The sequence below is a fragment of the Corella eumyota genome, chromosome 1 (genome assembly GCF_963082875.1).
Source record: "Corella eumyota chromosome 1, kaCorEumy4.1, whole genome shotgun sequence".
In the NCBI taxonomy this organism is placed as follows: domain Eukaryota; kingdom Metazoa; phylum Chordata; class Ascidiacea; order Phlebobranchia; family Corellidae; genus Corella; species Corella eumyota.
Genome location: NC_137490.1, coordinates 21,888,216 through 22,032,394, shown reverse-complemented (window position 1 = coordinate 22,032,394; position 144,179 = coordinate 21,888,216). Strand labels below are relative to the sequence as shown.

At 27.6% G+C, this 144,179-nt stretch overlaps 12 protein-coding genes and 1 non-coding gene across 13 annotated transcripts; 7 read left to right on the top strand and 6 right to left on the bottom strand.

Annotated features, from left to right (window-relative positions):
* Window positions 1–11,768: 11,768 nt before the first annotated feature.
* On the top strand, window positions 11,769–13,067 carry LOC145754013 (gamma-secretase subunit Aph-1b-like). Its single transcript, XM_082570547.1, has one exon. It carries the CDS (start codon window positions 11,795–11,797, stop codon window positions 12,515–12,517), a length of 723 nt encoding a protein of 240 aa, XP_082426673.1. The 5' UTR covers window positions 11,769–11,794; the 3' UTR covers window positions 12,518–13,067.
* A 728-nt stretch (window positions 13,068–13,795) lies between these two features.
* Window positions 13,796–16,076, top strand: LOC145760079 (sorting nexin-4-like). Its single transcript, XM_082573948.1, has 3 exons — window positions 13,796–14,409; window positions 14,743–15,034; window positions 15,457–16,076. Exons 1-3 carry the CDS (start codon window positions 13,829–13,831, stop codon window positions 15,877–15,879), a joined length of 1,296 nt encoding a protein of 431 aa, XP_082430074.1. The 5' UTR covers window positions 13,796–13,828; the 3' UTR covers window positions 15,880–16,076.
* Window positions 16,077–16,885: 809 nt separating this feature from the next.
* LOC145742314 (uncharacterized) lies at window positions 16,886–30,573 on the top strand. The gene is made up of 13 exons (XM_082560099.1): window positions 16,886–16,943; window positions 17,090–17,230; window positions 17,934–18,110; window positions 18,678–18,927; window positions 19,673–19,858; window positions 20,092–20,240; window positions 21,339–21,473; window positions 26,816–26,949; window positions 27,445–27,565; window positions 27,935–28,051; window positions 28,327–28,437; window positions 28,840–28,995; window positions 29,484–30,573. The coding sequence occupies exons 1-13, from the start codon at window positions 16,886–16,888 to the stop codon at window positions 29,648–29,650; spliced, it is 1,902 nt and encodes a 633-aa protein (XP_082416225.1). The 3' UTR covers window positions 29,651–30,573.
* On the top strand, window positions 22,785–26,148 carry LOC145761090 (equilibrative nucleobase transporter 1-like). Its single transcript, XM_082574559.1, has one exon. It carries the CDS (start codon window positions 22,791–22,793, stop codon window positions 24,183–24,185), a length of 1,395 nt encoding a protein of 464 aa, XP_082430685.1. The 5' UTR covers window positions 22,785–22,790; the 3' UTR covers window positions 24,186–26,148.
* On the bottom strand, window positions 24,641–26,715 carry LOC145763732 (uncharacterized). Its single transcript, XM_082575241.1, has 7 exons — window positions 26,589–26,715; window positions 26,242–26,298; window positions 26,092–26,135; window positions 25,915–26,016; window positions 25,413–25,586; window positions 24,885–25,037; window positions 24,641–24,730 (listed from the first exon to the last, which is right to left on the bottom strand). The coding sequence occupies exons 1-7, from the start codon at window positions 26,635–26,637 to the stop codon at window positions 24,641–24,643; spliced, it is 669 nt and encodes a 222-aa protein (XP_082431367.1). The 5' UTR covers window positions 26,638–26,715.
* On the bottom strand, window positions 30,123–34,245 carry LOC145761106 (tetraspanin-8-like). Its single transcript, XM_082574560.1, has 8 exons — window positions 34,136–34,245; window positions 33,683–33,782; window positions 33,171–33,268; window positions 32,597–32,671; window positions 32,253–32,348; window positions 31,856–32,023; window positions 30,872–30,955; window positions 30,123–30,494 (listed from the first exon to the last, which is right to left on the bottom strand). Exons 1-8 carry the CDS (start codon window positions 34,196–34,198, stop codon window positions 30,420–30,422), a joined length of 759 nt encoding a protein of 252 aa, XP_082430686.1. The 5' UTR covers window positions 34,199–34,245; the 3' UTR covers window positions 30,123–30,419.
* On the top strand, window positions 31,081–44,129 carry LOC145761074 (uncharacterized). The gene is made up of 18 exons (XM_082574557.1): window positions 31,081–32,069; window positions 35,874–35,990; window positions 36,278–36,373; window positions 36,519–38,614; window positions 38,709–38,768; window positions 39,061–39,173; window positions 39,699–39,799; window positions 39,960–40,066; window positions 40,425–40,552; window positions 41,024–41,207; window positions 41,613–41,738; window positions 41,956–42,034; window positions 42,178–42,296; window positions 42,412–42,632; window positions 42,821–42,959; window positions 43,371–43,490; window positions 43,758–43,829; window positions 43,911–44,129. Exons 3-18 carry the CDS (start codon window positions 36,298–36,300, stop codon window positions 43,944–43,946), a joined length of 3,777 nt encoding a protein of 1,258 aa, XP_082430683.1. The 5' UTR covers window positions 31,081–32,069; window positions 35,874–35,990; window positions 36,278–36,297; the 3' UTR covers window positions 43,947–44,129.
* A 578-nt stretch (window positions 44,130–44,707) lies between these two features.
* LOC145742303 (kelch-like protein 26) lies at window positions 44,708–55,057 on the top strand. Its single transcript, XM_082560089.1, has 15 exons — window positions 44,708–44,711; window positions 45,123–45,287; window positions 45,544–45,648; window positions 45,935–46,088; window positions 46,377–46,496; window positions 46,664–46,817; window positions 48,272–48,364; window positions 49,482–49,611; window positions 50,122–50,297; window positions 50,670–50,884; window positions 51,470–51,577; window positions 52,118–52,237; window positions 52,893–53,103; window positions 53,729–53,920; window positions 54,964–55,057. The coding sequence occupies exons 1-14, from the start codon at window positions 44,708–44,710 to the stop codon at window positions 53,915–53,917; spliced, it is 1,944 nt and encodes a 647-aa protein (XP_082416215.1). The 3' UTR covers window positions 53,918–53,920; window positions 54,964–55,057.
* Window positions 47,460–47,666, top strand: LOC145740812 (small nucleolar RNA U3). Its single transcript, XR_014280922.1, has one exon. It is a non-coding gene; the product is annotated as a small nucleolar RNA U3 (small nucleolar RNA).
* A 31,398-nt stretch (window positions 55,058–86,455) lies between the features above and the next one.
* LOC145742292 (D-aspartate oxidase-like) lies at window positions 86,456–89,234 on the bottom strand. Its single transcript, XM_082560078.1, has 6 exons — window positions 89,143–89,234; window positions 88,491–88,684; window positions 88,079–88,298; window positions 88,025–88,029; window positions 87,292–87,698; window positions 86,456–86,467 (listed from the first exon to the last, which is right to left on the bottom strand). The coding sequence occupies exons 1-6, from the start codon at window positions 89,232–89,234 to the stop codon at window positions 86,456–86,458; spliced, it is 930 nt and encodes a 309-aa protein (XP_082416204.1).
* A 10,934-nt stretch (window positions 89,235–100,168) lies between these two features.
* LOC145759155 (protein FAM76A-like) lies at window positions 100,169–105,195 on the bottom strand. Its single transcript, XM_082572917.1, has 9 exons — window positions 105,051–105,195; window positions 104,559–104,717; window positions 104,013–104,159; window positions 103,710–103,814; window positions 103,432–103,584; window positions 103,078–103,220; window positions 102,563–102,666; window positions 102,069–102,190; window positions 100,169–101,645 (listed from the first exon to the last, which is right to left on the bottom strand). The coding sequence occupies exons 1-9, from the start codon at window positions 105,126–105,128 to the stop codon at window positions 101,487–101,489; spliced, it is 1,170 nt and encodes a 389-aa protein (XP_082429043.1). The 5' UTR covers window positions 105,129–105,195; the 3' UTR covers window positions 100,169–101,486.
* A 1,608-nt stretch (window positions 105,196–106,803) lies between these two features.
* On the bottom strand, window positions 106,804–134,749 carry LOC145764179 (ubiquitin carboxyl-terminal hydrolase 32-like). Its single transcript, XM_082575780.1, has 32 exons — window positions 134,542–134,749; window positions 134,025–134,152; window positions 133,303–133,408; window positions 133,050–133,168; window positions 132,369–132,531; window positions 132,149–132,280; window positions 130,455–130,562; window positions 129,844–130,037; window positions 129,279–129,448; window positions 128,090–128,180; window positions 127,349–127,466; window positions 126,644–126,771; window positions 125,797–125,900; window positions 125,550–125,655; window positions 124,966–125,080; window positions 124,304–124,443; window positions 123,917–123,998; window positions 123,485–123,580; window positions 123,150–123,302; window positions 122,157–122,248; window positions 121,524–121,697; window positions 114,801–114,975; window positions 114,044–114,195; window positions 113,139–113,563; window positions 112,589–112,670; window positions 111,785–111,972; window positions 110,869–111,079; window positions 110,356–110,547; window positions 109,613–109,727; window positions 108,749–109,083; window positions 108,103–108,201; window positions 106,804–107,809 (listed from the first exon to the last, which is right to left on the bottom strand). Exons 1-32 carry the CDS (start codon window positions 134,597–134,599, stop codon window positions 107,639–107,641), a joined length of 4,722 nt encoding a protein of 1,573 aa, XP_082431906.1. The 5' UTR covers window positions 134,600–134,749; the 3' UTR covers window positions 106,804–107,638.
* LOC145764180 (uncharacterized) lies at window positions 116,232–118,739 on the bottom strand. Its single transcript, XM_082575781.1, has one exon. It carries the CDS (start codon window positions 118,730–118,732, stop codon window positions 117,071–117,073), a length of 1,662 nt encoding a protein of 553 aa, XP_082431907.1. The 5' UTR covers window positions 118,733–118,739; the 3' UTR covers window positions 116,232–117,070.
* Window positions 134,750–144,179: the final 9,430 nt, after the last annotated feature.

Sequence of the window (144,179 nt, the reverse complement as noted above, 5' to 3'; positions counted from 1 at the left end):
GTTGTCGAGCCTTGCGCAAACTCATAGCCTTCGTCACAACTACAACTAAACGAACCTTTAAGAAAATTAAAAATGTTTAATTGGAAACACTTTTTAAAAAGTTTGGAAACCCTGAAATTTATCAATGACGTCACTAAACCGGTAAAAACTTAAAATTTATTGAAAATAGCATCATTTAACGTTTTGTAATAACTTTTAAACGCTGTAATATTTTATTTACCCGCGGTGTTTGAACACTGGGAATTTTCCCCGCAGGTGGACGCTGTGGAGCACTCATTAATATCAACACATTGACCATCATTGTTTTGTTCAAAGCCGCTCAAACAAGGACAACTAAATCCGCCATCCAAGTTTTGACATTCGGAATTTAAAGGGCATGGATCGTTTGAACATTCGTTGATGTCTACACAGTTAGCTCCGTCTAATTCGTAGCCTAGTCAAAAGTTGAATATTTTAGTAAAAACAGAGGCAGCCATTATATTACCATATTAACAAAATTTTTATTTTTATTTTATATGTTGTTATTTTTTTAATTAAAAAATACGAATTTTTGCTTTTGCCAATTTTTGTGTTTAAATTTAGATAATAACAAGTAGATAATAAAAGTTTTACCAGTTATGTCACTTTTATTGTAATTAAAATATTCTTTATTATTTTTTAATTTATTGTAATTTATAACCAGCTGAGGATAAACAAAAAAGTAGCTGAATTAGAAAAGTGCCTACCTTCTCTGCAACCACATTGTCCATTCTCCAAACAAATACCATTGTTTGCGTCACAATCGTCGTTACATGATCCAGGATTAACTTCAACACAGCCTTCGCCTCCTGCAGCAAAACCTGGCGAACATTGACAAGTGAAAGAGCCCTAAAGTAAAATTAAAACTAGTTAGTTATAAGTTAAACTTATTTTAGCGAGGTGGTACTGGTTAAGAAGCAAAGTTTAGTGTTAAACTGTTTTGCTGTTTCTTATTTTATTAACATATTGAACTAAAAGTAAGATTAAAAAGTAAATGACAGCAACATTTACCAATTGAAAAATAAATCGAATTAATTATTTTGTATACGTGTTTGCTTTTTAAAAAATTAAATTAAAAACGCCTTTATTGCGTTGTTAGGCTTATTTTTAAACGAAATTGTTTTAAAAGACGTTTTTTGGTATTTAAATTCTCAATAAAAATGTTTCTTTTTTTTAGTAAGTAGTAGGCTAGTAGCTAAGCCTTTGTTAACAGTTTTAACATGTCGTATTTTTATATATGTGTGTGTTTATAAACTTTTTTTAATAAATTAACAAGTTACCTGTGAGTTAACACACTGCATATCATCACCGGTACAGGCATCTGCTTGTAGGCACTCATTAATATCAACACAGTCTTCACCGTTATAAGCAAGTCCATCGCCACAGTTACAAGTAAAACTACCCTCGGTGTTCTGACAAGCTGAGCTTCCCAAACAGACTGGTTGGGCAGCTAAACATTCATTTATATCCGTACAAGAACGAACCTCGCCTTGCTCAGTCTGTAGGTAGAATTAGTTTTTTTTTATATATAACTTATCTTTGATGTGGGAAGGTCGACTTTACAGCCTAAACATAGAGTAACATATGTTACCCTGACCCAGGCTTGGGTTGGTTATGGCAGTTTAAGATATTAAAGATTAAATTTGCCCAATAAATAAACTGCTATTTACGTGTTGGCTCAGCAGGTGTTTATACTGTTTATTGTGCCTTACTTAAAAATGCATTAGCATAAGAACAATGGGAGTCAAACCCAGGACTTCATGTAGTGAAGCCAAATGTTTTAACCACTACACAAAGTGCCGCTCAATTGTTTTTTAAAGTGAAAAATTATTCAAAATTGATAAAAGTAGTAGTTTTTTTAACGTCACAACACGCTTAACTGTGACGTCACATTCGCTACGCCACCTGTTCATATCCTTGTTCGCAATTACAAGTGTGGCTTCCGTGTGTGTTCCGGCATGTGGACCCGGAGATTCGGGCACAAATATCGGGGTCCGTACATTCGTTCAGGTCCTGGCACCACTCCCCGGTTCCCGTGAACCCGGAGTTACATGTACATACGTGACCGCCTGTGACCAGAAATGTTTAAAGTGTATAAGTAAAAATTTTAAGAAAGGTAATCAGGCTTAATTTAGTCACAAATAATGTAGAAAAGTTTATGTAAAATTTGTTAATTTTTCTTAAAACACTAAAAGTTAAAATTTTGGCAAAAATGACCTTCAGTATTGGCACATGTGGCATCAATATCGCAGAAATCCGTATTGGATTCGCACTCATTATGATCCGCACAACTCCGCCCATCCCCTATATATCCGTCTTTACAAGCACAAGTAAACGACCCCAAAGTATTTTGACAGTTCGCGTTTTCGTCACAATCATGGGTTCCTACGCGAAAATAAAATTCAAATTTTAGCCTGATTTTTTGTAAAACATTTTAACGTGTATTACTATTTACTTTTAATGCAGCATGGAAGTAAAATTTAAAGTTTAAAGCCTGCAGCGTGGTGTAGTGGTCAGAACACACGGCTTCACCACATGAAGCTCTGGGTTCGATTCCTACTGCTCTTATATGCTGTAGCATCTTTAAGTAAGGCACTATAAACAGTATGAACTACTGCCGAGAAAAAAATACAACCAGTAATCTTTACTATCCCAAACCGCCTAAGTCAACTCGAGGCTAGGTGGAGTTAACTTACTTCATGTTTAGGTCGTGAAATCGATCTTACCAGGAAATGAATAAATATATAAAAAGTATAAACTATAAAATCACCTTGCTGGCATTCATTAATGTCAGAACACACAGACCCATCCCCAACAAAACCAGGCAAACAAGTACAAACAAAAGATCCAACAGAGTTTCCACAAACTGCTAATGTGTCGTGGCAGTTATCCAAATTCTCAGCGCATTCGTTAATATCTAAAAAAGAGATACATTAAAATATTTACGTAAAAAATATTTACGAGTATTAGTTTAAAAATAAGTTGTATCACCTTCGCAAATGCTCCCAACTCGATCAAGCGAAAGGGTTGCATCTCTGTACCCAGGATTGCAAGTACATCTGTATGTCCCAAGTAAGTTTGTACACATCGCGTTTCTGCTACATTCGTTCAAACTCTCGTGAAAACATTCGTTCAAATCTGGATTTTTAAAGTTTGTTATTAATTATGTTAAACAACAGAAATCATTTAACAAAACTATGATTTTACATGCAAAAAGTTCGAGAATAAATGTTTAACTTAACTTTTTCTGGGTAAGTCGATTTTGAAAATTAAATTAGTTAAATTAGTAAAAAAATCAAGATATTTATAACTTTAAAACAATGAGTAAATAAAACAACGAGTAAATCTTAAACGAACAAACAAGTGATAAAAAGCTATCACTGGTTGTTTGATCATTAACAATTAATTTTGTATGACGTCACTTACCGCCGATTGTGATTTGCGATTTAACATTATCTGGAACAGCCTCCCAAAGTTGCTGTATGAGGTTATAAATACATTGTTCGTCACATGACACTGGCATTTCGAAAACACCCAGATTCGGAATAGTTTCTTCGGCCTCTGTCAGCATTAAGCCCTCGAATTGGATCAATTGGGAATCACTCAAAATTTGAGTAGCATCACCTAAAAAAATATTAGTTTTAAATTGCGTTTTTTACCTTAAATTGCGTTTTTTTACCATCAGTTGTCCTGAAACTTTTAACAATGCAACATTATGAAACAATATATACCATCTGTGTAATTAGAATTAAATTATGTTATCTTACAAACTGTTTGAAACGGGGGCGTTTTGTTAAATTTTACAGAATGCAGTCATGTACTTATGCACGAACTAAAAGCTGTTATAGGTTCCAAGTTTTATTATTATTGATTTAATAACTTGACCGTCCTTTCGTTACATTACTGAAACTTTATTACAATTAATTAATTTAACGAATGCTTTTGTTTACAAAACCACTACTAACTTGAGATCAATCCAAGTAGAATCAGAAATAAAGAACTTCTGAAGATCATTTTTTTTCTTCAAAATTTATAAGTTTATAAAATAGTTAACAATTAGTTGAAAATTATATTCTGCCGATATTTAAGCAAAATATATTTGTAATAAATGTTAGCATATAGTTATTACATCAAGAAAAAAAAGTTAGATGAAAAATACACTTTCCTACTTTTTTTATGTAACTAACTTCTTAAAACTAAATTGTAATATTTTATAACTAAGTATTAAATAAAACAAGTACCAAATAAAGAAGATATCTTTAAACAATTACAATCTAATAAAATGCGTTTTCGTATATCGGTTTGATGACTCATTTTCTGCCGATGTTTCCGCTCCCAAAATCCCGCGAACGCGCGCATATTCATGCGTTCTATCTACGCACTCGGAGCATTTCTGAAAAAAAGCATGGGCACCTAGGTACGGGGGAAAATGTAAAAATATTTTCTAAAAATATAATTTCTAAAACATTTTGTTTTTGTTGTACTAAAACTACTGTTAATTTATGTATAAAATTTTAAAGTTAATTTAGAAATATTAACAGTTACTGTTAGTTTATATATTATTAAAATAAAAACATTATTGCAAATTTATTTAATGTATTTTTTAATAGCACCGCCTCCAATGATTCTTTAAAGATATTTTTACTTATAGAAGCGCAAAATTTTATTAATAATTGTTGGTTAAAATATTTGTAGTATATAAATATAAGTATTTTAACAGTGTTAAAAATATTTATAGTTTATGGAATTTTACTTAAAATCGATCAACGTCGACTGAAAAATATTTATCTTAAAATTTGTTTAATTTTCGATTAAAATTTATTTTAATTTTAGTAATATTGTACACAGTAGGCATAATTACAATAATAAACTGTATCGAATATAAGCGTGTTATAACACATAAGGCAGAAACAAATCTGTCACGCGTGTGTGCAATAATGGATACATTGTCTCAATGATTAATACTAATTCCGGAGTTTCTTAAACAATGAAGACTTATTGTTAATCTTTCGTATACGCGAATTACTGTTTTACGAGATTAACACAAAACTATTTTATTCGACAAAGATTTTTCGAACTTATTTAATATTTATTTGGTTAACCAGTTATTTAGTATTGAAGCTAAAATAATCTAAACTTAATAAAAAAAGCAAAGTTTGACTAGTTGGTAGGTATAGAAGTTGTATTCTAACTGATTAGCTTTGCCAGTTTGTGCTATTAAAACGCAGCCGAGTAAATTATACTTTAAACTAGTTAAAATATCATTAACTTTTATTTCAAAGTTTATTTGATTAAACAACCTTTGTTTAAAGTATGAAATCTTTTGCGATTTTGTTGTTGGGAGTTTGTGTCGTGAGTTTATTACATAGCAGTCACTGTGTTTTTGGTAAGTTCGATTTTTAACATTCAATTTGTTTTTTGATGTAAGTGAATTAATTTCTTACTTTAAATATAATAATAAAAGCAATGATATTTAATTATAAAACTTTTACAAAATGTGAGATATTTAAATAAATATTCAGTTTATTATTATTATTTTCTACCTAAAATATTGCCAAAATAAAACAGCTCTGGGGAGCCTTTATACAATTAAGTTAAGCAAGTCCCACAATTATTCTTTCAATTGTTCCTTCTATTTATCTGTTATTCTTTAAGTTGCCAAACAGGTGTTACAACTTTTATTTAGTCATATCCATCTACAATAGTTGTCCCGTACAAACTACGACGGTCACAGACCGAGACCAGTGCAGAACAGTGGTATTAGGTGCGTTGTTCGACGCCGCTGAAAGGGTTGGCTGCGGAAACGAAAGTAAGAACTTCTTTTTTTAGTACATAGCAGAACATTTTGTAATTAAAATATTGTTTTTATTGATTTTCTTTGCCTTATCCCTAATTATAAGTTACTACTTTCCTTTAACATTGCAAACTAGATTAAGATATTTTGTTACTTATATGAACAAGTAGGGCACTTAATATGTGATGTTTTTTATTCTGTACAAAATTAATAGGTGAAAATTAATTATATAAAATTAAAGTTGTGTTTATTTCTTGCCAGCCGTAGACGTCTGCGCAATAGATCAAGGCGCATGCTTCGCGGACCAAGATGGTGTTTCTGATTGTCATTTCAACACCACAAATGCTTTTGTTACTTGTACATGTCCACCAGGATACGAAGAATCTCCTGGTCTAATGGCCAATGATCGAGTACCAGGCACAGATTGTACTGGTTAGTTTTATTAAATTATTTACGTATTGCCCGACTTTTGATTTTGATTGTATTGTTGAAAAATAAGAGGCAGTCAAGAATTTTTTCGCGTTTTATTTTTTTAAGATTCCGCCTTTCCTTTTTTAACTTTTATTCTATTTCCGGTCCTTCATTTTTCGGTCTCTTAATTTTTCGTTCATTCATTTTCCGTTTTCTTTATTTTTCGTTCTTTTATTTTTCTGTTTCTTCATTTTCCGTTCTTTTATTTTCCGTTTTTTTTAATTTTTCTTTATTTTCCGGTTTCTTTTCCTTTCCTTTATTTTCCATTTCCTCAAATCCCGCGTCCCTGTATTGTTGATGGTAACTTATATTGCTACTAGCTATTGAAGTTTTAACAAGCGATAATTTTACGTTAAGACATCGACGAATGCTCAGACCCAGCTTTTCATAACTGTGCAACTCATGGAGGAGTTTGTATGAATATCCCAGGTTCTTTTGAATGCAGTTGCGATTCGGGTTACTCTGGAGATGGTTTTGATTGTGAACAAATAGCTAACGAGTGTCTTGTTCCAGTTGAACCCATTTGCGATCCCAATGCTTTGTGTACTCCACTACTAGGTGAATATAAATCAGTTTCTTCGTTAACTTTGTGTTTAAGTGGATTTCTTAACGTTTAATTACGCCCTTATACTTTACTAATGGTATTTTTTACCACTTAAAACAATGTTTATTAAAAGCAAAACCTTTTTTCTAGCCGGATTTTGCATTACTGGAGTTTCGTTTACACAAATTTATAATTTTAACGATGCATCAATGACCCACGAACTGTGCCAAGAAACGTGTGTAGACATGGGAACCGCTTTTAGCGTTTTACCGGTAATTATCTATAATTTAAACGGAAAAGTAAATTTATTCGGGAAAAAATGCCAAACCGAAACCTTTTTTATTAATTGTAGAACTCAACTGATTGCGCTTGTGTTGATATGATTGCAATTGATATTATCGATGATTCAATGTGCCGACAATGTGCTGGAGACAACACTCAACTATGCGGGGTCAGTAATACTGATCCCTTATACGTACTACGAAACGGTAAGATATACTTAAGACAGAATAATACTTAAAGTTATTTAAAATAAGAAAATTTTAGAAAAAAAGGATGTTGTTGTTTTTATTTTACTACTAGCCCTACGTATATTTATTTTGTTAGGCAGATTAATGAAGTTTATAAATGTACAAGTTGATTAGACAAAACTAAATGTCAATGTTTTTTCGGTTAATTAAATACAGTTATTTTTTTTAAATGGTGTTTTAATATATATTTAATTTTAGGGCCACTCCATAGTTGCATGTGTGACTTTGGCTACTCTGGAAATGGGACAACTTGTGTTGATGCTGACATTTGCGGTTGTGATGGTTCGCAATCAGGCTGTATACAACATGGTCCTGGAGAGTTTACTTGTTTATGTGCAACTAGTGAATTTCTTATACCATCAGAATTGGGTTGTGAAACTTTTGGTAAATGATTTATATTTTTTCGTCGTTTGCTTATAGCAACAAAGTTAAGCAATTTAAACCGTTAAGATCTCTTTAGAATATTATTTTTCTTAAACTTTTATAGTAAATTAAAAGAAAACAATGATAGACCTTTTATACAATAACAACTTGCTTTATTATTTCAGTAAATAGATCATGTGCAGTTGATGCAGAAGCGGCCGCAGTTACAGAATTTTGGCCAGCGACAAATTGTGATTTTGTCTACATTGCAGATAACTGCTCTACAACAGGTTATTTGTTTAATATTTGTCTTCCAAAATCATTTACTTGGCCTTAATTTATTCTACCTTTAATCTTGAATATTTACTTAGTTGATAATGAATGTGCGTTGCCGATTAGCATTTGTTATCAGAAGTTTCTAATTAGTATTTTATTTAAGTTTGCTACATTAAAATTGAAAAAAATATTTAAAACCTTATAATATGTAAATATATATTTTCTTAAATATTTTTGTAGCTTTGGTTATGAGATTGATTTTGTTAATTTCGTTTTTTTTAATATAGATCCAACCGGGCAAGAAGTATTAGTAGTGGGCCTACTACACACAACAGCAATTTGTAATGTTGGAATTGGATTAGAACCTGCGGCAGGCCTAAATGCAATGTTATTTAGTCGTTCAACTTTCGAAAGTCAGGCTAATGCTTTGTTGGACCCAGTTTTGTCATGTGGCGAAGACAGTGTTTCTATTGCGTAAGTTGGTTTTAACCTTCGGATATATTTAATTTGCTTTGACATGGTCTTATATTAATATTTGAGATTGCCACTTGTTTTTTTAATCTTTATGTAAAAATAAATTATTTTATTTTAAAACCTTTTTCAGACTTGATCGCTTTGTGTTAAATGAACTTGGATGGACAGCTGCCGACTTAGCATTGGGAGGAATGACGAGTATGGCAAGTTGTAGAGGTAGATGGTGGTATGGAAGTGGCTCGGCCAGATATTTGTTTGAATCCGCATTGTTCAGTGAAGATTGTGGTGTTACTTTTGCAAGGGTAAGGAAATATTATACGTATTTGAAGGATATTTAACTTGTTCAAATACAACTTGATATACTTTTTAGAATGATGACATCATCACCTACACCCTAGTGGTGACCGGTAGTTTAGGAGTGGATGATCCATCAAGTCCCATTACAAGAACTCGAACCTTAAGAGTTGAAGGAATATGTACTTATAATAGAACAAGTCGAGCACAAGTTGTACCAAGTGAATTTTTTATCTACAACAACCGAAGAAAGAGGTTTTCATATTTTATCGTTACAAAAATAATTTATATAAATTGTGGCATCAATTTTTTAAAATTAAAAGTACAAATATTAAAAAAAGTTTATTAATAAGAAATGTGACAATTTCACCTTGATTAATTGTAGAGATTTGGCTATGGAAACAGAAAATTTTATGATTGGTGACAACCAATATGATATCACAATGAGCTTATGGACCGACGAACAATATAGTCAACAATATGATGACGACAACACTTTAAACGTTCCTGATTGGTTGTTTGCAGACATCACGTTAGATTACCCTGATACTGAGTTTCAGAGAAATTTTATTCAACTAATGAGATGCTGGATCAAACCTGTTGATGAGTCTATGAAATATTTGACTTTCTTGGATAATGGGTAATTTTAAACTTAGTTAGATTTGCATTTATTGTGTTATACATATTAAGTCATGCAAGGTTTATTAAACTCTTGTTTCATATATTGGCGTGGTAAGATGGCATTTAGTTTGGCTAGTAAACTTTTTCCTTGTACGTTTGCATATCCTCTTGATGAGTTATCTGTTTCTTAATTGTTATTTAATAATACATTTAAATAATATTTTAATCATTTACAGATGCGACATTCAATCTGGTTACGAAGTTGTTGGTGAAGTTAAGGTTTTGCGAAATAACGAACTTAATTCCGCCCGAATTGCATTTCCTCTGAAGTCCTTCAAGGGAGGACTTGAAACAATCGCTGTTGAATGTTTGGTGAATATTTGTGACAGAACAAAACAACAAAACTGTGTCGAGGTAAAGTTAAAGACATGTTAAAATATAGAACTTATGTTACTTGGCATTTTTTAAAAGTGTAAGTATCTATATAAATTGTTAAAAATCGTACAAAATATTTTATTTCAGTCTTGTCTAAGCCGATCTGGTGATGGTAACAACTTCCACTTTGACATGTACGTTCGTGCCGTTTCAGTAAACACTATCAAAGTAAATGATGTTTGTGGGGGAGCTAGCAATGGGGGTTGTTACCAATACTGTTCCGTGGATAGTGCCACCGGTCAAGCTGCCTGCTCGTGCCAAAATGGGTTTAAACTTGACGAAAATGACGTCACAAAATGCATTCGTAAGTTAATAAATAAACAAATACAAATAATTTATAAAATATTGCAAATTAGTAAAAAAAAATTATTTAACAGCAGCAAATGGATATTCTGCCGCGAGAGAAAGTAGTTCTACCGTGATTGCATGGTATTACTACGTGCCTGCCATTATAGTCTTGGTTCTGTTGGTGGCCATTTTCGCTATTTGGAGAGCTGGATCAAAAAGATCACGAAGTGGCCATTTTAAGTTTCCAGAGCATGATGAAGCAGATGCGAGTCAGAACTTTTTGACTTAAACAGCTTTACTTTCTATACCTATAAACAGTTGTTTAAGGATTTATGATTTATATATAATTTTACTAGTTTACTTTATGTTAATTATAAAAATAATATAATCAACTGTTTTAAATCGGAAATAATATCGTGTTGTTTCTGTAAACGTCGATTATTTAAATGGAAATATACTAATGGCTCTGTAAGATGTTTTAAGGATAAAATTTATGGCATTTATAAGCCAGAGTTTTATGTCACAAAATAGTACTTTTCTTAATTATCTAGAAGTTAAAAGTTGTGCTCGAAAACTTTAATATTGGGTAGTACTAAAATACGGGATGCGGGAAGTTGCGGGGTGCGGGAAATACCAAGGCCGTATGTAAACGTTAACAAAAAATCGCTGAATGCGGAAAAGAACGTAATTTTTAAACCCTCCCCTAATCTTCCCTTGTGCTTTATAGTCGACTTCGCATCATTCCTTGACCTTTAAAGTCAATTCCGCATCACCCATTAGCCCTTTAGATAAAAACAGCAATCATCCCGCAGAAAAGTACGAAAATTCCGTTCCGTCCTGCATTCCGCGAATTTTCGTTAACGTTTACATATACGGTCCCGCACCATCCCGCATCCCGTACTTTAGTATTGTCCATTTGTGACGAAAGGTTTTTAATTTTTCTGTTTTTAGACCCTTTTATTAACTTTGAACCCTAATTAAGTAAGGTTTTTTAAATCTTTTTTAAATTAAAGGTAAACAACGGTGATATATTCGTTTATCCGTCTTTGTCAGGTTGTGTAGGTGTTTATTGTTTAGTCTGTCAGCCAGTTCTTATTAAAATGTTAAATTTTACTACGCCTTTCAAATTGCTGGTTAGTGGTTAGCGAGGGTCGTTAGGGTATATATTAGTTTATTTAAAATTTTTGACTATGCTTGTTAATTTTGCAACTAATGTAATTCGACATTTTAATAGAAAAAATCCATGTCCATTTTGCATTTATTTTCTACTTACTACAGTCAGACAGTACGTACTGTCAGACTGTAGGTAAAAATTAATACAGATAGATTTTTGGCAAACCTAACTTTAGAAAAAACCTAACATTTTTGGCAAAACCTAACTTTGGCTTAAAAAACTACAATTATTACGTAGTAAAAGGCACCAGACAACCGTTATTTGTTCGCAATAATGCTAATCAGATCGCATATATAACTATGCAACATTTTTCAAATATTCTAGGGGTGCGAATGAAATTTGTCACTTATCAAAATTATAAATGAGGGTGCATGAACCCCCATAATCAACGCCAGTGTTTAGGTTATGCATTTGACCTTCCCACATCGAGGATAAATATATATACAAAAAAAACTACTATATAATATAAACTATTTTTTAGATTTTTATTAAATTTAGGTTTAATATTCAAAATGACTTTGTTGGTGTTTTTCGGATGTTCGTTCATTGCCTTTGGTCCCTCGATTGCAATGTTTTTAATCACAATCGTGAAATTTCCATTGAGAGTTATTTTGCTTGTGTTTGGAGCATTCTTTTGGCTTCTTGCTCTTTTATTCTCAGCTCTTTTGTGGTTGGCTGTTGTTCCTTTAAGAACAGAGTTAGCATTTTCACTTGTGTTCAGTGTTTTGTTTCAAGAAGGATTTCGGTTTGCCCTCCTTAAAATGTTGATTAAAGCTGACACCGGTTTGGATAACGCTCTTACAGCTGAAGAGAAAAGGTCGATTTCAAATCACAAAGCTTCTTATGTTTCTGGGTTCGGATTTGGACTTATGTCGGGTTTATTCTCAGTTGTAAATGTTTTATCGAGCTCAATAGGTCCAGGAAATGTTGGAATAAACGGGGCGGCTGAAAATTTTTACCTCATTTCATCATTTCTTGCCAACTGCTTTATTTTACTTAACACTTTTTGGAACGTTGTTGCATTCAACGCTGTTAAGAAAAAACTGTATTCTCATTATGCTTTTATCATTTGTTTACATATGTTGGCCTCATGTCTAACCTTACTCAATGTTCAGGAACAAATCAATTATGTTTCGTTAATTGTGGCTTATTTTATTTTGCTTGGAAGCGCAATTTGGGCATTTAAAGTTGCAGGAGGTTCCCTACATAACATTAAGGCTTGCTTTACTTGTTAATTTAACTTTACATTTATTTGGGTTCTTAAAATTATTTAAAAAACCCATATGGTAGAACAATGTTTATTTTAAATATTAATATGTATAAGTTAAATGGTAACTTTATTAAGGAAGTTCTATATAAGTGTTAGAATGTGTATTTTATTTCTTAATGTTTAGATAATTGTTACTGTATGTGTAGAATAAGCTTAGAAATTTTATAAATTTAACTTTTTTATTTGTTACCAAAAAAAAAGTTTTTTGATTAACTTTTAACCCTTTATTAAGTTGGTTGTGTTAGTTGTGTTATAGGATATTTAAATTAACTTACATATGTAGAATGTTATTTGATGCATTGGTAATCAATATAAGTATACTTATTTATGTAATATATATACAATTTAATTTGTTAAATCACATTTAACTATTTTATTTTACTCTAAAATTGTCAAATAAATTAATCACAATATAAATTTTTGATTTAAATTTTTTAATGTGGGTTTTTTTCTAATTACCATTGCCTTTTCATTCCTATATTTTTTTATGTTTATTATTCAGATAATTTACATTTTATGATTTGATTTCCATCATAAATGGCTAACTTAGTTAAACCTCAGAGTCCCGTACAACTTTATAAATATTTGTTCAGATGTTGCGACCAACTTCCAAGAAAACCAAGAAACCACTACAAACATTTTGTTAGACAGGAATTTAAAAGTCATTCCGATGAAATTGATAAAATTAGAATTAATGAAATTATTAACAGAGCTGTGGAAGATGCGGAATGGATTTTAAAGAAATATAAATCTTGATTTAAAATTTTGTAATTTTTTTCTGATGTTTTATTGTTATTTTTTGTTCATGAATGTCTAAACTTAGATTTTTAAATTGTTGTTGATTTGAATATCAAGTTAATGTTGTTTTTTTTTGTTATTTTTTTATATTTGGCTTAAAATAATGTTTAAAATTTGAAATTATTTGACTTGTTTGTGTAAAAATTAGTGTTTTGTCATTTCGTTCTGTATATAAACAAGCTGGTCATAAATATTTTATAATCCAATTTTCAAATCATTTTTGTGTTTAAAATAGTAAAATTTGCACTTTTGCTTTTTTATAAGTGTTACTTTTCATTCTGGTTAGTTATTTTGTGGACTAATCAATTTGTTTACAAACCGTTATTACGCTAAAATTAGTTAAAACTGAATCTTTAAAGCTTTCTATAAACATTTTTTTAATTTTCATCTTTACTAAAATTAGTTAAATTCCCCTTTTTTCAAATAAATTTTTTTTTTAGGAATTTAGACAAAAATTTTTTATAAAAGTTTTTTTAAAATGGAAGAAGAAAGTGACTTATTTGAAGAAGAAGGAGTCACAATCGAGCATAAAGAAACTCCAAAACCTACTCCAACTCAAACCTTATTTACTCAACTCAAGATAAGTGTGAGTGACCCTGAAAAGAAAGTCGCGCAAAGTGGATTAAAAATTCAAGAAACATTTGTAGTTTACTTGGTCGAAAGTGCTCCAAAAAATGAGTCGATCTCAGAAGAAGTGACATCAGTTTGGCGAAGATATTCGGAGTTTGAAATCCTTCGGAATTATCTCACTGCCACCTATCCGGCCGTTATTGTTCCACCATTACCAGAGAAACGCGCCAACTTTATTTGGCAAAAATTAACTTCTTCAGCTGACACTTTTGATCTTGATTTTTTGGAGCGACGTCGAGTTGGTTTGGAGTCATTTTTACATCGTATCTCAGCACATGTGAAGCTGGGTAAAGATGAGATGGTGAAGATGTTTATTGTCAAGGAAGAAGGATGGAAAGAGGAGATTATGGCGACCTCGTTTCAAGCTAAATCTGATTCCTGGTTACGAAGAACAAATGCATCGTTTAGAGTCAAAAATACTGATATCAGGTTTGTTAATTTTTTCTTTTTGTTGCTATTTTTTTAGCAAAATGCCTCAATGATTGATTTCTTAAATAATTTATTTTGAGTTTTGTTGTTACAGTTTTTTTTCTTTGACTAATCATTTTATTTAAAAGGCTAATTACTTATTATTTTGGTTAACTTTTTAATTTTTTTTTCAACTAAATTTATTTAAATGTTTAACCCAAAGCAACAAAATAGTTAATTAATCTAAATATTATAAAAAAACTTAAACAAAAAATAATGCTGAAATATAACAACAAAATTGCAGGTATAATAAAGCTTAATAAAACAAGGCAATAACCATTATTTTCATTTAAGGTTTGATCAACTGAAAACATACGCAGGGGAACTTCAAACTGCTTCATCTGCGCTGCTTAAAGCACGGGCCAAGTTAGCAGAAAGAATTTACGGGATTTACAAAGTACATGGAAACTACTCCAGGGTATTTAAAGATTGGGCTTTAAATGAAACCTCGCCATTTAGAGAAGTCCTTCAAAAAGCGAGCAACGAGATCGAAATTTTATCGAAATCGATTGATATTTTAATCGATGAAGAAGATCTTATTGCAGAGCAAGTCAAAGAGTATCTCTACTTTGCTGATTCTATTAAGGTAACAGTTAACTTTTTATGTTTCCTATTTTTTAAAATAACTGTAGAACACTTGCTACACCACCATGGGGTCGTGGGTTCAATCCCCTCTGCTGTCATGCTGTAGCGCCCTTAAGTAAGACGTTATAAACGATACAAACTTCTGATGAGCCAGCACTTAATCAGCAGCATTATAACCAGCCAATTATAAACTATAATATCTCAAACTGCCACAGGCAACCCAAGACTGAATCGGAGTAACAGATATTACTCTATGTTTAGATCGCGCCTTCTAAAGTTAACTATTTTTCTTTCCAAAACTATACTAAAATCAAATAATAAATGTTAAATTTCTTAAAATTTAAGCTTTTCTTAAAGGAAAGTCAACTAAAAAATTAAAACCTATAAGTCTACAAAATATAAACCTACCTTATTACCTCGCAGGCATTGTGTGCGAGACATGAAGCTTTACAATATGATGTAGAATGGTACGAAGCTCAATTGATGACAAATCGAGCCGAAAAGAAACAGATTTTATCCGGAAACACTAAAAGTTTCTCCTTCTCAGGGATGAAAGCTCGACTTCTGGGCAAAGACTCAGAGGAACAAATAGAGAACAGGATCGAGCAGTTGGATAAAAGTTTTGGAGAGATGGAGAAAGAATTTGAGAAGCATAAAAAGTTAGCTCAAGAGTTTTTGGACGAAGCCCTTGTTGAAGTGGAGAGTTTTAAAGCTCGAAAGGCTTTAGATTTAAGAGAGATCATGATAAGTTATGCTGTTCTGCAAATTAAGTTGAACAGAGAGGGTTCTTTGATTTGGGGAAGATTTAAATCCCATTTCGATTCCATTTTAGACCAAAAAACTTAAAATCTTTTTTTCAAACTTTGATTTTCTTAATTTAATATGATTAAGCTTACATTTTTAACGGGTAAAAATCAATCATAAACAATACCTAGCGTGGTTATTGGATATTCTTTAAGATTTATATTAAACTATCACCGAAATAGTAAAAAATTTATCAAAATTCTGTGTTTAGAATTGAACCCTATTATTAACATATTAAATATAAAAGGTAATCAAAATATGAAATAAAAATCAATTAAAAAAATGTTAGTTTTAAAAACACATTTAAATTTCTATGGATTGTAATTAAAATTATTATTAATTTGATTGTTTAAAATTATTATTTTTCATGTGTATTTGTTATTGTTATCCTATATATATATATATATATAAGATGTCTTTATTTCCTTTAAAATTGCAATTGAAAATTTGATGCTGGATAATTGTTTTTTAAATTTTGTATGCTATAACTTTCCATCATTATTTGGGTGAATTTGTATATTTTGTAATAGATTTATCTAAGTTAAATATTTTGTTATTTAAATTAAGAAAACAGAATAAAGTTATTGCTTATTTAAAATTGTTTAAAAATGGTTCCATAATATGATTGTGTTTTAAATTGGAACCCCATAATTTAACCCCTTTTTGTTAAGATTTAAGGGTGCAAATCTAATAGGATTTTAGCTTTAGGGGTTCATTCTTTTAAATAGTGGTAACTAGTTGATTTATTGATTACTCGTAAATATATTTACTTCAAATTGTTGCTGTTGTTAATGTTAAAAGTGCAATAAATTTAAACCAAAATTTACGATTTTTTCATTTGTTGACTAGATTTGATTTTTTGCGCCAAAAAATTAAATATATCAAAAACGAAGTAAGTCACGTGATTTTATGACGTCATTTCCAAAACAGCGAGAAATTAATCGATACGAAAGTACTTCAAATTTATAAGTGGGTATAAATTAATTATTTCGATTCAATAAAAATTTTGAGCTTGTTTTGAATATTTACATTTTATTAACTAAAAATAATGTTTTATACAAAGTTAGGTGGAGTTCATATCGTTTATTTTTTTCTAATTCTATCAGGTAATTTGTTTGATAAAAGTATTTAATTAATTAATACGTAAGCTAAAATAAATATTAAAAATACAATAAGTAACGAAAATCTTGTATTTTTAAAACTTGTTAATTTTTTTTTATAACTTGAATTATAGAAACTTTTTGGTTTTTAGTAGACCTTCCAGGTAACAACGCCGAATTAATTTTGATTAACGAACAAGCTGTTGTAAGAAATGGGGCGATAACTTATCTTAAATGTATGTCTGGAGATATGGAGATATCGCATTCACCTTTTCGAAGATACCAAGATACAGGTTAAAATTTTAACAGAATCGTTAAGTTGTTTATACCTTAGACTTACGTAATTATAATTAAGTATTGAAAATCAAAGACTTAATGATATAAAAGCACTGGGAATCAAACTTAAGCTAAAAGTTTTACTTTAAAAAATTTTAAACTGTAAGAAGAAGTAATTGTAGCATTAAGTGGGCCTGATTTAATATTTTAGACACTTTTTTAATTTTTTTTATCTTGGTATTTCGTGCTTTGATAAAAGTAAATAATAAATACGATAAACAATTAATATTACAACAATGCGACGGGAAAAAATGACAAAATCAATTTAATGATTTAAAACATGCCAAAAGTATTAATGTTTATACAAAGATTTTATAGCATATTATGGCATGGTTACTAAACTCAGTAAGTCTGAGGATATAAAGAGACTTCAGTCCTCTAGAGTTAGATGGAGACAATTTAATTTTATTTAAAAGTAAAAGAAAGTTAGTAAAGACAGTCACTACTTTAAGAGTGAGATACATGAGGTCCTGGGTTCGATATCCACTGATTTATGCTGTAGTAAGGTGCTCTAAAAACAATCAGCAGAACAAATATCGGGCAATTATAATCAATAATATTCAAATTTAACAGAGTTAACGCGAGACTGTAACCAATATTAAGGTCGTAAAAGTAAGCCCTACCACTTCGAGGATATTAATACAAATTATGTTTTTTTAGGTTCAGGACCCCGCATAACGAGCATGTCACTTGTGGGACCGATTAAACCCGAAAGTTGGCCCGGAAAGAGACTGACTCTGTTCCCGGACGCGGGTCCGGAACGAACCGGGGTTTATTCGTGTGAAGGAATGGACCCAAACACAAATGTTTTAAGCAAGGTCGTAGGGATTAAAATTGGTACGAAATCTAAGTTAAGTCATTTGTTTAAAATTCTTTAAACTTTTTTAAATTCTTTAAATCCTCAATGTGGGAAAGTCGAATGCGCGACTTAAACATAGAATAACATCAGTAACTCCGACCCAGTCTCGAGTTGCCTGTGGCAGTTTTGGATATTATAGATTATAATTGCTCGGTAATTATGCTGTTCATTAAGTGCTGACTCAGCAGGAGTTCGTACCGTTAACTTCCTCTTGTTAACCGTTAAAAAAATATTGACCGTTACTTCGGTAAAATTTTGTTTTTGAATTTTTGTTTTTCAGGATTTTGCCAATTGTTTTTCGATCATATAAGCGAATACTTATAAATCAAATAAAATCTGTAATAACAAGCCTTATCTTTATCACTAAAATATTCAATAAGAAAATAAAGAAACAATAATTTTTATGCACATGTTCTTAAAAAGATGACAAAAAGAACTGTAAAACAAATATTTAAAGCACAGTCAAAATATTAAATAAATAAATTGTAAGTGTAGTTTACTAAATGTAAAGAAGTTAAGTTTGTTAAAAGATTACTTTTTTCCAGGCTCTAGTGGTGTGATCTGGCCTTCTTATTTCACATACACTGCTAGCATAGAAGATCAAAACTTTAACATTTCGTGTGACTCTTTTGAACCCACCATCGGGGTGTTGTGGAGATTTAGCGGGCATTTAATCACCGGATCCCGGCCGGAAAAATTAAAACGGACGATCCCCCGGGTGAGCGCTCAAGATGCGGGAATTTACGAATGTTACAAACCGCCAGATGACGCTAACGAGGACATCTATTCATACAGGTATTCTGTTTTTTCTTTTTATCAAAAGGTGATAGGTTTTTATAATTTTTTTAAGGATGTACTTTTGTAATGTTTAAACTATCAGTAACTATAGGGCTCAAGGACGAATAGTGTTGTACTGGTGCGGCTCGGACCTAAAACTTTGGTTCGTAGTCCTATGCCATGACCGGCATATTGCACTACCAAATTTTTAGGCAGTTTTAAAAGTATTTTTTATGTTTTAATATATTAAAAATATTTCATAAAGTTTCCTGCAAGAGGAATCGAACCCGTTGCAAATAAATAATAATCTAAGGCATTTTTAAACACTTACGCTTAAAGCCTTAAAGCATAATGAAAAAACGAATAAAACGTTAAGTTTTAGTTACATTGCTTAAAGCTATACAAAGTTAAATCAAATTTAATGTAGCTTAAACGCGAAAGTTGTAAGCATAAGAGCCTTAGTAGTTTAAGCATAAGAACCTTTAATATCAGTAATTTTAGAAAATGTTTAGCTAGAAGTTGAAATGTTTTTAAATAAATAAGGGTTTAAGATTTTAAGGTAAGATTATATAAATAAAATAATAGAAATTTATGGCAATTAAGCAATTTTAAAACAAGTTGGTATACGTAACACTGTGTATCAATTATTAAAAGAGTTATTTAGTTAAAGATCAACTTTTTATAAAGTTTTTTGTCAAAGATTTGAAAAATTTTTACTAGAGAATTTTAACGTTGATTAAAATAACTCATTATTACGTCATAGACCACTCGATCAAGGAATTCTCCGCGTCATCGTTCGATTATGCCCACGTGACAAGTGGAACTCACCCAGGTGTGACCAAGACTGCGCATGCGTGAACGGAGGAGCTTGTGATCACGTGACCGGATATTGCGTTTGCCCTCCTGGTTTCCATGGTGATCGGTGTGAGAACGGTTGCGGTGGGAACAGGTGACGTCATTTTGTAATTTGTGTGTGACGTCATTGCCTAAATTACTTGTGTGACGTCTTTGATTAAATTATGTGTGACGTCATTGCTGGATTTATGTGTGACGTCATTGCTGGATTTATGTATGACGTCATTTTTTGATTAACGTGTGACGTAACTGCTGGATTTATTTGTGACGTCATTACTTGATTTTTTATGTGACGTCATGGATTTTTGATTTCTAATTTTGCATCAGGTTTGGAAATTCTTGTAAATATCATTGCAAAGAAGGGGGATCCAACCACGGGAAAGATGCCGAGGAATGCCGGGGAAAACATTTCTGTCTCCCCGATCCCTATGGGTGTTCTTGTTCGACCGGGTTCATGGGATTAGAATGCACGAACGGTAAGTTTTCATTTTAAATTAACTACTTTATTATAATATTTCAAATTTTAAAATAGTTTTTGGCGGACTTAATAAATATAATTTGTTTAAAACTTAATTTAAACTCGGTATTTAAGTGCCTCTAATTATCTAATAAGATCTACAGCAGAATAAAATGTTTAAAAAATAACATTTTATTAAATGTTATGAGTTTTTAAAATATAAATATAAAATTACTCCAAGAAATGTATTAATAAGGAACAGCATTATTAGGGCATTTATATTAAAACCATATGAATAAAAATGTTATTTTTTAAAATTTTATTTTGCCAATTTTTTACATTATTTTATTTTCTATACTGGGTGTACAAAATCATGTTTGTTATTCAAAGCAATGACCTTAATTATGTATTTTATTCATATTCTTTTTGCGGATTGGTTTTTAATACTTTTTATCGGGTAAGGGTAGGCTACTATTGGTAAGTGTTTGAGCTATCCGTAAACACACAACTAAGGTTCTAAAAGTGTGGCATCGGTGCGACTCGAACCCGAAACCTTTTGGCTCATAATTTAATACAATGACTCTGGACTAAATAACTTTTTTTTCTATATTCTCTTAAGGATTGATTTTTATATTTTTAACGGGTAAGGGTGTGCAGTTGAGACAAGTCTGAGCTATCCGTAAACGCCGGGCTCAAGGGCGAATAGCGTGGCATTGGCGCAGCTCGAAATAATATTGTATTTTTTTGGGGGAAGGCCTAAAATTATCCAAGAATATTTCTTACTACCTTCTTCTTACGCCCCCTAATAATATTCGAATGCAAAAAAAATTGTTTTAAAGTACGTCGTAGACCTTCTATTTAAGAGATTTTTCCAAAATAAACTTTAAACATAAAAGAAAATAATCAACAATCGTGGATAAGCATTAACAACATACTGAACTTAAACTAACATGCAACCAAGAAATGTTATTTTAAATGTTTTTAACTTTTCTACCTAAACCTGCACTTACAAAAATATAAAATTATTCAATATTGTGATTTTTACCGAGTTGTCATTTTTAAATATCGTTATTTGCTTACTATAATATACAAATTATTTTATTGTGTTTATAACTAGGTTGTCCACTGGGTATGTTTGGAGCTGATTGCAAGGAAACTTGTCATTGTAAGAGAGTGGATTTATGCGATCGATTTACGGGAAGTTGTACGCTAGGTTGCGCTAGTGGATGGAATGGACCATCTTGTCAATATCGTAAATTCGATTTTATTTAAATTAATATTTTTAAAAATTGTTTACATTTGTGATAACTGGTAATTGGGTCTCTTGTAGTTTACGGTCCTCGGGCGATCTCTTTAACTTTATCTCTTCAACTTCAATTTTTATACTTTAACTTTACCTATACCCCAGCTATAACGCTATATTTATTATATATCTAATAATAAGTTGATATTATTTATATTTGCGTTGAGTATTGCAGATTGAATTTGTAACTTTTACAGTTACTGCATCTCTTTAACTTTACGGTCCTAATTTTTTAAAAAGGACCTTAAACCTAAAGTGGTTTTATAATTTCTCCGTTAAGTGATCACAAAAGGTTTAAAACTAAATTTAAAGTGATAAATTAGGCTTTAAGTTTTTGCTTGATTGAACCAAATACCTGAGTCAACTATTTTGTACAAGGTCGGATGTTATTTCTATCAACATTGCGAAATATTGAATTTCGAAATATGTACCCAGGATTTAACCCCCACAAAATGAACCCAGGCATAAACTTTTTTTAGTTAAAAATCAGTTATTTAAAAGAAATGCTCTTTTTAACCCAAAAGTTTAGAATATCAACTATTGACTAACTGGAAAATAAAACGTGATGAAGGTTACGTTTTATTAGTTAGACTGTTAATCAACGAAGCCGTTTAGTTATTAGAACGCAGACTGTCAGATGGCAAAATAAAAGTGCCAGATCTTGTTAGTGATAAAATACTGTTAGGGTTTTACAAGTGTATAGGTGTGGTAGCCGATGTTCTAAGCTAATATTCGCACTTTTTAACAACAACAAATTTACCAATTTTGTTGTTTTTTTAAAGTTAGTTTAAATAAAATATAAACATCATGTTTTTAATAATACCTAATATCAAGTAACAATAAAGCACAAGTACGTAATTTACTTAATAATTGCAGTTGTCTAGGCTTTCCTAATATTTTTAGTGAACTTAAAATAGTATTTTGATACGCCGTGTAATACTATTATGACATCATAATCTTCCGGAGTGACGTCAAAACTTGTTTTTAACAACTATTTTACTTAAATTTTAAATCAAGTTTAGAAATAAGCAAACGTTTTTTGAGTTTAGAAATAAGCAAAGAAATATTCGAGTTTAGAAATAAGCAAACGTTTATATTTACACATAAGGTAATTTATAATCGAGTTGTTTTGGCAGATCAGTTTCCGCTACTCAAAAGGGTTTTATTAATAAACGTTTAACTTGTGTTACAACAAAATTTAAATTTAAAGTCTTAAAAAATCACATATAATGTTTAAATGTGGTGTTTTGTTTTAGATTTTCAAACATGAAAATTCAATATTTTTTAAGTATTTTTACCTCATTGGTAGAATGCGTTGTGTACGCGGGAATATTATTTGGTTGGCCATCGTATCAGTTTGTTTTGTTACGAACTGGATATTTTGCAGACCTTTGCGAATTTAACTCAACCGTATCAAGTGATGACGTAGATTTGCGGTCATGTGACGATCGAGACTCAGCATTAAATCTTGTTTTCACCCTCGCTTCAAGTTTTCAAACCATACCTGCTTTACTAACAGGTTATTTATTTGATCGTTATGGGACTTGGGTTTTCAGAACAGGGCTCTTAACAGGTTACAGCATAGGTTTTATATGCCTGGTCGTCTCAACTCCATCCACAAGTTGGTTACTATACCCTGCTTTCATATTGCTATCATTTACTGGTATTTCGATTCTTATTGTTAACCTACAGGTTGCGAACTTTACTGGGAGCTTTAGGCCTGGTATAAACTCCTTATTAAATGGATTTTTTGACTCCGGTTCTGTGATTTTGTTTCTTGTAAAGGTTATTTATGATTCCGGTTTAAACTATCATGCTTTCTTGTACGCATTGGCTGCGGGAGTTTCCCTAATGTGGGTCAAAACTTATTCGTTAATGCCACGCGGTCACGTCCCCTACCCATTACCTAAGGTTTACAAATATGGGATTTTTGAACTCTGTAGACAAACAAAAGATACAAAAGCTGTTATAGAAAATGGAGCCACATTAGAGAATCCAGATGATAAAGAAACTGTTGCTTCGGAAGTCGAAACAAAAACTTTTAAAGAATGTTTAAAAAACGTCGGACTATTATCCCATTTGTTTTATTTTTGTGTTATTAATTTAAGATTGTTATTTTTCTATGGAAGCCTCGTAAATTCGCTAGAAATCCATTTTGGAGCCACTAGCATCAGTTCTTACATCAACGTTTTTAACATTCTTTTATTTTGTGGCGCGTTTGTCGGGCCAATTAACGGCTTAATCATCCAGGGGGTTGTGAGATACTATAAGAAGAAACTGGGTCCCGAAAAAGCAAATGCACGTGGTTTATTTGTGTCAGGTTTTTGTACATGTTCACTAGCAGTGTGTTTATCTATAACAACTCTTCTACCACAGGCTGTCTACGTTGCATTTGTGTTTGTGCTAATCTTACGCGGGTTTATATATAGTAGTGCCACCACGTATATTGCCATAGCCTTTCCTGGTGCCCATTATGGAAAGTTAATTGGGTTAGTTTACACGATCGCAGGTTTTGTGAATTTATTGCAATATGGTTTGTTTCAAGTTGCCATTGATTTCGATTCTGATTTCTCGATTATTAATTATTGCTTTCTAGGCGCATCGTGCTTAACGTTTGTTTATCCGATAACGCTGTGGGTAACTACATGCAGGACAGGTTAACAAAATTAGAAACTTCCAAGATTCAAATCCCTGTTAGTTCATATTATTTTGTAATTAGTTATGCTGAAATATTGTTGCTTCAAACTTGTTTATTTTTAAACAAGAGTTTCTGTAAAAATTATTGGTTGATTTTCGCTTTTCATATATAACTACTAATACATGACTAACATTTAAACTTTTCTTCTGTATACTATTATTCTCCATAGAAGGGTGACTTTACGTTCTAAACATAGGGGTAACATTAGTTGCCCTGACCCAGTCTCGACTTATCTTTAGTAATATTGTTAAGAAAGTTTACCGATAATTGATCTGTTGATTAAGTTATGGCCTTAGCAGAACAGAAATTTGTAAATCTATTTTTAAAATATTTTGATTAGGCTTTTAGAATAAAATTCAAAATATTTTGAAAGATTTTTTTATTGAACAAAAACAACACGATTAGCAAAAACAAATATTTAAGAGCATTCCATTTGTGAAATATTTTCCGTGTTTTCCGATTTCTGCGGATCTTTAGGATTGGGTTTCATATTTGTAGAAGGAGGAATCTATAAAGAAAAATAAAAAATAAATAATCTTGTATAATTTTAAATGTTTTGTTTTATTATTTAGTTTGTTAAAAAAGAACAAAAATAATTTTTTTTTATAATTAATTTTGAAAACAAAATTTTTTTATTTTTTTGGAAAAATAATTTTTTTTACTTCCAAATTTTCGATCATTCTTAAACATTTCAGTGTTTCCCCAGTTTTTTTGTCGACAGAATCTTGATTCTCAATTTCATTTTCACTTTCTGTATCTCGCTCGTCCGACTCATTATATTCAATGTCAGACAGAGTTTGTCCGCAATATACAGGCTGACAAAAAATGAGATTATTTAATTAAGATAATGAAAAAGTAATTCTTTTTATTTTTAAACTTTGGCAGTTTGGGATATTATATAAATTATAACTGCCCTTTAATTAAGCTGCTGATAAGTGTTGGCTTAGCAGGCAGTAATACCGTTTATAGCGCCTTACTCAAGGGCGTTACAACATGAGAGCAGTGGGAATTGAATGTATGACTTTATGTAGTGAAGTCAAGTATTCTGATCACTACACCACACTGGTCAAGTAATTTAAATTGTGTTTGGATTATATTAAGTGCTTATAAATATATTATATTAATTTTTTTTTATCCAAGTATAGATAAAGTTAATCCAATTTTGTTTTTTTAAAAGTTACAAATTTTACGTTAAAGTTTTCGTCATCTCCTGAATTGTAATCCGACATATCAGCTTCAATTAAATTCCGATAATCTGTAAAGTTATCTGGTTTTCTTTCTTCATTATCCTCCTCTTGGGATGAATTCAAACTTTCTTGCAATAATTCTAAACTTTTTAAATATTCCTCTCTTTTCTGTTCAACCTTGAAAAATATTAATCTTTGTCAGTATATTGTAAAGGACTATTCCATGTTAATATGAAGTGTAAAAATTTGGTAATTATGCTGTGTTTTTAAACAAAAAAATTGGTTTAAAGGGTACCGATAAAATATACTGGATTGAATGTAACAAATATAACAAAAGAATTACATGAAATAAACCCTAATCTCAATTTTTACCCATTCAAAATACACTTAATACATGATTCCATTTAATATACATTTGGTCCATTTGATCCTGTATATTCTGGTATTATTGTTTAAACTGTTATTGGCATTATTGCATAAAGAAAATCAAATAACATAAGCTCACGTCGTCAAATTTAAGTTTACAAAATCCTGTCCTCTCAACTTTGACCCCGACCTCCTCTTCACCACTAGAGGGATCCTCCTCATCACTTAGCTCCTCTGGTGGCTAAATTTTGTTTTTAGTATATATATACAAAAAAAATTAATTTTCCAAAGTTTTTTTTTTGTATATATATCTTACCTCATAATTTTCTGTATCTGATGCCTCATCCAAAACTATTTCCTCTAAAACCAAAATTAAAAATATTAACTTGTCCTTTGTTGTAAATTTATTAATTTTAACTTATTTAGGTATTTTTGTTTTTAATTTAACAAATAATAACCCGATTACCATTTTCTTCTTCATCAGATGATTCAAGCTCTGTAGATTTAATCTTTTGTTCTTTTTCTTTAAGACATAAAATTTTATTTTATTTTAGGTAAATATAATATTTAAACCTTTTTTAAATCAGTAAATGATTGTTTATGCTAATATTATTTGACTAATTTAAACTTAAGACTTACAGACTGTTTAGTTTTTATTAACAATATTTTATACTTAGATTTGCTAAAAAAGTTAAAGTACACTAGCTTACAAGCAGCCTAATCTGCTAGTAGTTAAAGTAGTTTGTCTGTTTGTTAAATCAATTTGTATTTATAAATAGCTATTGCCTTTTAGTTTGGTTGGTTTTAGTATACCTTGTAATAACTCTGCATCACCAGCTTCGTTTATTTTTGAGTTTTCCATGATTTTATAGCAAAATAACAAAACAATTAAACTTAAGCTTGAGTTAATATAAACATGAGCCTAAAAATTAAAAACTTCATTACAACAAAAAAAAAGTTAACATTGCTTTATTTTTCCCGCGAAATATTACCCACCTTTGACCTTAAAATATTTTAACTTTATCCTCATTTATATTTAGCTTGCGAGGGTGGCACGTGGGGTGAAAATTGTGAGAATAAATGTCGTTGCTATAACAACGCAAGATGTGATGCTGTGACAGGATATTGTCCAAACGAAAGATGTGCTTTTCCGTTTACAGGAAAAACTTGTCAGGTAGTTTGTTGTATCGACTAAATTCGGCCTAAACATAATCTTTAGCTGTAAAAAAATATGTAAAAAATGATTATATTGTAAATTTGCCTGCTACACGAGGTTCTGGGTTGGATCCCTATTGCTTTTACGTTGTAGCGCCCATAAGTAGGGTGGTATAAACGGTATAAAATTCTGCTGAGCCAACACTTAATCAGCAGCTTAGTAACCGGGCAATTATAATCTGTAATATCTTAAACTGGCAAAGTCAATTTGAGACTGGGTCAGAGTAACCGATGTTACTCTATGTTTAAGTCGTGAATTCAACCTTACCACATCAAAGATAAGTATATACAAGGAAAAAATAATCTTCTTAAGTCTAACATAGATAAACATGTACCTATGTTTATGCAAAAGCTGATTATATGTAGATTCCTTTTATCAAATACATTTTATCTTAATAGAAATTTTTTTGGTTGATTTTTTCCTCGTTAATATAAGTTCATTTTTTATGTACAGGTTGATTCAATTGATGAATGTTCCTCTAATCCTTGCAGCCAAGGTTCAACTTGTGTTGACGAAGTTAATGAGTTTAATTGCCAATGTGTTAACGGGACTGGTGGTATCTATTGTGAAACAGGTAAGTAACATCTATGACGTTTTTATTTTATGTTTGCTCAGGTTCTTCACAGTTTGGGCGTAGAGTAGTGGTTGAACACTTGCCCGAACATCATAATAAAGTCCATGGTTTGATTTAACTGTTTCTATGTCGTAGCGTCCTCAAGTGTGGCGCTATAAACGGTATGAACTCTTGCTAAGCCAACACTTAATCAACAGCTTACTTGTTGGGTAATTATAATCTATAATATCCTAAACTGGCAAAAGCAACTTGAGACTGGGTTAGAGTAACTGATGTTACTCTATGTTCAGGTCGAAAGACGACCTTTCCACATCGAGGATAAATTAAAGTTTAAAACAACTAATTAACCACTAATAAATTATTGTTCAGATTATGACGATTGTTTATCATCACCATGCCAACACGGAGCCACGTGCATTGACGAAGGACCTCTTAAATATTCATGCGCGTGCGCGGATGGATATAAAGGAATAAATTGTGAAATAAGTAATATTATAAATATAGATATTATAAATACAATTAAGTTTTATTTTTTTTTTAAATGTGTATTTTTTTATATAATTTTTTTATTTTTTTGTAAACTACGTCTTTTTTTTGTAGTTTAAGCTTTTTTATGTAATTTATTTTGTTTTAATATTTTGTAATTTATGTTCATTTGCTTGATTTTCATTCGTTTATTTTCAAAAATGGAAAACCATAGTTAATTTAAACCTCCATTTACCAAAATTTTTTTTTGTTAATTTTCATTTTATATTTTTCAGATATAGATGATTGTGAGTCTCACAGATGTTCGGAAAACTCAGAATGTGTCGATAAAATAATGACTTATAATTGTAAATGTAAACCTGGATATATCGGAAGATATTGTCAAGGTAATATTTTATTAAAAAAAGGGAGCATGTCGTAATAATCAGAACACTTGTCTTTAATACATAAGATCCTGGGTTCGATCCCCAGTGATATCATGCTGTAGCGCTCTTGAGTAAGGCGCTATAAACAGTACGAACTCCTGCTGAGCCAACACTCAATTAGCAGTATAATTATCGGGGAATTATTGTCTATAATATCTCAAACTGGCAAAGGCAACTTTAGACTGGGTCAGGTTACAAATGTTACTTTATGTTTAGCTCGTGAGGTCGACCTTTTACACCAAGAATAAAAAAATAAAAAAATATTAAACCGTTTAATTTTAATGATTTTTTAGACCATTTTTTAATTTTTTTAGACCATTTAATAAAATCATCTAAAAAAAATTTTTTGTGTAATTTCAACAGATCAGTGCAATACAGGGACTTTTTATGACGTCACATATGAGGAGTGTTACGACTGTCCAATCAACACTTACCAAGATACTAAGGGGCAAATTGAATGCATAAGTTGCCCAACAGGGCAGAGTACAAATACTGTTGGAGCGAAATCAGCTGCACAATGTAAGAAAATTTATTAAAAATTTAAAACTAAATAAGTAGCAATTTCTCCATAAGATTTTTTGTATATTTCTTTATTCTCGATGTGGGAAAGTCGACTTCACGACTTAAACATAGAGTAACATAAGTTACTCCGACCCAGTCTCGAGTTGTCTTTGCCAGTTTGGGATATTATAGATTATAATTCCCCGATAATTATACTGCTGATTAAGTACTGGCTCAACAGGAGTTCGTACCGTTTATAGCGCCTTACTCAAGGGCGCTACAGCATGAGAGCAGTGAGGATTGAACCCAGGACCTCATGTGGTGAAGTTAAGTGTTGTGACCACTACACCACGCAAATGTGATGTGTGTGTGTTTCTGTATTGGCCGGTTTAAGGGCAAAAAAGTAATATAAGTGCGGTTCTAACCTAACCTTACGATCGGTAGCTTTACGCTATTATTGATATGTTACAGCAAGAGGCTTTGCTTATTTTTGTGTATTTTTTCAGGCATCTCTGATTCTGCTGACTCGAGCCTACTCACATCGATAATAATCGGGTCGTTAGTGGGCGTCATTGTACTGATAGCGATCGGACTCGGGTTGTGGTTTGTGATATCAAAGAAAAACAACGTCATGAGATTGGAGCATCTAGGTGGCGCTAGATCTGCGTGGTGACGTATTTGCATGACGTGTTAATTTTAATGAAGTCACTTTTCTTTTGGTTTTAAATGGTAACGTAACTGCATGACGTGTTAATGTGATGACGTCACCTTTATTTTGGCTTTGCATGGTGTTTTTATTGCATGAGTTTTTTAGTGACGTTAGAATTATAACATTGTTGCGTCATTGGCGTCACTTTTGTTGTAACAATTTTAAGTTCAAGTTTATTTTTAATTTCTGTTTTTTTAATTTATTGTATACATTCTTTTTAAGAATTCACACTTGTTTTAATTCAAAAAAGATGGTTAATGTGATTGGGGATTTTTTGTAATTCTAACCAATGCTAACCATGCATGAAAAATAATACAAAAAAACATTGTAAAAAATTTAAGTATTTTTTAAACTTACGTTTTTTTAAATTTTTTATAACAATTTGCATGACCTTTTTTGTTTTATTTTAACACGACTTTATTAGTATTTCTTTAGACACACTAGTAGGCACAATTTACTTTAAAATGTAATATTTAATTAAAGATTTTTGTAATACTGATTAAAATAAAAAGGCTTAAAAATAAAGGGAAAAAACATTTTTTGCCCTCAAATTTTACCGTTATAAATTATATAAACTTATACAAATACAAAGTAAATAATTAACACAAAAACTTGAACATCAAACTCGTATTTTATTTGATTTTTATTCATGTAAAACAACGATGATTAAATGTAAAAGTAAAAGATATCAAAACATGTACAAACAAAATATTAATTCAAATTGCTGCTTCAATTAAGCGTACATTTCCTCGTAATTGTTTTTCTTGGCTAAGTTGCAAACCATACAAGCAAAAGTTATTCCAATCAACTAAAAAAATAATAATTTGGTAAACTTAAAAATGGGTTTTCAATGTTTTCAGTTAATTTTAAAAAAAGTTAAAAATGTAATCAATAAACTAAACTATTCCATTTAATTTTGAATCTTTATTTTATGTAAACCCAAAATTAAACCTAATCTACGATAATAACCTAAACCTAATTTACGATAATAATTATTTTGATAAATATTTAGTTTAAAAAAAAAATACCCTACTATTTGGTTTGTAATGTTTTTAAATAATAGTTTATATTTTGTTATTTTATATAAATGCAAAAATAATTTGATTTTAAAATCTTAATTTTTAACATAAACTTGATCTACAATAACAATTATTTTATTAAATATTTAGTTTTAAAATATTATACCTCAGCAAAACCGATTCCAAATCCAATCCCAATTATTACCCACAAATTTTGTGAAATAAAATCAACAACTGACTGATAGCATGGCTGAAAAATAAAAAAACGTTAAAAATAAAATAAATTTTAAACCTACGAAACTCGAAAAAATTTAGAAAGTTTTGCATATTTATTGTTTAAACACATTTGAACTATTTTATATTTGTAAATAGGTGCAATTACCATAGATAACCTTTACTTAATGTTAAATCTTCTTTTTTATAGATAGAAAGTTAAAAAATTTATAATAACATGTGTAAAAAATTACACAAAAGTTTAAAAATAAAATTTGATTAAACATACAAACACCTTAAAAATCCAGCATTTGCAAAGGTTTTCTTTTACATTTAAATACTTTATACGAATTAAATTTTTTACGTAAATTAATATTCAAACATAATTTTAAATCCTGCAGCGTGGTGTAGCGGTAAGAACACTAGCTACACCACACATGAGGTCGTGGGTTCAATCCCCACTGATCTCATGCTGTAGTGCCCTTGAGTAAGGCGCTATAAATGGTATGAACTCCTGCTGAGCCAGCACTTAATCAGCAGCATAATTACCGGGCAATTATAGTCTCTATATTATCCCAAACTGCCACAGGCAACTCGAGACTGGGTCGAAGTAACAGTTGTTACTCTATGTTTAGGTCGCGCATTCGACTTTCCCACATCGAGGATAAAGATATATACAAAAAAAAAATCTAGTTTTTTTATAGAAACAAGGTCAAAAAATTTTTCACATTTCAAAATTTCTTTTAGATTAATAAAAACAAAAATTTTATTATTTGCATGGGCATTATTTTACATTTTAAAAAACTGTAACAAATTATGTTGTTTGTGCACACTCATAACCTAAACCTTATGTTAAATTTTTTAAATTTTTATAGATGAAAATTTTTTGTTTCATTTTTAAACGGTTAAAAAACGTCATAATTCTTATTTTTGTTACCTCTTTCCAGATATACAAGTTTGTCTTAGTAGGACCCGCATTCGTGCAATTCAGTGAAGTAGCCAAAACACAAGTTCCCGCCGCTGTTGAGTTCACATCGCATTCACAACCGTAACTCTTACCTTCAGACCAATCACTACAACCATTCAACAATCCACAACAATGGAACTGTAACAAGGAGGTATTGTTAAAACAATGGAATAGATATTTAAAGGTATGTTAATTACTTTTTTAGTGGTCTCAAGTTCTAGAATTTGTAACTTTTTACACCAAAAAGCAAATTTCAATTATCCCACACGCTTATTATTTATTTTGGGGGCCAAATATCGGTAAAAATCTAATTAAATGCGGATTAAATGGCGTATTATATTATGACGTATACAGTCACGTGACCTACCTGACGTTGCATAACTTGTGCTGATTGTACAGCGACATCGTCCGGTTTGTTTCCTTCTAAAGTTGTGTTAAAAGCATTTTTAACGTCGTTTTCAATCTAAATATTGGAAATAATAAATTTAAGTTTAGTAGTGTGGCATACTCGTTATGCCGTCGAACTACGAGCCTAAAGGTTTCGGGTGTGAACCGCAATAATACCACACTATTCGCTCTTGACCCGAGCGTTTACGGATGACTTTTTTTTTGTTATTTAAAATAAATAAATCTGAGTTTAAAATAAAATTTCAACTCTAAAAATTTTTGAAATTACGTCATAATATTAAAAACTTAAATACTCGAACTTACCGATTGTTCGTTCACAACCGCCCATATTCCAACTCCAACTTCGACAATTAATAAAATCGCGAGTGAGAAAGCATACTAAAACAATAGACATTATGACGTCATTATTTGTTAATTGTTTAATTTTTTTTGTTAATTCTAAATAAGTTGATTTTTAGAGTACTGACATAAAACCGAAAATGTTTTATCGTATAAACATAAAACCGAAAATTATATCGTGAAAATGCCATTTTTCGAACAATTAGGCATTTTTTATTAACCCCCTTTTACCCCTATTCTTCTTTGAAAAATGCTCTTTAATTTTAAAGAAAAATATAGACCCTTTAATTTCTGTAAAATATCGTTTTTAAAATTTTAGTTTTCGGGCAAATGTCTATTCGGTCAAATAGTTTTCGGTAATAAAAAGAAATACAAATTTCACAATCTCGCCTTTTAAACATACCGTTAACAACATTGTCACGTGTAAATAACTCATAGAAATGCCATGTAAGGGGTGTTATTAAGCATAGGTCATGGGATATAACTAAGCCATTTATATTCCATTTTAAATATGGTTAAACGTTAAAATAAAACTTACAATTCCGAGTATACATCGGTTTTCAACCACGGCTCCACAGCAGCCAACAAAACCCAATATAAACATCGCACTACCAGCTATTATTAACAAATAACAACCTGTATAAATATAAAGAGTTTAAACAATCATATATTTTTAACCTAAATTGTTTGAAAACCAATAATTAAAGGCATGTTTTTAATACGTTAAAAACTTTTTTTTATTTTATACCGTCATTAAGTGCGTATGATCGGTCAATAACACTCAATACCACAAAGTTATGAATTATTTTTAAATAACCTTCAACCTTACGTTACATAATTTTTTTGCATTGTTTTTGGTAAATTTAGTAAAAATAGCACTAACGAAGCAATTAAGATTGAAATTCTGTAACAAAGCCGGCGCATATTAGGGTTAATCTTGCATTATATTAAAAAAACAAAAACGCTTTTAATAAAAATATTTTGGAAAAAAAATTAGCTTTTAAATAGATTTAAAAAAACTGTTATAATTAAGGGTTGTTATTATTTTACCCGAATAATAAATCTCCAACTCTGCCACTGTGACCACACTTTCAACATTGTCACCCACTCTTAAATATATCCCGACCCCCAATACAGCCGCCCCAGCAATCTAAGGTTAAAATATAACCATGTTAAAATACATAAAAAAATGCATAAAACAACAAAAAATAAATTACGTAAACAAATATATTAAAGAAATACATTAAATAAATGCGAAAAATATACCTAAATTAACAGATATAAAATAAAATACAGCAAAAATACAAAAAATTTAATTTAAAATTAAAAGTGCACCAAAAACTTATTCAAAATATGCTTCATGACCTTAAAATGAATTTATTTTGTATTTATATGCAGTTCATTAAATAACAAATAATGTTAAAAATATAAACGTATTTTTTTTGTTGTATACCTATTCCAAAGCAGCAAAATTTTAAAACTTTAGAAACGATTTAAACTTACCCATATAAATATGTTAAAAGTAATTAACAAAAATTTGGCGCATTTGCTCATACATTCAGTCATTTTATTTATTAAATTTTTAAGTTTTGCCTAAAACTTAATGTTACTCTAAAAAACAGTTCAAAATAAAACTAAATTTACTTAAAATCTAATTATAATACCATTACAAGACTATACAATCTACACTAGGCATAATTGTGCAATTTTTATTTAACTTTACAACATAATAGCACGTAACTAGGCTTCTAACTGACAGTTATGGCCTCATATTAACATATACCAGTATTTATAAACCCTTTCTGTACATGTAAACATATTAAATCTTTATAATCCTAAATTTTAAGCACTTCTACTTAGTTATTATCTAATTAAATTTAACTTAATTCTATATAACGTTTTGTGCTAAAAGCGGTTTTATAAATGATTAACCTCTTATTGTGTATAAACAAACACGTGATGTTGTGACGTCATAATCTAACGACAATAAACAAATAACTACAAAGCATACATTGTCTTTGGACTGTTAAATATTTGCTGAATTGAAATTGCAAATAAAACTTTCAAAATTTAATAGCCTTATAAGTGGCTGTTTTATTAAAGTTATTTTATATCAACGTTATATACTAAATTTTTAGTCTAAGAACCCTTAAATTTATCTATTTTTTTAAGTTTTCTTACTTTATAGCTTAAATACATAACTTAAATCTAGTTCTAAGTTGTGCCAGTTCACTATAATAACCTCGTGATATTATTTGTTTATTAACTACTTAAATGTACCATTGTTAATATAAAATTATTTAAATTCTTTGTAAGCCATTCAAACTGCTGAACAAATACTAGAATCACGTGAAATATTGTTTTTTTCTGCCTTTAAGTCGTGACCACACGAGTTCTAATTTGAAGCATGTGATATCATGTGACATGGTTTGTGACGTCATAGTTAATATTGCGCTTGTAAAGCGAAAGAACCGATGTTAAATGTTGGCGCTGTGGTGTGTCTGTAGAATATAAAATTAAACAAATTTATTTATTTTTATAGTTAAATTTTATTTTATAAATTTTTTTTATATTAAAATTTTTTAACGCGTTTGATCACCGTTATTCTACTTTTATTGTTTCCGGTCTCAAACTATGACATCACTGTGGTCACGTGATTTATCGCTTTAGTAATCTGTAAACAAACGAAGTAAACAAAAAATATATTTTTAAGTTTTTAGTTTCGATTTTAAACTTTCGTTTTCAGAAAATTTATTTATAAATATTTTTTTAATTCAAAATTTTCAAAAACCTTAATTTAAATTTGATTTCTTTTTTGGGCAACAAAAATAATTAAATTCTAATAAAATTATTGATTTTTTTTCACGATTTTTTACCCATAATAATTATGATTTTAAAAATTAAGTAATATGAATATTTATTAAAATTGTGTTGTGCTAAGCAAAATATTATTTGAAGCAAACAAATAAAGTTATCTAGTTAAATAAAGCAAAAATACTTCGCTTTATAAATTTTGGTAAAATAATTATTACTATTTTACCATTTATTACACATAGCATAGTGTCATATGTGGCAAAAAAGTAATGTTACCTAATTAAATTACGCAAAAACACTCCGTTTTACTAAAAACCCACAATAATCTTCACAATTACAACAACTTACCCATATTCACTTGAAGTGGCGTTCTCTACAATTAAAAACCTAAACTTAACTCTTTCGTTTAACTTGTTTAAATGAATAGAAAGATGGTGAAGTGTTGTTAAGAATGGTGTTGAAGGATCACTTTTACAAATGGTGTCTTGAATACAAATTCGTTGGAAACAAAAGGAATTTGTGAAGTTTTTTTAGCTGTGTTTTAGTAAGTTATTTAAAATGTCTAGAATTTGTTAAAACAATTGTAAGGGATTAATTTAGAAGTAAAATAATTAAAATTATAGAGCAAATATTACAAATTTGAAGTTAACAAATGTTATAGTTATATATAAGCTATCATTTTTTTAAATATATGTTTTTATTCTGGCAATTATCATAGAATTTTAGTTTTTAATGTAAAAAAATCATTTTATCAACGTGATTTTAATTTTACCAGATTTTATAACTGGATTTTTATTATATAATATTTAAATTATTTTGTAAATTTTTAAGGTCTTGTAGTTAAACCAACCATGAAATTATTATTAAAATTAATTTTAATTTTCGGTCGTTTATTATTGTATTCTCAAGCAGTAAAATTTGCAAAAGGTAATTTAAACATTTTTTTATTTTTTAAACAAAAGCTAAACAAAAAAGAATAAAAATAATTTTACAAATAAATTTGCTTAATTTATTAAATTTTGATTGCTACATATATTTATTTTTTGTTTTAAATTTTTTTATTTTATTTTAGATCATTTTACCAAAAAATACCCCACAACTACAGAACCAAGTTTAATCAAAGATATAACACTGTCATCTAGCGGCCAAAATCCAGAAGATTTTAATGGATCAGGTGACCAAGTTACTCCAAATCTAAACAACTACAAATGCTATACAAACCATAACAATACTACATTCTGTGACGTAACAGCTAGAGGTTGGTGCCTTACTGCAAGCCTCTATGTTTTATCAGAGTTTAAAAGCATTGAACATAGTAAACCTGTACAAACTGCACAAGGGTGTAGCGGCAATGAATTTACTTTTAAAAACTCAACAAAAAATGATGAATTTAAAGTCTTTATAATATGCGATAATCTATCAAATTCTAACAATGTTAACCATGTCTTAAGCGATGGAGATGTAATAGTTCATTACCGATGTTGTAGATCACATTTGTGTAACACTTTAAAATCAAGAAATCGAACCTTAAACAATTTTAACAAAAGCACATCATATTACTTAAGACCTAATACTGTACTAAGAAGGACAATAAATCCGAAATATACCCCTACAACACCAAAAACACCTTTAAAAAGCAGTACCATAGATTTAATGACACAAGATTTCTACTCTAGCAATTTTGACAAGATTGGCGACGACTTTAGCGGTGATCAAACTGTTTTTACAAAGCCAAGAACAGAACCTAATTTGTCATTAAATGCAAGCATAAATATTAATCTTTATAGTACTAGTATGTACAGCGGGGATACTACAACTAATTTCTATGAAGATTTACAAGCATCTGGGTCTACTGAAAACTCTTCATTTCTAAGTACTAGCACAAAATCTAATGAGGTTTTAGATACAGGTACCACGTTCCACCCATATACTGCACCTTACACCGGTATTGCAACATCTTTTTCTGGGGATAACTTATCGCATAATACATTAGAATCCTTAAGCACATATCAGCCACTAACTGATATACGAACAGATGACAATTTATTTGTAATAATGCAGCCAACAACCAGCATTGATGACGTAATAGGTAAACCAAAAAGCACAAGGCAACCCAGCACAACAAAAGTAGTTCAAGCACATATAACTAAAACTGCACAATCTTTAACAAGTACAACTATTGACTCTACATTTCGAAGCACAATCCAGTTAGATGAAAGTATAGGTGTGACGTCATCAGCAAGTATTTCAAAAACTACGTCATCAATCATGAGTAAAACAACGCCATCAAGTGACAAGTTATCAACAGCAGACATCTTTGATAGTACAACAACATATACTGATTTTACTGACATATTAAACCTAACAAGCACAAATTTTAAACAACTAACAAACGCTACAACTAAAATGTATTCAGCTACTACAGTTTTATCAGCAATGGTATCCGAACCTACAAAAGAAGATGCAACCAAATTTATAGCACAAACGGGAACAAACTTTAACATACCTTCTAAAAGGTTACCAAGTTTAAATTCATCTGAACCTACAACAGAAGATGTAACCCAATTTATAGCACAAAAGAGAACAAACTTTAACATAACTTTTCCAACAAGTTTACCAAGTTTAAATTCATCTAAACCTACAACAGAAGATGTAACCCAATTTAGAGCACAAACGGGGACAAACCTTAACATACCTTCAACAACAAATTTACCAAGTTTAAATACAACTAAGATTCAATCAAATAATTCTGCAAGTTTAGACATTTCTACAAACCCATTTACTACAAGTTTACCCCTAACGACCAGTACAACCAGTCCTACAAATGGCCTTCAAACTGCAAACAGTTTAGAAAATAAATTGCAAAATCTTACAGCATTAGCAAATGCAACTTTATCTGCAACTGTATTAGAACGGGGAAATACATCTACCACCAGCATAAACAACTATTCAAATATATCCAATACAAGCACAACTACATTTGCAAACCAAACATTTGTTACCACTACAGTTTATTCTAGCTACATTTCTAATATTTCCCAAACCATAAACCCTCAAAATATTCTGCTACTTTACATTGCTGTTGGGTATGATAATGACGTCACAAATCGGAGTTTTATCAATAAAATTGAAGATGGTTTAACGTCTGCATACAACCAAATATTAAAGGTGAAATTTTTTTTTTTAAGACACCAATTTTAAAATTAATATTGTGTTTTTTAAAGTTTTTACCAATTTTTAGTTTTAACTTAATTATTTTTAGGTACACAAGACAAATAATCTAAGAAGACGCAGAAATACAAGTCAAAATCAAGAATATAAGGTGAATTAATTATATTTAGGGTTTGTATAAAACGTTGATAATCAATAGCAAACGTAACTAAATTTTGGCCAAAACTTTATGCCTAAATTTTACTGTCAACAGGCACTTTTTATTTATTCAAACTTACATTTATTTTCCCCTGAGAAATTATTTTTAATTTTTGAAAAACGTAAACCTAAATTTAAGTCAAATGACATAGTGTCTTTTAAACATGAATCTTTTAATTTTGTTGCCATTTAACATCATTTATTTTACAATTAAAATATTCCTTTTTTTAAATATATTTTCCAAGGTTCGGGTTCTTAGTGCGGAGCGTATTAATGAACACGTGGTTAAAATTAAATTTGTGACTTACAATCTTAATGATGAACTAGTTCAAAGCAATATTGCTTTACAATATTTTAGGTATTTGAACTTGATATTTAAGTTATATTTGTAAAACTTTATATATATATAGAAAAATTTAAATATATATTTTTTTCGTATTTCTTTATCCTCAATGTGGGAACGTCGAATGCGCGACTTAAACATAGAATAAAATCAGTTACTCCGACCCAGTCTCGAGTTGCCTGTGGCAGTTTTGGATATTATAGAGACTATAATTGCTCGATAATTATGCTGCTGATTAAGTGCTGGCTCAGCAGGAGTTTTTACCGTTTATAGCGCGTTACTCAAGGGCGCTACAGCATGAGAGCATTGGGATTGAACCCACGACCTCATGGTGGTGTAGCAAGTGTTCTTACTCCTACACCACGCTGCCGGTTCTAATATAAGTTACTACGTAAAATTTTACTATAAAAGGTTCAAGTACAAAAGGTTTAGGTTTAAAATACATAATAACTTAAACATTTAAAATATTTAATAAAATCTTTATTACATAACATTAATTTTACAACTTATTATAGACCTATATCATTAATTCTAATTTAGAAATGCAACAATCGAAAAGCTGACAAAGTTTTTAAACTATTTAGTCTTATCACCAGTATCTGCTTTAAAATTAGAAGATTTAAATAATGAAAATAATAAAGGTAATAGATAATTAAAAAAGGTGCTATTCTAAAAACAAATTTTAATATTTGACATTTTTGTTGTTGTAATGCTGGTCTTAAATGTGTGTTTACAATATGAATATTAGTCAACATTAATTTGAATTATTTTATAAGTTATTTATTTTTTATTATATTTTAGATGGTATTTTATTGTTGGTGGTGATAATAGTCTCTGTTGTATGTGTGTTGCTTATTATTTCTTTTGTGATTTATTCTCAACTTTCAAAGAAGTTTTCAACTACCGGGGTAAGTTAAAATTAACTTTATTTAAAACCTTTAAAATGAATATACTACATATCTATAATATTTAGATTGCTAGAATTTCTTATAAAGAAATACATTTTATAAAATTTTATTTACAACAACTTGTACAGTTTAATAAAATTAATACTGTGACAATTTGGCGCACTCAATTTAAGATTAGGTTGGTCTAATAAAAATTACTTTACGTTAGGGCTTAAGGTCGGCCTTTACACATTTTGGATAAACAAATACACAAATACATAAAATAAAATTTAAAGTTAATATGAACTCTTACCTAAAACATTTTAAAACTTAAACTTAATGACACAAATTACACATATGTTAAAATTTTTATTAACAGCATCCAAAAAATTCTTTTCTGGGCAAAAACCTCCAAAACGATGACAATGCATCGGAATCTGATTCAACGTTGGTTTATTGCGGAACAGAAGCCTCAAATCTTCAACAAACTCTCAGATTCGATGAACGGTAATATTACTAGGTAGTCAAACATAAAATACGTTTAAGTAGTATTTTTTTGTATATATCTTTATTCTCGATGTGGGAAAATCGAATGCGCGACCTAAACATAGAGTAACATCAGTTACTCCGACCCAGTCTCGAGTTGCCTGTGGCAGTTTGGGATATTATAGATTATAATAGCCCGATAATTATATTGCTGATTAAGTGCTGGCTCACCAGGAGTTTATACCGTTTATAGCGCCTTACTCAAGGGCGCTACAACATAAGATCAATGGGGATTGAACCCACGACCTCATGTGTGGTGTATGTAGATATACGTCAAGGCTACTGTATAATACATAACAGAAAGGTTTTTTATATAATCCATTGATACTCTAAACTTAAGATCGTTATATTTGTTAAAATAAATCGTTTGCATTTACAGTATTTTTTGTGTCATGCATTTATTAAAAATTTGATATATTTGTATATTCTTAGAGTTGATGTCACTAAAATGAAACCCGCCAACAACTACTCACTAAATAGTTTACAACATTTCACCAAACTAACCAACCAGCAAGTACAAACAGATGCTTGCATGAATATATCAAATAAACCTAAAACAAGGTCAACAAAAACTCAAACCAAGATCTGGATGGAAACTGAAACAAAACAGCAAAAAGTAAACTAAGTTTATTTTTTGTATTTATTATTTATCTATGATGTAAAAAGGTCAGCTAGACAGCATAACCTTAAAGTAACATATGTAACCCGACCCGGTCTCCAGTTGATTTTGTCAGTTTGGGATTTTATTTATTGGAATTGTTTAATTTTACTGTTTATAACGCCTTACTCTATGATGCTACAACGTGAAGGCAGTGGAAATTAAAACCAATACCTCGTGTGGTTAATCTAAGTGTTTTAACCATTGCACCACCCAGTCAATAATTTGACATAATGTCAGTTGCCAAAGTTGTCAGGCCTTTATTGTCCACTACTATTCTAGCATTGAAGTTATCTTATCGGTAAAAAAAAATCAAATATAATAAATTATTGCAGAATTTATTAACATTTTTTTATTTATTAGAACTCGATATGGGACGAAGTGGTGCACGAGGCTTTGTTAAAAGTAAATTCAACTAAAAAAACAAAATCAAATGACATACCAGCAAATATCAATATTCCGTTGTTATTACCAACAATTCTAGAACAGGTAATTAAGATATTAGTTAAAGAAGTAATATCATGAAATGTTGCAGTTTTTGTATAAAATATTTATGTAAATTTGGGTATTTTTTTTAAATTGTAAAATCATCGCAATTCCATTTTTAAGTGTTATAATGTCATATCGTTACCATTACAATCAATTTTTAATTTAATAAAACTTAATGTACCTAGATGGCGTAATTTGTTAACTTCATTGTTCGTAGATTTCACCAATAAATCTTCAGCCAATCCCGTGCAATGGTGACGTCACAGAAAACAAACTAAATCTTGCAAGTTTTGAAGGTTGGTTATTTTGTCAAAATTAAGGAATTTAAAAAAAATGGCCCAATCTATTAAATACATTTTAAATCTTTTTAAAATTTTGCTTATATACATTTTAATTTAATAACATTTAAACAAGGATTTTACATTTTTTTATTTTTTAGAATCCCCGTTTACTCCGTGTGATAAATCTTTGAGAGAATCAACGCGAAGTGAGAGAGATAAAAACAAGAAAAGATTAAGAAAAAAGAAGAAAAAAAATAATAAAAATCACAATAATAAAGTAATACAGAAAAAATCATTTAAAACAAATTATTTCATTTCTTAAAAACATTTTAAAATTCAAGGATAAAACTATGAAATATTGAATTTTTGAACCAAAAAATTTATAAATTTAGATTAATTCACCTACTTTACAAGACAAAGAATTATTTAGCGTTGTCTCCCCCATTCCGAAACATTCTAGTTTTACTCCAATATACAACTCTGACGTCATAAATAACTCTGTTACGTCACCAACAACCCGGGCAATACCACTAAATCATGACGTAGTTAAACCAACATTCATAAACTACAATGAAGAAACCGAGACACCAAAGAAAAAATCAAAAAAGACAAAGTAAAAACCATGTTTAAATTTTTTAAGTAACTTTATCTTTAAAATATTTACAGTGACATAGATCTAAAGTAAGGTAGCTTTAAATACGTATTTTTCTTAAATATTAATGACACTTTTCGTCTTTAGTGCCTATTTATCTATGTATATAAAGATTACTTTGAATTTTTACTTTGAAAAATTTTTTTTAGAAAGAAACACAAGAAAGAAAAGAAACAAAATAAGGAAAAAAGTTTTCAGAAAAGTTTAGAATACGCCCAACAAAAACTGGATTTGCTTCTTGGAGAAAGAGAACCTGAAATATTTAGTCCAGCATTCAAACAATACAAGGTATATATTGAATACGTAATTTGTTTAGTAGTTTATTATGTGAAAATACTGGAATCTTTTGTATTTTCTGTCTTCAAACGAACTCTCGTATCTTAAGATCTTTCTTATTTTTCTGTTATACTTCACGGTCCTCGCCAATTTTTCTTTGTATTTTAGTATTTCCGCTAATTTTATCTTGAAGCCTACTTTATGCTCTCTGCCTAATCTCTCCTGTACTTTACGGTCCTAGCTAATTCTCTCTTGTACTTTTATATGCTTTTTATATGCTTTTTCGAGAACTGAAAAGTACAAGTGATTTAAATATTTCACTATTTTATGTCATCAAAGTATGCATAACACACCTAATATTCTTCACATATTTTCAGAATATTTAAAAATAAAATTGTATATATTCAAATTATTATTTTCTAGGAGGCAAAGCGGTTAAGATGGAAACAAAAAACTCATCCAATCAACTTAACAAATTCTCAAATTTCATCACCTTCTTACCAAGCTTGGTGTGATACCACACAACTTAATTTTAATACTAATGTAAGTTTATGATAGCTGTTGTTACTTAAGTTACTTGTAAAATATATTTGATGCTAATGCTTTTAATTTTTTTAAATTAATAAGAATAATATTATTATAATAATACCGAAAAGAAAAAATAAGATTTTAAAATGATATTTATATTTTAACTTGTTTTTTTCCAACCTTTACTGCACACTATATAATTTTTGTGTTAAAACTTAATAAATTTAATAGCTTATTTGTACCCTGTGCTTTTAATAAAAACTCTTTTCTATTTAAATACAGAATTCGACCCCCAATGTATTTAAAGGGTTAACAGAACGAAGTAGTCAAGCTTTAAAAAACCCAGCCAATAACGTAAGTTAAAAAATATAATAACATTATTTGCAGACAAGCAAATGTAAAATAAATCTTCCTAAACTTGCGTTGTTTTTGCAGGTACAACTTTTAAAAATGACTTCCACAAAATTATGAATTTTTAAAGACATTAAGCTCTGTATTTTGTAATGCTAACTGAAGTGGGACAATAAACTAAAGCTTATGCGTTGCTTTTATTTTATTTACACTTTTTGTCTTACTTTTAACGTAGTTTTTATATTATCTTATTAAACTTAAATTAAATTATATTAAGTAACTTTAATTGCTTTAGCAAATACTTCAAAGGGTAAATTAGAATCTTGTCAAGTATCTACAAAAGTTAATTTAAGTACAAACGAAATTTTACAAAAGCACAAGTGTTTTTAGTTTTCCTTTGAGTGTGTATTGTATTGTTAGAAGTCGGTGAAATTAAGTTCCATATGACTTTATTAACGTGATTAATTAAAAAGTATGATACGTATGTATTACTGTTAACTTGTCATACTTATTTCAGTAAAAATTATATTTATGGAAAATAATACAGCAATAGAGCAGCCACAGAAATAATATAAAGAAATAATAAAATTGCATACGCAGCCATGCATGGTAACGATAACAATTCAAAAATTTTTTTTTTAACTTGAACCAAAAGTTAAGTTTTAGATTAAAATGACTAAACTATTACTTTTACATAGAAATTAGAACAAGTTTGTGGTTTAAAACTGCTAAAATAGGTCAATATATAGTTATACAACGCCTGCATACTTTAATTAATTAGTTAAAGGCTTTTAAAACAAGAGACTATTCGGCTTTGACTGAAAAACTTGGTCTTCGACTTTAAACTGTTTTGTAAAATTTGAAAACAAAAAATTGCCTAAATGGGTAAGTAAAATAGGTTATCTTTTTTAAATTAAATTAACCAGCTTGGAGATATATAGGTCGTTTTTGAAAAAATTCGTGAGGAATTTACGCTTAAATATTTTATTAAACTATGTTTCATTGGTTTTGTATAAATCTTTATCCTTGATGTGGAAAGGTCAAATTCACGACCTAAACATAGAGTAACAACTGCTAACTGGACCTGGTCTTGAGTTGCCTTTGTCACTTAGGGATATTATTGTTTATAATTGCCAGATAAACAAGCTGCTGATTAAGCTGCAGCAGGAGTTTACTCTGTTTATAGCGCCTTACTCAAATGTCGTAACAACAGTTTGTGCTCTAATTAAAACATGTATTTTAGTTTAAAATAAAGTTACATTAAGAAACTAAACGGTTAGTTTTTATCAAATTAAGGTTCTGGTGGTTCAAAAAGTCACCGTAATCGATCATCTAGCGTCGACGATCGAGTACTATCTGTTCCCCATCAACATTCTAGTGAACATGTCAACGAATTAGTTAAAGGTTTGGACGTTTTACGAGAAAATCTAGATCTATGTGACGTCACTATATCGGCACAAGGTATGTAAACACGATTTATATAACAGGATTTAAACATATTTTAGTATTGGACTTAGGACTTTACTACAAAAGTTATTGGGTTTGATTCTTATTGCGCTTTTTTAGTACGTACTTAGTAACACTCTATCTAAAAAGAAAAGGGGCAAACTAAGACTAGGAAAAGATATAGAACCGTTTTTCTAAAAAAGGTTGTCCTTTTACATGCATTTACTTTATGTATTTTTCGGTTTAAAATTAGTTGGATTTTTATTTTTAGAAGATATTAGTAGCCCGTCAATCGAATATCCCGCTCATAAATGCGTTCTCGCGGCATCTAGTGGATACTTTCGTGACAAACTCGGAGTATCACGAAAAGGTTTTTGTAAGTTATATTAATAAATATTTTACTTATTGTACCCAAAATTAGAAAAGCATATTTGTTAAAATTTTACTTAAACTTTTATTTACAGTTCAATTATTGCTATTTAATAAAAAAGCGCCTTACTCAGGGGCGCCAAAGGATGAGAGCTGTGGGGATCAAACTCACGATCTCGTGTGATGTAGCAAGTGTTCTGAATACATTATGAAGGCTAAAAATAAATATTAAAACATTACATATTAAACTAAATACTATAACGGTTACTTGTGATTAAATTTAATATATTCAGCTTCAACTCAACTAAGTTTAACCAAAGTAAATTCGAATGAGAGCAACGAAATAATAAACACGGCTGAACCTCCTTCTACACAAAGTGAAAACATTAAAGAAAATATTTTGATCGATTTTAATATCGAAAAATCAGCTATGGAAGCTGTTTTAAGGTAACTTTAAAGTCTTTTATTTTTTGTTTACCAATATAGCAGAACATTTTCTTACATGATTTTCAAAATTCAGGTCTATTTTCTAAGATTTGCTGAAAAAACAAACCTGTAGATAATTTATTTTAATAAGAATTCGTTAATTTACAAATAAAATAACGAATACGTACACACATTTACGTTACCTTATGTTAGTTTTGACGAATACGTACACACATTTACGTTACCTTATGTTAGTTCTCAGTAAAAATTAGCCCTTTAATCTCGAAAAAAATTTATTACATATTTCAGATACATTTACTCAGCGGTGTTGGATGCAAAACCACATCAAATATCAAGTCTCTTAGAGGCTGCTGTGAGACTAAAAATTAAGTCTTTAAAACGAAGATGCTTGGCTGAAATACGAATCGGGTAAACGATTAAAAAAAAACACATGTATTATTGCGCTGGCAGTTTATGTGGGTCAACAATGTCTAACCATTGCCTAATGTGGGGCTCTTTATGTTAAGGTCGCTTAGCCTTATATTATAAAGGATAAATTACCATTTTCCATAATTTTAAATTTATTTTTCTTATAGATATTCACTCGAAAATTTTCAAACATATTTTCAACTTTCAAACAACTTGGACATTCCTGAATTAAGAGATTTTGTTTTAAGAAAGACGATCGAAAGTTTCGATGTATTTGTGGATACAAATTGTTACTCGCAACTTAGTGAAGCTGACTTGCAGGTATTTTGGCAGCGTGGTGTAGTGGAAGAACACTTGCTACACCACACATGAGGTTGTAAGTTCAATCCCCGCTGATATCATGCTGTAGCACCCTTGAGTAAGGTGCTATAAACGGTATGAACTCCTGCAGAGCCAATACTTAATCAGCAGTATAATTATCGGCCAATTATAATCTATAATATCCCAAACTGCCACAGGCAACTCGAGACTGGGTCGGAGTAACTGATGTTACTTTATGTTTAAGTCGCGCATTCGACTTTTTCACATCGAAGATAAAGATATATACAAAAAAAAAATACTGGACTCAAAGCGGCTGGCTATGGGGCGACTTGGACTTTTAACCTTAAGATTTAATTCAATTTAATGACTTTACTTAGTCAATAACAATTTCTGTAAGCTATTATATTTATTTACGGGAATATTATAATTTTTTTTAACAGAACCTTTTAGACAATCGTAGATTTAGTTTGACATAATATTTTTCTTTTGAGGATAAAGCTATAAATAAACACGTTAAGGGGATTTCCCTCTTAATTACGTCATAGTTGTGCGATTTTCTCAAATACGCGAGGGAATTACAACTCACCACAAATTCGATGATATTTTGTTCAAAAAGGTTTCTTAGTAAATTACTATTGGATTAAGATCATACTTTTAGGGATCATTTCTATAGTTTGTATCTTGAAAACGTCATTTAATGATGACAGAACCTCAACCTCGATGACGAGTTGTTGGGTTTGTTTCTGAGCATGAAAATTGGTCGAAAGTTTTCGGACTTTCCGATCTTTGACGATTGTTCTTAATTTTCTTTCGGGAAGTTTTTGAGGAAACAAACTCGTTCTGAGCGGTTGACTTAAATTTGTTTAAAGTTTTTTTTGTATACATCTTTACCCTCGATGTGAAACGGTCGAATAGCGACCAAAATATAGAGTAACATCAGTTACTCCGACCCAGTTTCGAATTGCCTGTGGCAGTTTGGGATATAAGATTATAATTACCGGATATCTATGCTGCTTTTTAAGTGCTGGCTCAACAGGAGTTCGTACTGTTTATATCGCCTACTCAAGGATGCTACAGCATGAGATTAATGGGAACCAAACCCGCGACCTTGTGTACGATAGGAGAATGTTCTGACCACTACACCACGCTGCCAGTTAAAACAGTTTTATGAAGTAGTTGAAATTTTAGCTAATTCTTGTTTGTAGAAAACAAAGTAGTTTTTGATTTGTAATGTTTTGTGTTTATAATAGAGTTAAACATTTAAGTGCATTCCATGTAGTAACGCACAGAAAAAAATTTAAGTTAACAACGTTACACCTATGGTTGTTAGTCAGTAAGTTAAAATAACAAGTACAAAAATTTCAATAATCCTACTACCGGACTATTTTACTAAAACAATTTTTACTGTCTGGTATATTTTGTTATATTAATTGTAAAATCTTTACTGTTTTTAGGAAATTTTAAATCATAGAAATGGAGTTTTATCTGATAAATGTGTTATTACTGAACTTCAAATGTTCAATGCAATTCTACAATGGCTTAAACATGTAAGTTTATTATATATTAGTAATCATGTTGGGTTTAATTTGCACTGCTTTAATGCTGTAGCACCCTTGAAAATGGTGCTTTAAACTGTATAAATTTATGTTAAGTCAACACTTAAACAGGAGCTTAATTATCGGGCAACTATAATCTATAATATCTCAAACTGTCAAAGAAACTTGAGACTGGGTTGGGGTAACTGATGTTACTCTATATTTAGACAGTAGAGTCACTTTTCCAGATTGAGAATAAATTAACAAAGAAATTGTAATATTATGTGTCATAATTGGGCAGCGTGGTGTAGTGGTAAGAACACTTGCTACACCATACATGAGGTCGTGGGTTCAATCCCCACTGATCTCATGCTGTAGCGCCCTTGAGTAAGGCGCTATAAACGGTACGAACTCCTGCTGAGTCAGCACTTAATCAGCAGCATAATTACTGAGCAGTTATAATCTATAATATTCCAAACTGCCACAGGCAACTCGAGACAGGGTCGGAGTAACTGATGTTACTTTATGTTTAAGTCGCGCATTCGACTTTCCCACATTGAGGATAAAAATCTACATATACAAAAAAAATTGCATTTAGTTTAAAAACACTAGGGAATACTACAGAAGAATTGGCAATAAAACTTTCAGCAATACTTAATTTCAATCATGTCATTTGGTTTCAACTATTCAATTTAAGCAAAACTTACGCTAATTTTAAAGTAATTTATGCCAGACATTCTGCAAAATTAAAGCTTTGGGTATTACTGTTTAAAGTTCATGATTCGATTTACATTGCTTAAATAAATCCACAATTGTTTTAAAGGTCACATATTAATGTCATTTTATACAAATATTACTTTGGACAATCAGATAATGTTTTTTTTGTTTTTAAAAATTTCCTTCAAAACTTTATTTAAGAAAAACTAGGATTGTTTTTATGTTGTTTAATGGTAAAAATATTTTAATTAGACCTTTCATATTGGTTATATTTAATGTTGTCTATCTCCATTACTCCGAAACTAAATTTCAAGCTATAAACTTTACCATGTAATATGTTATATCTTTTTTTTATTTGTTAATTAACTTAGTTAATTTTTATATAATAAATTTAAAGCTAAACTATATTTAGGATGACAAGGAAAGGGAAGAAGCAGCGATCAGATTACTTAAATGTCTTCACTATAGCAAAATACCTCAATCCACTTTAAATGGATATGTACTTACTCATGATATTGTTTGTGGAAATAAAGAACTAATTGGTAAAAAATGTTCAAATTTTTTTTGTACATATCTTTATCTTTGATGTGGGAAGGTCGAATGCGCGACCTAAACATAGAGTAACATCAGTTACTCTGACCCAGTCTCGAGTTGCCTGTGGCAGTTTGGAATATTATAGATAATATTTGCCCGATAATTATACTGCTGATTAAGTGCTGGCTCAGCAGGAGTTCGTAACATTTATATTGCCTTACTCAAGGATGCTACCGCATGAGAGCAGTGGGAATTGAACACACGACCTCATGGTGGTGTAGCAAGTGATCTTACCACTATACCACGCTGCCGGTAAGTTACATATATATGTGCAAATACAATTTTTAATATACTATATAGAACAATTTGTAAGAACATAATTATAAAGTAAAAACAAGTTTGTCATGTCTGTATTATCTAACAATGACTAGAATGTCTTTTTTTCCTTTTTTAGCTATCTTAATTAAACCAAAATATATAAAAAGACCAATATTAAAAGTTTTTTTAATTTTTTGCAGCCATTATAGAACCTATAGTTGGTGCAGACAAACGTCGAATATTAGAGCGATTAAAAAATAAAACAAGCAAAACAAACTCTGTGAAGAGCTTGGGTGGTAGCGATGTTGTGACCGTGCCACACCACGATTCCTTGGTTGTGACTGGTGGCAGGTTGTTTGATCAATTTACAAACCAGGTGAGTTTTTAAAAAAATTATTTATCCTCGATGTGGAAAGGTTGACTTTATGACCTAAACAAAGAGTAACATCAGTTACCCCACCCAGTATTGAGTTAACTTTGGCAGTTTGGGATAATATAGAGCTTCATAATTAAACTGCTGATTTGTTTTTAGCACAGGTGATTATATTTACGGCATATCATGAATAATGTCATGTTTTATGCTAGTGAATTTTTAAAATAGAAATTAAACATTTTTGCACATTTTAAATATTTAATCGGTTAATTACAAATAATTGGTTAATTATTTAATAAAAAAAGACAAAAATTTAAGACGGACTTCACAGATTTATTTCAAAATTTTTTATTTAATATTTATATTTTATTTTAGATTTTAAAACTAAATGAGAGGGAATGGTCTTGGAGAGAATTAAGCAGAATGCCCGTTCCTATTTCTCACCACTGTGTGGCAGCAGTGAACAACTTATTGTATGTGGTAGGAGGTGAGGATAATGCAAGCAGTGTTGCCAAAGGATTATCAAATATGCGGAGTTACGATCCTGTGGGAAATAATTGGGAAACACTGGGAGATATGCAGCAAGGAAGGTTGGATTTTATTATTTTGAGAATTTTTGTTTTAGTTTTAAAATAAAAACAAAAATTTGTTTTTGTTTATCAATTTAAGTAAACACCTTTTTTTATATTTTGTAAGATTTCAAAATTATATTAAATTTGTTTTTTTATTCTAAATTTGTTTATTTTTTTGTGTTGTTGTAAATAGTACATGACTGGCCGTTTTTTTTAATTTTAACATCTATATTTCATTTTTTTATAATTAGTAGGGTAATTGTTTTTTAATTTAAACCAATTTGAAAAAATGTGGTCAACTTTTACTAATACGATAAACAAATAACATAAAAATAATTGTATTTATAAAACAGAACTGTGATATTTCTATTCAAATTTTTGATGATTTCCGGATAAGTTATAATACTAAAAAATTTAAAAATTTTTATCTAAAATTCCACAATTTTTGTAGTTTTCAAATTTTTGTAGTTTCAACAGTTTCAAATTAAATCCAAAATGTTCAATTTATTTAAAGCTATGTAGTAAACAACATCATGTATATTATGTTGTATATATATATATATTTGAAAACTGTGCATTTTTATAAATATTTAAATTTTTCAGATCCTATTTCTATCTGGGTGCCACAGAAACTTTCTTGTTTGCGATTGGTGGAAAAGGTGGTCATGTGATTCGTAATTCTGTTGAGAGATATTGTTTCACAAACAAGAAGTAAGATTTTGTTTATCAGATATATTACATCTAAGTTAAGTAGGCTTATTATTAAAGTTTTTAATTTTTTTACATTTTTTATTAGACATTTTTTATAAACTCCTTTTTAAACCTTTTGTTAAGAAATACTTTTTAAATTCTAAAAGCTGTTCGCATAAATTTTTAGTATAACATTTATGAAATTTTTGTTCCTGGAAAATGCCCATTTAAATAGTTTTTTGCAACATGGGTTGATACTATGGTTTTGACATAAACTGAATAATATAAAATATACGATTTTGTTTATGTTAAAATGTTGTTTACGGTTTTTTAATAAATAGAAGTTATTTGATTTTCTTTACAATAGTTGTATGGTCTATAGTATATTTACCAATAATTGGCTATAGAGTTAATATAAAGTTTTCTAAGAAATTTTTGACAAATTCTTTTTTGACAAATTCTATAAATTTTAAAATTAAAATTACATTAAGATAAAATTTAAAAGCATGTATATACAACATTTTGTGGGGTTCTAAAAAAATGAAAACAATATACTTTTAGATGGGATTTTGCCTCCTGTTTAAAGCTTCCCAGATATGCCCATGCTGGTAGTGATCATAAAAATCATATTTACATCAGTGGTGGGGTGGTGAAGAAAAACTCAACAAGTGATCTACTAAGGTAAGTAGACAAATTATAAAAAAATTACAAAAATACAAAATAAAAAAAAAATTTAAACCAGCGAAGAATTATGGTTTAAGTTTAAATCCTAATGCTAGTATGTTGGAACATTTTTTAAATATTTATTCCTGTAAAACTTAAAATCCAAACCTAAATTTTTTTGAAGCATTTTAAAAAACTAGTCAGTAGGCTGCCGTATGGTTGGCATTTCAATTTGTAATGGTTTCAACTTTTAACAAATACTTGCATGTGAGAATTCATACACACACCACAAACAACATTTGTTTTTGTAGACTTCTAAATTCAACATACTTATATATACATGTAATGTAAAAATCACGCACCTTGAAGCTCCATTACTTATACATTTTTTTAAGACTTTTTTATTTGCTTGCGATACTTTGTTTATACACCACAAATAGCAGTTTTATTTATTTCAAAGAAAAAAATGATATGAACATTGATACATTTGTATATATATTGTCAACTAAGATCCATTATATGTAGATTTTTTTAAACTCTTTTTTGCCATCTGCATTAGCTTAAGTGCAACAATATTAGATGGTGGTATTTATTTTACTATATTATTAAGTCATATTTAATAATTCATAAAGAATTTTTTTGTGATAGTTTTTTTTAAATATTTTCTTTGCAGATTTGATCCTTACAACAACCACTGGACAACTTTGTCCTCAATGCGATCCCCACGAAGTCGACACACGATGTCCTCAGTAAGAGATCGAATTTATGTTCTTGGAGGTGAACTTGAGTCATTGGGTGTTGTACAACAACCCTCCATTGCCCTCGAGTGTTATACTCCGCAATGTGACCAGTGGCACACGATGGCACCAAAGATCAATTTCCAAGTAAAAGTTTACATTATTTATTAATCACATTACAAACCTAAAATTCGTATCTATGTGCTTACGATAAGTAAAATATAACTAATTCTAATTATATCAACATGATATTATAATCAGTAGCCAAATAATGCCAGTAACCAGATTTATTTATTGTTGTGATTTTTTCTAATGCACAAATAACTTTATTGGGATCATTGTATAAAATGACAATCTAAAATATAAGATGAATTTTACCCTGTTGATATATCCAATCCGTATGATGTTTAGACTAAAGGCCCGTTCACACGGCATACGCAACGCAACGTAGTGTAAGATTTCGCAACCATTTAAAATGAACAGAGTCGTTCACACGTATGAAAGTTTGCGAAAGTTACGTAAGATTTCGTAAAGTTTTGTAGCCGAAGCAAAATTTACGCAAGATTTCGTAAGCGGTATACTTTTATTTGATATTTTGTATTTGTTAATCCCTAGAACTCGTAAAATTACGTAACGCAGCGCAACGCAACGCAAGCTTGTCGTGTGAACAGGCCTTAATGCTACAATCTTTACCTAGTTATATATTAGTAAAAACTTTCACAAAATATACAACATTTTTTTTAATATCCCAACAATATTTTTCAACTGCTAGGGGGAAACAGAGAGTTGCTGTGCTGAACTTGCCGGACTAATCTACATCATTGGTGGCAGTCGAACATCGGTTGTAGATCATCGATATGAGGTCATGAGTTATGACCCTGACAATGACCTCTGGAAAGGTCAACCCAAACTACCACGCAGACTACGTGGGGCCGCAGCCACAATGATTAAACTTCCTTAAATAGTGAGTAAAGTGATTGGATCATGTAAACGAAAGTTTACAACGCTTTTATACACGCACATACAATATAGCGTGACGTCATCAGTACATTAATATAAAGGCCAATTTATTCCAAAAAAATCAATTTTTTTAAATCAAATTTTAAACTTATCACTATACGTGCAGTAGTCTTAAAATCACATTTTAAAAATATTTTTGAAAATTATTAATATATATAAAAGTTATGGCACTTTTATTAAATTTTGGACAAAACCCGAAAATGAAAAATAAACATTTTATTTGATTCGTTTTGGTCTAACTAATATTCAAGATAAAATAATTTTCAAAAATATTGAGTAAAACAAAAGTTACAGCACTTTTATATATGCGCCATATAAGGTAGCGTGACGTCATCTGCATATTAATATTGAGATAAACTTTTTTTGGAAAAAATCTAATTTTTTAAATCAAATTTTGAACTTATCAGTCAGCGTGCAGGGGTCTAAAAACCATATTCACAAAATATTTTTAAAAATTATTAATATATATAAGAGTTATGACAGTTTTATTAAAATTTGCACAAAACCCGAAACTGAAAAATAAACATTTTATTTGATTAGTTTTGGCCTTACTAACATTCAAGATAAAATCTTTTTCAAAAATATCAACTAGAACAAAAGTAACAGTACTTTTATATATGCGCCATATAAGGTAGCGTGACGTCATCTGCATATTAACATGGAGATAAACCTTTTTTGGAAAAAATCAAATTTTTTAAATCAAATTTTGAACTTGTCAGTAAACGCATAGTAGTCTAAAAACCATATTCTTGAAATATTTTTAAAAATTATTAATATATATATATAAAAGTAATGACACTTTTATTAAATTTTGCACAAAACCCGAAACTGAAAAATAAACATTTTATTTAATTCATTTTAGCCTAACTATTATTCAAGATCAAATATTTTTCAAAAATATCCAGTAGAACAAAAGTTACAGCACTTTTATATATGCCTTATGCGTATTTCAATTACCTTATAATAATGTTGTTTTTTTAATTTTAGGTAAGAAGATAAGTTACCATAAAAAAGTTCGCCATTGAGCTATACCATCTTCAGGCAATGACCAACATCTTAGAAATTGTATTTATATTATTACGCCCTAATACGTTTACTTATTTGTTTTGTTAAAGTATATATTTTTTTTTAATATTGCGATGTATTGTATAATACATAGTTACCAAATACTCTTGTGTTTTTAATACGTTTCGGTGGTTTAACTCACTAACGCGCCAGACTTGTAATCTTGCGCTCTGGGTTCAAATCCAGCTTTTGTTTCTTCAATAAATTGATGTGTTCGCAAAATAAATATATTGGAAATCTAAAATCTTATCTTACCTGGATTTAAACCATTAGACTTTCCACTCTCATAAAGTCGCCATTCCTACTAGCCTACAATAAAGTTCTGTAGAATACATCTAAAATACATATTTAAGCAATCAAAAAAAATTATGACACTTTTATTAAATTTTGTACAAAACTCGAAACTGAAAAATAAACATTTTATTTGATTCGTTTTGGCCTAACTAACATTCAAGATAAAACATTTTTCAAAAATATCAACTAGAACAAAAGTTACAGCACTTTTATATATGCGCCATATAAGGTAGCGTGAAGTCATCTGCATATTAATATTAAGATAAACTTTTTTTGGAAAAAAATCAAAGTTTTTAAATCATATTTTGAGCTTATCAGTCAGCGTGCAGGGGTCTAAAATTTATATTCTTGAAATAGTTTTAAAAATTATTAATATATATAAAAGTTATGACAATTTTATTAAATTTTGGACAAAACCTAAAAAAGAAAAATAATCATTTTATTTATTTCGTTTTGTCCTAACTAACATTCAAGATAAAACATTTTTCAAAAATATCAACTAGAACAAAAGTTACAGCACTTTTATATATGCGCCATATAAGGTAGCGTGACGTCATCTGCATATTAATATTGAGATAAACTTTTTTTGGAAAAAAATCAAAGTTTTTAAATCATATTTTGAACTTATCAGTCAGCGTACAGAGGTCTAAAATTTATATTCTTAAAATAGTTTTGAAAATTATTAATATATATAAAAGTTATGACACTTTTATGAAATTTTGGACAAAACCCGAAAATGAAAAATAATCATTTTATTAATTTCGTTTTGGCCTAACTAACATTCAAGATAAAACATTTTTCAAAAATATCAATTAGAACAAAAGTTACAGCACTTTTATATATGCGCCATATAAGGTAGCGTGACGTCATCTGCATATTAATATTGAGATAAACTTTTTTTGGAAAAAAAACAAAGTTTTTAAATCAAATTTTGAACTTGTCAGTAAACGAATAGTAGTCTAAAAACCATATTTCCAAAATATTTTTGAAAATTATTAATATATATAAAAGTTATGACAATTTTATTAAATTTTGGACAAAACCCGAAACTGAAAAATAAACATTTTATTTGATTAGTTTTGGCCTTACTAACATTCAAGATAAAACATTTTTCAAAAATATCAACTAAAACAAAAGTTACAACACTTTTATATATGCGCCATATAAGGTAGCGTGACGTCATCTGCATATTAATATTGAGATAAACTTTTTTTGGAAAAAAATCAAAGTTTTTAAATCATATTTTGAACTTATCAGTCAGCGTGCAGGGGTCTAAAATTTATATTCTTGAAATAGTTTTGAAAATTATTAATATATATAAAAGTTATGACACTTTTATAAAATTTTGGACAAAACCTAAAAATGAAAAATAATCATTTTATTTATTTCGTTTTGGCCTAACTAACATTCAAGATAAAACATTTTTCAAAAATATCAACTAGAACAAAAGTTACAGCACTTTTATATATGCGCCATATAAGGTTGCGTGACGTCATCTGCATATTAATATTTAGATAAACTTTTTTTGGAAAATAATCAAAGTTTTTAAATCATATTTTAAACTTATCAGTCAGCGTGCAGGGGTCTAAAATTTATATTCTTGAAATAATTTTGAAAATTATTAATATATATAAAAGTTATGACACTTTTATTAAATTTTGGACAAAACCCGAAACTGAAAAATAAACATTTTATTTGATTCGTTTTGGCCTAACTAACATTCAAGATAAAACATTTTTCAAAAATATCAACTAGAACAAAAGTTACAGCACTTTTATATATGCGCCATATAAGGTAGCGTGAAGTCATCTGCATATTAATATTAAGATAAACTTTTTTTGGAAAAAAATCAAAGTTTTTAAATCATATTTTGAGCTTATCAGTCAGCGTGCAGGGGTCTAAAATTTATATTCTTGAAATAGTTTTAAAAATTATTAATATATATAAAAGTTATGACAATTTTATTAAATTTTGGACAAAACCTAAAAAAGAAAAATAATCATTTTATTTATTTCGTTTTGTCCTAACTAACATTCAAGATAAAACATTTTTCAAAAATATCAACTAGAACAAAAGTTACAGCACTTTTATATATGCGCCATATAAGGTAGCGTGACGTCATCTGCATATTAATATTGAGATAAACTTTTTTTGGAAAAAAATCAAAGTTTTTAAATCATATTTTGAACTTATCAGTCAGCGTACAGGGGTCTAAAATTTATATTCTTAAAATAGTTTTGAAAATTATTAATATATATAAAAGTTATGACACTTTTATGAAATTTTGGACAAAACCCGAAAATGAAAAATAATCATTTTATTAATTTCGTTTTGGCCTAACTAACATTCAAGATAAAACATTTTTCAAAAATATCAATTAGAACAAAAGTTACAGCACTTTTATATATGCGCCATATAAGGTAGCGTGACGTCATCTGCATATTAATATTGAGATAAACTTTTTTTGGAAAAAAAACAAAGTTTTTAAATCAAATTTTGAACTTGTCAGTAAACGAATAGTAGTCTAAAAACCATATTTCCAAAATATTTTTGAAAATTATTAATATATATAAAAGTTATGACAATTTTATTAAATTTTGGACAAAACCCGAAACTGAAAAATAAACATTTTATTTGATTAGTTTTGGCCTTACTAACATTCAAGATAAAACATTTTTCAAAAATATCAACTAAAACAAAAGTTACAACACTTTTATATATGCGCCATATAAGGTAGCGTGACGTCATCTGCATATTAATATTGAGATAAACTTTTTTTGGAAAAAAATCAAAGTTTTTAAATCATATTTTGAACTTATCAGTCAGCGTGCAGGGGTCTAAAATTTATATTCTTGAAATAGTTTTGAAAATTATTAATATATATAAAAGTTATGACACTTTTATAAAATTTTGGACAAAACCTAAAAATGAAAAATAATCATTTTATTTATTTCGTTTTGGCCTAACTAACATTCAAGATAAAACATTTTTCAAAAATATCAACTAGAACAAAAGTTACAGCACTTTTATATATGCGCCATATAAGGTAGCGTGACGTCATCTGCATATTAATATTTAGATAAACTTTTTTTGGAAAATAATCAAAGTTTTTAAATCATATTTTAAACTTATCAGTCAGCGTGCAGGGGTCTAAAATTTATATTCTTGAAATAATTTTGAAAATTATTAATATATATAAAAGTTATGACACTTTTATTAAATTTTGGACAAAACCCGAAACTGAAAAATAAACATTTTATTTGATTAGTTTTGGCCTTACTAACATTCAAGATAAAACATTTTTCAAAAATATCAACTAAAACAAAAGTTACAGCACTTTTATATATGCGCCATATAAGGTAGCGTGACGTCATCTGCATATTAATATTGAGATAAACTTTTTTTGGAAAAAAATCAAAATTTTTAAATCATATTTTGAACTTATCAGTCAGCGTGCAGGGGTCTAAAATTTATATTTTTGAAAAAGTTTTGAAAATTATTAATATATATAAAAGTTATGACACTTTTATGAAATTTTGGTCAAAACCCGAAAATGAAAAATAATCATTTTATTTATTTCGTTTTGGCCTAACTAACACTCAAGATAAAACATTTTTCAAAAATATCAACTAGAACAAAAGTTACAGCACTTTTATATATGCGCCATATAAGGTAGCGTGACGTCATCTGCATATTAATATTGAGATAAACTTTTTTTGGAAAAAAATCAAAGTTTTTAAATCAAATTTTGAACTTGTCAGTAAACGCATAGTAGTCTAAAAACCATATTTCCAAAATATTTTTGAAAATTATTAATATATATAAAAGTTATGACAATTTTATTAAATTTTGGACAAAACCCGAAACTGAAAAATAAACATTTTATTTGATTAGTTTTGGCCTTACTAACATTCAAGATAAAACATTTTTCAAAAATATCAACTAAAACAAGAGTTACAGCACTTTTATATATGCGCCATATAAGGTAGCGTGACGTCATCTGCATAATAATATTGAGATAAACTCTTTTTGGAAAAAAATTAAAATTTTTAAATCATATTTTGAACTTATCAGTCAGCGTGCAGGGGTCTAAAATTTATATTCTTGAAAAAGTTTTAAAAATTATTAATATATATAAAAGTTATGACACTTTTATGAAATTTTGGTCAAAACCCAAAAATGAAAAATAATCATTTTATTTATTTCGTTTTGGCCTAACTAACATTCAAGATAAAACATTTTTCAAAAATATCAACTAGAACAAAAGTTACAGCACTTTTAGATATGCGCCATATAAGGTAGCGTGACGTCATCTGCATATTAATATTGAGATAAACTTTTTTTGGAAAAAAATCAAAATTTTTAAATCATATTTTGAACTTATCAGTCAGCGTGCAGGGGTCTAAAATTTATATTCTTGAAATAGTTTTGAAAATTATTAATATATATAAAAGTTATGACACTTTTATTAAATTTTGGACAAAACCTAAAAATGAAAAATAATTATTTTATTTATTTCGTTTTGGCCTAACTAACATTCAAGATAAAACATTTTTCAAAAATATCAACTAGAACAAAAGTTACAGCACTTTTATATATGCGCCATATAAGGTAGCGTGACGTCATCTGCATATTAATATTGAGATAAACTTTTTTTGGAAAAAAATCAAAATTTTTAAATCATATTTTGACCTTATCAGTCAGCGTGCAGGGGTCTAAAATTTATATTCTTGAAAAAGTTTTGAAAATTATTAATATATATAAAAGTTATGACACTTTTATGAAATTTTGGTCAAAACACGAAAATGAAAAATAATCATTTTATTTATTTTGTTTTGGCCTAACTAACATTCAAAATAAAACATTTTTCAAAAATATCAACTAGAACAAAAGTTACAGCACTTTTATATATGCGCCATATAAGGTAGCGTGACGTCAACTGCATATTAATATTGAGATAAACTTTTTTTGGAAAAAAATCAAAATTTTTAAATCATATTTTGAACTTATCAGTCAGCGTGCAGGGGTCTAAAATTTATATTCTTGAAATAGTTTTGAAAATTATTAATATATATAAAAGTTATGACACTTTTATGAAATTTTGGTCAAAACCCGAAAATGAAAAATAATCATTTTATTTATTTCGTTTTGGCCTAACTAACACTCAAGATAAAACATTTTTCAAAAATATCAACTAGAACAAAAGTTACAGCACTTTTATATATGCGCCATATAAGGTAGCGTGACGTCATCTGCATATTAATATTGAGATAAACTTTTTTTGGAAAAAAATCAAAGTTTTTAAATCAAATTTTGAACTTGTCAGTAAACGCATAGTAGTCTAAAAACCATATTTCTAAAATATTTTTGAAAATTATTAATATATATAAAAGTTATGACAATTTTATTAAATTTTGGACAAAACCCGAAACTGAAAAATAAACATTTTATTTGATTAGTTTTGGCCTTACTAACATTCAAGATAAAACATTTTTCAAAAATATCAACTAAAACAAGAGTTACAGCACTTTTATATATGCGCCATATAAGGTAGCGTGACGTCATCTGCATAATAATATTGAGATAAACTCTTTTTGGAAAAAAATTAAAATTTTTAAATCATATTTTGAACTTATCAGTCAGCGTGCAGGGGTCTAAAATTTATATTCTTGAAAAAGTTTTAAAAATTATTAATATATATAAAAGTTATGACACTTTTATGAAATTTTGGTCAAAACCCAAAAATGAAAAATAATCATTTTATTTATTTCGTTTTGGCCTAACTAACATTCAAGATAAAACATTTTTCAAAAATATCAACTAGAACAAAAGTTACAGCACTTTTAGATATGCGCCATATAAGGTAGCGTGACGTCATCTGCATATTAATATTGAGATAAACTTTTTTTGGAAAAAAATCAAAATTTTTAAATCATATTTTGAACTTATCAGTCAGCGTGCAGGGGTCTAAAATTTATATTCTTGAAATAGTTTTGAAAATTATTAATATATATAAAAGTTATGACACTTTTATTAAATTTTGGACAAAACCTAAAAATGAAAAATAATCATTTTATTTATTTCGTTTTGGCCTAACTAACATTCAAGATAAAACATTTTTCAAAAATATCAACTAGAACAAAAGTTACAGCACTTTTATATATGCGCCATATAAGGTAGCGTGACGTCATCTGCATATTAATATTGAGATAAACTTTTTTTGGAAAAAAATCAAAATTTTTAAATCATATTTTGAACTTATCAGTCAGCGTGCAGGGGTCTAAAATTTATATTCTTGAAAAAGTTTTGAAAATTATTAATATATATAAAAGTTATGACACTTTTATGAAATTTTGGTCAAAACACGAAAATGAAAAATAATCATTTTATTTATTTTGTTTTGGCCTAACTAACATTCAAAATAAAACATTTTTCAAAAATATCAACTAGAACAAAAGTTACAGCACTTTTATATATGCGCCATATAAGGTAGCGTGACGTCAACTGCATATTAATATTGAGATAAACTTTTTTTGGAAAAAAATCAAAATTTTTAAATCATATTTTGAACTTATCAGTCAGCGTGCAGGGGTCTAAAATTTATATTCTTGAAATAGTTTTGAAAATTATTAATATATATAAAAGTTATGACACTTTTATGAAATTTTGGTCAAAACCCGAAAATGAAAAATAATCATTTTATTTATTTCGTTTTGGCCTAACTAACATTCAAGATAAAACATTTTTCAAAAATATCAACTAGAACAAAAATTACAGCACTTTTATATATGCGCCATATAAGGTAGCGTGACGTCATCTGCATATTAATATTGAGATAAACTTTTTTTGGAAAAAAATCAAAATTTTTAAATCATATTTTGAACTTATCAGTCAGCGTGCAGGGGTCTAAAATTTATATTCTTGAAATAGTTTTGAAAATTATTAATATATATAAAAGTTATGACACTTTTATTAAATTTTGGACAAAACCTAAAAATGAAAAATAATCATTTTATTTATTTCGTTTTGGCCTAACTAACATTCAAGATAAAACATTTTTCAAAAATATCAACTAGAACAAAAGTTACAGCACTTTTATATATGCGCCATATAAGGTAGCGTGACGTCATCTGCATATTAATATTGAGATAAACTTTTTTTGGAAAAAAATCAAAGTTTTTAAATCAAATTTTGAACTTGTCAGTAAACGCATAGTAGTCTAAAAACCATATTTCCAAAATATTTTTGAAAATTATTAATATATATAAAAGTTATGACAATTTTATTAAATTTTGGACAAAACCCGAAACTGAAAAATAAACATTTTATTTGATTAGTTTTGGCCTTACTAACATTCAAGATAAAACATTTTTCAAAAATATCAACTAAAACAAAAGTTACAGCACTTTTATATATGCGCCATATAAGGTAGCGTGACGTCATCTGCATATTAATATTGAGATAAACTTTTTTTGGAAAAAAATCAAAGTTTTTAAATCATATTTTGAACTTATCAGTCAGCGTGCAGGGGTCTAAAATTTATATTCTTGAAAAAGTTTTAAAAATTATTAATATATATAAAAGTTATGACACTTTTATTAAATTTTGACAAAACCCGAAACTGAAAAATAAACATTTTATTTGATTAGTTTTGGCCTTACTAACATTCAAGATAAAACATTTTTCAAAAATATCAACTAAAACAAAAGTTACAGCACTTTTATATATGCGCCATATAAGGTAGCGTGACGTCATCTGCATATTAATATTGAGATAAACTTTTTTTGGAAAAAAATCAAAATTTTTAAATCATATTTTGAACTTATCAGTCAGCGTGCAGGGGTCTAAAATTTATATTCTTGAAAAAGTTTTGAAAATTATTAATATATATAAAAGTTATGACACTTTTATGAAATTTTGGTCAAAACTCGAATATGAAAAATAATCATTTTATTTATTTCGTTTTGGCCTAACTAACACTCAAGATAAAACATTTTTCAAAAATATCAACTAGAACAAAAGTTACAGCACTTTTATATATGCGCCATATAAGGTAGCGTGACGTCATCTGCATATTAATATTGAGATAAACTTTTTTTGGAAAAAAATCAAAGTTTTTAAATCAAATTTTGAACTTGTCAGTAAACGCATAGTAGTCTAAAAACCATATTTCCAAAATATTTTTGAAAATTATTAATATATATAAAAGTTATGACAATTTTATTAAATTTTGGACAAAACCCGAAACTGAAAAATAAACATTTTATTTGATTAGTTTTGGCCTTACTAACATTCAAGATAAAACATTTTTCAAAAATATCAACTAGAACCAAAGTTACAGCACTTTTATATATGCGCCATATAAAGTAGCGTGACGTCATCTGCATATTAATATTGAGATAAACTTTTTTTGGAAAAAAATCAAAGATTTTAAATCAAATTTTGAACTTGTCAGTAAACGCATAGTAGTCTAAAAACCATATTTCCAAAATATTTTTGAAAATTATTAATATATATAAAAGTTATGACACTTTTATTAAATTTTGGACAAAACCCGAAACTGAAAAATAAACATTTTATTTGATTAGTTTTGGCCTTACTAACATTCAAGATAAAACATTTTTCAAAAATATCAACTAAAACAAAAGTTACAGCACTTTTATATATGCGCCATATAAGGTAGCGTGACGTCAACTGCATATTAATATTGAGATAAACTTTTTTTGGAAAAAAATCAAAATTTTTAAATCATATTTTGAACTTATCAGTCAGCGTGCAGGGGTCTAAAATTTATATTCTTGAAATAGTTTTGAAAATTATTAATATATATAAAAGTTATGACACTTTTATGAAATTTTGGTCAAAACCCGAAAAAGAAAAATAATCATTTCATTTATTTCGTTTTGGCCTAACTAACATTCAAGATAAAACATTTTTCAAAAATATCAACTAGAACAAAAGTTACAGCACTTTTATATATGCGCCATATAAGGTAGCGTGACGTCATCTGCATATTAATATTGAGATAAACTTTTTTTAGAAAAAAATCAAAGTTTTTAAATCAAATTTTGAACTTGTCAGTAAACGCATAGTAGTCTAAAAACCATATTTCCAAAATATTTTTGAAAATTATTAATATATATAAAAGTTATGACAATTTTATTAAATTTTGGACAAAACCCGAAACTGAAAAATAAACATTTTGTTTGATTAGTTTTGGCCTTACTAACATTCAAGATAAAACATTTTTCAAAAATATCAACTAAAACAAAAGTTACAGCACTTTTATATATGCGCCATATAAGGTAGCGTGACGTCATCTGCATATTAATATTGAGATAAACTTTTTTTGGAAAAAAATCAAAATTTTTAAATCATATTTTGAACTTATCAGTCAGCGTGCAGGGGTCTAAAATTTATATTCTTGAAAAAGTTTTGAAAATTATTAATATATATAAAAGTTATGACACTTTTATGAAATTTTGGTCAAAACCCGAAAATGAAAAATAATCATTTTATTTATTTCGTTTTGGTCTAACTAACATTCAAGATAAAACATTTTTCAAAAATATCAACTAGAACAAAAGTTACAGCACTTTTATATATGCGCCATATAAGGTAGCGTGACGTCATCTGCATATTAATATTGAGATAAACTTTTTTTAGAAAAAAATCAAAGTTTTTAAATCAAATTTTGAACTTGTCAGTAAACGCATAGTAGTCTAAAAACCATATTTCCAAAATATTTTTGAAAATTATTAATATATATAAAAGTTATGACAATTTTATTAAATTTTGGACAAAACCCGAAACTGAAAAATAAACATTTTATTTGATTAGTTTTGGCCTTACTAACATTCAAGATAAAACATTTTTCAAAAATATCAACTAAAACAAAAGTTACAGCACTTTTATATATGCGCCATATAAGGTAGCGTGACGTCATCTGCATATTAATATTGAGATAAACTTTTTTTGGAAAAAAATCAAAATTTTTAAATCATATTTTGAACTTATCAGTCAGCGTGCAGGGGTCTAAAATTTATATTCTTGAAAAAGTTTTAAAAATTATTAATATATATAAAAGTTATGACACTTTTATGAAATTTTGGTCAAAACCCGAAAATGAAAAATAATCATTTTATTTATTTCGTTTTGGCCTAACTAACATTCAAGATAAAACATTTTTCAAAAATATCAACTAGAACAAAAGTTACAGCACTTTTATATATGCGCCATATAAGGTAGCGTGACGTCATCTGCATATTAATATTGAGATAAACTTTTTTTGGAAAAAAATCAAAATTTTTAAATCATATTTTGAACTTATCAGTCAGCGTGCAGGGGTCTAAATTTTATATTCTTGAAATAGTTTTGAAAATTATTAATATATATAAAAGTTATGACACTTTTATTAAATTTTGGACAAAACCTAAAAATGAAAAATAATCATTTTATTTATTTCGTTTTGGCCTAACTAACATTCAAGATAAAACATTTTTCAAAAATATCAACTAGAACAAAAGTTACAGCACTTTTATATATGCGCTATATAAGGTAGCGTGACGTCATCTGCATATTAATATTGAAATAAACTTTTTTTGAAAAAAAATCTAAATTTTTAAATCATATTTTGAACTTATCAGTCAGCGTGCAGGGGTCTAAAATTTATATTCTTGAAATAGTTTTGAAAATTATTGATATATATAAAAGTTATGACACTTTTATGAAATTTTGGTCAAAACCTGAAAAAGAAAAATAATCATTTTATTTATTTCGTTTTGGCCTAACTAACATTCAAGATAAAACATTTTTCAAAAATATCAACTAGAACAAAAGTTACAGCACTTTTTTATATGCGCCATATAAGGTAGCGTGACGTCATCTGCATATTAATATTGAGATAAACTTTTTTTAGAAAAAAATCAAAGTTTTTAAATCAAATTTTGAACTTGTCAGTAAACGCATAGTAGTCTAAAAACCATATTTCCAAAATATTTTTGAAAATTATTAATATATATAAAAGTTATGACAATTTTATTAAATTTTGGACAAAACCCGAAACTGAAAAATAAACATTTTATTTGATTAGTTTTGGCCTTACTAACATTCAAGATAAAACATTTTTCAAAAATATCAACTAAAACAAAAGTTACAGCACTTTTATATATGCGCCATATAAGGTAGCGTGACGTCATCTGCATATTAATATTGAGATAAACTTTTTTTGGAAAAAAATCAAAATTTTTAAATCATATTTTGAACTTATCAGTCAGCGTGCAGGGGTCTAAAATTTATATTCTTGAAAAAGTTTTAAAAATTATTAATATATATAAAAGTTATGACACTTTTATGAAATTTTGGTCAAAACCCGAAAATGAAAAATAATCATTTTATTTATTTTGTTTTGGCCTAACTAACATTCAAGATAAAACATTTTTCAAAAATATCAACTAGAACAAAAGTTACAGCACTTTTATATATGCGCCATATAAGGTAGCGTGACGTCATCTGCATATTAATATTGAGATAAACTTTTTTTAGAAAAAAATCAAAGTTTTTAAATCAAATTTTGAACTTGTCAGTAAACGCATAGTAGTCTAAAAACCATATTTCCAAAATATTTTTGAAAATTATTAATATATATAAAAGTTATGACAATTTTATTAAATTTTGGACAAAACCCGAAACTGAAAAATAAACATTTTATTTGATTAGTTTTGGCCTTACTAACATTCAAGATAAAACATTTTTCAAAAATATCAACTAAAACAAAAGTTACAGCACTTTTATATATGCGCCATATAAGGTAGCGTGACGTCATCTGCATATTAATATTGAGATAAACTTTTTTTGGAAAAAAATCAAAATTTTTAAATCATATTTTGAACTTATCAGTCAGCGTGCAGGGGTCTAAAATTTATATTCTTGAAAAAGTTTTAAAAATTATTAATATATATAAAAGTTATGACACTTTTATGAAATTTTGGTCAAAACCCGAAAATGAAAAATAATCATTTTATTTATTTCGTTTTGGCCTAACTAACATTCAAGATAAAACATTTTTCAAAAATATCAACTAGAACAAAAGTTACAGCACTTTTATATATGCGCCATATAAGGTAGCGTGACGTCATCTGCATATTAATATTGAGATAAACTTTTTTTGGAAAAAAATCAAAATTTTTAAATCATATTTTGAACTTATCAGTCAGCGTGCAGGGGTCTAAAATTTATATTCTTGAAATAGTTTTGAAAATTATTAATATATATAAAAGTTATGACACTTTTATTAAATTTTGGACAAAACCTAAAAATGAAAAATAATCATTTTATTTATTTCGTTTTGGCCTAACTAACATTCAAGATAAAACATTTTTCAAAAATATCAACTAGAACAAAAGTTACAGCACTTTTATATATGCGCCATATAAGGTAGCGTGACGTCATCTGCATATTAATATTGAGATAAACTTTTTTTGGAAAAAAATCAAAGTTTTTAAATCAAATTTTGAACTTGTCAGTAAACGAATAGTAGTCTAAAAACCATATTTCCAAAATATTTTTGAAAATTATTAATATATATAAAAGTTATGACAATTTTATTAAATTTTGGACAAAACCCGAAACTGAAAAATAAACATTTTATTTGATTAGTTTTGGCCTTACTAACATTCAAGATAAAACATTTTTCAAAAATATCAACTAAAACAAAAGTTACAACACTTTTATATATGCGCCATATAAGGTAGCGTGACGTCATCTGCATATTAATATTGAGATAAACTTTTTTTGGAAAAAAATCAAAGTTTTTAAATCATATTTTGAACTTATCAGTCAGCGTGCAGGGGTCTAAAATTTATATTCTTGAAATAGTTTTGAAAATTATTAATATATATAAAAGTTATGACACTTTTATAAAATTTTGGACAAAACCTAAAAATGAAAAATAATCATTTTATTTATTTCGTTTTGGCCTAACTAACATTCAAGATAAAACATTTTTCAAAAATATCAACTAGAACAAAAGTTACAGCACTTTTATATATGCGCCATATAAGGTAGCGTGACGTCATCTGCATATTAATATTTAGATAAACTTTTTTTGGAAAATAATCAAAGTTTTTAAATCATATTTTAAACTTATCAGTCAGCGTGCAGGGGTCTAAAATTTATATTCTTGAAATAATTTTGAAAATTATTAATATATATAAAAGTTATGACACTTTTATTAAATTTTGGACAAAACCCGAAACTGAAAAATAAACATTTTATTTGATTAGTTTTGGCCTTACTAACATTCAAGATAAAACATTTTTCAAAAATATCAACTAAAACAAAAGTTACAGCACTTTTATATATGCGCCATATAAGGTAGCGTGACGTCATCTGCATATTAATATTGAGATAAACTTTTTTTGGAAAAAAATCAAAATTTTTAAATCATATTTTGAACTTATCAGTCAGCGTGCAGGGGTCTAAAATTTATATTTTTGAAAAAGTTTTGAAAATTATTAATATATATAAAAGTTATGACACTTTTATGAAATTTTGGTCAAAACCCGAAAATGAAAAATAATCATTTTATTTATTTCGTTTTGGCCTAACTAACACTCAAGATAAAACATTTTTCAAAAATATCAACTAGAACAAAAGTTACAGCACTTTTATATATGCGCCATATAAGGTAGCGTGACGTCATCTGCATATTAATATTGAGATAAACTTTTTTTGGAAAAAAATCAAAGTTTTTAAATCAAATTTTGAACTTGTCAGTAAACGCATAGTAGTCTAAAAACCATATTTCCAAAATATTTTTGAAAATTATTAATATATATAAAAGTTATGACAATTTTATTAAATTTTGGACAAAACCCGAAACTGAAAAATAAACATTTTATTTGATTAGTTTTGGCCTTACTAACATTCAAGATAAAACATTTTTCAAAAATATCAACTAAAACAAGAGTTACAGCACTTTTATATATGCGCCATATAAGGTAGCGTGACGTCATCTGCATAATAATATTGAGATAAACTCTTTTTGGAAAAAAATTAAAATTTTTAAATCATATTTTGAACTTATCAGTCAGCGTGCAGGGGTCTAAAATTTATATTCTTGAAAAAGTTTTAAAAATTATTAATATATATAAAAGTTATGACACTTTTATGAAATTTTGGTCAAAACCCAAAAATGAAAAATAATCATTTTATTTATTTCGTTTTGGCCTAACTAACATTCAAGATAAAACATTTTTCAAAAATATCAACTAGAACAAAAGTTACAGCACTTTTAGATATGCGCCATATAAGGTAGCGTGACGTCATCTGCATATTAATATTGAGATAAACTTTTTTTGGAAAAAAATCAAAATTTTTAAATCATATTTTGAACTTATCAGTCAGCGTGCAGGGGTCTAAAATTTATATTCTTGAAATAGTTTTGAAAATTATTAATATATATAAAAGTTATGACACTTTTATTAAATTTTGGACAAAACCTAAAAATGAAAAATAATTATTTTATTTATTTCGTTTTGGCCTAACTAACATTCAAGATAAAACATTTTTCAAAAATATCAACTAGAACAAAAGTTACAGCACTTTTATATATGCGCCATATAAGGTAGCGTGACGTCATCTGCATATTAATATTGAGATAAACTTTTTTTGGAAAAAAATCAAAATTTTTAAATCATATTTTGACCTTATCAGTCAGCGTGCAGGGGTCTAAAATTTATATTCTTGAAAAAGTTTTGAAAATTATTAATATATATAAAAGTTATGACACTTTTATGAAATTTTGGTCAAAACACGAAAATGAAAAATAATCATTTTATTTATTTTGTTTTGGCCTAACTAACATTCAAAATAAAACATTTTTCAAAAATATCAACTAGAACAAAAGTTACAGCACTTTTATATATGCGCCATATAAGGTAGCGTGACGTCAACTGCATATTAATATTGAGATAAACTTTTTTTGGAAAAAAATCAAAATTTTTAAATCATATTTTGAACTTATCAGTCAGCGTGCAGGGGTCTAAAATTTATATTCTTGAAATAGTTTTGAAAATTATTAATATATATAAAAGTTATGACACTTTTATGAAATTTTGGTCAAAACCCGAAAATGAAAAATAATCATTTTATTTATTTCGTTTTGGCCTAACTAACACTCAAGATAAAACATTTTTCAAAAATATCAACTAGAACAAAAGTTACAGCACTTTTATATATGCGCCATATAAGGTAGCGTGACGTCATCTGCATATTAATATTGAGATAAACTTTTTTTGGAAAAAAATCAAAGTTTTTAAATCAAATTTTGAACTTGTCAGTAAACGCATAGTAGTCTAAAAACCATATTTCTAAAATATTTTTGAAAATTATTAATATATATAAAAGTTATGACAATTTTATTAAATTTTGGACAAAACCCGAAACTGAAAAATAAACATTTTATTTGATTAGTTTTGGCCTTACTAACATTCAAGATAAAACATTTTTCAAAAATATCAACTAAAACAAGAGTTACAGCACTTTTATATATGCGCCATATAAGGTAGCGTGACGTCATCTGCATAATAATATTGAGATAAACTCTTTTTGGAAAAAAATTAAAATTTTTAAATCATATTTTGAACTTATCAGTCAGCGTGCAGGGGTCTAAAATTTATATTCTTGAAAAAGTTTTAAAAATTATTAATATATATAAAAGTTATGACACTTTTATGAAATTTTGGTCAAAACCCAAAAATGAAAAATAATCATTTTATTTATTTCGTTTTGGCCTAACTAACATTCAAGATAAAACATTTTTCAAAAATATCAACTAGAACAAAAGTTACAGCACTTTTAGATATGCGCCATATAAGGTAGCGTGACGTCATCTGCATATTAATATTGAGATAAACTTTTTTTGGAAAAAAATCAAAATTTTTAAATCATATTTTGAACTTATCAGTCAGCGTGCAGGGGTCTAAAATTTATATTCTTGAAATAGTTTTGAAAATTATTAATATATATAAAAGTTATGACACTTTTATTAAATTTTGGACAAAACCTAAAAATGAAAAATAATCATTTTATTTATTTCGTTTTGGCCTAACTAACATTCAAGATAAAACATTTTTCAAAAATATCAACTAGAACAAAAGTTACAGCACTTTTATATATGCGCCATATAAGGTAGCGTGACGTCATCTGCATATTAATATTGAGATAAACTTTTTTTGGAAAAAAATCAAAATTTTTAAATCATATTTTGAACTTATCAGTCAGCGTGCAGGGGTCTAAAATTTATATTCTTGAAAAAGTTTTGAAAATTATTAATATATATAAAAGTTATGACACTTTTATGAAATTTTGGTCAAAACACGAAAATGAAAAATAATCATTTTATTTATTTTGTTTTGGCCTAACTAACATTCAAAATAAAACATTTTTCAAAAATATCAACTAGAACAAAAGTTACAGCACTTTTATATATGCGCCATATAAGGTAGCGTGACGTCAACTGCATATTAATATTGAGATAAACTTTTTTTGGAAAAAAATCAAAATTTTTAAATCATATTTTGAACTTATCAGTCAGCGTGCAGGGGTCTAAAATTTATATTCTTGAAATAGTTTTGAAAATTATTAATATATATAAAAGTTATGACACTTTTATGAAATTTTGGTCAAAACCCGAAAATGAAAAATAATCATTTTATTTATTTCGTTTTGGCCTAACTAACATTCAAGATAAAACATTTTTCAAAAATATCAACTAGAACAAAAATTACAGCACTTTTATATATGCGCCATATAAGGTAGCGTGACGTCATCTGCATATTAATATTGAGATAAACTTTTTTTGGAAAAAAATCAAAATTTTTAAATCATATTTTGAACTTATCAGTCAGCGTGCAGGGGTCTAAAATTTATATTCTTGAAATAGTTTTGAAAATTATTAATATATATAAAAGTTATGACACTTTTATTAAATTTTGGACAAAACCTAAAAATGAAAAATAATCATTTTATTTATTTCGTTTTGGTCTAACTAACATTCAAGATAAAACATTTTTCAAAAATATCAACTAGAACAAAAGTTACAGCACTTTTATATATGCGCCATATAAGGTAGCGTGACGTCATCTGCATATTAATATTGAGATAAACTTTTTTTGGAAAAAAATCAAAGTTTTTAAATCAAATTTTGAACTTGTCAGTAAACGCATAGTAGTCTAAAAACCATATTTCCAAAATATTTTTGAAAATTATTAATATATATAAAAGTTATGACAATTTTATTAAATTTTGGACAAAACCCGAAACTGAAAAATAAACATTTTATTTGATTAGTTTTGGCCTTACTAACATTCAAGATAAAACATTTTTCAAAAATATCAACTAAAACAAAAGTTACAGCACTTTTATATATGCGCCATATAAGGTAGCGTGACGTCATCTGCATATTAATATTGAGATAAACTTTTTTTGGAAAAAAATCAAAGTTTTTAAATCATATTTTGAACTTATCAGTCAGCGTGCAGGGGTCTAAAATTTATATTCTTGAAAAAGTTTTAAAAATTATTAATATATATAAAAGTTATGACACTTTTATTAAATTTTGACAAAACCCGAAACTGAAAAATAAACATTTTATTTGATTAGTTTTGGCCTTACTAACATTCAAGATAAAACATTTTTCAAAAATATCAACTAAAACAAAAGTTACAGCACTTTTATATATGCGCCATATAAGGTAGCGTGACGTCATCTGCATATTAATATTGAGATAAACTTTTTTTGGAAAAAAATCAAAATTTTTAAATCATATTTTGAACTTATCAGTCAGCGTGCAGGGGTCTAAAATTTATATTCTTGAAAAAGTTTTGAAAATTATTAATATATATAAAAGTTATGACACTTTTATGAAATTTTGGTCAAAACTCGAATATGAAAAATAATCATTTTATTTATTTCGTTTTGGCCTAACTAACACTCAAGATAAAACATTTTTCAAAAATATCAACTAGAACAAAAGTTACAGCACTTTTATATATGCGCCATATAAGGTAGCGTGACGTCATCTGCATATTAATATTGAGATAAACTTTTTTTGGAAAAAAATCAAAGTTTTTAAATCAAATTTTGAACTTGTCAGTAAACGCATAGTAGTCTAAAAACCATATTTCCAAAATATTTTTGAAAATTATTAATATATATAAAAGTTATGACAATTTTATTAAATTTTGGACAAAACCCGAAACTGAAAAATAAACATTTTATTTGATTAGTTTTGGCCTTACTAACATTCAAGATAAAACATTTTTCAAAAATATCAACTAGAACCAAAGTTACAGCACTTTTATATATGCGCCATATAAAGTAGCGTGACGTCATCTGCATATTAATATTGAGATAAACTTTTTTTGGAAAAAAATCAAAGATTTTAAATCAAATTTTGAACTTGTCAGTAAACGCATAGTAGTCTAAAAACCATATTTCCAAAATATTTTTGAAAATTATTAATATATATAAAAGTTATGACACTTTTATTAAATTTTGGACAAAACCCGAAACTGAAAAATAAACATTTTATTTGATTAGTTTTGGCCTTACTAACATTCAAGATAAAACATTTTTCAAAAATATCAACTAAAACAAAAGTTACAGCACTTTTATATATGCGCCATATAAGGTAGCGTGACGTCAACTGCATATTAATATTGAGATAAACTTTTTTTGGAAAAAAATCAAAATTTTTAAATCATATTTTGAACTTATCAGTCAGCGTGCAGGGGTCTAAAATTTATATTCTTGAAATAGTTTTGAAAATTATTAATATATATAAAAGTTATGACACTTTTATGAAATTTTGGTCAAAACCCGAAAAAGAAAAATAATCATTTCATTTATTTCGTTTTGGCCTAACTAACATTCAAGATAAAACATTTTTCAAAAATATCAACTAGAACAAAAGTTACAGCACTTTTATATATGCGCCATATAAGGTAGCGTGACGTCATCTGCATATTAATATTGAGATAAACTTTTTTTAGAAAAAAATCAAAGTTTTTAAATCAAATTTTGAACTTGTCAGTAAACGCATAGTAGTCTAAAAACCATATTTCCAAAATATTTTTGAAAATTATTAATATATATAAAAGTTATGACAATTTTATTAAATTTTGGACAAAACCCGAAACTGAAAAATAAACATTTTGTTTGATTAGTTTTTGCCTTACTAACATTCAAGATAAAACATTTTTCAAAAATATCAACTAAAACAAAAGTTACAGCACTTTTATATATGCGCCATATAAGGTAGCGTGACGTCATCTGCATATTAATATTGAGATAAACTTTTTTTGGAAAAAAATCAAAATTTTTAAATCATATTTTGAACTTATCAGTCAGCGTGCAGGGGTCTAAAATTTATATTCTTGAAAAAGTTTTGAAAATTATTAATATATATAAAAGTTATGACACTTTTATGAAATTTTGGTCAAAACCCGAAAATGAAAAATAATCATTTTATTTATTTCGTTTTGGTCTAACTAACATTCAAGATAAAACATTTTTCAAAAATATCAACTAGAACAAAAGTTACAGCACTTTTATATATGCGCCATATAAGGTAGCGTGACGTCATCTGCATATTAATATTGAGATAAACTTTTTTTAGAAAAAAATCAAAGTTTTTAAATCAAATTTTGAACTTGTCAGTAAACGCATAGTAGTCTAAAAACCATATTTCCAAAATATTTTTGAAAATTATTAATATATATAAAAGTTATGACAATTTTATTAAATTTTGGACAAAACCCGAAACTGAAAAATAAACATTTTATTTGATTAGTTTTGGCCTTACTAACATTCAAGATAAAACATTTTTCAAAAATATCAACTAAAACAAAAGTTACAGCACTTTTATATATGCGCCATATAAGGTAGCGTGACGTCATCTGCATATTAATATTGAGATAAACTTTTTTTGGAAAAAAATCAAAATTTTTAAATCATATTTTGAACTTATCAGTCAGCGTGCAGGGGTCTAAAATTTATATTCTTGAAAAAGTTTTAAAAATTATTAATATATATAAAAGTTATGACACTTTTATGAAATTTTGGTCAAAACCCGAAAATGAAAAATAATCATTTTATTTATTTCGTTTTGGCCTAACTAACATTCAAGATAAAACATTTTTCAAAAATATCAACTAGAACAAAAGTTACAGCACTTTTATATATGCGCCATATAAGGTAGCGTGACGTCATCTGCATATTAATATTGAGATAAACTTTTTTTGGAAAAAAATCAAAATTTTTAAATCATATTTTGAACTTATCAGTCAGCGTGCAGGGGTCTAAATTTTATATTCTTGAAATAGTTTTGAAAATTATTAATATATATAAAAGTTATGACACTTTTATTAAATTTTGGACAAAACCTAAAAATGAAAAATAATCATTTTATTTATTTCGTTTTGGCCTAACTAACATTCAAGATAAAACATTTTTCAAAAATATCAACTAGAACAAAAGTTACAGCACTTTTATATATGCGCTATATAAGGTAGCGTGACGTCATCTGCATATTAATATTGAGATAAACTTTTTTTAGAAAAAAATCAAAGTTTTTAAATCAAATTTTGAACTTGTCAGTAAACGCATAGTAGTCTAAAAACCATATTTCCAAAATATTTTTGAAAATTATTAATATATATAAAAGTTATGACAATTTTATTAAATTTTGGACAAAACCCGAAACTGAAAAATAAACATTTTGTTTGATTAGTTTTTGCCTTACTAACATTCAAGATAAAACATTTTTCAAAAATATCAACTAAAACAAAAGTTACAGCACTTTTATATATGCGCCATATAAGGTAGCGTGACGTCATCTGCATATTAATATTGAGATAAACTTTTTTTGGAAAAAAATCAAAATTTTTAAATCATATTTTGAACTTATCAGTCAGCGTGCAGGGGTCTAAAATTTATATTCTTGAAAAAGTTTTGAAAATTATTAATATATATAAAAGTTATGACACTTTTATGAAATTTTGGTCAAAACCCGAAAATGAAAAATAATCATTTTATTTATTTCGTTTTGGTCTAACTAACATTCAAGATAAAACATTTTTCAAAAATATCAACTAGAACAAAAGTTACAGCACTTTTATATATGCGCCATATAAGGTAGCGTGACGTCATCTGCATATTAATATTGAGATAAACTTTTTTTAGAAAAAAATCAAAGTTTTTAAATCAAATTTTGAACTTGTCAGTAAACGCATAGTAGTCTAAAAACCATATTTCCAAAATATTTTTGAAAATTATTAATATATATAAAAGTTATGACAATTTTATTAAATTTTGGACAAAACCCGAAACTGAAAAATAAACATTTTATTTGATTAGTTTTGGCCTTACTAACATTCAAGATAAAACATTTTTCAAAAATATCAACTAAAACAAAAGTTACAGCACTTTTATATATGCGCCATATAAGGTAGCGTGACGTCATCTGCATATTAATATTGAGATAAACTTTTTTTGGAAAAAAATCAAAATTTTTAAATCATATTTTGAACTTATCAGTCAGCGTGCAGGGGTCTAAAATTTATATTCTTGAAAAAGTTTTAAAAATTATTAATATATATAAAAGTTATGACACTTTTATGAAATTTTGGTCAAAACCCGAAAATGAAAAATAATCATTTTATTTATTTCGTTTTGGCCTAACTAACATTCAAGATAAAACATTTTTCAAAAATATCAACTAGAACAAAAGTTACAGCACTTTTATATATGCGCCATATAAGGTAGCGTGACGTCATCTGCATATTAATATTGAGATAAACTTTTTTTGGAAAAAAATCAAAATTTTTAAATCATATTTTGAACTTATCAGTCAGCGTGCAGGGGTCTAAATTTTATATTCTTGAAATAGTTTTGAAAATTATTAATATATATAAAAGTTATGACACTTTTATTAAATTTTGGACAAAACCTAAAAATGAAAAATAATCATTTTATTTATTTCGTTTTGGCCTAACTAACATTCAAGATAAAACATTTTTCAAAAATATCAACTAGAACAAAAGTTACAGCACTTTTATATATGCGCTATATAAGGTAGCGTGACGTCATCTGCATATTAATATTGAAATAAACTTTTTTTGAAAAAAAATCTAAATTTTTAAATCATATTTTGAACTTATCAGTCAGCGTGCAGGGGTCTAAAATTTATATTCTTGAAATAGTTTTGAAAATTATTGATATATATAAAAGTTATGACACTTTTATGAAATTTTGGTCAAAACCTGAAAAAGAAAAATAATCATTTTATTTATTTCGTTTTGGCCTAACTAACATTCAAGATAAAACATTTTTCAAAAATATCAACTAGAACAAAAGTTACAGCACTTTTTTATATGCGCCATATAAGGTAGCGTGACGTCATCTGCATATTAATATTGAGATAAACTTTTTTTAGAAAAAAATCAAAGTTTTTAAATCAAATTTTGAACTTGTCAGTAAACGCATAGTAGTCTAAAAACCATATTTCCAAAATATTTTTGAAAATTATTAATATATATAAAAGTTATGACAATTTTATTAAATTTTGGACAAAACCCGAAACTGAAAAATAAACATTTTATTTGATTAGTTTTGGCCTTACTAACATTCAAGATAAAACATTTTTCAAAAATATCAACTAAAACAAAAGTTACAGCACTTTTATATATGCGCCATATAAGGTAGCGTGACGTCATCTGCATATTAATATTGAGATAAACTTTTTTTGGAAAAAAATCAAAATTTTTAAATCATATTTTGAACTTATCAGTCAGCGTGCAGGGGTCTAAAATTTATATTCTTGAAAAAGTTTTAAAAATTATTAATATATATAAAAGTTATGACACTTTTATGAAATTTTGGTCAAAACCCGAAAATGAAAAATAATCATTTTATTTATTTTGTTTTGGCCTAACTAACATTCAAGATAAAACATTTTTCAAAAATATCAACTAGAACAAAAGTTACAGCACTTTTATATATGCGCCATATAAGGTAGCGTGACGTCATCTGCATATTAATATTGAGATAAACTTTTTTTAGAAAAAAATCAAAGTTTTTAAATCAAATTTTGAACTTGTCAGTAAACGCATAGTAGTCTAAAAACCATATTTCCAAAATATTTTTGAAAATTATTAATATATATAAAAGTTATGACAATTTTATTAAATTTTGGACAAAACCCGAAACTGAAAAATAAACATTTTATTTGATTAGTTTTGGCCTTACTAACATTCAAGATAAAACATTTTTCAAAAATATCAACTAAAACAAAAGTTACAGCACTTTTATATATGCGCCATATAAGGTAGCGTGACGTCATCTGCATATTAATATTGAGATAAACTTTTTTTGGAAAAAAATCAAAATTTTTAAATCATATTTTGAACTTATCAGTCAGCGTGCAGGGGTCTAAAATTTATATTCTTGAAAAAGTTTTAAAAATTATTAATATATATAAAAGTTATGACACTTTTATGAAATTTTGGTCAAAACCCGAAAATGAAAAATAATCATTTTATTTATTTCGTTTTGGCCTAACTAACATTCAAGATAAAACATTTTTCAAAAATATCAACTAGAACAAAAGTTACAGCACTTTTATATATGCGCCATATAAGGTAGCGTGACGTCATCTGCATATTAATATTGAGATAAACTTTTTTTGGAAAAAAATCAAAATTTTTAAATCATATTTTGAACTTATCAGTCAGCGTGCAGGGGTCTAAAATTTATATTCTTGAAATAGTTTTGAAAATTATTAATATATATAAAAGTTATGACACTTTTATTAAATTTTGGACAAAACCTAAAAATGAAAAATAATCATTTTATTTATTTCGTTTTGGCCTAACTAACATTCAAGATAAAACATTTTTCAAAAATATCAACTAGAACAAAAGTTACAGCACTTTTATATATGCGCCATATAAGGTAGCGTGACGTCATCTGCATATTAATATTGAGATAAACTTTTTTTGGAAAAAAATCAAAGTTTTTAAATCAAATTTTGAACTTGTCAGTAAACGCATAGTAGTCTAAAAACCATATTTCCAAAATATTTTTGAAAATTATTAATATATATAAAAGTTATGACAATTTTATTAAATTTTGGACAAAACCCGAAACTGAAAAATAAACATTTTATTTGATTAGTTTTGGCCTTACTAACATTCAAGATAAAACATTTTTCAAAAATATCAACTAAAACAAAAGTTACAGCACTTTTATATATGCGCCATATAAGGTAGCGTGACGTCATCTGCATATTAATATTGAGATAAACTTTTTTTGGAAAAAAATCAAAGTTTTTAAATCATATTTTGAACTTATCAGTCAGCGTGCAGGGGTCTAAAATTTATATTCTTGAAAAAGTTTTGAAAATTATTAATATATATAAAAGTTATGACACTTTTATTAAATTTTGGACAAAACCTAAAAATGAAAAATAATCATTTTATTTATTTCGTTTTGGCCTAACTAACATTCAAGATAAAACATTTTTCAAAAATATCAACTAGAACAAAAGTTACAGCACTTTTATATATGCGCCATATAAAGTAGCGTGACGTCATCTGCATATTAATATTGAGATAAACTTTTTTTGGAAAAAAATCAAAGTTTTTAAATCAAATTTTGAACTTGTCAGTAAACGCATAGTAGTCTAAAAACCATATTTCCAAAATATTTTTGAAAATTATTAATATATATAAAAGTTATGACAATTTTATTAAATTTTGGACAAAACCCGAAACTGAAAAATAAACATTTTATTTGATTAGTTTTGGCCTTACTAACATTCAAGATAAAACATTTTTCAAAAATATCAACTAAAACAAAAGTTACAGCACTTTTATATATGCGCCATATAAGGTAGCGTGACGTCATCTGCATATTAATATTGAGATAAACTTTTTTTGGAAAAAAATCAAAGTTTTTAAATCATATTTTGAACTTATCAGTCAGCGTGCAGGGGTCTAAAATTTATATTCTTGAAATAGTTTTGAAAATTATTAATATATATAAAAGTTATGACACTTTTATTAAATTTTGGACAAAACCTAAAAATGAAAAATAATCATTTTATTTATTTCGTTTTGGCCTAACTAACATTCAAGATAAAACATTTTTCAAAAATATCAACTAGAACAAAAGTTACAGCACTTTTATATATGCGCCATATAAGGTAGCGTGACGTCATCTGCATATTAATATTGAGATAAACTTTTTTTGGAAAAAAATCAAAATTTTTAAATCATATTTTGAACTTATCAGTCAGCGTGCAGGGGTCTAAAATTTTTATTCTTGAAATAGTTTTGAAAATTAATAATATATATAAAAGTTATGACACTTTTAATAAATTTTGGACAAAACCTAAAAATGAAAAATAATCATTTTATTTATTTCGTTTTGGCCTAACTAACATTCAAGATAAAACATTTTTCAAAAATATCAACTAGAACAAAAGTTACAGCACTTTTATATATGCGCCATATAAGGTAGCGTGACGTCATCTGCATATTAATATTGAGATAAACTTTTTTTGGAAAAAAATCAAAGTTTTTAAATCAAATTTTGAACTTGTCAGTTAACGCATAGTAGTCTAAAAACCATATTTCCAAAATATTTTTGAAAATTATTAATATATATAAAAGTTATGACAATTTTATTAAATTTTGGACAAAACCCGAAACTGAAAAATAAACATTTTATTTGATTAGTTTTGGCCTTACTAACATTCAAGATAAAACATTTTTCAAAAATATCAACTAAAACAAAAGTTACAGCACTTTTATATATGCGCCATATAAGGTAGCGTGACGTCATCTGCATATTAATATTGAGATAAACTTTTTTTGGAAAAAAATCAAAGTTTTTAAATCATATTTTGAACTTATCAGTCAGCGTGCAGGGGTCTAAAATTTATATTCTTGAAATAGTTTTGAAAATTATTAATATATATAAAAGTTATGACACTTTTATTAAATTTTGGACAAAACCTAAAAATGAAAAATATTCATTTTATTTATTTCGTTTTGGCCTAACTAACATTCAAGATAAAACATTTTTCAAAAATATCAACTAGAACAAAAGTTACAGCACTTTTATATATGCGCCATATAAGGTAGCGTGACGTCATCTGCATATTAATATTGAGATAAACTTTTTTTGGAAAAAAATCAAAGTTTTTAAATCAAATTTTGAACTTGTCAGTAAACGCATAGTAGTCTAAAAACCATATTTCCAAAATATTTTTGAAAATTATTAATATATATAAAAGTTATGACAATTTTATTAAATTTTGGACAAAACCCGAAACTGAAAAATAATCATTTTATTTATTTTGTTTTGGCCTAACTAACATTCAAGATAAAACATTTTTCAAAAATATCAACTAAAACAAAAGTTACAGCACTTTTATATATGCGCCATATAAGGTAGCGTGACGTCATCTGCATATTAATATTGAGATAAACTTTTTTTGGAAAAAAATCAAAATTTTTAAATCATATTTTGAACTTATCAGTCAGCGTGCAGGGGTCTAAAATTTATATTCTTGAAATAGTTTTGAAAATTATTAATATATATAAAAGTTATGACACTTTTATGAAATTTTGGTCAAAACCCCAAAATAATCGTTTTTTTTATTTTGTTTTGGCCTAACTAACATTCAAGATAAAACATTTTTCAAAAATATCAACTAGAACAAAAGTTACAGCACTTTTATATATGCGCCATATAAGGTAGCGTGACGTCAACTGCATATTAATATTGAGATAAACTTTTTTTGGAAAAAAATCAAAGTTTTTAAATCATATTTTGAACTTATCAGTCAGCGTGCAGGGGTCTAAAATTTATATTCTTGAATTAGTTTTGAAAATTATTAATATTTATAAAAGTTATGACACTTTTATTAAATTTTGGACAAAACCTAAAAATGAAAAATAATCATTTTATTTATTTCGTTTTGGCCTAACTAACATTCAAGATAAAACATTTTTCAAAAATATCAACTAGAACAAAAGTTACAGCACTTTTATATATGCGCCATATAAGGTAGCGTGACGTCATCTGCATATTAATATTGAGATAAACTTTTTTTGGAAAAAAATCAAAGTTTTTAAATCAAATTTTGAACTTGTCAGTAAACGCATAGTAGTCTAAAAACCATATTTCCAAAATATTTTTGAAAATTATTAATATATATAAAAGTTATGACAATTTTATTAAATTTTGGACAAAACCCGAAACTGAAAAATAAACGTTTTATTTGATTAGTTTTGGCCTTACTAACATTCACGATAAAACATTTTTCAAAAATATCAACTAAAACAAAAGTTACAGCACTTTTATATATGCGCCATATAAGGTAGCGTGACGTCATCTGCATATTAATATTGAGATAAACTTTTTTTGAAAAAAAATCAAAGTTTTTAAATCATATTTTGAACTTATCAGTTAGCGTGCAGGGGTCTAAAATTTATATTCTTGAAATAGTTTTGAAAATTATTAATATATATAAAAGTTATGACACTTTTATTAAATTTTGGACAAAACCTAAAAATGAAAAATAATCATTTTATTTATTTCGTTTTGGCCTAACTAACATTCAAGATAAAACATTTTTCAAAAATATCAACTAGAACAAAAGTTACAGCACTTTTATATATGCGCCATATAAGGTAGCGTGACGTCATCTGCATATTAATATTGAGATAAACTTTTTTTGAAAAAAAATCAAAGTTTTTAAATCATATTTTGAACTTATCAGTCAGCGTGCAGGGGTCTAAAATTTATATTCTTGAAATAGTTTTGAAAATTATTAATATATATAAAAGTTATGACACTTTTATTAAATTTTGGACAAAACCTAAAAATGAAAAATAATCATTTTATTTATTTCGTTTTGGCCTAACTAACATTCAAGATAAAACATTTTTCAAAAATATCAACTAGAACAAAAGTTACAGCACTTTTATATATGCGCCATATAAGGTAGCGTGACGTCATCTGCATATTAATATTGAGATAAACTTTTTTTGGAAAAAAATCAAAGTTTTTAAATCAAATTTTGAACTTGTCAGTAAACGCATAGTAGTCTAAAAACCATATTTCTAAAATATTTTTGAAAATTATTAATATATATATAAGTTATGACAATTTTATTAAATTTTGGACAAAACCCGAAACTGAAAAATAAACATTTTATTTGATTAGTTTTTGCCTTACTAACATTCAAGATAAAACATTTTTCAAAAATATCAACTAAAACAAAAGTTACAGCACTTTTATATATGCGCCATATAAGGTAGCGTGACGTCATCTGCATATTAATATTGAGATAAACTTTTTTTGGAAAAAAATCAAAGTTTTTAAATCATATTTTAAATTTATCAGTCAGCGTGCGGGGGTCTAAAATTTATATTCTTGAAATAGTTTTGAAAATTATTAATATATATAAAAGTTATGACACTTTTATTAAATTTTGGACAAAACCTAAAAATGAAAAATAATCATTTTATTTATTTCGTTTTGGCCTAACTAACATTCAAGATAAAACATTTTTCAAAAATATCAACTAAAACAAAAGTTACAGCACTTTTATATATGCGCCATATAAGGTAGCGTGACGTCATCTGCATATTAATATTGAGATAAACTTTTTTTGGAAAAAAATCAAAGTTTTTAAATCATATTTTGAACTTATCACTCAGCGTGCAAGGGTCTAAAGTTTATATTCTTGAAATAGTTTTGAAAATTATTAATATATATAAAAGTTATGACACTTTTATTAAATTTTGGACAAAACCTAAAAATGAAAAATAATCATTTTATTTATTTCGTTTTGGCCTAACAAACATTCAAGATAAAACATTTTTCAAAAATATCAACTAGAACAAAAGTTACAGCACTTTTATATTTGCGCCATATAAGGTAGCGTGACGTCATCTGCATATTAATATTGAGATAAACTTTTTTTGGAAAAAAATCAAAATTTTTAAATCATATTTTGAACTTATCAGTCAGCGTGCAGGGGTCTAAAATTTATATTCTTGAAAAAGTTTTGAAAATTATTAATATATATAAAAGTTATGACACTTTTATGAAATTTTGGTCAAAACCCGAAAATGAAAAATAATCATTTTTTTTATTTCGTTTTGGCCTAACTAACATTCAAGATAAAACATTTTTCAAAAATATCAACTAGAACAAAAGTTACAGCACTTTTATATATGCGCCATATAAGGTAGCGTGACGTCAACTGCATATTAATATTGAGATAAACTTTTTTTGGAAAAAAATCAAAATTTTTAAATCATATTTTGAACTTATCAGTCAGTGTGCAGGGGTCTAAAATTTATATTCTTGAAATAGTTTTGAAAATTATTAATATATATAAAAGTTATGACACTTTTATTAAATTTTGGACAAAACCTAAAAATGAAAAATAATCATTTTATTTATTTCGTTTTGGCCTAACTAACATTCAAGATAAAACATTTTTCAAAAATATCAACTAAAACAAAAGTTACAGCACTTTTATATATGCGCCATATAAGGTAGCGTGACGTCATCTGCATATTAATATTGAGATAAACTTTTTTTGGAAAAAAATCAAAGTTTTTAAATCAAATTTTGAACTTGTCATTAAACGCATAGTAGTCTAAAAACCATATTTCCAAAATATTTTTGAAAATTATTAATATATATAAAAGTTATGACAATTTTATTAAATTTTGGACAAAACCCGAAACTGAAAAATAAACATTTTATTTGATTAGTTTTTGCCTTACTAACATTCAAGATAAAACATTTTTCAAAAATATCAACTAAAACAAAAGTTACAGCACTTTTATATATGCGCCATATAAGGTAGCGTGACGTCATCTGCATATTAATATTGAGATAAACTTTTTTTGGAAAAAAATCAAAGTTTTTAAATCATATTTTAAATTTATCAGTCAGCGTGCGGGGGTCTAAAATTTATATTCTTGAAATAGTTTTGAAAATTATTAATATATATAAAATTTATGACACTTTTATTAAATTTTGGACAAAACCTAAAAATAAAAAATAATCATTTTATTTATTTCGTTTTGGCCTAACTAACATTCAAGATAAAACATTTTTCAAAAATATCAACTAAAACAAAAGTTACAGCACTTTTATATATGCGCCATATAAGGTAGCGTGACGTCATCTGCATATTAATATTGAGATAAACTTTTTTTGGAAAAAAATCAAAGTTTTTAAATCATATTTTGAACTTATCAGTCAGCGTGCAGGGGTCTAAAATTTATATTCTTGAAATAGTTTTGAAAATTATTAATATATATAAAAGTTATGACACTTTTATTAAATTTTGGACAAAACCTAAAAATGAAAAATAATCATTTTATTTATTTCGTTTTGGCCTAACAAACATTCAAGATAAAACATTTTTCAAAAATATCAACTAGAACAAAAGTTACAGCACTTTTATATATGCGTCATATAAGGTAGCGTGACGTCATCTGCTTATTATTATTGAGATAAATTTTTTTTCGAAAAAAAAACAATTTTTGAAATAAATTTTGGCAAGATCATTAAACGCGGGTCAAAGTTCTAAAGCATCGAATCCAGGTAAGATAAGATATTCAATTGAAATTATTAACAATTTAAAATGTATTAACCTATGAATTAATGTGTTTGCTAAAATGTTAACGTCAAAACTTTTTTGCGAACACATTAATGCATTAAAGAATTTGTTTCTGAAATAATAAACATATATCCTTAGATTGAACTGGATTCAAACCCTAGGCGTAAGATTACTGGTCTGACGCGTTAGCAAGTTAAGCCAGCGAAACGTATATCAAACGCAATCTTATTTAATAATATGTATTATACAACCATTGCAAAATTAAAAAAAAAAAATACTTTAACAAAACAATAAAGTAAAGTAAACATTTAAGGGCGTAATAATATAAATACAATTTCTGAGATGTTGGTCATTGCCTGAAGATGGTATAGCTCAATGGCAAACATTTTTTATGGTAACTTATCTTCTTACCTAAAATTAAAAAAAAGCATTATTATAAGGTAATTGCGATACGCATTATATAAAAGTGATGTAACTTTTGTTCTACTGGATATTTTTTACAATTATTTGATCTTGAATATTAGTTAGGTCAAATCAAATTGAATAAAATATTTATTTTTGATTTTCGGGTTTTGTGCAAAATTTAATAAAAGTATCATAACTTTTATATATATTAATTATTTTAAAAAATATTTTAAACATATGTTATTTTTTAGACTATTGCGCGTTTAACGATCTAGTCGAAATTTGATTTTAAAAATCGATTTTTTTGGAAAAATTTTTATCTCAATATTTATGAACTGATGACGTCATGCTACCTTATATGGCGCATATATAAAAGTGCTGTAACTTTTGTTTTAGTTGATATTTTTGAAAAATGTTTTATCTTGAATGTTAGTTAGGTCAAAACTAATCGAATAAAATATTTTGTTTTTAGTTTTAACTTTTATGCAAAATTTAAAAAAGTGTCATAACTTTTATATATATTAATAATTTAAAAAAAAATATTTTAGAGGTGTGTCGTTTAGAATCGAAACTAAAACAATTTATTTTAAAATCGATTTTTATTTTAAAATTGTGGACCCAATATTAATATACTGATGACGTCACGCTACTACGTAGGCCGCATATATGGAAGTGATGTAACTTTCGTTCTACTCAATATTTCAAAAAATGAATGTCGAAGTTGTAATAAATGTTATTAAACGACGCTGTAGTTGTAATAAATGTTATTAAACGACGCTGATTTTTTTAACTTTTGTTGTTTAATAAAAAATAAAATAAACTTTACTTACATTTAGTGGTTTCTCAAAAATATCACAAATTAGTTTTAAAACATTCTGTGCACATCTCCAATGCTGCATAATCCCCTTTCCACCATGCCCATAACAGTGGACCACAGCAGGATTCGAACCCGGTATCTCTGGTTTAATCATTTCTAATCTAGCTCCACCTTTACGGCAAGGTCTTACGCCCACTTTGGTACATCGGAAGTTCGAGTTTTTAATAGCGGAAAATATTGCTTCAGTTCGCCGCAAGATATCTGCTGTTTGTCGGGGGTCGACTTGACGGGTACGAACGTGATGTTGATTGCTGCAACCCAAAATAACTTTGTCGCCTTTTCTTAAAATTGTCGTTTGTCCCATGTTTGCGTCAAAAATTACGTCACCAACTTCGTCACAATGGGTTTCGATGTATTGACCTAGAAAAAAGAAATAAAATTAACGAAGCAACTAGCATTAAAATAAAAGTTGCTATAAATTTTTTTTTGGGCAAAAATTATAAAAAAAAGGATCATTTACCTCTTATAGGATAAACTAAATTATCTTCGGCAATAATTTCCGCTCCTAAACCTGCACAGTTAACTATGACGTCATAATCATGATTGATGACGTCATGAGGTGAAGTAAGTTTTTGTTTGAGAAATTTCACGTTAAGCGTACTTCTGCAAAGGTAAAAAAATAATGTTTTTGTATTTTTAAATTAAAAAAGTAGTTACCTTTTAATATAAATTAAATAAGTGTTTACCCGTTCTTCAATTAAAAAAGTGCAAACCTTTATTCGTAAAAAAAAAGTGTCTACCTTTCAGTCATGGCTAATAATTCCAATTTAATCCACTTAATGTACTTCGTTGCATCAATAATGAAAGTTTTATATGTAAACCAAGTGATGTCATCAGTGGTTACGCCACTACCAACTAAAATTTGTACGCCATGTGATGAGGTCGTTAAACCCATGTTCGTGATTTCATCGGTAGTGGCTTCACGAAAGCCTTTCACGGTTTCACGAAATACCAGTGAGTCTAAACATTTTATCAAATATTTAAATAAAAACTTAAAACAAATATTTTAATTTAAAAACTAATACAAAATATTTATCAATAAAATTTAATTACTTTACTTTCTAATTAATATTTTTTAAGAATAAAATTTTTTTTTAACCAATTTATTAAAAAATATTTTTACAAAAATTAAACCAAAAACCAAAAATTTACCGATTTTCTTATTTTCGATTAGGGAAAACCCCTTTACTTCGGTTATGCCCATTCCACGTGCCTGTTTCGGTTGATTGCGCATGACGTCATTAATGTATGACGCGGTTTGTTTGGTCCATTCTAATATTTGTGGGTTGTCATTTTGTGATATCTGGTATAAACCTATTATACCAAATCCATGATCGCTACTTTTGCTAAAAATATCATTAAAAAAAATTTAAAAATATTTGGTTACCAAAGGTTAGAACTAATAAACAAAATGTTTTAACAGTTTTAATAAGGTAACAAACTTTAAAAATACTAAACATCACGGAATGTTAAACAATAACATTTTGAATCCGTAGATATACATTTTCTAAACATTTAAGCTATAAAATATATTAAAATTAACTTAAAAAATTATATTTTCCAGCAAATCTATTAAGTTATATTTTTTACTAAAATTGTAACATGAATTTTTTTTATAACAAAATAACGAAAAGTGCAAACGTAAAAGGCATATTTAAAAACTGGTAGGGAATTTATAAAATGAAAAGGTTTGAAAGGGTTTAAAACAGTAACACAATTCCTCACATTCTAAATTACGAAATACACTTTTCGGTTACAACTCTTATTATATCACGTGAATATATAGTAAAGCATATATTTTTACCTTTCACTAAATTCTTCAAATGAATCGGCTATAATCGTAATATTGGAGTGTGGGAACTTTTGAGCGATGACGTAAGCGGAAGTGGCTCCCATTATGCCAAACCCAACAACACAAACCCGATGATGCTGTAATGGCATAATGACGTCATAAATATAGTTGATCTACCATAAAAATGTCTAAAAAAAACAAAAATTTTAAAATTATATATTTAAACTTACCAAATTAATTATGAAGACAATAACTTACAAATCCTTATTTTTATCTGATTTTTTCTAGCTAATACTATTAATTCACCTGTTTTAAAATTAAACTTACATATTTATTGGTTACTTTCAAATATCTCGAATTAAAAACTTAACAAATTATCACAAAACACAAACAGTTAAAACTGCCTAATTTTGCCAATTTTACTAGTTTTAAACCTAAATTCAAGATTTATTTCTACATATTTTAGTTGAAACATTTTTGCTTTCAACATGCAAAGTAAACAAATTACGTTGCTCTACTTTAAATATAGTTTATTTACAAAAACTTTAATGTCTTAAAGTCTCCAATGATATTCTAGAATCTTTTGTTTACTTTTTGACAACGTGTTTCTTATCTATGACGTCACAGTATGCTTCGGGATGCTGATTGCGCGATTAAGGCATTTTTGGAGTGAACAAAACAAATAAAAATATTTTTATTCAAGTTAAACACGATCTTTTTCTTTAATGTTTTACGATTGATAGTTAAGAGAATAATTTAAAAAAAATTTTTTTTTTCATGATACAAATTATTAATTACTACATTCCGTTCAATAAACGAAAATATTTCAAATTTTACGCCAAGAAATAAAAATAAACATTTTAAATATTACGCAAATTAATAACAAATTAAAAATATGTATCGATCCGTTGGTAATATATATGCAAAACAGTATAAAGAAAGTTATTTAAAAAAGCTAAGTTCTAATTAGTTTATTGATTCAGTATATTATATTGTTTGCTTACTACTTGAACCTTTCATACAATGTTGTTTAAATATGTACAGTGTTGTCACAACTACCATAGTTACCAACAAACAAAGCAATACAACTGAGTTTCTAAAGTTCAGATTCATATCAGTTTTAAAAATATTTTATTGATATTTTTATTTATTATAAATGAGAAAAAGTTTTTTTTTACAAAAAATATTTTTAACACTTTTGAGTTTATGTTGTCATTTTAACTTTTAAATTGAATAGAAATGCGTTTTATACAAGAAAACACTATAGTGTTAGTATTTTAAGAAAAATTTTAATATCAAAAAAGGGTTCTCTAAGCTTTATATTTTGCATGTATTAATTTATACTGCTTTTATAAATAAATATTGGGATTTATTTAATAGAAGTTTGCATTTTAGTCAAGTGTTTCTTACGTTGCTAGGCTAAACATTTGCTTTCTAGCTGACTTAGTTTATATTGCGATTGAAGACAAATATTACAACATGTTTGTTTTATATAAGATCAGTTTCAGATTTAAACTTTCAGTTTCGTCAAGTTATATTAACGAACACTTGTGACCAAAAATATAAATAAAAGAAACAAAAGTTAGAAACTTTAAACCAAATATTTAGATTAAAAACCAAAAATTAAAATGTGCAAACGAAAAATTTAGATTAGAAATCAAAGTAAAAAACTAATTAAGTAAATTGAATAAATAAAAAAGATATAGAACTATAGATAAACAGTTGGCTTGTTTTTAACAACAACAATTTTAATTTTCATTTAAAGATTATACTAACACTGTGTGACGTAATAGGTAGTGACGTCAAGCAATGGGGAACGGGGGTAAGAAAATAAAGTTAATTAAAAATTTATAAACGATTCAATTCAACCTTTTAAAGTCACAGATATTTTATTAACTTAAACAATTTTTTTTATTAATATAAATAATTTTTGAAAAACTTAAAAAAAAACAATATAATACCTTATTCCACATTTTTTATTTAAAAAATCCCGCATTACAATATTAAGTTGACGTTATTTTAGGGTGTAAAGAAATAGACCCGGAGATGATAACGCTGGAAGATTTAAAAAATTCCAAAAATGCTTTGAATAGTAAAACTACGCTAACTACTGAAGAACGGGTAACTTAAAATTAAAGCTTACCAATAATATGTGTAATGCTGTATTAATAATATGAAAACGATTTAAAACCTCAACTGTTAAGAACCTTTCAATATGTATAAATTATCAATAATAGTTAGTGGCAAAAATTGAAATACAACATTAAGAAATAAAATGAAAAAAATTTTGAAAAAAATTTACGCTATAGTGTTTACTTTTTTCACACAGGAAAATTATTTAAAAATGGTCAAAACTGCACTCAGTAGAATAGAAGTAAAGATATCATCCGAAAAAATCAAGGATGTCAAAATTGTAAACGAATATGCATCTTATTTCGCTTGTAACAGCCAAGATGTAAGAAGTTTGTAATATACAAATGGTTATATTCCATATTATATAAAGGGCTTTAAAAGGTTCTTTATAATAATTTGCCTGTATAATATTTTTAAAAGTTAAAAAAAAGAAAACAAAACAATGAATTTTAGATTTAATATAAATAAAAGTAATTTATAAAATTTTGTAAAAAACGCTAATTATACTGGAATATCCTTTCTTCCGTTAAAATTTTCATAAAATAGTAAGTTCTATTTTCACAAATTTTAACATATCTGTCATATTGCCCTAGCATTGCAACGGCTTAAGTTAAAAAATTTTACTCAACTTAACTTGTATAGAAAACTTGTAACTTAAGGTTTTCTAGCTAAGCTGTTCCTAGTTCAGAATAAAAAAGACGTTTTACGCAACCCTTAATTGCTTAAAGCCTATAAGGTCTTATTAAATTTCAACGATCTTCAATTATTTAAATAGTTTTACAATGTTTATCTTAAATAACTATCATAAATGAATTCGCTACAATTTAACTTGATTTTTGTTTTATTGTTTATTTCTAAGTGTGAGTTAACAACGATCAGCGTTCTTGTCCTGTCGCGAACTGGTATTACTAACTCCGATGTCTTTAAAAACTTAACCGTTCAACAACATCTTTCACAGGCAAGTTTCTTGTTAACTGTTTATTTCTATATACAAGTCCCTAACTTTTGTATATTTTTGTGTCTTTTTGCCGTTTTTTATCGTCTTTAACGCCTATTGATACAAATCTAGTCCCACAAAATGCTAAAATTTATCAAAAAATAATATTTTTTCTTTAAATTTCACAACAAAGTCTGTGCAAGAAGATACTTCAAACTTCTATAAGAGGAATGACGTTTTTAAAGGGATTGCTCGTGTTGTAACTGCTGACGACCAGGCTAGCGTGCATCTAGCTAACTCTGTAGTCCTTAAATCCATTTCAAATGCTGCAATCAAGACCGAATCAGGTTAGATTTTTAATATTCAAGTAAGTTTTTTGTTAATAATTATTAGCTGCTGTTTGATAAACACTTAAACATGTACATAGCCTTTAAACAGGTTACCTTTAGTTTAGTAAAATTACAGTAAACAAAGTATTAAAATTATTTTTTTAAGACGAGGAAAGTAAAAGTGCAAACGAAGCTCTATTTGCTTTGTCCTTGACTTCTGATAACAAAGAAACTTTGAAGAAAAATGAGGAAGAAATGAAAAACCTGGAAGCAGAAAGGTAAAGTACTTTAAAGTAACAACAAAATCAACATGTGCAAACTACAATCAAATTTAAGCCAATAGTTTCAAAATCCTTATAAGTTCATTCAACTAGTTTAAAATACTTCAAAGCTTGTTGAAATATGCGATTAGTCCCTTTCGGATTTTGAAATAACGCTTAAAACCATTAATCGAGTAACAAAAACATGTATTAAATAACCTATGTAAGATTTTGTTACATTAATATTACCCTTTAACACACTTGTTTTCAGCCAAACAGCGGGTAATGAGAATAAATTTAAGGCTCTTGTTCAAGGCAGAAAATGGAGAGTTGCTAGTGCGGTAAGGAAACTAATTTTTATTGCTTGAAAATTATAAAATAAACCAACATTTAAAAAGTTCAAAATTTCATAAAAAGTGATTTTTAATTTAATGTGATTTTTAATAAAATTAATTGATATATCAAAGCAAATTTTGTTTGGCAGACCTTTTTGACTTTAATTTTTAAATGTTTACATTTCAGGCCTTAAATTTTGCTCGACCTGCAGGCGTTACAGGGTCCCATATTGTTATAAGTTACGAGGAAAATGACTCAAAAGTTGCACACGAGGTAAATATGCTTAAATTACTATCTTGAGTAAGTTATTGCTTTCCAACTTTGTTTTCTAACAACATTTATTTTTAAGTTGTTTTTCTATAAACAATGTAAGTGGGGCTCATTTTACATTATTTTGCAAAAATTTAATGGTTTAGATCAAAACCCAATTGGAAAAAGGTGGTCAAAAGGTTTGGTTAAGTGTTGAAGACAGGATTGGTGACATATTACAGTGCACGGCAGATGCCGTCAGCCAAGCCACAGCAGTTATAATCCTTGTTTCGAGAAAGTACATCCAAGATATTTATTGCAAACTCACTGCCCAAGCTGCTGCAAAAAACAATCTTAAAATCATCCCTGTCAAAGTTGAGGCTGGGTATAATGCTACTGGTTGGCTAGGTAATTTGGTCATTTATTATGTTGTTTAAAGTCTAAAAATTAAAAAAAATTAAATAATTTTTAAGACGCTTTAGAGCTATCAAACGTTTACAAAAAAAACTATTTTTTTAGGTTTGATTATCAATGGCCTCGTTCAGTTCAAGTTCTTTTATCCAGATGCTGTAAAGATTGACTCCAAATTTATAAAATCTCTTTAAAGATTTGATTCAAAAAAATTATTTTAATTAATTTTTTTTTATGAATTAATTTTTATATTCAAGACAGTGTATATTGAAGTAATAATGTGTATATTGTAAAACAATGTATATTATAAAATGTGTTTTAGGTGACTTAAATTTGATTATATAGTTTACCATTTAAATCTATAAATTGCAAAATGGCTGTATATATTTTAGAAGTGCAATTTGTAGGTACAATATTTGCTAAAAATAATTAATTTTCGTGGTAAATTTAATATTAAAATGAGTTTCAATTTAATGTGTGAACATAATAATATATGTATATATATATTTTGATTGCTTTTGCCCTTGTATACCAATAAGACTGTGCATCTAAATGTAGAAATATTGAAATTGTTATCAATAACATTGTGTGTGAATTAAGTCCTTCTGATTAAAGGTTTTGGTTACACTGAAGATAATTTTTGTGAATAAAAATATTGTATTAATGAACCAGACCTCAACTTCTTAAACCGTTGAGTAAAGTTTTATTCGAGCGTAGGAACGTTAAAACGGTGACGTCATTATTCTTAACCCAACAACACAAACTCGTTAATGACGTAATTAATATATATTACTCAATGCAAATAAATTTATCAAATAAAACAATTTAAAGTTAACATCTTATCTTTAAAACTTATCAAGTTATAGTTAAAGCACGCTATATACTTCTTGAAAAAGTGAAGTAAAATATGTTAACGCTTGCTAGCAAATTTATAACAAGTCCAATTTAAATTAACATCAGACACCATTTAATTACAAAAACAAAGGTAAGCTTATATAAATTTATGACAAATTTAAGACTTTGATAAATTTTCTAAAGTTTCTTTTTGATATATATTTCTAAGGCAAATTTAATTTTAAATAAAACACTTGATATTAAAGTAATTAAACGATATTTTTTTTTAAATAACCTAATTTTTAAAATCGGTTTAATAAAAATAAAGGTTTCAAATATAATTCAAATACAAAAATAATAAAAAAAGGGATATCGATCCGTTGGTAATATATATGCAAATCCGTTTTCAAGAAATTTTTTAAAAAAGCTAAGTTCTAATTAGTTTATTGATTCAGTATATTAAATTGTTTGCTAACTACTTGAACCCATCATACAATGTTGTTTAAATATGTACATTGTTGTCACAACTACCATAGTTACCAAAAAAACAAAAAAATACAACTTACCATAGGCGTAAAGTTCAGATTAAAATTGGTTATAAAAAATTACACTTTGAAAGTTAAATTAGGCTTAATATGACTTAAAATTACATTTAATCCAGTAAAATAAATAATATTTGCCTTTATGTTATATAACATACACTTTAACTTGCTATGTTAAAAAAAAATATAAAAAGAAAATTTAAAGTCACCAATTTTAAAAAGTTAAAATTTTTATTATTTATTCTACAGCCTTATATTTTCTATATAAGTTTATACTGTTTACATAAACTTTAGAGTTTAGTAAATAAAAGTTTGCATTTTTGTTAAGTACTTTGCCGTTGGTAGTTTAAACACTTGCTCTTAAGTTTATTAACAAATATTACAACACACTTGTTTATATATAAAATCAGTTTCAATTTTAAAACTTCAATGTCTGTCAAGTTATATTAACGAAAAAGGCAAGCCAAAATTTTAGACAATTTTTACCAAAGAATTAATTCAAAAAATGTACTTGAATAAATAAAATAAGTAAATTAAAAGTAAAACCATAGATAAGAAGTTAATATTTGTAGTATCAACCACGATTTTTAGTTGTATTTTACAAATTATATTTAACACGTAGATATTTTGTGACGTAATAACTAGTGACGTAACTTCAGTTTAGTTTTATTTTGAAAATTGAACAAAAAGATGGGAAACGGGGGTAAGAAATGATTTTTATTTTAATGTTTACTTTTAAAATGTATAAAAATTAAATTAGTGTAAATATTGAATAAAAATTTTTGTAAAAAAATAAAAAATTAGTTTAAATTGTAATATAACAAAAATAATACCTAGTTAAAAATTTCGTAAATTTTGTATTTTTTTATTAAAACGTTTTTTTCTTGATTTTATATTTTTTATTTAAATACTCTAGCGAACAAAATGGCTATTGATTCGGGATTAGTTGCTCTGGAAAATTTGGCCAAAGCGAAAAATATTTTGGAAAGCGAAACTTCTTTAACCACCGAAGAACGGGTAAAGTTTAAAGTTTATTAAATAATTTGGTTGCAACTGTTAATAAACAAGTTCTAACTTAAGTTTAAAAGGCTACAAAATCATTTAAAAGTTGATTTTTCTAAACATTTTAAAAAAAATTTAAAAAAAATGCAAAAGTTTAAAAATTTACAAAATTTAACTTCAATTCAAAAAATAAATAATACAAATCAAATGAAATTATTTTACAACATTTTTACTATAATTTTTATTAACTTATATACCTAATTCTTGCCCCTTTTTCAGACAAATTTCGTGAATATCGCCAAACATTCACTCAGTATTGTTAATGCAAAGATCCAGTTAGGACAAATGACAGAAATCGAACTAGCAAGCGAATATGCGACCTACTTTGCTTGTAAAAGCCCTTGTCAAGAGGTGAGAAGTTTATAGTTAACAACAACCCAATACTTTAAAAGAACGACAAATATAAATAACTCTCGGATAGCATTCTTTTTTAGTTTTTAATAAACTTGTAAAATCCATTTTCACAAACATAAGTTCAATTTACATGCGCTGCATAATCTTTATGACTCAACAAATTTTTACAATTTCGTGTAGGCCAACGGCTCTTTGAAAATATATTTATATACTCTCACCCTATTATCCTGTACGCACTCTAATTGTATATATCCTTAAATAACCTTAAGGCTAGGGGAAATATTTAGCCTACTTTTGCAATATTCCCATTATTTTAACTATTAAATTCCATCTAAATTAGCTAAGCGTACTTGATCAAAAAAAACCTTCATGTTTAGGCCAATGCCTGAGTTACTAAAAGCCCAAAGCGTTCCAGTTAATTGAAACAACCTTAATTTAAACTACTACAGTTATGAAATAACTTTTGTAAATAAATAATTTTTGTAATTTACTACGTAATTTGTGAACTTATTTTTGTTAAACCCGCTTTAAAATTGTTTTTAAAGGTATCCCTAACAACAATTAGCGTTCTTGTCTTGTCGCAAACTGGTATTACTAACTCCGAGGTTTTTAAAAACCAAACCGTCCAACAACATCTTTCACAGGTAATTTTTATGAAATTGTTAAGTTATTAAACACAATAAAATGTTTTAAATTTAATAAGTTTTTTTGTACACTTATTGCCAATTTTCTAGCCGTTTGTTTAGGTAAAAAACTATTTTTTACGTTATTGTACGGTTAGTAACATATGTAAGGCTAACTTTACATATGTGTACCAAAGCTAATTAGTAAACAAAATTAACCCAAAACTTGGTAAAAGTACTAGAAAAAACAACACTATGATTTTTTTTAAATCCCATTTAGTCTTTACAAGAAGAAACATCGACTTTATACAACCAAGAAGACGTTGTTAGAGGGATTGCTCGTGTGGTAACTGCTGACGACCAGGCTAGCGTACATCTGGCAAACTCAGAAGTCCTTAAATCCATCTCCAATGTTGCTATTAAAACCGAATCAGGTTAGATTTTAATATTATTTGGGGGTTTTTAGTATTTATATTAGTATATCCATTTTAAAGTACACCTAAATAATGATTTTTTGTTCTTTTAGCCTTATAAGGTTATAGTTAGCAGGGTATTATAATGAAGTTTTTTTAGAGGAAAAAACAAGTGCTGATGAAGCCTTATTAGCCCTGTCTTTAACTTCTGATAACGATGAAACCTTGAAGAAAAATGAGGAAGAAATGAAAAAGTTGGAAGCAGAAAGGTAAAATTAAATTAAATACCTTATAACTATTTTTGCAATTTTGCAATTATTAAACAACCCCAAAAATACTAATATTTTAAACTTTGATAAACTTGCTTGTTAGCCAAACACAGGAAAATGAGGAAGATACAAGCAAAGCTCTTGTCCCAAAGAGAACCTGGAAAGATATTTCAAAAAGGGTAAAAAACAATACTTTAAAACATAAGTGTTTATTTACCTTAAATTGTGTTGCTGAATTTTAATTTTTTAAAACAAGCTTTAAATTTTTTTTGCATTGTTTTTTGTAGGGCATTAGTATCAAACTAAATATATATGTATATATAAACAGAATTTTAAAAATTTAATTAATTTTTTTACAAGCTAATTCTTAACCTATTAAAATTATTTATATTTAAGGCTGTAGTTGTGGCTCGAGCAGCGGGTTTTACTGGGTCCCAAGTTGTTATTAGTTACCACGATAATGACTCAAAAATCGCCCATGAGGTAAATATGTTTTAAAATATATGTTAATCATTCATACTTTGATTAAAAAAAAGATTTACAAAAGCTATGACCATATTTTTAAAGTAATTGTACTTTATCCGGCCTTGCTTTTAACCTTAATTGAAAGCAACTTTTTGTGCACTACTTTTTACAGAAATTAAACTGTTTAGATCAAAACCCAATTGCAGAACAGGGGTCTAAGAATTTGGTTAAGTGTTGAAGACAGGGAAGGGGACATAATGCAGTGCACGGCAAATGCCGTAGGCCAGGCCACGGCAGTTATAATCCTTGTTTCAAGAAAGTACATCCAGGATATTTACTGCAAATACACTGCTCAAGCTGCTGCAAGGAACAATCTGAAAATCATCCCTGTTAAAGTTGAGGCTGGGTATAATGCTACTGGTTGGCTAGGTAAACTAGTTTATTTTGTTTTGCGGAAAAATCAATTTTATTGAGTTAAAAAAAAAGTTTAATAAATGTGTTTTACTAGTATACTAAATAAGGTTTAAAAACAAGGAAAAATTAAGGCTTATTCTAATTAAGACTTCAATTTAAACTTTTAATTTTTTTTAGGTTTGATTATTCATGGTCTTGTTCAGTTCAAGTTCTTTTATCCAGATGCTGTAAAAATTGACTCGAAATTTATGAAATCTCTTTAAAGATTTGGTAACGAGAAACTAATTAATTTAGTAAATTTATTTTGGGTTTATTATTTAATGTTCTATACAATTTAATTTAATATATTGAAATAATTAGTTTTTAGATTGTTTGGTGAATTATTTTCAACTTTTGTCATTTTTAGCAGAATACATTTTTAAATTTATTTTTAATTCTTAAAAAAAATCTGTCGAAACAAACAAGAAAATTTCATTAACAACCCATTTTTAAAAAAGTGGGGTTAAAATTTCAAGTTATTTGTCAATATTAACAAAGAGTTAATTAACATCACAGACTTTTAAATTCTCTTTTATTTACTTGTATCTTGGCAACTAAAATAATATTTCTGATACAACAACTTGTGCATTATTTAATTAAGATAAGGTTGCTACCAATTTATTTGCTAATATTAAATAACTACATTGGTAGAATAAACATTTAAATAACTTTAACTTTGTGTGTGTGATTATAATCTCTTGTGTATATATATTTTGATTACTTTTACCTTTGTATACCAAGACTGTGTATTAAAATGTAGAAATATTGGAATTGTTTTCAATATTATAGAGTCCTACAAATTACTATGTCAATTTTGTTTTATTGCAATTTTTTGTGTTAAATTTTTTTGGTTTCTAGGGTGGTACTTTTTAGTGTGTATATAATTTTGAAAATAAAAGTTAAAAATTATTGTTACACCAATATAAATTAGTTTTAACCCAAGCTTTTTAAATTTAAAATTTTATTTTGGATTTAAAAATCAAAATAAGACACAAAATATTTAACACTCAATATGACAACTTATGTACATTCTATATAGAGGCAACAAAAATAATTAAAAACCAAGTGATTTAAACGATTTGTAATGTTTAAAATAGATTATTTAACATAATTATTCTTTTAAAAAAGTATGACTCAACAATATATAAAGCATTAAAAAATAGTTTTACAAATATATAGAAGAGATTTGTATACAAACGCAATAAACTTAACAAAATTGCTCTTAATTGCAAAATTGCTCTTAATTGATTAGTGCAAATATTAATAATAATAACTACATCTAATTGTAACTTGAACTTTGTTTATTCCACATAAATTGACGTAAGTATTTAAGTTTTTTAGATACTCAATTATAAAGGTTTTACTGGTGCAAAAATGTAACCTTTTTAAAGTTAAAATGTTTATTTAAATCTTATTTTAAAGAGTTTCAAAACTTAGATACATTTAAATTTAAACACTTCTTGATTTTATTTTTTTGTTAAAATTAAAATTTCATTCAGTAGAAGTCAAAGAAAATTTTAATTTTTTTCGAAAGTTCACCATTACATTTTATATACAAAGTAAGGCACTTTTGCAGCTTATTAAAGTAATACTGCATACATGTTAACTATAGTCAGAATATTCATTTTATTTAAAAGCATTTCTTTAAAAATTTGAGGCTAGGTAATATATGGATATTGCAGTTTTTATTATAAAAATAGGACTGCATTTAAAATGTACCTATTTTAAATTTAAAACAAGATACCAAAAAAAACAGGGCTAATGTTTTACTATTTTTAAACAAATGTGTTAATGTAAAAAAAAATATCGGTAAATTTTTCACCTATATTGTTTTTTTAGAAATACAGTGTAAATTAAATTGGTCTTGACACTGTTAAGATATTGGATTGAATAAAATGTTAAAATTGTTTTTTCACAGACAGACAAAAAAATAAAAAATAAGTTTTCTCATAGAAAAATAGTTCAGAATTTAATTCTTAAACGTTGTTCTGGCTTTTAAGTAAACATTGCTATTATACATTCTAATGTAGCCCCCTAGGGACAATCCCTAATAACAGCCCCAAAAGAGGTACAATTTTTGAAAAACAGCCCCTTAATAAAATTACAAAAAAACAGCCCCAATAAAAGTACCTTTCTCAAAAAATGGCCCCAATAAAAGAACCTTTTCCGAGAAATGGCCCCAATAAAAGTACCTTTCTCGAGAAATGGCCCCAATAAAAGTCCCTTTTTTAAGAAACAGTCCCTTAATAAAAGTACCTTTCTCGATAAATAGCCCCAATAAAAGTACCTTTCTCAAGAAATGGCCGCAATAAAAGTACCCTTCTCGAGAAATGGCCCCAATAAAAGTACCTTTCTCGAGAAATGGCCCCAATAAAAGTACCTTTCTTGAGAAATGGCCCCAATAAAAGTACCTTTCTCGATAAAAGGCCCCAATAAAAGTACCTTTTTCAAGAAATGGACCCAATAGAAATTGAGGCTTTTATGGAGATGGTTACCACTGACGAAAACTTGAAAATAGCCCTTAGATAGCTAAGTTAAAGTAATGGTCAGAGAGAATTTAGTAGAAATTTATGTATAAATAGATGGAGGATTAAAGTCTGAAATATTTTCAAACAATTAAAATGTTACCAAAAATTGATACCAATATATTTGCTCATACCTACAAACTAATACAAACTTGATGATTTTACGCTTTCCCTTTAGATAATTGCGATATTTTTTTTAGTAGTTCTTGGTTTTTAAGTCTGTAATTCTCAATATTTTTAAGAAATTCTTCTTCTTGAGATTTTATTTTTGCTTGGAGAGCTCGAACCTCGGTTAAATGTTCAACTTTGAGCATGGAAATCTGTAAAAAATTTTAAATTTTAACAAAACTCTCAAATAATAAAATCACAAGTTATTCAATCATAAAAATTGCCACATTTTTTACCAATTAAAACTAACTGTGTTTTTTTTGTATATATTTTTATCCTTGATGAGGAAAGGTCGATATAATTGCCCGATAATTATGCTGCTGATTAAAAGCTGGCTTAGCAGAAGTTCATACCGTTTATAGCGCCTTACTCAAGGGCGCTACAGCATGAGCTCAGTGGGGATTGAACCGACGCCCTTATGTGTGGTGTAGCAAGTGTTCTTACCACTATACCACATTGCCAGCCAATTCAATATAATATTAACTTGTATATAAAATACTATAAATGTAAAAAAGTAATTAATATTATATTGTCAAAAAAAGTACAAGAAAAGCTTGATGTAAATAGGAATTTACTTGTTTTTCTTTATCTATTAAAACTTGATCTTTTTTGTTCGATTGTTTTTTTAAACTATTTATTTCTTCCCTCAGTTTCGTAACAATCACTATATTGTTGTCATTCACAGCAGGTAATAAACCTAAACAAAACACAATAAAAATAAAACAAAAGTTTATATTTTTTAAAAACAAATTTTTAAGATCAGTTCGCTTTGGAATATACCATAGCTGTTAATTGTATTGTTTGTTTGGTAAAAATAATAGTATAACATATTCAAATTGGATTATTAACAGGTCTAAAACACAAAATAATGAATTGGCAAAGGCAAACTAAGCTCTAAATAGGAAGAATGTAAAGCCCTTCCACACCAAAAATATAACAAAATTTATTAAAATGATCACTTAAAAAATAGAGCTATAGTGCTCTTAGTTAGACTGTGTCAACTGTGAAGCATAATCAGCAGTCAAAATTACAGGATATATTAATTAACAACAAAAATTCTTTTTCTCACTTATATTGTCCATAATATTGCCTCCATTTCTTCTTGATCCATGTTTGTTAAAAGTTGGTGTACCTTCATTATCTGATCTAACTTCCGTGTTCGATCCAACATTTCTATGGAAAGCAAATATAAAATAATTACAAATTAAACAACTTTTTTAAAGTCAAATTTATGCAAATACATTAAACTTCTATTTATAACAATATTTATGGTGGAACAAAAACTTGATTTTTATTTAACTCTTGGATATTTAAAAGTAAAAAAAACTAACATATTTCATAAAATTTAAAGTAAAGGAATTAGTAATCCATTTAGAAACTAAAAAGAAAACATTAAATAACTTTTGGATGACACTTTATGTGTCTTACAAAACTTCTTATTTTTACAGTTCTTTAAAAAATATATTGTTATAGCATAACTCTGTTTTTAACATATGTTTTATAGGTTTTTACATTTTATGACTTTAACAGCTCTTAACATTTTTAAAGACTGTAATGTACACGTAATGTTTGGTTTTAATTTACCTAGTAGGAGTACTGGCTGCACTGCTATGATCAGAAGTTGGCGTACGATCTTTCATTTTATTCCAAAGATGAGAAATTCTTTTATCCAAATCTTTGTTTGCTATCTTCTTTTTTTGGTTGTTTATTTGAGCTTGCTTGCGTAACTGATTGGGTTACATTTTAAGTTTTAAAATAATTTTTTGGATACAAATGACTTAAAATAAACCAATATAGCAATGAGCAAAAATTAACAAATATATTAACCATTTTTTTACATTTATTTACAACCTTTACATTATAGTATTTTTTGTTGTAGTTTTTTGGGACTAATTTTTTATTTAAATTTTTGTTTAAAAAAACAATTTTAAACTCAACATTTTTTTTATCTTTTCCTTCTGAATTTGTTTCCAATTTTGAGTTTGAAGCCCGATAATCTTTATCCTCGCCAAATAATTCCTTCCACACGAGGTCAGGACTCCCACCCTTGGGGCTTTTTTGCTGGGGGGAATTATTGGAGCTGCGAGGTTTCTGTTTATAATATTATAAAAATAAATTTTTAAAAAAGTTCCATTTGTAAATATTATTGTAAAAAAGTTTAGTTAAGTCGTTTTAAAAAATCGTTTTTAACCAAAATAGAAAAAACAAATTTTTACCTTTGCATTTTCATTTAAGTTTAAGTTTTCCGATTTTCTCTTTAATAAAGTTTGATCTTTTTGCTTTAAAACATAACACACCCAACATAAAACTAAACCCCCAATCTAGAAAAATAACAATAATAAAGTTAAGTCGTAATTTTGTTAAAAAAAAAGTTTAAAACACTATTTTTTTAACAAACTCTAAATAAAAAAAGACAAAACAATTTGGAGATATTACTAAAAAAACAAAAAAAACATAGTTTAGATTGATACTATAAGTAAATTAACAATTATCAAAATGAATTTCTAAAAGAGTCTAACCCGTGCTTTTTTATGATCAAATGCAGCTTTAAGGTCACAGTTCTGGCAGTTTACAGGAGCTCCGTACTTCTTCTGACTACTTGAACATCTTTGACATTTTGAACCAATGAATGCTGATTGTAGGGTGCAGTATACACAGACATTTGGCTGCAAAAAATCAAAATATTTTGTTGAGAATTGGCATGTTTATTTTTAAGATATAACCCTATAGAAAGAAATCAATTTTGTAAAAAAATATATGTTTCAATTTTGTGTTCGATTTTTTGTTCCATTAGCATATTTAAAAATACGCTCAGTTTTAAAACAGATTTTTTAAAAAGATTTTAAAAGGCAAAATTTCCAGTCCAATGTGCAGCAATAAAAATAAATTTGTTATGTTTATTAAACAATATCCTAGCCTTCTAATAATAGGTCGGGCATATAATTACCTATTCCCACTTAAAAACATTCAGTTTTGCTAAAGTGTATATCGGCCTATCTAATGTAGTTTAAATAAGGTTTAGCAAAAGTGGAAAATGAATAAAAATCTTAATTTTTTTTTGTTACCTCTCCATATTGTTTTAAATTCTTGTGGCATCTTTCGCAAACATTTCCATCAAACTTAACTTTATCTTTCATATTTGTTTGACAGAATTTACAGTGAGAAGTTTTGTCCTTTTTCTTTGATTTTTTCTCTGTTTTTGTTGGCTCCAAGTTCACACAACCCTAAAAATAAAAAAAACATAAATTCAACTGAAATGTATTTATACCCGCAGTGGTGTAGTGGTTACAAAACTTGTCTTTACTACATAAAGTCCTGGGTTTGATTCCTACTGCTCTGATGCTGTAGTGCCTTTGAGTAAAGCAATAAAAACGATGTAAACTTCCGCTAAACCAACACTTATTCAGCAGTTAAATTATTGGGCAATTATAATGTATAATATTCCAAAATGGAACTGGGTCAGTGTAACTGATGTTACTCTATGTTTAAGTCGTGAAGTCAACTTTTCAACATCGAGGATAAAAAAAATATAAAAAAAACAAAAATGTATAAGTTACCTTGCATAATTGTTTTTCTTCAGATAGTTCATCAAATTGAAACCACTGCATACAGTTAGTGCAGGCATACTGCGCCATTTGAATTTATTTTTCCCTTTGGTTTTAATAAAAATTAGTAAAATAGTTCAACAAATAAAAAATTTATGTTATCTGAAATATAAAATTGCTAAAGGTCAGCTGAAATAAATTTCTAGTTACAAACCTACTGAAATAACAACTGACAGCCTGGTGGTATGGTTAGAACACTTGTTTTTACTACAGGAGGTCCTGGGTTCGAACCCCACTGCTTTCATGATTTAGTGCCTACTATGCTATTTACAGTATAAACTTCTGCTAAGTCAAAAATTAATCAGTTTTTTATTATCACTTATCAAGTTTTTAATTATCACATTACATTATTAGAATATCCTAAACTGCCAAAGTTAACTTTAGAGTGAGTCATGGGTCAGGTAATCAATTGTTTTTCTATGTGCAAGTTGTAAAGTCGAACTTTCCAATTTGAGAATAAAAAAAGAGAAAAATAACGGTATTAAAAAATAAAGGTTTTAATTACTTATTTCCTTATACAAAATTTCGTTAACTAAACATTACCCTTGCCTTTTAAATAATAAAGTTGGGTAGAGTTTATAATTTTTAATTACTTGTATTTACTATTGCTGAATGTTTTCACTATGGGACTGCTAATTCGATTTTTTACTACTAAACAACGACAAAATATTTATTTACCATTTGACGGTGAAAACAAAAACATTGGTTTCCGGTGCTGTTCGGGCGCACTTTAAAGTTATCGGTACCACTTTAAAGCTCCGGGTGGTGATTTTAAATTAAAGAATGCATTTAATTATTAAACATATATACTAAAATATAATGTTATTTGTTGTCATCAGTTTTTATTAATAACAACCCACCAAACCTAAAACAAGCCAGATTTCAAGAAAATAAATAAAGTTTTTCTGTAAGAGGCCACGGGTTAGATTCCCACTACCTTAACAGCCTTTAGGTTTTTTTTTTATATAAATCTTTATTCTTGATGTGGAAAGTCGACTTTACGACCTAAACATAGAGTAACATCAGTTATCTCGACCCAGTCTCTAGTTGCCTGTGGCAGTTTGGGATATTATAAATTATAATTGCCCAATAATTATGCTGCTGATTAAGTGCTGACTCAGGAGTTCATACGGTTCATAGCGCCTTACTCAAGGGTGCTACAGCATGAGATCAGTGGGGATTGAACCCGCGTTCTTATGTGTGGTGTAGAAAGTGTTCTTACCACTACACCATGCTGCCGTTTTTTACCCAAATTCTAGTGGGACTTTTTAGAGATATCCCTTCATTCTATGGAAGATTCTTAAACAATTCTAAATTTGTTCAAAAAATACTTAACAATCTAAAGATATTTTAGGGTTTTTGTTTATTTTTGCGACAAAATTTGTTATCTCTTTAAAATTTACTAAATCACAATGCATAGCAACCAATCTCGTGACGTCATTAACACGTAAAGAAATACAAAACATGACGTCATTACAATCATAGGCATAGAAAAAAGAAAATTAAAAAATCAAAAAATGACAAACTTTAGTTTATGCCATTTTTTTACACATTAAAAAGTTGCTAATATACATTTTTTATATTTCTAGTAATAGTTTTAAATAATAAAATCAATTGCATTTAATGTATTATTACTTAATTTAAAAACTTACATTAATAAGTTTAGGGTATAGAGATTTAGTTTTTGGTATACATATATCAGAAATTAAAATAATTTTGTTTTTAATGAAGAATAAATCAAAACACATATAATAAACAATAATTGTTTGGCTACATGGATACTTAAAATACAATTGCAAAACAGATAAATAATATATAAGAGCATAAATAAGAAGATATTACATTTTTGATCAAAACTTAAAAAGTACCAAAAATAAAAATAGATTTTAATAACAAAAATCGCAATCAAAAAAATCCAATTTTTTACAATTAGTTTTACCAAAATCAGTTTGTTAAATCAAAACAAATAAGTTAAATAAAAGTTATTTTAACGTTACATTTAAACTGCATATAAATATACAGTCAAAATACCAAACAACTACATATATAAATATCAATGAAACTTATCCTACTAAAAAATAACTACCAATAAAAGTGTTTGCTATAAAGTGTTTACTATCAACCTATGGTCACTTGGCCATACAAATTCAGGAAAAAAAATGTTTTACTTTAACAATTGTTGATATAGACAAACAAAAGATTTGTTTAGGCAATTCCTATTACTAAATATTTAAATCTAAGTGTAAAAGTAACTTTAATGTCTGCTACATAATTTATCCAATCACAGTGGTTTAATAGAGCATTTCATTTTAGTTGTTAAATTAGCATTTTTACTCAGTTTTAAGTTGCGAAAAAAAAAATTTGTAGCCTTATTTAGCTAATCAAATTTTATCCAAAAATCACATATGACCTAATACCACATATTTGTTAAGTAAACTTCCACACATTTAGCAATACATGGTATTACAATGATGTCACAGCATTATGCATTATGCATTATTACAACACAACAAAATGCTACATTATGACATCATAAAGTGTTACATTATGACACAATATCTTTTAATTTCAGAGTTATAATCTTCGTCCATATTTTCGATATTTACCGGTGTTTTACCTTCAGTGTTTGGCATAAAGTCCTCATAATTCAAACCTTCTAACTCGTAGAATAAGGTATAAGCAGTGTCAACATTCATAGTCTCTGGGGCAATCTAAAAATTAATCAAATTTAAAAAACAAATTAGTCAAAATCCAAAATTTTGTTAAAGATTATAAAAACGATATGAACCCAGCTTAAATTTTGGAAAATTAAAATCAATAACATCCCAAACTGTAAAAGGCAACTTTAGGCTGGGTCAGAGTTACAAATGTTACTCTATGTTTAGGTCGTGAAGTTGACCCTTCCACATCAAGGATAAATAAATATGAAAAAAAAACTAAATTCTTTATAATCAGTTTCATAAAAATATAGTAACTACTTTTAACAAATAGTTAAAGTGCTTACCTCTTTACAGCTGCTGTCATTGTAACAATACCATTTTCCATTAGCTTTGTTCTTAGCATATGCAATATAATGGCCACCTCCTAATATCCCAGAATGACACTAAAAAAGATATTTAAAATTTATATATGATGTAGCTTAGTGGTGATATATATATGTTTGTCCAACTTACAGGCCTACAAATTAAATAAAACTTCCGTTTGCGGTGCACAGGTGAGATTTGCGAGGCAATATTAACTAAAGGTTGCAACCATATTGCGACAATTAAAATGTTAACCGCAGGGCAGGCTATCGACTATCCTATAATAATAATCTATAATATTCAAAACTGCCACAAGCAATTCAAGACTGCGTTCAGGTAACTGTTGTTACTCTCTGTTAAAGGTCACGAAGTCAACCTTTCCACATCGAGGATAAATATTATATACAGAAACATTTAAAAATATTATATACAAAAACAAATCACCTAGTGATATGATCAATTCCACTGTAACTTATTGTGCTTGACTTAAGCCTTAACTGTAACCCCCTAACTTTACTCTATGTGAAAGCAACTGGGATCGAACCCAGGTCATCATTTGATGACGCCTACCACTTTAACTATTATGCCAAACCTTGTCTAATTTATATTTTGTAGAATTAAACTTACCGATACAGCATATAAGTTATATAATGGCGGTGAATCTTCTTTAAACGAGGGTTGCCTTTTTCTCGCTGTACTCCCCCTACTCGACCCTCCTTTATTTGAACCACCTATTATGGGGGCATGACCTTGCTGGGGGTCATGACCTTGCTGGGGGTCAATCGTTTTTTTATCCTCTTTTTCGGCAAATGAAATATGAACGTTTTTCTTGTGCTTGTCACCATGGAGAAATGATGACGTTGCACTTTTGGTGAAATCAGTTCCGTTTGTTAGTTTGGGTGATGGCGACTCAGCAGTATTTTCACTTGTTTGAAAAGTTGGCGTTGTTTCAATTTCCTCAACTTTAAAATAAAAAAAATAAATAAAATTTATATTAAAAGTGTTACCTTATTAAAAGTGATTAAGGTAGTATCATTTTTTATTTATACACCTTGTAACCAAAATAGGCAATTTTTTTTATTTTAGGCAAAAAATTAAAACAATATTAAAAAATTCAACTTTTGAGATTTTAAGTTAAAATATATCTCAAAAAATAAACCCTATATTTATAAAAAAAAAGTTTTACTTTCAATTGTTAAGGCCAACAACATAAATTTAGCAAAAAAAAATTCAAATATGTGGTTTTTACTTATTAAGCCTTTTACATGATAGCAAAAAGTATAGCAAAACAAAGTTATCCAAACTAAACTTTAATAAACTATCAACATAAAATATTATAATTTTAAATATATTTAAATATATTTTTAACAAAAATTTAACTTTTAATTGTAAAGGTTTATATAGACAGAAATCTACCACGCTAAAATTTGGTTTTAAATTGTTGTACAACTTATATAATATCAAAATCTTAGTAAATAAAATAATCTGAACCTTCTCGTTTGGTCATGAAGTTGGAAGGATCAAAATGTTCTTGAGGGAAATCAACAACTTTGTGGGATTTGATCCAACGACCGTTTACATATCGAAATCTTTTCAAGTGGATTATCTAAAATTAATTAAAAATTTGGTATTAAAAAAAGTTTTATTTCTGAGAAAAAATTTGTGAGAATTTTAACTCGATTTTACATTTAAATTAGATAAGCAATTAAACACAACTTTTAATTAACAAAATTAGGAGTATTGTTAAATCTTTATTGAATGGAACTTAGCAAAAGATATATGTGTAAGTTTAATTTAAAGCCCTTTGAAAAAATAAAGCTGCTGTAGTGAAGGTAAATTATTCCATGCAACCATATTACGAAATTAAAAATACTGAAGAGGAACCTATTAAATAGTAATAATAGAAAAGGCTCAGTGACTTTTATATGTAAATATGCAAATATGTCCAAACTATGCATTCAAAATAAATATCATCCCACACTGCTTAAGTCAGCCTAAGACTGGGTTAGGGTAACAAATGTTATTCTTTGTTTAGGCTGTGAAGTTGTTTTTTCCACATTGAGGATAAATAAATATAAAAAGATAAAAATAATAAACAGTTCATTTAAAGTAAAAAAGGCACAATCGCAATGTAATAGTAGCTGACGAATGGGTCGAAATGCAGTCTGTAGGGTGGTTACTTAAGTAATACATATAATAAACAGTTTACACAAATCTAAGTTGTTTTAACCTACCAGAATAGGAGGTAGTCTCCATATATCCAACTTCTTCTTCGCAAGTTGATGTTTTCCACATTTCTTACACAGATAAAGTTCGTTCTTACCAAGATCTTCTTCTGTTGTGAAAGCTCTTAAACAATGTTTTAGATCAATCTTCTGCTTCTGACCTTTGTTGCCTTCTTCTACGCTGATGTCATCTGTGAATTCCTGGTGGTGTAAAAGTAGGTTGGTTAATTTATTCTCCAAAATATCATATACCTTAAATTTATAAATATTTAAAAAAATTAAAGTATAATTAATTGGAAAAAAATTTAACTTTGATTAAAAGGGACTTAAGCACCTAATTTACATTTTTAATCATATAATTTTCAAATTGATACATTTTAAAAACAAAAATTGTAACTTTTATTGCTTATATATTGTCAAAAAGCTAAATTTTTTTTAACAACCAAAATATCCAAATCAAAATTCTAAAGATTCTCATTCAAAGAATGCTAAAATTTATCCAATAAAAATAACAAAATTTACCCTTTCCACAGATTGTTGATATCTTAAATGCAGAGCAGTAGCATCCCAATCAATTGAAATATAACCTGAAGTCTGGGTCCAGGGTTGATTATTACAAGGTATAACACAACCATCACAAAAAGTGAACCATGGGCAGTTGTTTCCACAATTTAAACCAGTTTTATCGACACAATGAAGCTCAAATGGATATTTCATATGCAAACTGTCGTCGCTACAAATCAATTTTATAGGTTTTAAGTTTTAAAATAGTGCTAAAGCCTTAAACAGTGTGGTTCAGGGTTATACTTACTTAATTTCATATTATTGCAGGTTTGTTTTGTAACATTGTATTTTAAATTTTATCAGTTTTAAAGATGTAGGTAAAGAGTGAGATCACAAGATGTTTAAAAAAGTTTTTTAAAAAGTGAATTTTTAACTTGAAATGGTTGGTGTTTAAATTAAAAAAAAAGAACTGAGATATTGTTTCTGGTGCGTTTTTTAACCTGCCCTTTAAAAGTTAGATAATGAAGCATAATAAATTTTTTTATGAATGTTTATATCACAGGCCTTAAAAATTTTTTGTTTGTGGCAAGAAAATTACCATGGGCAAATCTTTGTTGCAACCACATTATGAAAATTAAAATGCAGGATGTAAAGATGTATACACAACTAAATACTCTTTTTTCAAAAGGTAGGTATAATTTAAATTTTATTTTAAACAAGTCGGGCCAACCCTACGATCAGCATTTTAAGTGTCATATTATGATCGCAACTCACAACTTTTAACTAATATTTACCTGTGATAATTTACTCAGGCACCAGAAACAACATTTTTTTTTTATTTTGTATGTCTATCAAGGACATAAAAATTAAAATCGTTAAGCAACCTACATTAGATATATTTGTTATATTGTAAGACAACTAAAAATCAACATACCAGTCTTGAGCATGATTGGTTCCAGTTTCATTATTTGGTACGGGGCTCACAAACCTAGAAACCAGCTTCCAGACCCAGCTATACAACTCCCTGTTGGGGGAGCCGGGGCTGCATGGGACCACAAGGGGAAGCCCGAACAAACTGGGTCGATGTTTCTGGGAGGATAGAAAATAAACGTCAAGATGGATCTGTAAAAAAAATTGGAGTTTTTCTAAAATTTGAGGTTAACTTTGTAAGATTTTAAATTAGGATTTTTAGGACACTTTTTTAATAAAATTTATATATCACAAAGATTCTTGAATTTTAAAACCTTTATTAGATTAATTAAATACTATTTTAAAATACCACATAATTAAAATTAAAGTATTATCGTAAAACTTCTTTAAGGTCATATATTAACAATATTTTTATACTTAACAATTAATAAAATTGGTGTCACTGAACACAAAAAAACTAAATAATTTCACCTACTTTTTAAGTTATACAACAAAAAAAATTAATTAAAAAAAAGAAAAGGGAAGCCCTGTTTGTGATGACGTAAAAAGTACTAGTTTGTATACATTCACTGCGCTACCTGGTTCTTTCTATGTCACACAAAAAATATGGTAACCTGGTTTTTTATGTTAATCATTTTCCAGTATTTTTGAAAATTAAATTGTAAGTACCACAGACATTTTTTAAAGGTTCTAAAGCCATTCTGTGATTCAGTGTCAACCATACTAGCATGCTATATACATCACTTACAAAATTACAAAATTCTGTAACATAACACTTTAATATATTTGTTAAGTAATACAAACTTACACTTTTCCTATGAAATGCCACCACATAACCAGGATAATTTATTAAATCTGAAACCAGGTTGTAATCACCCTGACCATTCAACCTAAAGTGAGAATTAGTTTAAAATAAAAACATAAAATTTATTTTAACAAAATTCTTAATTAACGGTTTATTAGCTGACCGACAGCGTGGTGTAGTGGTAAGAACACTTGCTACACCACACATGAAGTCGTGGGTTCAATCCCCACTGATCTAATGATGTAGCGCCCTTGAGTAAGGCGCTATAAACGGTATAAACTCCTGCTGAGCCAGCACCATATCAGCAGTATATTTATCGGGCAATTATAATCTATAATATCCCTAACTGCCACAGGAAATTGAGACTGGGTCGGAGTAACAGTTGTTACTCTATGTTTAAGTCGCGCATTCGATTTTCCCACATCGAGGATAAAGATATATACAAAAAAAAACTAACAATTAAATTAAAAAATAAAAAAATAGATATTTTTCAGCTAAAAAAAAAGTTTTGTAAATATACAAAATGAACCTGTAAATAATTATTTTTACCAACCTTTGTTCAGAAATGCCGGAGTTATTTTGATTAGCAAATAGTTTCGAGGATAAAAAAACATTTTCATTAAAATTTCCACTTGGAGATGATTCCGCCAGAACATCATGAGATTCTGCCAGAATTTGTCTCTGTTCTTTTTCAATTAAACTCTCGTTGTAAACAGCGTCTTCAAGTGGCACTTTTTTCATCGCTGCATGATTGGTCACGCTTCGTTTGCTAGTTTCATGCACTGATGAACCTAACGAGGATAACGCCGAAAAACTTGTCCCGTTATGCTTGGGCGAGTTATCAAAGTTTTTAACGGAGCCGTTTGTTTTATTGTTGTTTGTGGTTACTAACTCTGCTTGTTTTGGAGGAGGAATTTCATAAGCGAATAAATTTCCTAAAGTTGAAGCTCTTAGTTTTGTGTTGTCAGACAAAAAACTCTAAAAAAAGAGAAAAATTATAGTTTTATAAAATTAAATATCTATAATACAGAGCTTATTGGACAATATAACTGGCAGCGTGGTGTAGTATAATATCCCAAACTGCCACAGGCAACTTGAGACTGGGTCGGAGTAACTGATGTAACTCTATGTTTAAGTCGCGCATTCGACTTTCCCACATCGAGGATAAAGACGTATACAAAAAAAAAAAAAAAATATAGATATATGTATGGATAATTTATAATCTTAAAAAACTGCCATTTGTGGTGCTTGAGTAACTTATTAAGGATATAGTGAAAATAAATAAAACAAAACTGGTTTAAAGATTTATTGAATATTTTTAACAAGTTTTAATTTGATAAATTTATTAACCCTGTTTTATTTTTATATCCTGTTTATTGACCAAAATATTCTGTTTTAACATACACTATTTATAAAAACTCTGTGAAAATAAATTAAGAGTATTTTCTATTTTGTTACCTTCACTGTTGCACCAAACACTTCAACCAATAAGATCGCTTCAATTGAGAGTAAACACTTTTTTGCAAGATGTCTTCGAACTTCAAGAAAAGTGTCGTCCATATTTAACCTCAACCCAAACCTGGTTGGAGTTTCACCGTTTAAACGAACGACTGTAAATATAAAAAACAATATTTAATTTAATGTATAAACATTCAAAAAAATCACTAAATAAAATTTATCAAATAAGGAATACATTTACAAATAAGAAGATTATTATTCTTAACGTGGGAAGGTCAACTTTACAGCTTAAACATAGAGTGAAATAAGTTATCCCGACCCAGTGTCGAGTTGCCTTTGACAGTTTTGATTTATTTTGTATATATCTTTATCCTCGATGTGGGAAAGTCGAATGCGCGAAACATAAACATGAGTAACATTAGTTACCTCATCCCAGTCTCGAGTTGCATGTGGCAGTTTAGGATATTATATAGATTATAATTGCCCGATAATTATGCTGCTGATTAAGTGCTGGCTCAGCAGGAGTTCGTACCGTTTATAGCGCCTTACTCAAGGTCACTACAGCATGAAAGCAGTAGGGATCAAACCCACCACCTCATGTAGTGTAGCAAAGTGTTTTAACGCACCATACTACTCCTTTTTTTACTTTTATTATAATACTTAAGGCAGTTTACTTTGTAATGATATTTATTAATTCAACCTAACTTTTAAATATTTTAATTAAAAAGCAAATGTCACATAAAACAACTTTACAAACCAGTAATATCCAAATACATTGAATTATCCATAGGCAGGGGTAGTGACAGAAATGTGAAGGGGTCAAACGTTACACTAATGCTCTCACATTCTAAGCATCTGACCTTTGACCTTATTTGACCATGAAAAAGGTCAACTATGATCGATTGGTTTCTGGCTAGGTGGTTTTCCCAAGCCTGAGAATAAAAAGTTTGGGTGATATTAATTTTTTTTAATAAATTATTTTTAATTTAAAAAAAACAAGGATATAGAAATAAAAATTTTTAAATTGCGCTAAAATTTACTTTCGAAATGTTAGTGTATTTATAATACAAGTTTTTATTATAAAAAAATGGAAAAAAAAACATTATTTGCATAATATAAAAACTTAATAAAATCCAAAGCAATCATATTGCTTGGTAATCTACAAATATTAAAACTTGTTTTTCAAGTTTTTTTCATGCGATGGAATTTTATTTTTCTCTGTAACTTTGCTTAATAATATGTATATTAGTTTTTATAGCCGGGAGCATTTTCAAAGAACTTCTTTAAACTTGTTTTTGGTCTAGCATGTACTACAGTATATAATAATGTATCTTTTACAAATATCTATTATAATAAAAAAAATAAAACTAGTAAAATCTATCCAATATTACTAAACCTATTATTTCTGTTTTATTTCTTCACAAGTCACAAATTGTGCCAATTTTAAATTGTTTATTATGGTTCGAAATCTTAGATTTCGAAACATATTGTTATTGTCATTATATTTATTATTGTTTTTATTCTTATTTGACAAATTTTGAAAGACGATAACTTTTGTTTTTTAAAAGTAAAAGTTCTAAATTTTTAGTATGTTTGTTATTATCCCAACGAATCGCAAACCTCCTATTTACGACATTTAAATGTCACTAATTACTAATTAATATATTTTATTATTAAAATTTAAAGATTAAATTTTCTGAAATTTTAATATGTTGTTGGTATTATTATTTTGTATGTTGCTATTTAAAATGAAGATTTAACTCTAGCTAAATATCATTTAATCATTATTTTAGTTTTTTATAAAATAACGAATCAGTGTGAGTTTAACGCTTGAATAATTTAATAGCGTTCTGGTCGCCGTCAAAAATCGTCCTTTTCGCTGTCCATTAAAGTAAAAAATATTGGTTGAAAATTTAAGTAAAATGTTAAAGTATAAGTAGAAAATGTGTAAAATTTTTTTTTTAATTGTTTTGTTATTATTATATTTTAATACTCGTTTGATTACCAAAAATTAAGAACGGTATTTTGCTTTTAAATTTAGTTTACTTTTATATTACAATATCAATGAATGCGTGTTCGTTTGTTAAAATTAGGTTTAAATTTAAAAAAGTTAATATTTAAATTTATAATTTATTTAATAAACCTACTAAATAAATTATATTTATAAAAAAGAATCAAACGATTTCGAACCATATTTTATTTATCAAATAAATCTAGTTTTTATATTAAAATTGAAAACATGTTTAAATGGAAAAGACAAAAATTTTACAACAAAATCATATATTAACTAAACATATTCATTATTCCAACAAACAAAAATGGTTTTTATTTTACAATGTTATTGATATGCTATAATATATAATAAAGCTTAGCGGGCGATATATATATATATACATATAATATATGTTTAATTTATAAGGCTGCAAAATAAAAAACTGCCATTTGTGGTGCTTGGGTAAATTATCAAGAACAAAACTCTGTTGCGAGTTGTACTATATTATGGCAGGTAAAATCCTACCTTTAGGCATACCGACTAATGTTAATAAAAAAAAAATTATATGTTTAGTTTAGTTAGATGTGCAAATATGAAATTAGTTAATTAATATTTATAAACTAATTAATATATATTTATAGATTGTTTACAAATTTTCCGTTTTTCAATAATTAAAATTAAACATAAAACAACACAATAAATAAATGCTTAAAGCAAGAATAAATAAAATAAACATATTTTAAGCAAACACAAGATGAAGTAAAATTAAAGTTGATTTACTATGTAAATAATGTGAAGCTAGTATAGTTATACAAAAGAAATTACTTGTAATAATAAACCAAGTTACAAAACATAATTTTAAGAATATTTAAAGTTGAATAGATGTAAGTATTGGTATTTTTACCAATACTATCAGAAAATAAACAGCATTTTTTTTTAAATAATAAGCAGCATATTTTATAACAAAAAAAACAAGATTGGACAATCCTAATTTAAATTATTTTACTATAAAAGCAAAAAATAATTTAAAATTTTCATTTATTTAGATTCTTTTTAGCTGTGTGTACAGCCCATGACATCTCTAGAAGGCTGGCGTCAAAGTGAGTATACTGTTTTAAACTACGTTCGTAAAAAACATTTTTTGACCATGATGAGTTAGGAGAATATAAAAACAAAGTTGAATTCACGCAAATTTGCATCTCAATTAAAGCAATCACATCTTCAACATGTGGTAAAATGAAAGAGCAAGATTCATAAGATTTCAGATGTATTTTCACATCTTCAGCGGTGTAAGCATGAACTTTAACTAATTTTCCGTTTATTTTAAATTCAGCTTGACTTAGATTTTGTTTAACTTCACCAACAAATTGTTTTAGCTTTAATGGTGCAGCAAAATAAATCTTACTGATTTCAATTGAAGTTTTATTCTTAAAAATTCGAATTTTATTCATCGCTGCTTGGGCTACGTCTTCTGAATTTATATTAGATATTTTAAAGCAGATGGAACTAAAACCGTGCTTGCTGGGATCATTTTTACAATGTTGCAACCAGTCTTGATAATCATACCTCCAATGCAGGGCAATATAGTCTTCTTTATTTAAAAACTTATCCACAAAGCTTTGCACAATTTCCAATATAAATGCAGGAGGTCCACTGTACCATGAACCCAATGAATACAAAACATTATCGGGAATAACATTCCAATTTGAGATATTTGTTGGTTTTGAGTCCATTATATCTTTAGCTACTTTTCTACTATGAGTAGATGTAGTGACAGCTACTCCGTTATAAGAATACAAATGAATAATGCAGCGATCAGGTGTTTTATATAAGTTGTACAAATTCCTTTTAGGTGGAGATTTCAATGACCCATTTTTAAATTTAGTTGGATAAAATTCGCTCATATCATCTTTAAAAAACATCATTTTGCTTTTCGATGGATCAGTTATTATTCCTTTAACATCATTCACATAACAATGTTTTAAATGAGCTCTTCTGTAAAAGTCGTATTCTTTGCGTGGAATAATCACTAACCCAGATTCACCATGACAACTATCGTTAACCTTAGCTTGAGGAACTGTTGAAATAAACGAATTTAAAACGTCAAAATTCACTCTCATTCCAGCTGGAATTTTATTCAAAGCACCGGACATATCTGTGACGTGTTTCTTAAATATTGGAATAATTAAAGTTCGATTAAGTCTGATTGCCAAGAAGATAGCATCCCTTAGACCTTTCAATTGATTAGTCGGTCCATTATGTAGAATAGGAAGAATAAATTTGTTTGGATTCAGTTGAAATAAAGGCTTGACGTGCTTGTTATTCGAATTGACATCAGTTTCTAATAAACATTTTTGCTGTTCGCCGACTTTGTTCAAATTTTTTGGGTTTATAATTCCTTTGTTTATTAAAACTTCAATATCTTTTTTAATGTTTTTCGATTGAAGTTGAGTTAAATCATTTTGTTGTTTTTTAAATTCAGGCAAATAATCTTTCAAGATTTTAATAACATCACTTTTTAAATTATCGTAATTAAAATCCTTTTTTAATTTATCCTCAATAATAACATTTTCAAAAACTTTTTCCTTTTTCAGTGAAACTCCTTCGTTCCAAATTAAAAATATTGAAACAGAAACAATAAAAGCAATTCCATATAAAACATTTTTTAAAAAACCCTTTTTTCTTGACATATGCATTTTTGTGCGTTTCTAAAACATTAAAACAAAAATAACAAGAAAGTTAAAAACATGAACTGCTATTTAATAATTTATTAAAATCCAATTTTTCTACTTCTTAATATGTCAATAAATATTTAAGTTTTAAACTTTTAAATATATATTTTCTTTCATTATTTTTCATTTGCATTTCATTATTTTTCACTAAAAAGTTGAGGTTATTATTAACTATAAATTGATTCTTTCTTTAAACACAAATTAAACAATACTAAAAATTCTTTACTAATCTGTATAAAATTTACTGAATTCTCCGCTTTACAAATTGCTTTATTATTCAATAAAACTTCATGGTAAAATGTTAATATTTACAAATTTTGGCTAACAATTTGCAGATTGCAAAAAGCCTGAGGGTGTTAATGTTTTACTTTATGATGTAACCCGGTATAATTTAAGTTTCAGTTAGATTTCCAACAAATGTTAAATTTTAAAATTTTTGCCTTTAACATTATCCAAAAAATATTTGTGGTTTAGGTAATTAAGTTAAAATTCTGCTTTTCTTATTTTAGATTGTAATTAAATTATCATAAAACTTGCAAGTGTATTATATGCAAACTAAAACAAACAAAAATTACAAATCCTAATATTAAACATCCCCAAAAAAATTCAAAATTTAATTAAAGTAATAGTTCGAATAACACAAAAACAAAGTACTAAAAATAAAATGATAAAATCTAACTTAAATCTAAAACTAATAAGCATAACGATTCTATTACATATTTAAATTCCCTAAGGGCCGAAGAATTTACTAAAACCAGTTTTTAGTCTATATAAAACATAAAATATTGGTAAGAGAGAATTTAGAATATTATGAAACTTTAAAAACTAACTTTAATTTTATGACATCACAAACTTGGTCATGAATCATATAAACAAAATGACACATAAAATTAAATAAATGTCCATGTCTAAAATAAACCTTTAAGACACAAAAACAATCTACCAAAAAATTAGGTAAAATAAAACGGTAAATATCTTTTAAAAAAATTTATACCAATTTTTTTATTTACTACTTAGATCTTATTTGAAAAAAAAATTATTTGAAAAAAATATTTTTTCTACTTTAAATCACTAAAATATTCCTTTTTTTATTTTTTAATTATGCTATAACATACTTAAAAACTTTTATAAACATTACTTTTTATAGCATGTTTTAAATTATTAAATTAATTCCGTAATTTTTTCGCGTCGCATTTTAGTTATATTTTTTGCAAGTCTTTTTATTCACTTTCAACGATGCGCGAAAAAACGAAATAAAAAAAATGTTTAACTTCACTTTACTTAAAGTTTAATAACGCTATGCCTTCCAATATACAGTTTAAAATCCTCTTGAAAGACTAGAATTCACGACTTTAGATGACTTGTTAATGTCTTAAGGCAATTTCAGACGCATAAAATCCACGTTTCTCGTAATAATTTGGTTTTAAGATAATAATTTAAACAAGAGGTGATGATTTTCATGTATAATTAAATGGTAAAACGTACTTGTAATCCTGAATAAACTGATATTTCTAGGTAAGGCATGGGTTAGGCTTATATACCATTTATTTCTGTATAATATAATATTAAAGTGTAATAACTATGAAATTAAATTAAATCATAAAAATTAGTTTAATTTATTATCAATATTACAGTAAATTGTCTATTATTTATTGTTACTTATTGAAGTAGGTTAAACACTTATTTAATTTATTTAAAAACTATCATTTTCATTAAAAATTTATTATTCAACTTTTATAGACATCTTAAAGATGTAACAATTACTGTAGAAAATTAAAACTTTTAATAAAAAACTGTCCTGCAGCAATCAAAGATTCACAAGCTTTGTTAACTATTAATACCTATGTTACATTCACTTAGAAAGCCTGGTTAAGTAACAATATTATAAACTGAAACACCCTTACATATAATTTCATATTGTTTTAGTTAACATTTACCTGAATAAATAGCAGTGATATTTAAATTTCAAATTGTTCTACAAACTACTTATTAGGTTAGCCTAACTCTAATACGCCTTATTTCACTATGAACAAAGTACAAGTTTTGTAAACAAGATATTAATTACAGTGTTTATAACTTAATTAAGGTTTAATACTGGCGTGCCCACAAGGCATTAATTACCAGGTTTAATTTTACTTTCATTTTCGCAACAATTTCTCTGAATTTGAAATAGGAAATCTTACTAATAGGTTAAAAATTAAGCCCATTTTAACTCATAACAATGGGTAAAAATTTTAAGTTTTAGCATTTAAGATGTAAATAAAGAAAAATAACTGTGTAATGTTAAAAGCAAATTTAGCTCCTTTTTTAATTCCTTAATTTTAAAAACTGTTTCTTTCACATATTTTGTAGTTTATCCATTTTCAAACTCGAGTTTAAAACATTTTTTACATTTTATACAATCACATGACACATTTTTAGTTTACCCATTTTCAATCAACTTTCCCTTCTTTTAACCCCAACAGTTTTTACAAATTTTACCCATTTTAAATATTATAATACCTCATTTTAACCACTTTTAGTTCACAAAATACCCCATTTATCCCATTTTTAAACCACCAAATTACCCCCTTTTACCCAAATACTATAAACTAAAAGTAACACAAGTTTAAATTTTGTAGAATAAGTACAATTAAAATTATGTTTAAAACTTTACACCCTTCTAACCCCCACCTTACCCCATTTTACTTACTTCTAGCTCCAATAATACCACATTTTATGCCCCTATAAACCTCATTTCCCCCCAAACACCCACCTCTTGTGCAACTTCTTCGTCGGGTCTTCCATCGCTGTCCTTTAGCTCCTCGTACGGCTTCTCCTGAACTCGGTTTAAATCCTCGTGCAAACCGTCCAATAGAAACGCAAGAAGTTCCTGGGAGTCATGTTGAGCAAAACCATTGAACCGTGATGCGTATTTACTGATTGTCCACTAGAGGAATTAATATATTATTTTTAGTTTCAAAAATAATTTAAAATAAAAAGCAGGTATTGTCAGTCATAACATTAAATTACAAGCCGAAAATTTTGGGTTTGAGTCCACCACTGACAAAACTATTCGCCCTTGATTCAGGTGTTAACAAAATAGCTTAAACATGTCACAACAGCACACCCTTCCAAAAACCCTTTACTTCAAAACAAATTTGAAAGGCATTACTTTAATTTACTTTAAAATTTATTTTTTAATGAACCCGCAATTTTGAGTTAGTTTAAACACATTCCCAAAAAAATGTAAAAACCTATCGCCCATCCTTAAGATGATAAAGAATTTAATTCTATAAAAAATCATTCCTTAATTGCAATTGCATAAAAAAATACTTAAATTAATTATATATTAATCCCACATTCTAAAATCTCCCTTCAAAAATTGAATAATTTTAAATAAGCTTACCCTTAGTTTTAGAGGTGCTACAGTTTTATTCGTTCCACTCCATAATTCTTGAGCCAAATCACTATATCTCTTTGCTATGTGACCTTTCATACCTTCAACATTAAGAATATACTTAAGATAAGCCTTAAGAGGTAGTATTAAGGCTTTTTAAAGATGATTTAAAAATAAAAAATTGGAGTGATAGCAAAGACAAAAATTTACTTTTATTAATAGATGTGATTTTAGTTGAAGTACATGATTCACAGCCTAATAATAAATTTTATTTTTTCTGACTAAGTCTTAAATTGTACAACTTTTAGGAAAGTGTAATAGACAGGAATAGACAGGAAACTAACTTTACAGTCTAACAACACATTTTATTCACTCTGACCAAGTTTTAAGTTGAACAATTTTTTTTAATTAAAACCACACCTAACTATATATTCTTATTCTCCATACTCTAAGTTGCCTTTATTTAGCTTCCCTAAGTAGTATAATTGGATCTCTAGTTGAAACCCATGTCATTAAAACACCGATATTATTTAGAGAATTAGGCCTAAACCCTAACTCAACCATTTTATTTTATTTGTTTTGTATATATCTTTATTCTTGATGTGGAAAGGTCAAATGCGAGACCTAGACATAGAGTAACATCAGTTACCCAGACCCAGTCTCGAGATGCCTGTGGCAGTTAGGGATATTATTGATTATCATTGCCCGATAATTATGCTGCTGATTAAGTGCTGGCTCAGCAGGAGTTCATACCGTTTATAGCGCCTTACTTAAAGGGCGCTACAGCATGAGATCAATGAGAATTGAACCCACGACCCCATGGTGGTGTAGCAAGTGTTTTTACCACTACACCATGCTGCCGGTCACAAGCTTAGAGAAAAGTTAAGGTGTTTTTCAAGAAACATATTTTGCTACAATATTGTAGTTATTTACCCTAGGTTTTTTACAAAAGATCTATAAATTTTAACTAACAAATTGTTAACAGTAAGATAATATACAAACCTATTGGATTAGTTTTGTTTAGTTCATAAAGATGTTTGTTTTCGATAAAGTATTTGGTGAGTGGATAAGTATTACTTATACATTGAACTCCTGAGTTCATGAAACAAGTGTTTCCCAAATTACTGAGACCAGTTGCCCCCCCAACTGTGGACACTGTAATGTAAAATATTTTGGAAACGCTGAAAAAGTGAGTATACAAACGTAACCTTTTTTACAAAAAAATTATTTTTTTTACAAGAATTTATATGGAAAATTCAACCAATAATAAACATAAAGTATAATTCCATCACCAAATAAGTTAAACATATGTAAAAATTAATGAAACATTTATTAACCTTGTTTTGAGATTAGTTGTCCTTGTTTTATTTTAAGTTTGTGATTTCTTGCAATTTGGGAAAGTTCTTCAGGCCAACTCATGTCCACATTTCTTACTGGTCAATTTAAAAACAATGTAATTAGAGTTATGACCAATTTGTGGCATAGTACGTTAAAACAATTGAGTTTGCATAATAAGATTTAGAGTTCAATATTGCTTTAATTGTACAAGTTTCCTTAAGTAAGGAGAGTATGATATAAACTTCTGCTGGGCCAACACTTAATAAGCAAAAATTATCGGGTACTTATAATCTATAATATACCCAAATGTCAAAAGAAACTCAAGACTGGGTCGAGGTAACAGATGTTAATTTATGTTTAAGTCATGAATTCGACTTTTTCACATTGAGGATAAAAAAATATAAATTATTTTGAATATAAACAAAGTGTACCTTCCAATAATATTTGTGAGTTGTTCGTAATTTTTAAATTTTCTAATTTCACCGAATCATCCTCCAATAAAGTAGCATTATTCTGTAAAATAATCAAAAAAATTAACAAATTTAACAGTTTAACTTATTCAGATTAAAATTAAAACCATTTTTCCCATTGTATTACAAAAAAATTAAATAAAAAATATATATTTAAACCTCAATTTAAATCTAACAAAAAATATTATAAATGAATGTAAATTTAATAAGGCTGCAAAATTATTAAAACTGCCATTTGTGGTGCGTGGGTAAATTATTGCGAGCAAATATGAGTTAAGAGTTTTAACAAAATTACAACAAATAAAACCCCGACTATAGGGTGGGCTTTTGACTAGTAACATTACATACCTCATCAATGAGATGCCATAACCTTATATTCTCAAGTGGAATATGAAGTCGAGTTGAAAGAAAAAGACTGATTTGTCCGATAGTGTGACGTTTACTAAAAGTGGCTTTATGAGCGGGGTGTCTTTTAGGGGTGTTGGAACCTAAAAGAAAGTGTAAATTTTGAAGGATATTAAATAAAATTTTTGACTTAAAATAAAAAAATTAAGTTCAATTTTTATTACAGATATGTTAGTTATTGTAGTTTCCCGCTTAGAAATCATTAGGTTGACTGCTGGTTAACATTTAGCCAATCTATTTAGTTAAGAAATGGTTGGATAAAGCTACAAAATTTTTTAATTTGTGATTTAAAAAAATATATCTTGAATTGTTTTTTTAAACCTTTATCACAACATAAACATTAAAAAAAAATTATGTTTAAAGATGGTAAATAAGCAGTTTGTCAGTTTTTTAATAGAAAATACATATATAATTAGTTAACTTTTTATCAGTTCTAAAAATATTAAATTTATATAATATAAACAAACAAAATTTTTAATTCCTGATATTATTGTAAAAATTTTACATAATTTTTTTTCAACTGCCAACATATAAACACACATTAACAAAAATTTAAATTTTTATTTACAACTTATAAAATTTTAATAAAATAAATTTAATTTTACCTCCGACAAAGTTCAGGGTCTGCTTGACCATTCCTAAAGTGGAATTCCCCATTCCTGCTACTACTGAGGTGCCAGGAAAGGCAACCTGATTAAGTTGTTGCATAGAAGATGGCAACTAAAAAGTTAAAAGTAATTTAAAAAATTTTCACGTTAATTTAAAGAAAAATCTTTTAAATACAAAAGAGTGCTCTCTAGTAAACAGGTATACCAATAAACAACTGTCTTTTTAAACCAATTAACCATGAACAATTATTTTCTAGAAAACAAACCGCCAAAACGAGATAAAAATAAACTATTAAGTAAGTAAACCAAAATAGCATTATAGGCAGAGCATATATATCTAATTCACAATATATATACCTAACTCTAAATAGTGTTATAGGCAAAGTTTATATAGGGCTTTAAACTTAAAAAATACATGATTTTAGCCAAATATTAGTTTTAACTATATTAAAATAAGCAGTATAATAGAAGTATTTACACCCAAACTAGTGAAAGCAAATTGAAACAGAAAAATTTTAATTTCCTATAATCTAAACTGGAAAACTTTAAACTTTACATTTGAGCTAAAATATAAAGATTACCTGATGTCTTAGTATAACAACACAAACTCTATGTAGTTCCAACCATGGGGTTTCACCCACAACTGGGGCTGGGACAATGCGGGGTAAGCTTTGGGAACCACCATACCTGAAAATAATTATATTCAAGTTTTTGACAAAAGAAAGAAATAATAAAAAAAATTTTTTTTTTAAATTACGAAAAACCAAAAATTAAAAAAAACAATTTTTTTAATAAATTAAATTAAAACTTAAAAAATTGAAAACAAACCAATGTTGTAAGGCCTTCCAAACTGGCTCAGGTAAAACTTCGTAATCAATTCCCTTCACTAAATTTTCTTTTATTCGTCCCCCTTCATCAGTTAGAGTCCCAACCTGTTGAGGATAAACTTTTAATTTAATTTAAAATATTTATAAAAAATTCAAAAATGCTAAAATCACATTTGTTTACAAAAAAAATCATCAAAAAATTAACATAACAAAAAAAAATTTAATATAATAATTTTATAGACCTTATTCTTACTTGTGTTAATAAAGTTTAAAACTAAAAGAAATAGGTTAATTATTGTATAAGTCGTGATTTTTAACCCTTACCTAGTCTCATATTAACAAAAATAAAATAACATTAAAACTAGGGTATAATAGAGAAAAATTACAAAACCAGAAAAAATTTACATTTAAATCCAAATTTTTTGATTATTTTAGACCGGCAGCGTGGTGTAGTGGTAAGAACACTTGCTACACCACACATGAGGTCGTGGGTTCAATCCCCACTGCTCTCATGCTGTAGCGGCCTTGAGTAAGGCGTTATAAACGGTACGAACTCCTGCTAAGCCAGCACTTAATCAGCAGCTTAATTATCAGGTAATTATAATCTATAATATCTCAAACTGCCACAGGCAACTCAAAACTGGGTCAGAGTAACTGATGTTACTCTATGTTTTAGTCGCGCATTCGACTTTCCCACATCGAGGATAAAGATATATACAAAAAAAAGAAAAAAAGTTATCATTTTTCTCTTATTTTACCAAAAAAAATTTTCTCTTGTTTTTTTGTTTTTTATTTCTGTGTTTAGTATCACTTAATGTTATAACTTTTATAACACAAAGTTTGAATACCTTGCTTGTTTCTTCAACCAAAATATCTCCATTATTGATAGGGCCTGGTGCAAGAGGATGATTGGAAAGTGCATTAGTCGTGGTTCGCTGAACATGACCGGGAAATTTTAGCTTACGCTCTGTTGTTTCTGTAAAACAAATTATGTATCACAAAAGGAATTATTCATTTAAATTTTAAAGACAAATGCCATAGTGCTTTAACTAAGTTTAATGTAAACTTCAAGTTAATACAGAATCTACAATAAAGTGTAAAAAACATGTAACAGGTAAAAGGCAAAAAAGAATTAATTAAAATTTTAAAGACAATTTTTTAATTAATTAAATTAAACTAAGTCTAATCTAAACTTTAAGTTTATACAGAATCCACAAATAATAAAGGAGTTACAATCTACAAACGATAAAGTAGTTAAAATAATTTTGCTTCTAAATAAAATAATTTTAGGGCAAAGTGATGATGATACTTATTTCAGTCTAGTCTTATAAATTAACGGGCAAGTTTACCTTAAATATTAATCCGCAAATGCCCCTTAAAATGGTAAAAATGTTAAGTTCGTTAAAATAAAAAAAAAACAATTTTTTAAAACTCATCAATGCTAATAAGACAAAGTGCTAATAATACTTATTTTAGTCTAACCTTTAGTATTAATCAGCAAATGCCCCTTAAAAATAAGACAAAATAACAAAAACAATTTTTTTGAAACTCACGAGTAAAATGAATGGAATCTTCTGTAGCTTCATGAGCTAAATTTATTTTATCAAAAGATGAAGATTTTACATAATTTGTTCCGTTTGTTTCGAGATAGATATTAGAAGGAGATAAAACCTTAAAAAGAAGATAAAAGGCAATTAAAAAAATTTTTAAAAAAAATTAAGTTTTAAATATTAAATTAAAATAGTCTAAAATATAGAAGTAGAAAATATTTATTAAATATTACAAAATTTAAAAAAAAAATTTATTAAAAAATTAAATCCTTTTTAAAAAATAAAATAAACAAGTATTACATACCAAGGCAATATTGCTAATAATAATAATAATGCCATTTTTACAAAAAACTATAAAAATTAAACCCCAAAACCTAATTGTACTAATTCTAATTTAATTTTAAGAATATAGTGTTCAACTTATAAGGTATGTTTATAGTAAAATAGTTAATACCAAAGGTTAAACAAATTTAAAAGTTAAACAATAGATTTGTAAACAATAAAACCCTTAGGGGCAAGTAAATAGCTGTGAAAACAAATAAATATTTCCAGTTAATAATTTACTGTAGTGCTTTTAAATGACATTTTAGGACAAACTCCATAATAATAGTTTGTAATATATTTAAAGTAAAAAATTTACAGCATTCGAAATTTTAAATATAATTTCTATTTAAATACATTTGAACAGAAATATTTGGAAACATTTTTTTTAATTATAAGTTGGAAACCCATTTTTGAACTTACGTCACTTTCAGTATATTGTTTCCAGTGTTTCCACCACTTTAGTGAAATTACAAACCATGTTTCCCCCGATTTATAATCATGACGATTCGCTCTAAAAAAATTAATTTAAATAAATTGTGAAAATCTTTCATAAAAGATAATATATATATGTCCAATTTATAGGTCTACAAGATAAATAAAACTGCCATTTGTGGTGTGCAGGTAAATTCTTGTACGCAAATATTAGTTAGAGTTGCAACCGTATTATGACAATTAAAATTTTGGCTGAAGGGCAAGGCTATCAACTAGTTTATGAATGCAATATATTTAAAGTTTATTTCTTGTTTAAATAAAATTAAAGGTTTGTAAAACTAGATAAAAAAAATATCAATGCTGATATGCAACGATAAAAAAATATATTTTAAAATTTTTAAATACTAACGAAGGCATTCTTTAAATTAAATTTGTTTTAATCCTTTATCAATAAAAATTAATAATTTATTTTTAAATTTAATAAATAAAAAACACCTAATTTTAGTTCTGTCATTTTAAATTAATTTAAAATATTATTTTGCTAAAAGAATTGAGATAGTGTAAGCAATAGGTTATGAGTAAAAACATGATTTATTCTATTTTTAGACATTGACTAATATAATTTTAACAAATTCATCACAAAAGAAAAAGTAAAAGTGGATTAATTATCTCAACATTTTGAAAGTGTTTTTGGAATCAATATTAAGAAAAACTAAAATAAATCAATATTAAGAAAAACTAAAAATTGTATAAATTAAAAGTTAAAAGTTAAAGTTGTATAAAATAAAAGTTATTTTGAATATAACAAATAAAAAGTAACTTAATAACATACTGAAACTATTATTGTTATCAACTAGGTAAAAATATTATATTTTATATTAAAAAAATTTATAAATAACTATCAATTTTTTATAGTATATTAGTTAAAAGCCCGCTCTACGATCTGTATTTTAATTGTTGTAATATAGTCACAACTCTCAACTAATATTTGCCTGCAATGATTGACCTATGCACCACAAACAGCAGTTTTATTTATTTTGTAGGCCTATAACTTAGACATACATATATTCATATTATCCACTAAGCTCCATCAAATATAGGTTATAATCTAGCATTTTGATATGACATTAACTATAGAAAGATCTATTAAAACATTCAAAATGACCAAATTATTTACCTGTTTAACCATCCCCTTATAATATTCCCTTCAGCTATCGGTGTACTGGGCCTTAAACCCAAAATAATATGACAAACTTCAACAATAATTTGAAGTAATGATGAAGGTAGGGGATCCTCTAAACTCCATATTTGGTATTCTTCGAGGGTCAGTTCTTGGGTGGCAATGTCCTTAGTATAAAACAAATTAAGCGACTTATGTAGAATATTCTTTTAAGTTGTATATAGCATTGAATTCCACTAACACAAGTCTTAATATTTGTATATAAAACTAGAGGTCTTATGTCTGATTTTAATGCATTTGTTTTAACTTGAAAATTTGAAGTTAAAGTTTCTGGATTTGATTCGCACAAATATTGATTTATAAAAATCAAATTAAAAGTTTAAAAAAAAAAATAAAGAATTTTTTGCAACCAAAACAAGTTTCCAATTTTTTTACGTCATTTTAAACAAAAATTTATACCAATATACCATTAAAAATAACCAATTAATAAATGGTAAAAAAACAACCATTAAAACGGAAAAAAAAATTATTTAATGTTAAAAAAACAATAAACTAAACTTACCTTATTTACTTTAATTTTTGTTTTCAAAATATTCTGGACGATTAACTTTATCCTCTTTTCGTTGTCGTTGCCATTGGCAACCTTGTTAACAATAAGATTTGACCTTTCAACTTGTAACAATGAGGACACCATGTGGTGAAGTTCATCTTTGTTTAATTTTCCGTCTTGATCTTTGTCGAAAATTTTAAAACAGACTGAAAAAAAATTAAAACAACATTTTTATAATTATTATTTTTTCTTATATTTAAATATTATATGCAGCTAAGTGGACATTATAATACATACATGTATGTCCAATTTATAAGCCTACAAAATAAACAAAACTGCTGTTTGTGGCGCACAAGTGTATTAGTACGCAAATATTAGTTAAGAGTTGCGACCATATTTTAACAAGAGAAATTCTGACGATAGGGCATGCTATCGACTGGTTACAATAATTTATAACTTGTGCAAGAATTTATTTATAAAAAAATGGTTATAATATGGTTATAAAACTAGGTTATAATATATTATATATGTAAACACAAATTCGTTAAAACGAAAAAATAAAATAAAAATTCAGTATATTATTACTGCTTATTATTATGTTATACTATTAAAATGTTACTTACATTTTTGTCTCTCAGTAGTAGGACCCCTACAACATGCTGAAACACCACAGGATATTTCCTTAAAATCAATATGACCGTCTCTATTCTCATCAAATGCATTAAACAATCCTGAAAAATGTAAAAATGATTAGATTTTGTCATTCGTTTGTGCTTAGTGTAAGAAGGTAAATTTATAAGCCTAATATTAAAGCAACTTTTACTAAGTAAAAAAAATTCCATTCAAAAGTTGATATTTAACAAAATGAACATTTCTGGCAAAATAAACCTTAATACATACGCATTAAGAACAAAAAAGGCAAATATATCATGCTTTTTATAGTTTTAAAATGCAGCATTTACTTATAACAAGTTTTAATTTATAGGCTAAAAAATTCAAGAAAATATAATTTAAACAAATTAAACCATTTGGTGTATATAATCTTTCATTTAAAAAACATAATCCAATATAATTGCATTTGTTATTCTTCATATGCATGTTATCATAGTAATATATGTAGTAGTAGGTTTAATAAAACAGCAAAACAAGAACCAAGATCCCACTCAAGAACTAACAGGAAAGCAAAACAATTACAATAAACAACATTAGTGAATACCCACTCTAAAACTTAACTAAATTATAAATTAAAAAATAATATCACAACAAAAACATAAAAATTAAAAATAATACCAACAAAAACATTAAAATATAGAATAAAAATGCAATTTCAGTGTATTACAAATTCGATATTATTTGATTTTTATTAAAATTATAACAACTATAAGTTTACAATATAATGATATACAAAATATTTATTTAACATACCACATTCTAAAGCAAAGATAAAACAGATTTAAATAAGGAATTAGTGACCACATTAGTTAATAATTAATCCTAAAAACTGCATAACTTTAAGCTAGTTGAACTATAATTTAAAATGAAAATCAAATACTATTTTCAGAAAAAAAAAATAACTCCGTTTTTACAAATGATAACCTTAAATTGTATTTTTGAATTACAGTAAAATACCTTTTATAGATTAAATCAGTTTATTATCTCAACATATGTTGTTAAATAAAATTTAGAAATGCTATTTTGTGATAAGTTTACCATTTTGTAAATTTTAAGTTTGATTATTGGCACCCTAAATTTAACTCGATTACATTTTAATTTTGTAACTTTGAGACACCAATGTAGAACAAGATAAATTTATTTAGTTTGCAAAGTTAAACAATCAATAATTTATAAAATTTTAAAACTGTTATCTGCAAGAAAAACATATTTTAAATTGCAACTTAAAATAATGCAACTGAAAAACCAAAACTAAGATATGAGTTACCACTTTAAGTCTTATGATAAAAAATAAACAATTTATATCCAAATTTTAAGCTAAAGCTGATTAAATTAAAAACAACAGAAACTAAAATAATAATTACTTGAGTTTAGGCTACAAAGTTATATTTACCAAATTTTAACGTTACTGTTTTAAAAATAATAAATATATATAATTTAAAATTTACCAAGATAATTAATATATGAAATTTCTTGAACAAATTAAAATATTTACAAAAATCAAAACAAAAAATAAATATCACCAAAATTACTGTCAATATACAAAAATCAAAACAGTTATAATAAAACTCTTACTTGAGAATAGAGTGTAACCTATTAAACTACAAACAGGCTAACAATAACAATAACAAAAACAAATATATACCTTGTATAATGCACTGAGGTAGTGGAGGGCAAACTAAAGATTGGAATGTGTCAAGATCAAAACGACCGGTCTTAGATTGAGATTTCAGTTGCCAATATCGTTTCTCCAACTCTGTTATATCCGATTCTTCCACTAAAATATAATAAAAAGTTACAAATAATTAATCTCTAATTAAAAACTTTAAATTAATAAAGCTTAATAACAAAAACCAAGAGCTTACGGTGAGTAACTCCTGCTAGAGTTTGATAAAAATTCGGCATTTCTTTATCCTCTGTTAAACTAACCGTGACCCCACTTTCACTTACAAGCCACCTAGTGACAGAAGTTATGTTCGGGTATTGTCGGACCCAGGAAATAAATCTGTCGTAGTTTATGTTGTCGTTCTTCGCAAAATAAATTAAAAATATTAAACTAAACACCAGAATTTATTTTAAAAATTGACTGTTTCTAAATAGAATTATTTATTATTTTTTTACTGAAAATATAAATTTCAACTTAAATATCACTTTTGATAAACACTTTTTATTATATTTAATTAACAAATGGGTTTAAGGATAATAGTGCAGGATTAGTGCAACTTTTACTGAAATCTTTGGATCCATAATTCAATGATATCACAGGTATACCATACTATTATACTTACTTTTAAATCTGTTTATATTTTTTATTAATATCACATAAAATGGTAGGTATTTGTATTTTATTACAAAAAGGTTTACAGTTGGGATATGTTTGAGCTATCTGAAACACCAGGCTTATGGGCGAATAGTATGCCATTGGTGGGATTTAAACCTGAAGTGTGCCATTGATTTAGCTTAAACCCGACAACTTTCGGTTTGTAGTTTGCTATAATCGCTATGACATGTTATTAGACCAGAATTTTAAACATAGCTGAACTTACATATTTAAAAAGTGAGAGTGCCTCATGTGGTAGAGCTGTTTTCTCGCATTCCGATACCATTTCTGACATACTTTGACTTGTAACACAACCGTTTGAATCGCAATAAACCGCAAATATTACTAAAAAAACAAAAAAAAATTCATTTAAAATTATTTATCATTTCAACTCTTACAACAAAATGCATTAAATATAACTAAAATAAAAGAATAAAAAACCATAAATACTTAAAATAATTATTATTTAAAAATATTACATTTAAATTTTTCTTCATTCTTCCCTCTAGTGAGCAAAACTAATGTGACGAGAACATCTCGGAAGTTCATTCCCCGTGAACTCGTTGATAAAACTTGAAATAATTTCTAAACAAAATAATTATTACTGAAACTTTTTCAACAATAAAATATTTCATTTTAAATCGTGCTAAAACTGGAATTTTAATATTTTTAAATCAACATTTTGAAAAATCAAACAATGTTCTGAAACTATTTTTTACTTGTTTCAAACCCTTTTATCTCTTGTGCAAATATTTAATTTAAGACAATTTTGGATTTTAAATTTATAAAATATGTTGTTATATAACTAAAAATTTATTATAAACACATTTAAAAAAAAAGTATATAAATCTTAATTTATATTTAAACAAATTATGAAAAAAATTTCATTTATATATTTCATTTTTAGAAATTAAAAAATAAATAGTGTTAAAAAAAGTATATAAAAAAAACATAAAAATTACAGATGCTAATATAAATAAAATTTTAAATAATATTTTGTAACATGACAATGTTTTGTTATCAACTTACAGAAAAAATTATTAATTTAGCAATTGCAAAATCCAAAAACAGGAGGTTTGAAGTTTGATTCCCAAGACACAATTTAAAAAAAAAAATGTAAATAAATTGTAGAAAGACTACTAACTAACTATGACCTGTTTTAATATAAATATAAATAAAATTGTAAGCAACGTTTGCCAACCTGCGCCAGTTTAGTAGGAACTCTTGAACCAAGAATATCTTTAATAAAAACAAACTCTCTCATAATTCCAGCTAACCCACAAGCTCGTTTGTAAGCTTCTTGAATTCTTTTCAACTCTGTACTTGTTACTTAAAAGTAAAACACATAAAAAGTTTATTTTAAATGTAAAACAAATTTTCATTTTTTTGTTTCAATATATATATTGATTTTTAATCTAAAAATTGAAATTGACTAGCCTATACTGAAACTAAATACAAAAAAACTATTTTTTTTTCGGTTGGGTTATGTTTTATGATTTTTTTACCAAATGCCAAATTTTACTTATAAAAAATACAACAATTTGCAAAGCCAAATAAAGACTACAAGGCCAACTTAATGTTTTTGTTAGCTTAAACTTTTCTATGTCAATTTATAGATCTAATGGAATTTATCATTTTAAAAGTTCATGTTTTTTTATAAATGTTATTTTTAAATGAATTTTAGATAACATTAAAATAACGCAAGTTTTACTACTTACCTCTTTTAACAGCTTCATCATAAGACAAAATAGCAGACCTTGATTCTTTTGCACCCATGCTTAGATTGTTTGTTATCCACAAGCGGACAAGAGTAAATAATTCAAAATTTTAATGAATTATAACATTCAGACATTCTGTGCTTTTGTAAACAATTTAATTAACTTGTTTATACTATAAAAGTTTTGGTTAGTTTAACTTTACTTTATTTCTAGCTATAACCGCAGTTTTTATTGCTGTATTTACATAAGTTCCTCAAAAAATATTCTGACAATAAAATTTGCCAAATTGTACGTACGCTGCTTTCATAACTCGTTTTGACAGTAAAATAACCCAGAACTTACCCGAAAATTTAGCTTTATGTAATGTATCAAACGAAATTTTTTAAACGGTTTAATTTAGTTACTGTTAAAATGTAAAACAATTATCTTTTCAACTAACTCGTGACTTAAAACAAAACGTAAACAAAAAATAAAAAATTTAAGAAAAATATTTGGAAACTCTAAAAGTTTGTCCTCGAATTAAATATAGATTTTTTTTCGTTGTAATGTATAAATGTGTTTTTAAAACACAATAAATTGTTTATTAACAAAAACCTCATAAATTTAATATTAAGTTGTGTTAAATGCAAGTTTTTTTAAATGTAGATTTAAGGCTATGACTTCATTTGACCATTTCTACTATTCGGCCAAAATTTTAAAACAATTTTTGATGTTAAAATTAAAGAAACTACGGCAATTTTTTTAAAAATAATTTTAAACTCCACCATAACCACACGATGAGTTTTTTAAAATCTTGTTATATTGTTCACACAAAAGTTTTAACGTAAATCGAATACATGCGATAGATATTAAAACAATTTTACTCTAATTAAGTTGCCAAAAAATCATTTTCAAGTAAAGAAAAACAATGTAATAGGAAACTACCAAATAAATCAAAATAAGCGGCAGGCCATTTATAATGTAAGTTTATATTTACGTTATTATGTTGAAAGAGTATATAAAGGTTTAGATTATATCGTAATACAAGATCACTAAGCTACATCATCCCACCCAAGCCCGGGGTAAACAAAAATTAAAACAATAACAAAAAATTTACAATAAGCATTAGATTTAACAAAGACACAATACAAATTCTGTCATTGTTTTTATGTTTTTTTAGATGTTTTTAGTATTTTTTTAACGTTTTTTTAAGGTTTTACTAATTATTACAAATGTTATGTTTAATTAAGTGTAGTAATACACAATTATTAATAATAATATTTTAAAATCATTGATAACAATTTATTTAATTTTAGTAATTTTAGGACGAAATTATTTAAGTTTTAAAACGTTTTACTAGCAGTGCAAGTCTTAAAAACGCTTAAGGTTCGATTCCAATTGTTACCTCTGTGGAGATTTTTAATTTTAAATCAAAAAATAAAAAATGAAATGAATTTACATTAAATTTTAAAAAAAGTTTTTAAATTTGTTGTGATAATTCAAAAATGAAAATGTTTAAATTTTTTTCACATAGTTACTCAAAAAATTTGAATAAGAAAAGATTGTTCTTTTTATTCTTAATTTTGGGGAATCATGTAAGCGTCTTGTGGATTGTCTGTAAAAGAAATTAATATTTTAGTTTACATACGACTACAGTTTTAGTCGTTTTAATTAAAAGTTTAACAATATAGACAAAATAACATGGTATATTTTAAAAGATAAGTAAAAACTTAAGTAGAGTTTAAAGCAGTTTATATTATTAATAAGTTCAAAAATTTTTACCAACAAACTTAATACAATTAAAATAAAATATTCACTAAACAAGACGAGCAAACCTAAGTTAATGTATTACTATAGCAACTAAAGAACAGAATTCCTAACGGTAAGCCAGTTTAATAGCACGAGTACGTCATCATGTGTAGCAAGAACTTAACTGTTGCGTGTGTAGTACTAATATTCAATAAGAGGAAGTCATAATTAAGGGTGTTAAGTGGTATGATAAATGTTTAATACCAAACACATGGGTTCATAAATTTTTCTGTTGGTTGAACAAAATAGTTGTTTTCACAGCGCGAAGAAACGCATTTAAAAGTAACATATGAGGTAATATATATTTAAAATTTTATTGTTTGCTATCCTATAGGCTAAAAAACAACAGTAAAAATTTTAAACAGCGCGCCACAGCGACCAAAAATAACATTTGTTAAACTTTTTTATACATTAAGTCAAAGATACCAGAAGAACACATACATTTAAACCGTAAGTGGCATTTTTAGGTAAAAACAAAACCGATAATACTTAAATAAACTTACCAGCTCCAACTTTCACATTTTCATAATTTGGTTTAGCTGCAAAATAAATTTTATATTTTAAAATAAGTAACATTAATAACTACTTATACCTCAACATTGTTTAAGGAAGTTAAATAACAGGTTACCGCTACAGTTGAGTGTAATAATTCAACTCACAAAATATTAAAATAAACCTACGTGCAACAGCTTCTGCATATCCATTGTCTGGTTCGGCTGCAAAATAAATTACTATTAATTAAATATTAACAATTAAACACTTTGCATCCACTGTTTTCTTTGGAAAAAAATAAAGATTTATGAACAAAATATTCTACTTGAAAAAAATACTTAAAACGAGTGCCAATTATAATGTTTTGTTTATTTTCTTTTTGAATATTAAAAGTTTAAAGTACTCAACATAAACAACCATCGCTCGCATGCGACAATTAAGTTATATAAAAAAAACAAAAAAATACTTGAATAAAATTACCTGCTTCAAATCTCACATATTCATAAGTTGGTTCAGCTGCAAAATAAAATATTTTTAGTTCAAGAATTGGTAAAAACAGCCTATAGTAATCACACGACTTTTAGAAATTTTGTTATTTGTTAAACAAAATAATTGTTTGATAAGACAACAAAAAAGGGATAATAAATATAAACATGTTTTAATAGTTGACCGTCTTAAAAACAGTCCTTTCTCATGTATAGCACAATTATTTAATAAGCCATCAAGTCATGTTACTAAAATAAATGTAAACCTAAAACTCTATTTAAACATTCTCAGGTATTTTTAAATAATAAGTATTTAATCAGGGTATATAGGAGCATACTGAACTTTGAACCTTTGTACGTCACATTTTAGTTTAATAATATAACGAAAAATATTAAAATTAACTTACGTTCAACAGGTTCTACATATCCAGGATTCGGCTGGCCTGCAAAATAAATTTTAAATTAGACACAAAAAAATGACCATCCTAACTGCACGTTATTAAATCACAAAAGATAATAAAAATTACCTAAGGTAACTCTTGCATTTGCATTTCCTAGTTCAGCTGCAAAATAAAGTTAAGATTATTTAACAAATCTACATTTACACACCATGCTTTAATAAATTTCAAAGTTATATTTGGCTTTGCACTGCCCTTGATACAAAAATTATGTTTTTATTAAAGTTCGAATTGCAGCAATTTTAAACTATTTGCTCTCGTGATGTTAACATGTAGCCCACATATATCCCAATAATGCAAGAAAATTATAATAGGCTGTAAATATCACCTTACAACAAAATTCATAAAGAATGTATTACAATATACTTACTTGTAGCCTTTTTTTTACAGAATTGATAAAAAATGACAATAACAGAAATAAAAAAAAGTGTTCCAGTAATCGACCATCCTATTATCAGGGAGAAGTTCTAAATAAAAAGTCTTTGTTACATTACAATAAAACTGGAATAGTTTTTTAAATTAAAAAATTTTAATAAGTTTCATTAAAAATTTTAAAATTTGTTTGATAACACCCACGTTAGATTGTGGTTGGGGTAATTCGGTTGTAGTCAAGAGGCTCGATGTCATAGGGTTTGTTGTTATCTTGTCTGTTGTTGTCATGAATGTTGTGGTTGTAGGAGTTGTTGTTGAGAAAGTTGTTGTCAAAGGTTTTGTTGTTGTAGTAGTTGTTGTCAAAGGTTTTGTTGTTGTAGGAGTTGTTGTAGTAGGAGTTGTTGTTGTAGCTGTACGATAACAAAAATTCAAATTTTTTTTCCAATTTGCTAAAAAAGTGTAGTGTTACAAATCGTTGTTATCGAACACTTTATCAACTTTAAAATTAAACAATAGATTTATCGCACTTTGACCATATCAGACTTGTAGCCTTATCCCACTGTCATATTGTTCGATTGTGGGACCAACTCGCAAGTACCCGCCACGCTATTGTTATTGTTGATTATAAAAACTGTGCACATTCCGTTAACAAGATCATATTTCAGCTTTTAAAGTTGTTGAGATACTTATTACCGTTGTTTATAATCAACGTGTTTTGCAAAGTAAACTGTGTCTTCGATAGACATTTAAAGTAGTGCCAGTCAAACCTGTTTCCACCGTTACGCATTTAGACTCTACATTTGTTTAAAACGTGACATCTGGGGCTCGTCCGGGATCAGAGTGTTTAAAAGCTACAGATAGTCAAAAATACAAGGCGTATTTTATCGGTAAGTTACCGAAGAGATGGAGAAACACATAGCAGCTGGACAGATGCTAGGCACGAAGGAGTGGAGTTAAGGACGTTCGTTAATAAACTACAAGCTTGTGAACGCGAGGTGCGCGCTGAGTAGCCAGAGAAAAAGCTCGAAAAGAAGCATAAAAAGCCGAAGAAAAAGCTAATTTAGATTTATTAGAAAAGAAAAACTTAGAAATTGCGTTAGCAGAATGTAATGGGTCGCAAAATTGAGATTGTCCGCCCTTTGTAGAAGATGATTTGGACAGCTACCTTCTCCGATTTGAACGGTTCGCCGTGACAAGCGGCTGGGAGAAACGAGATTGGGCTACGACTCTCAGCGCTCTTTTAACCGGCAAAGCCTTGGACGTATACTTAAGGTTATCTGATGATATTGCTGTTCAATAAAAACGTGTAAAAGAGTCGCTTTTGAAGCGATACGATTTCACAGAAGATGAATATCGTAATAAATTTAAAACATCAAAGCCAGAAACAAGCAAAAGTTCCAAACAATTTGTGGTAAAACTTAACAGCTAGCTAACTAAGTGGATGTCGGGAACACCAACGACGTGGGAAGAAGCACGTAATTTATTTGTTAAAAAGCAATTTGTAAACTCTTGTTATAAGGAACTATCATTCATCTACGAGAACAAGCTCTGCCGACCAATTTTTGACAGCACATGAAAAAACCCTTTCAGTCAACTACAATGCTAACTTCAGAAGCAAACATTCGAAATTATACAGCAGTGAATGCAGCATATGCATGCAGCATATCCAATGCAGCATATGCAATTCATATGGACATTATTCAAGCAACTGCAGAAGAGCAGAAATAAGAGACGCAAGGAGATGTTTTCAATGCAACAAGAGCGCCCATATAGCACGCGAATGCAGATCTAGAGCTACAGCTGCCAATGCGAGACCAGAAACAAGTTACAACGAGGCACAAATGGACCACAAAAATACCTCGGGAAGTTATGTCATACTTCCAAAAGGAGAATGATTACAAATTTTTAACAGCGTTTGCAAACAATCAAAGATGGGATTGCCAGTCGTTCAAGGACAAGTCGGGTTACATACGGTCAACACACTTAGGAATACTGGCTGTACCGGTGTTATAATCAAAAAAAATTTTGTAAAAGAAAACCAGTTAACAAAACCAGTGGAAGTTTTTTGGATGCTTTGGTGCGTAAGGAACAGGTAGCTTATATCGACATCGACACTCCATACTACAAAGGTGAAGTAGAGGCATTATGCCTACCTGAAACAGTATATGATTTGATGATTGGAAACATCCCTGGAGCTCGAAATGCTGAAGACCCTGATTTGAACTGGACAACTAGAGCATATGTTGTTACACGTTGCCAGGCCGCCAAAGGGATCAAAATATCCCGTTAAAAATGACTGAATCCACAAAGTGGCCTTTCTTGGATAAAACTAAATTCGTTAATGCACAAAAAGACGATAAAACGCTGGGAGCACTGCGCCAACTCACCAAGCCAAAGATAAAGGGAGATCAAACGATACGTTTTCTAGAAAATAACGACATCTTATATCAAGAGTTTACACATTCCAATGTAAACTATGGAAAAGGCATAAGACAACTTGTTGTTCCTACTATTCTCCGACGAAAATTTGTGGAGGTCGCACATGAATCAATAATGGTAGGACACATGGGAATCAAAAAGACATGTGACAAAATACTCACCAGTTTCTACTGGAAGGGAATAAAAGACGACATCAAACGTTTTTGCAGATCATGCGGTATATGCCAAAAAACTGTTCACAAGGGAAAGATTGCCAAGGTACCCATTCAACAACTGATGGATACACTGTTTAAAAAAGTGGCCGTTGAACTTATTAAACCGTTTCACCCACCAAGCGAAAAAAACGTGTTTTGCTAAGTAAACTGTGTCGTTATAACTTCAAGTCTATAGGGTCTTCGATAGACATTTAAAGTAGTGCCAATCAAACCCGTTTCCACCGTTACGTCTTTAGACTTTACACTTGTTTAAAACGTGACAAGTAGTCTTATAATTTAAATTTACATTTTATTAAATTAACAACACAACTAAACAACAATCAGTGTTAATTAAAACCAACGCATTCTTTTAAATGTAGTAAATTCGGACTTGTCGCCTTATCTTAGTTCAAGGTAAATTGAAAATTAAGTAATTAAATTAGAAATTAAGAAACTTAGCAATTATTTAAAACATTAATAATTATTTTTAGTAATTAAATTATCAAATTGCTTTATAAAAAATATTAAATTTAAAAAACTAGAAATAACGTCTACAAAGTAAAAACAAAGTTTTTACTAAACAAGTTTTAGTTAAAAAAGTAAAAATAATTAACTTACACCGTTGGCAAAAAACTCCTCTCCCCGCACCACAACTGGCGTCTATAAACGTTGTTTGTTCGGCCCGTATCATAACACAATTTTCATTCCCCCTAAAATTATCAGGTTGACCATCTTTCCAGTTAGCTTGGCTACACAGCAAAGTTGTTCCATCGTTCCACTTAAAAGAGGAATCCTCATTAGCTGGGTTTGTTCTGTTTAGGCCGATATAGTATAACTGTAATTGTCCTACAACATAAAAGTTTTAACGTTTCGTTTCTTGTTATTTAGGTTTAAAACAAAATTAAAAAATACTTTTGTTTTACTAATGATAAAAGAAATATTTACAACAAATATTTACTAAAGACGATCTGTTATAGACAATAACATATTTTACTTACGTTATTTTTGTGTTTTATTTTGTGTATTGCAAGGTACGGCGTCGCTACATCCTACGCAGCGCGGCGCTGTTGCTTTTAATTTCTAAACGGCTTTACACCTGATTATTTCCTTTTTTTCTTTATTACTTGTCAGTGGTTCTAGACCGCGACTGGGACATACAATTTATTGCGTAAACTAATTAGGATTTTCACTTTAAATTTCCTTGTTTTCGTAATAATACCTATATTTTAGTTATGTCTAACCGTAAAGCCTAGTTCTTTATGTGATACCAAGATCTTATGTTAGTCTTATGTGTACGCTTACTGTACGTGTTTAGTTGCGCAATTTACAAGTATACTATAGTTAATGTTTATTTTTGCATAAGTATTTTACTATTTAGTTTCTTTATACTAACCACTTTTTTTCTATTTGAATAAGGTTATAAATACACACTTCAAAAATCGTAATCAAACGTGATCAATCGTTATTAAACGTTTTTTTTTTTTTTTTGTTTTTCGCGCATTGATAAAAGTAAATAATAAATACGATATACAATTAATATTACAACAATGCGACGGAAAAAAATGACAAAATCAATTTAATGATTTAAAACATGTCATAGTATTAATGTTTACCTAAAGATTTGAAAGATATTATGGCATGGTCACCAAATACAATTTATGGCATGGGTTGTCTAACTGTTATTAGACGTAAACCTCAGCGTAACTTAAATTGTGATTACAAGATTAGCCTAATAAAGTAGCTTGTGATCTGTTCTAAATTTTTTCTTGTGCCAAAGATTCAGCGTCCATTCGATATTCTCGTTAACGCAGTCTATTTTTTACCTCTAAAAGTAGCCTTATTTAATTGGCAATCACCAAGGACTGCATATGTAGAGTTAAGTTAGGCTTAGTCTTATTCTTACTAAAAATAAGGCAAGGCTTTACTTTTATACTTTACACGATTTAAGCGCTACCCGCGTAGAATAACAGAAAAACAAATGTAATGTATAATTCAAATTTTAAAATCGATACCGTGAACTTTTGCTAATTTCCTGATTTCCGGTGTCTTGGGAGTTGCCAACGTTGCATTTAATTCTTCACATCTCATTACTGCTGTTTCGTAATTACCCGTATCTGAAGAACCCCCAATATAATATTCTACATTTTCGTATACATACCAAATTATCCCATTTTCTGTTTTTTTTTCATATTGCTCCCCATTCACAACATTTAAACTTAAAATTACCAAACTTAAAACTAACTTGTTCATTTTGTAACTAATTGGTTTGTTGTATGAATAAAGTGATAAAAATTTGGGTAAAGGCAATTTAAGCCAAGTAAAGACTATAAACTTCCTATTATAGCGTGAATAGATATTAAGACAATAGGTAATTACCTGTTCAATACTACGAACAATATTCATAACACTTTTATCATATTCTAAATGTTTACGAAAATAACTTAGTTTATTTTTACATTTTATTTAATTTTTGTATTTTTGTTATCGTCTAAATTTCTAAAACCAATAAAAATCAATTTTGCATTGCAATTTTTAATTGAAATTAAAGTTATATATGGCCTTACACAAGCTTGTTATTATGCATTGTGTAAAGCTTTTTAAATTAAATCAAATTTTAAACTTTTAGTTTATTAAAAAATATTCTTACCTGAAAACCATAATGTTGTTGCATTAAACTATTGGGATTTAGTAAATCATATTAATTCGTTGTTGATGTAAACAAAAACAAGTAATTCTATTTCTTTTACAAAGACCGCAGCAACTGTTATTACCAAATTGTTACATACATTCTATACACTCTGTGTATAAATAGTAAACCACATCTATATCTTAACAACACAGTAAATCAAGCAATATAAAAGTGTATACAACTAGTAACACGCACCAATGACCGCACAGCGACCTAAGTAAACTTGGAGGTCTGGAGGCATCTGCGCTTGCGCTTTGTGTAAATTGTACTTGCTTACAAGGCTACATCGCTAGCAGCACATATTGTAACTTAATATGTAAGTATTACTTGTAAATGTCCGAAAAATATCATTTGCGAAAATAAAATTTATGTTTATTTTAAAAATTCATACAATGAATGTATTTTTTGGGTTATATTGGATAATTTAAGCAAATGTGGCTTGTTTATTAGCACGTCGTTAGTTTATATATAGCGGAAGTATTTAAATTGGCTAATTGTCTAAGGATTTAAAATTCAAAAGAAGTTTATAAAATATTTTAAACTCCACTTTAACCACACAATGAGTTTTTCAAATCTTGTTATATTGTTCACATAAAAGTTTTAACGTAAAGCGAATACATGCGATAGATATTAAAACAATTTTACTCTAATTAAGTTGTCAAAAAATCATTTTCAAGTAAAGAAAAACAATGTAATAGGAAACCACCAAATAAATCAAAAT

Excerpts from the sequence above, each read along its gene's own strand:
- LOC145754013 (XM_082570547.1), top strand. The coding sequence starts at position 11,795 with ATGACTTTGTTGGTGTTTTTCGGATGTTCGTTCATTGCCTTTGGTCCC.
- LOC145760079 (XM_082573948.1), top strand. The coding sequence starts at position 13,829 with ATGGAAGAAGAAAGTGACTTATTTGAAGAAGAAGGAGTCACAATCGAG. Across the intron at positions 14,410-14,742 it reads GTCAAAAATACTGATATCAG|GTTTGATCAACTGAAAACAT; the intron begins GTTTGTTAATTT and ends TTTTCATTTAAG. Across the intron at positions 15,035-15,456 it reads ACTTTGCTGATTCTATTAAG|GCATTGTGTGCGAGACATGA; the intron begins GTAACAGTTAAC and ends ATTACCTCGCAG.
- LOC145742314 (XM_082560099.1), top strand. The coding sequence starts at position 16,886 with ATGTTTTATACAAAGTTAGGTGGAGTTCATATCGTTTATTTTTTTCTA. Across the intron at positions 18,928-19,672 it reads GAGGACATCTATTCATACAG|ACCACTCGATCAAGGAATTC; the intron begins GTATTCTGTTTT and ends ATTACGTCATAG. Across the intron at positions 19,859-20,091 it reads AACGGTTGCGGTGGGAACAG|GTTTGGAAATTCTTGTAAAT; the intron begins GTGACGTCATTT and ends ATTTTGCATCAG.
- LOC145761090 (XM_082574559.1), top strand. The coding sequence starts at position 22,791 with ATGAAAATTCAATATTTTTTAAGTATTTTTACCTCATTGGTAGAATGC.
- LOC145763732 (XM_082575241.1), bottom strand. The coding sequence starts at position 26,637 with ATGGAAAACTCAAAAATAAACGAAGCTGGTGATGCAGAGTTATTACAA. Across the intron at positions 26,299-26,588 it reads TGATGCAGAGTTATTACAAG|AAAAAGAACAAAAGATTAAA; the intron begins GTATACTAAAAC and ends TATGTCTTAAAG. Across the intron at positions 25,038-25,412 it reads GAGATGACGAAAACTTTAAC|CCTGTATATTGCGGACAAAC; the intron begins GTAAAATTTGTA and ends ATTTTTTGTCAG.
- LOC145761106 (XM_082574560.1), bottom strand. The coding sequence starts at position 34,198 with ATGACTGAATGTATGAGCAAATGCGCCAAATTTTTGTTAATTACTTTT. Across the intron at positions 33,783-34,135 it reads CTTTTAACATATTTATATGG|ATTGCTGGGGCGGCTGTATT; the intron begins GTAAGTTTAAAT and ends TTTTAACCTTAG. Across the intron at positions 32,349-32,596 it reads CGGTTGTGAACGAACAATCG|ATTGAAAACGACGTTAAAAA; the intron begins GTAAGTTCGAGT and ends TCCAATATTTAG.
- LOC145761074 (XM_082574557.1), top strand. The coding sequence starts at position 36,298 with ATGAAATTATTATTAAAATTAATTTTAATTTTCGGTCGTTTATTATTG. Across the intron at positions 39,800-39,959 it reads AAATAATGAAAATAATAAAG|ATGGTATTTTATTGTTGGTG; the intron begins GTAATAGATAAT and ends ATTATATTTTAG. Across the intron at positions 43,830-43,910 it reads TAAAAAACCCAGCCAATAAC|GTACAACTTTTAAAAATGAC; the intron begins GTAAGTTAAAAA and ends TTGTTTTTGCAG.
- LOC145742303 (XM_082560089.1), top strand. Across the intron at positions 48,365-49,481 it reads TTCTACAATGGCTTAAACAT|GATGACAAGGAAAGGGAAGA; the intron begins GTAAGTTTATTA and ends AACTATATTTAG. Across the intron at positions 50,885-51,469 it reads GGAGATATGCAGCAAGGAAG|ATCCTATTTCTATCTGGGTG; the intron begins GTTGGATTTTAT and ends TAAATTTTTCAG.
- LOC145742292 (XM_082560078.1), bottom strand. The coding sequence starts at position 89,234 with ATGGGAGCCACTTCCGCTTACGTCATCGCTCAAAAGTTCCCACACTCC. Across the intron at positions 88,685-89,142 it reads TTTGAAGAATTTAGTGAAAG|CAAAAGTAGCGATCATGGAT; the intron begins GTAAAAATATAT and ends TGATATTTTTAG. Across the intron at positions 88,299-88,490 it reads AATCGAAAATAAGAAAATCG|ACTCACTGGTATTTCGTGAA; the intron begins GTAAATTTTTGG and ends TAAAATGTTTAG.
- LOC145759155 (XM_082572917.1), bottom strand. The coding sequence starts at position 105,128 with ATGGCGCAGTATGCCTGCACTAACTGTATGCAGTGGTTTCAATTTGAT. Across the intron at positions 103,221-103,431 it reads AAGGAAAAGATAAAAAAAAT|TTACGCAAGCAAGCTCAAAT; the intron begins GTTGAGTTTAAA and ends TAACCCAATCAG. Across the intron at positions 101,646-102,068 it reads TAATAGATAAAGAAAAACAA|ATTTCCATGCTCAAAGTTGA; the intron begins GTAAATTCCTAT and ends AATTTTTTACAG.
- LOC145764180 (XM_082575781.1), bottom strand. The coding sequence starts at position 118,732 with ATGCATATGTCAAGAAAAAAGGGTTTTTTAAAAAATGTTTTATATGGA.
- LOC145764179 (XM_082575780.1), bottom strand. The coding sequence starts at position 134,599 with ATGGGTGCAAAAGAATCAAGGTCTGCTATTTTGTCTTATGATGAAGCT. Across the intron at positions 123,303-123,484 it reads ACAACTAATCTCAAAACAAG|TGTCCACAGTTGGGGGGGCA; the intron begins GTTAATAAATGT and ends TTTACATTACAG. Across the intron at positions 107,810-108,102 it reads ATGACAGCAGCTGTAAAGAG|ATTGCCCCAGAGACTATGAA; the intron begins GTAAGCACTTTA and ends ATTAATTTTTAG.